This window comes from Trematomus bernacchii, unplaced genomic scaffold (assembly GCF_902827165.1).
Source record: "Trematomus bernacchii unplaced genomic scaffold, fTreBer1.1, whole genome shotgun sequence".
In the NCBI taxonomy this organism is placed as follows: Eukaryota; Metazoa; Chordata; class Actinopteri; order Perciformes; family Nototheniidae; genus Trematomus; species Trematomus bernacchii.
The window spans coordinates 2,534,675-2,661,120 of NW_022987801.1; the positions used below are offsets into that span (position 1 = coordinate 2,534,675).

Genomic DNA, 126,446 nt, shown 5'->3' on the forward strand with positions numbered 1-126,446 from the left:
CAAAACCGGGATGATTCTCAAGAAAAGTATTGGAGTTATGAATATATACTTCTGGATTGATGTATTTGACTTTTTTAAAGACAGAAAGGGTTTTTTAACTACTTTGTCTAAAGCCCCTCTGAATGAGACCTATCTCTTGTATACAAATGTAGTTAGTAGAGGTTGTTGAAATGTTGTTTAGCTGCTATTATTGTACAAGTTTTAACACGAATGGTTGTAGGAAAAGGAGATGAATTCCCCCATAGTAGATAAAGATGGGTTTATGTCTGGGCAAAAGAAAAATACCAATGTCTTTTTTAACACAGCACTTTCATTTAATCCACTACAAAAAAAGAGCCATCTTAAGAGTACCAGTAAAAGCAGAACACGTCCAGCTCCTCTCCTCCGCAGACTGGACTGTTAGCCAAGCAAAGGAAGAAGGACCTTTCAGTCCCAACGTCCATGTTCACATGCAGCAAAAATGCAACGGTACTAGTGTAAAGCCTCTGCAGAAGCAAGAAGGTGCCGAGAGCAGGTCGGGAATTAAATAAAATTAAAATTAAAAACAGCACAAAGCGGAGGAAAAGAAACAAAAAATATTTAAATTAAAACTGCTAGCTGAGAAACAAAATCACACCACAATGGGTAATACTATTAGAAATATTTCAGTTAAAACACAAAAACTCTACCCAGAGGTGTGTGTGACCCGGTCCTGTAATATACTGTACACACATAGATTAACCTGGCTTACTCGTTTGTTTTGTAGCGATACAGTAGGCCGTACAATCATGAAGTAGTGACCGAGCATGCATCTCGATTTGAGCAGGACGTTGTTCACTAACAGCAGATCAGCTGTAGCAGAAGCTGGATGTGATTCTGGAGCGGATGAAGGAAGCTTAGTGTTCACGGTTTGAGGAAACGGCACGAAGACCAGCTTGAGGCAGTTTTCTGGAGTAAGTCATAAAACCCCTCGCATTGTAAGAAACTAAAAACCGGGAAATAAATCATAAAATCTGAGCTATGAAAATCACGTGATCCTTTACAATTCACTGCTTATTACATTAATAATATTGATTACCCCTGCCATGTACATTCAAGCATGAGAGTCCAGAGAGGGAACCCGCTAAAGTGTCTTTTCTCAGTCGCCTACAAAGGTTTCAGGATTGTTTCGTTCAGGAAACCTTTTGTCTTCAAGTGGAAATGCATAGCAGGATAACTCTTCGCTCCTCAAGGGTTCGTTTGTCTCGTCACACGTGGCTCTCGTAGAACACCTGGCAGGGGGCGGGTTTACTGTCGTCTGTGGGTTCGGACTCTGCCTGCTCTACTTCCTGCTCCACTTCCTGCTCCACTTCCTGCTCTACTGCCGGCTCTACTGCCGGCTCTACTGCCTGCTTGACTTCCTGCTCTACTTCCTGCTCTACTGCTGCCTCAGGCTCCAGCTCAGGCTCCAGCTCAGGCTCCTCCTCCTCCTCCTCCTGTTCCAGAGGAGGGAGTGGAGGTGGGGAAGAGGGGGGGGGGCGATGAGGGCGTGGTCTCTGGCTGAGGGGGAGGAGCCTCGATGCTGCAGCAACCTTCGATGGCGAGCTGCGGGTGCACCGACACCTGGATGGCGATGTACTGCGGCTGCTCGTGGACCGACGAGTTGTCCGAGTCGGCGGCGGGCGATTCGCTGCGCTCCCTCTCTCGCCCTCGCTCCATCTCCCTCTCCTGCAGGATGGTGAACACGTCTCTCGCCCCGATGCTCCTGGTGACGATCTCGCGGCACCCCTCGGGCGACTGTCTGAGGAAGGTGTGTCTCATCTCGTCCACCCCCACCACCTCCAGGATCTCCTCCATGAAGGTGCGGCAGTTCATGATGAGCGGCGGCAGAGGGATGCTGCGCGCCAGCTCCTCGATGTACCGCGCAAACTCCATGGTTTTAAACTGTGTGACCTTGGCCAGCTCCAGGGTCTTGGCCGAGGTGATGATGGGGATCCGCTTGGCGATCTCGAAGGCCTTCTGAAGCTTCTCGGCGCCCTCGGTGCGGAAGAACTCGTTGATGGCTTTCTCCGTCTTCTTCAGGTGGCTGCTCATCATGCAGAGGCGCGTGATGTTCAGGGCCATGATGATGGTGAAGGTCACCAAACACACCACCATGTAGTACACGCCCATGTCGCCGTTAGTGATGACCACACGCAGCGTCACCGTGCAGTTAGAGCTGCCCAGAGCGTTGGACGCCATGCAGGTGTACTTCCCACGGTCTGCAAACTCGATGTTGGTGATGTTGAGGATCCCCGAATCCATCAGCCACCATTTCTCCCCTGCAGAGAGACGGAGGAAAGTCATGAGTGTGGCAAACACTGCGTAAAACAAACTACCAACAAACTATGATTCATTATAACTTGGGTTGTGTTATTGCAGCTCTTCTCTAATTACAACCTGTATGATGGTTTGACTCACTTGCGATTTTCTTCATTTATAAAAATAATAATAGATGACATTTGTATAGCGCCTTTCAAAGGACCCAAGGCTGCTTTACATGGTGAACAAACAAACAAACAAACAAACAAACAAAAGGGGCAAATAAGTAAGACATTGAATAAATAGCAGTAGGAGTGGAAGCAGGCTGGGATGGGTTAGGGGTCAAAGGCCATGGTGAACAGGTGAGTTTTTAATGATGACTTAAGTGAAAAGCCAAAGCTATAAAAATGACAGCCAAGTACGAGAAAAAACGCTACAACCAATCCTTTTCTTTCGGTACACACATTGCTGACCTGTTATTTAATAAAAGAGATTATGGACTGGTACTGCATAACCCAGTGAACATGCAGTTTGCCCAGTAACTCACAATCAAGGTTTAAATCCTGAAATCCTCTTAATGCATCTGTTCCCCTCCCCGTGTGATCAACAGTGAACTCTCCTCTGCTGTCTAATAGGAACTGCTTATTCAGATGTGCTGATGTTGTACTTCTGCACTGACTCTTTTTAAGCTCAAGAGAACACATTGTTTTGGCACTAAATCAATGGAAAACAACAAGTGTCTGTGAGCCTGGCAGCGGTTCGTTAACATTTGTTGCGTAAGCCCCGTCTGTGCCTTTCTCAATGTTTGGCGCTGAAATTAAAAGCCATTTATGATCACTTTATGGTAATGTATATTTATATCGGCTTGTGTGTTCAGATAGAAGGGCAGCAGTGACCTTATTATTCGTGCCTTCAATATTTAAACAGGTGGGGCTGCTCTGTGTGCTGAGGTTTGAGATCTATTTACATGTTGGAGAGGTTTAAGGGTTGTTTCTCTCACATTACAAAATAAACCATCTTCAAAGTCACAATTAGGTCAAATGTCAAAGCACACTGTTCAAACCAAGGCAAAGTGGATACAGGCAACAGAGCACCTGCAGAGCCATTCAGTGGACACCGGAGTGTCGGGTTTATTTGCTTTGTTTATCAGTTCTTATCTAAGTAATAAAGTGTTGATTCTGACTGATAGTGATCGAGCTTTATTGTGATGTGACACCCTTTGTGCGGTTCAAAGGGATAGTTTGACATTTTAGGAAATCCGCTTATTTGCTTTCTGCGGGAGAGATAGATAAGAAGATTGATGCCACGCTCGTGTCTCTCTTTTCAATATAAAGCTGAGGCGGCAGATGGTTATCTTAGCTTAGCTTAGCACAAAGACTTAAAACAGGGGAACTATAAGCATACACCCTTTGGCCTTTTTACTGTAAAAAGACAATGTTCCTACAAAGCTGTGTTGAAGGTTAATGAAATGAATATTATATATATGATTTTTTTATACATAATAACCCTTGAATGACTTAAATGTCCCTCCTTTGCACTCAAGTTGCTTCTGTGATGGACCCTAGAGGTTGAAGTTCTGCGAGTTCAGCAAAATACAAATGGTAAAAACACATGCATAATATTTGGATACTTGTCATGTTAGGGATTCAAGTGTCCTTTTAAACAAAGGAGGTAAACCCAGGGTTGTTTTGACATTTGTTCGTTAAGTCAGTCTTTATGCTAAGCTAACAGGGCTGCTGGCTGGACTGTACTGTACTGTACTGTCAACAGTTATTTGTATTTTCTACCTTTGGTTTAATACCGCTCCTGATAAAAATGACAACCCCCAGAGCAGCATTTCATCCACATGCAGCAAAGTCTTGAGGAAAATGATAGACAGATATCACAGAAGGCGTTTGTAAATCCATAGTCTGAGGTCTGGAGGAGACGATGAAACGATTCCCCCGTCTTCTCCATGCTCTAACGATTGATTTCCCACACTGCTATCCTCTGGAGGAGATGAACGGGGTTCAGAAAACGCAGCCAGGCCGACAACAGCGTCCCGTCCATCCGCCTTCTCCACTGAGAGATTTCTCATTTTAACCTCAATCACCGGACCATGTGATGCGATTGATGTGCTGCCCAATACTACAAGCAACTTTGTAGGAAGGGGGAAAGGCAGCTTATAAATGCCTGATATCTGCAGAGGAAACAAGAGCAGGCAGGTTGGAGTCACTGCTCTGGAAGTGCTGCCTGCTGTGAGGGAAACATCCTCCTCGCTCATTATATTCCTATGTGTCGCCCAGGGGAGAATCTCTATGATGGTGCACTGGGTTTGTGAGTCATAATAACACTGCGCTCTGATGGCAGGCTTCAACAGACGGGCTCAGGAGAAGCATCACAACGTCTGTTCCCTTCCTCAGGTGAATCACAGTAATCAAAACACAGGCGGAGGAGGCTCGGCTTTAATGAAAATCACTACTAAAAACCTCTTTAAATGGTTTCCTGAATCTAATTAGCAAACAGCAAAGGAAATAATCACTTCTGTGTTCAGACAAAATGTGAAATAATTAGCCAAATCTGTTGAGAACCAATCCTGACTTCTCAACATGAGGGCGTTTTAGAGAAACGTCTGGAACTATGACAAAAAAAACGTTGCACAAGGTTCCCTGTCTCGTCCTTGAATATACAAAATATCTTTCCCATGTAACAGAAGATAGTATTTGATCACATAATTCAACATATCTGCAGTCATAACCTTGCAGTCGTCTCGAAAAACGTGATTTCCTGTTCTTTCAATGTAGCATGTACATTTTTAACAGTTCTTCTTTTCTCCTAAAAGAGACAAGGTGTGCTTCAACCCTTTCTATGATTGGTATTCTACGATGCGCACTGAAACACCTGAGAGTACTGTTTTCCACACACACTGGCTGTGCCTTTAAATGATGCACAGCGTCAGGACCCACCACCGTCATATTTCCCAGTGACTAAGCTGAAAACACCCCCAGAGAAGCACATTTGGGTGAGTATCCTTAAGACCTTATCTACGTATTGTATACTACATTAGGAATGCCAGTTATAACACTCTAAATGAAATATCTGTTTCTAGGGATGGGTGGTATGTAATGTGATATTAATAGACTGTCCACCAAGGTGAGATCTGGCCAGAGCTATGGGCATTTCCTGCATACCTTTGAAGGATTTTGGACCAAATTTCGTATGAAGTGTTGTTAATTGAATGCACTGGTTTATTCAAAACAAGCTATACTGCCACAGAAAACACAGTACAAAATAATAAGTAGTGTGCAGATTCTTGCCCATAACTTGAGTCCTCCGGGTTTATTTCTGCGACACAAACGATTGGCTGAATACAATATGCGACACCTGGAAGTGTCACTGAGCCAGGCAGCGGGCCAATGCTACCCTTAATAGCGGATAAAATGGATGTGTGGCCATTTTTATAGAGTGTATGCACATCTCATAAATGCCCCCTGGCTATCTTTGAGATTTTGAGATACAGAATGTGAACCATGTTGATACACACTGAGCAGGCTGAGGAGAATTTTCATATCCTGTTGGAAACCATGCGTGTACTGACTACTAATTCAAGTGTTACAACTATATTATGCACATAAATGTTAACTTTCAGAAGCCAAATTCAGAGTGAATAATAAACCAGACACTCCTAGCATTGCTGGTGACAAAGAGAGCAGGAGTTTTAAGTAACGGTACAATCTGTCTTACCATTAGTCTCCGTGTCCAGGCGCTCTCCATGGGAGTTGAACCACTGAACACTGGGGAACGGCTCCCCGGTGATATTGCAATCAATCAGCGCACAGTTCCCCTCACGGGCAATTATCTGGTTCACTTTTGTGAACACAACCGGGCCAAATCCGTCTGTCACATTGCCGCTCTCTGTTTGGTTTGCGTCCGTGTCCACTGATAAGGCCCCAGTGGTGTGAGAGGCGATAAGGGATGCCAGGATCAGGAAAACGTATCCTCCAGCCCACTGCATTTTCTCCAACTGTTGGTGCGTCACCCGCGGGGGAAGAGACTCTGTCATGCCTCCTGGTTATCCATCCAGCACACTGGCTATCTCTTTGAAGTAGAAGGCAATTTGGTATTAAGCTCTGTGGCTTGAAACATCTCACTAGAAAACAAGAAGGTGAATGACATGTGTTAGTCATAATGCTGCAGGACTTAACAACACAGCAGCACGATACAAGGAAACAGACATTTACATACTATTACAATTACTCAAGACAGCATTATCTGGACCCTCTATCGTACATTTGAACTGGGTTTAACCTCTGTATTTATTTGAGGATTAACTGGTGCTCAAAAGAGTGCTTCAGTAACTTCATTAAATATAGGACCAGGTACCTCTGATTTGATGATAACAATTCATATTCACGGTTTAGGACTTGGTTGGGGTCAGAGACAATGTTGTTGGCCAGCTTCAATATTTTGTTATGGTAAGCTGATTCATATAGTTTCTCACAGTGTTGACCCACAATCTTTGACAAATGCCATCACAAAATTCACTACCGCCCAAGGTAAAATCTTCAAGTAGCTGTTTTTTAATCAACCCACACCAAAGGTACAAAGATATTTAACTTAAACTATATACATTACCTATACTATAAATGGAATAAATAAACATGTTCCCCTCCAAAGTCATTGTGTTGTAGATGTATGATTTCACATAATCCATCAGCACTGAAATCATTGCCTGTACTATTGATCTTACATATTGAGCATATTCATGTTCATTCAGTTAAGTAAAATTACTGCATTTAGTCTGTTACACAAAGCTTTGTGTAACAGACTAAATGCAGTAATTTTCTAGACTATCTATTCTACGTGTTCACAGCTAAAAGCAGCTTAGCTATGAACATTCACAATACATGTAGGTATCCAAAACGTGCAATAGAGCTACATTAGGTCATCTGAAACTTAAATTAAACTAACAGATGTATCCTGTTATAAGAGATGCATTTTTTGCTGGATTTGAAGGAAAAACAAAGCCACTGCAACATAACGGAACTGTATGTGGGATCCGTCTAATTCCCAGTTCGCTTCGTTTTTCCCACACATAAAGCCCCAGAAGATCGCATATCCGGCTTTTAAATGCACACCGATGATGACATCTTCAAGAATAATAGTTTATTGAATTACATCAGTCATGTCATGTGAAAAAGCTTTGAAGATTTCGTGCGGTTTGATCGCCAGACATCACAAAACAAGGGCGTGGGACACGGCTACGTGATGGAGGGTTTTACATCACGGGACCCTTTCTAGAAATGTGCAAACAAGCGAGGTAGCTCTTTAATAATATGACACATTATTTAAGTGTAACTACAGTTAACGAAACATATTATAGGAATAAAGTGAATGACGTCAAAGCTGCATTTATGTCGAGGGTTGCGGTAAGGTTACCTCCTGCAAACGACCAACTTAACGTCGACGTCAGCAGCTCAAACGTTGACGTAAAGCCTATTTAATAAGATATTTTACAGGTTATAAATACATATATGTATACTCACATCATTGTCTGTCGTTGTTAACGTTTAGTGGGGAACACCAGAGGAGTGGATGTCCGTCGTTAGCTGTTTCTCCGCATCTCCATCCTCCCCCTACCGATAATAGTCCGCTATAACCTGCAGATCCAGACTAAAGACTGGAGGAAACATCGCCCAGTGGTGTATGCAGAGCAGGTGGAGCAATTACATGTTTATTAAGACTAAGATTTATAGTAATAACACCTTGCCCTCTATGAGCATTCATATCAACCCTGAAATGGGACCTTAATTGCATTTCAGTACATTTTAAGAAGAAATGTGTATATGTCTGTCTAGCCTAGCCTACTGGTAGAACATATAATCAGAGGTGGGAGAAGTACTCTGAACTTGTAGGCTACTTGAGTAAAAGTAGAAGTACCAGAGTGTAGGAATACTCTGTTACAAGTAAAACTCCTGAATTGCAAATCAAGTAAAACTACAAAAGTATTAGCATCACAATATATTTAAAGTACCAAAAGTAAAAGTACTCGTTCTGCAGATTGGTCCATTTCAAAATATTACAGTACAGTACTACTTGAGTAAATGTACTTAGTTACTTTTCACCATTGCATAAAATAGATGGATGTTGTTGTCACAGGGGTCCCTATTATTGATATTTCCTCACACCAGTTTAAAGCTGCATCAATAGACATTTTGGCCACTTATGGGCAGTAAGCACAAGGCATGATAATGTTTTTAAGTTGAGAGGGCAACCAAGAGAAATTAGCATCCATTTAGAGTCATGTTTCGAAACCTAACAACATTCACTCCTGACGTTAATATGTGCCTGTTACATGCCATAAATGCTCCATAAAGCTACGAAAAGATTGAGAGCTAGGTGATAATTACCTTTGATTTGTCAATACAAGCCACCCGTTTCACATTTCTCTCAGTCATCAGTGCAGCTTGCATGCACCAAATCTCAACCCAACAGCTATGCAACATTTTGAGACTTAACATTTAGTTTTTTCTTTCAATATGTCACTCATCTGTATTCCTGACGTGTGTGCAGCCTGGCCTTGAAGCTTCCTGAGCAGACAGCAGCAGCTTGGCAGATTTCCAGTTTGTCATCGAACAGTACAGAAAAAGACGGCCTTGAAAACCTTGCTTGCATAAAGGTAAAGTGCTAGTGCTTTTAATTTGGTTTTGCAGGTAGTGGTTTGAGTGCTTTAAGACGTAGAATACAATGACAGGTAAATGGAAACCCATTTCCTCTGCATTTATGATTATTGAAAGCTAAAAGGTTGGAGTATGAAAAGACGTTAAGGTTGACTTCAGTATTGTGGATAGAAGCTGCAATATAAATAGGATCTGGGGCCTACAAAGCAGGAGGGAACAGCACACTTCCCATTGAAACCAAAATCATTCCTGGAAGAAATTGAGGCAGAACAGAAGCTCTTCTAAATAAAGACTAGGTCAGGGTTATGTTTGTGTACAGGAGCTGATAAGTGACTGACCTTGAAACCACTGTTAAAGTCTGAAATGGACACTCTGTAACAGGTCAAACAGTCAATAATGCTCCATCTATGTATAGAAATATGGATATTTAAAGTAATGTGTGTGGTTGTGTTTATCACACATTACATTAACTGTTCTCTAAGTACAGTTTAGAGGTTCTGGTGCTTTCTTTTTCACATTTTCTAATATATTGTTCTTTTTCTACATTCAATTTCATAACATTTGAAGGTAACTTTCTGTAAGGGTTCCCTCTTTAATACTTGCATTTGACTGCTCATATTTTACTTTTACTAGTCAGGACACTAATCTCTTATTAGAGGATTCCAGTACCTTTTCTTTCAGCTGCAAAAGCCTGATTTTTAAGCCCACAATCTGACCCCATTTTTCTTCACGGATGAATGTTTCAGCTTTACACAAACACTCCTGAGAGCTCAGTCCCTCTGCTCACGAGGTGCCACATATTTACACAGCGGGGAGGAAGTCTGTGCCAAGGGAAATAAAACAGGGTCCACCAACTCACAGAACGTTCTGATCGCTAACCACGCATGCTGTTTATTCAGGTCATCAGGGCCCAGTAGTTGAACACTTTTAATCTCAATCAGATCCGATCAGATTTTGAAATCCCATTTTTTGTGATCCAGGATCAGACAACTCGGCCAGATTTTGTCCCAGTATTTCAAAGCAATTCAGGATAGGATCACCCTGATCCAGATTCAGACTTTTCAAGATTACTAGATCCTGAATATCAGTGCTTTAATCCTACAGATCTCGATCTAGTGGATATGAAAAATAATACAAGGAAGAATAGAATAGAATCGGGGGGGATGAAACCCTCTTTAATGGTCACACATGCAGAGCACACAGCACACACAGTGACATTTGTTCTCTGAATATAACCCATCCTAGTACCAGGAGTCTAGTGCTAGGAGCAGTGGGCAGCTATTGTACAGCGCCCGGCAGAGGTGGGACCAAGTCATTGTTTTGCAAGTCCGAGTCAAGTCTCAAGTCTTTGCGCTCAAGTCCGAGTCAAGTCTCAAGTCTTTGTGCTCAAGTCCAAGTCAAGTCTCAAGTCAGGATGGGAAAGTTCAAGTCAAGTCCAAGTCCTAAACTTTGACAAAACGAGTCTTAAACAAGTCATTATGTGCTTTTCAAGTCAGAAGGCTCAAGTCCAAGTCAAGTCCCGAGTCATTGGTGTTCAAGTCCAAGTCGAGTCGCAAGTCTTTTGTGATGTTGTCAAGTCGAGTCCAAAGTCATCAAATTGGTGAATCGAGTCTGACTCGAGTCCAAGTCATGTGACTCGAGTCCACACCTCTGGCGCCCGGGGACCAATGGGAGTGGGGGCGGTGTCCGGCACGGCAGGGCAGGAGGTGAACTGGGACCTCTCCAAGTAGCAGTCCACACTCCATATTTTTAGGTCTGGTCGGGGACTTGAACCGGCGACCCTACGGCTCACAGTCCAAGCCCCTACTGACTGAGCCACTGCCGGACGACAACAGACCACATTGCAGAGACTTCTATAATGTCTAATTATATTTTTAAATACATAAAAGACATCAAATCATAATGGAATTGTAATTTAAAAAAACACTCCCACTAGGGTAACAACAACACAACATTCATTGAAAGGCAGCTGGATCATCCAGGCGTGCTTTGAGGAGCTGAATTCTAAGTGAGGTTTCAGTTTGCTGAAGCCGGCACAGCTGTATTTGTTCTTTGGCCAGACGGATCTGCATCTCTGCCTTCTCCGTTTCACGGCTCAGCAGTGTCTCGTAGGCATCATCCCTCTGCTCTGGTTGTCTGGTGCGCTTGCATTTTCTCTTTCGAGGCGGCTCTTGCAGTGTGTCATCAGGCCTGGCTGAAGGTCCAGCTTCTGGATCCACATGGGTCAGGAGGACCTCGTCTTGAATGGTGTGTGTCACATCGGGTGCATTGACGACCTGAAATGAAAGTTTACCTATACTTTATACCCCTTAATAAGATGATCAAAAGCATGCAAGCTCCTGGAAATGGTAGTACTATAAGAACAAGGATGCTATATAAGGAATATAGCCATAGTACTATGAAAATAGCAATTATACAAGATAATAATTGTAGTTCTATAGGGACAAGGATAAAATGACACATACCTGCGACTCACCATCCAGTACGTTTGATATTCCATGTAAAGATTGTGACTGCTGACCACCAATGATATCAAGCACCACATCTGTGTATTGTCCCCTTTTATATGGTTTGTTACCCGTCAGTGGGCTTTTAGCCTGGCTGTGGTCTTTGGTAGCATGCTGCTTCAAATTCTTCCACCTCAACCTCACTTGGTCCACCGTCCTCTTGTGTCCAGATCCTGTGGCATTCACATTGTCTGTCACCTCCATCCATATTCCGCTCTTCACTTTAGTCGCTCCACCCTCTCTGTTAAAGCTACCAACTATGGAGTCATAATTATTCCTTACACTCTGCAGCAGTGCACGGGTCTCAGCAGATGTAAAATTCGGCCCCTTTTTGTCCATCTTTCCAACTCACTGGTTTGGTTTATACTGAAACATATTTTTAAATAAATTGTACAGTACATTTTGCTCTGGAAATCCAGCCCTCTGGTGGGATCAAGATAATCCAGTTTTTTGGGGATCAAACTGATCCCAATCCTGTGTTGTCGGTTTGAACTACCCGTTTTGAAGATTTGATCCAGATTAAAGCTTGGATTTGATGTCCTGATCTGATTGGATATCAAAGTAATCTTAATCCTGTTTTTTGGTTTTGAACTACCCAAAATCCAAATCTGATCCGATCCGATCAGATAGGGATTCAAAGTTTTGAACTACTGGGTGCAGAACACAAGGCGGGTCAACCCCCAGTGACAACATAGCCTCAAAACCTCATAATATGCAAAAGCAGAAGATTATCTGACACCATTCACCCGCTTGCTTGCAATGTGGAGTTTTAAGAACAACTTTACTGTGTTTGGACTTGTGGCTGTCTTCTGTGTCAGGTTAACACTTGTTGTTGACGCTGCAATTATTGCTATCCCTGAGGTTAAAAGAGTGTGCAATCCAGTGTAGGTGTAACTGTTGTATCCACAAGGGAAATATATGTTGTTTAAAAGGAAAAAGACTCAAACGACCAAATACAAAGAGATTTACAAAGTGTTTATAGAAAGTGTATTTACTTTTTTATACAGTACAGGGTTCATGTGTAGTGTATTGATGCAGCAACAAGTAATGAGATTAGCAACTGTCATCTTTTAACGTAATGTCGTCTTTTCATTTGTTTTAAAACTCATTCATTTGTACGAATGGTTCAACATTCAGCACCAAGTACATGGACTCTGAGTGTCCTCCATTGGCTCTTTTAACATTTTAGTCCGAGGTTAGACAATATTCAAATATATTTAAACTTTAATATATTTTAAAAAGAATCCTTCACCAATAACTTAAACAAAAAACAGCATCTTCAAGGGGAAATACAAATCTTCGTTGATCACTTAGCCTCCTTGATGAGAGATGAGAGTCTTCTGAAAGCCTGTCGAAAATTGATGAGAGATTAGAGGGTGTGTGTGTGTGTGTGTGTGTGTGTGTGTGTGTGTGTGTGTGTGTGTGTGTGTGTGTGTGTGTGTGTGTGTGTGTGTGTGTGTGTGTGTGTGTGTGTGTGTGTGTGTGTGTGTGTGTGTGTGTGTGTGTGTGTGTGTGTGTGTGTGTGTGTGTGTGTGTGTGTGTGTGTGTGTGTGTGTGTGTGTGTGTGTGTGTGTGTGTGTGTGTGTGTGTGTGTGTGTGTGTGTGTGTGTGTGTGTGTGTGTGTGTGTGTGTGTAAGTGTGTGTGTGTGTGTGTGTAGTGTGTGTTAGTGTGTGTGTGTGTGTGTTTAAGTGTGTGTGTTTGTTTAAGTGTGTGTGTGTGTTTAAGTGTGTGTGTGTGTGTGTGTGTGTGTGTGTGTGTTTGTTTAAGTGTTTGTGTGTGTGTGTACCTCGTCTATCTGCTCGGGTGTGGAGAGAGAAAAGGCAGCTCTGACGTAGGGGCAGGGGTCACTGCTGTTGATCATGAAGACCCCCCCGGGAACCAGCAGCACCTACAGCGCACAAACACACATGACTTATGTTAATCAATGTTGTCTTAGTTTAATGCCAGATTATTCTCGGAGGCTAGACAGACAGGTAAATATTGATTAATCCTATTGTTATGGGAACAAAACCATTCTTTTCTAATATAATCAGCAGTTGTTTGTGTGTTCAATTAATTGCAAATGCAGACATATTTTAACTGGCCAATAATAGTCCAACACATAACTCCTAAATTGTTTTTATACTTGATTTTCATACAGATCAAACAACCATGGTAATTAGTTAGCTTTAGCAGTGCTGGCTTTTTTATTAGTTTTCATTTGGATGGATCAAAGCTAACTGTTTCTCCCTGCCTTAAGTCTTTGTGCTAAGCTAAGCTAACCCAACCCTACAGGAGTTGTGTTTCCCCCTGTATAAGCAGGGCAGAGACTGCTGTGTGGTAGTTTATAATATCCTGAAACCTAGGAACATCCTGATAATACCCACTCTTGTTTAAACTCGGCTAATCAGCTATTTGCTAGCAGGGATTTAGATGCTCAGTGTGGGAGGGGAAACACTCAGCTTCTCACAATGGCAGCGTCCTACACACTGTTCAGACACAAAACCTGCTTTGCCCCTTATGCAAAACATCTGCTGACAGACAGAGACTTAACAGAGCGGAAAGAAGCAATGGAATGCATTCTGGGTACTGATATTATAGTACAGAAAGTTAACCTGCAGTAAGTACATTTGGTTTTGTCTCATATTAAACCACAAAGAGGATTAATGTGTGAGGGTTAGAGTGAGATACAACAGGTAGAAGGTGTGTGCTGACCTCTTTCTCCAAGGCTTTCTCCATAATGAGCTGCTGGGTATCGGCTATGCCCTTTAGCTTGATCCACAGGAACATGCCTGCTGATGGAGCGTGCCACTCTGCTACATCTAACACACACACACACACATTAGAAAAAGAACAAGAAGGAACGCCTGGGGTGTGTGCTTCATGACTCATCCCAATTGTATCTGCAGTCTCTTATTTTCATCACGTTTCAAAAGATTCTCATCAATTTAACCAAATACGAACTATGCACTGTCTATTATTATTACGTCTTTTGACTTGTTCACACACCTTTGAGCCACTTGTCTGCAGAGCTGATCATGGCATTGCGTTGTTTCCTGTAGAACTCAATCACCCTGTGGGAGGAGAGAAAACTGTGTCATTCACCGCTGCCAGTGTGGCCTAGTGACTTATTCAAAATGGCTGTATGTGTTTCAATATCAAATATCTTTCTTAACTAGTCGAACTAGTAATGTCGAGCAGGTGCAGCTGCATTAGGGGAAGTCGCGTACCCGTCTATGTGTTGAAGGAAGCCATCTTGTCCCCAGCTGTGCAGCAACTGAGACACCATGAGCTGTGAGGAAGCAGGTTACATGTTATATACTGTAATGACTGGAACAGATCAGAACATTATTGTACTGTAAAATGACCCTAAGGTATACAATCCCCCCTCAGATCTGTACATCTGGAGTGTGACGCACCTTTCTTTCTTTGACTTAAAATGCTTTCTCCTTTCATGGTTCTAATTTTAAATATCTCCGAGTTATTGCCACTGTTTTAGTGCAGATTATATAAAAAAGCAGAGGCGAGGTTGACAGCAGATCCTAATTAATCTCCCTCTTCCTCCTCTGCAGCTGCTCCACAAAGACTCGCTTGGCCTCAACACATCTCCTGGCAGTGTGTACAAGTCTGCACTGTCACTGTGTGTGTGAAGAGAGCATGCTGAACCTCCCTGTTGTGAGCTTAATGCTGCATGGTAAATGTCAGGTTGCTGGAGGTTGAAAGCATCAAAGACGTTAGCCATCAAATGCTATGTATCTGTGAGGTTCTATCTGCTGTAGTTTAGAATGAATAAATGACTTCACACAGTCAAAAGCATCGATATGTTTGCATCCAAACCAGTAATGCAGCATTTTGATTGAGCAGGGTGTGGCGGTGTGAGGCGATGGCTTCATTTACCTGAGTGAAGGTGCTGGTGTGCATGGTGGAGGCCTGGATGTGCAGCACCACCCTGTCCACCAGAGGCTTGGGACCCGTCACAAAGCCTATTCTCAAACTGAAACAAACAGAGTCAAAGACATCAACATATATACTTTATTTTCCTTTAGTCTTGAATAGAAACCCATTATCCATGAAACAGTAAAGCAAGGAATCAACGAACAAACAAAAGATGGATATCCTGACTGACCCTGAAGAAAATGTGGCTAACAAATGTCCTCATGTACAGTCAGCACCACTAAGCCTAAAACCTGTCAAAGCATGTTATAATATTTCAAACATCGGATTTTTATGACTTGAATCTGAAGAATGTGAACAGGGTCTTAAAGTTGAACATGGTTATTGGTGTATTTGTAAAAGGACGTGTCTATAGTCTGTTAAAATGTGTTTTTAGAGGCAAATTAACTAATAGATAATGTCGTTTTTGTAAATATACACTTTGAGGTACAAAAAGATATCATATAACTGGAATCAATGTGCACAACTGTGAAGGACACCCCCATTAGCCCATAGTCTACGTATGAGCGACACATCCTGTTTGTAATTCAGGTCCTGACTCTTTAAGGGAAACAAACATTTTAACAGCAGAGCTTCACACGCTCTGGGTTTGAACACAGAGTGAGACGCTCACCCTGAGGACAGGATCTTAGAGAAGGAGTCGGTCCTGAGGATCCTCCCGTCAACATCCATGGAGAGGAAGGTGGGAGCCCACGGCTGCCAAATAATGAGTCACATCATAAATCATACTTTGAAGACCAAAGTCTATTTAAAATAGAAAATGGAATCATTCCCAAAAAGAACCACATGTTTTTGTCTAAGTAAACATTCTGCTTCAATCCCTAGTACTTAGCATTGAGCTTTCCTAAAACAACAGTTTTAATTCATTTCAAAACGGTTTGCTCTGCTGCTGCACACAAAGTGAGGCTTCCACCGATATAAAAAAAAGTCAACACACTTATCAGGGTAGGATGTCGTAAAATATGACGACTTATAGTCAAAGCGTTATTCAAAAAATCTAAATAGAAGATTTAAATGTTTTAAAAAAAAGGGCTCCTCGGTACAGCCTGTATGCTAAGATCAGAGCACAGAGTAATAACAGAAAACACAGATTGATTATTTCACCTTTTCAAATGTGAGAAAATGAACTGTCTCTGCCAAACACTTGATGTGAGGGAACTCTCTTTGTACCTTGTCAAACTGCAGGAAGTAGTACGGGTCGTCCTCGATGATCAGCATGTCGTACTGCCTGGCCAGCTATTAACGACACGGGGGACGTTCATTAAAAAACGACTGAGTGAATCTGCAGGGAAATCAGCTTCACGACAAGCTCTAATTAGCTGAGTCAGCGCTCAAATGGCCACTTTGCATCAATCAGAGAGTGGTGATTCATTAACCATCTGCCGTGTGAACATGCAGTCATATTCCAATCTAAATGAGGCTGTGATGTGTGACTTTGTAGAAGAAGACAAACCTCGTACACTTCCTGCTTCCTCTGCGTCGTCATGGAGGCACCGGTGGGGTTTCCTCCGTTGGGGATGGTGTAGAGGATCTTGGGGGCGGTGCTGCCGGGCTTGTGGACCTCTGAGGGGTCCCAGCGAGACAAAACCTCCTTCAGGGCCGCAGGGATCATGCCGTGCTGATCGCTGGAGACGTTTATTAAGTTGCAACCCAGAGGCCGGAGCTAAAAACAAGAAGGTAAGAGGGTCACAGCAGCTGGAGTTACTGTAGGAGTGTGGAGTCATAAAGAAACAAAGCATTTTCTCTCACCGCTGCTAATGTGCCTGAATAGGTGGGAGCATCCAGCAGGACGTTGTCTCCGGGGTTGACCAGCATCTCAAACAGCTAGAAAACCCCAAACATCTGAATCACCATCACTTCAAAATGAGTTTATATGGAATTCTTATCAAATATATAACAGTCAGGACGTTTTAAACTGATACAAATTAAAGGACAACTGGTAAACAACAGGTCATAAAAACAACATTGCAGAAAAAAACTGTCACTTTTTATGTGGATGTCAAACTAGTGTTGCCAGTATGTCGATAGTTGAAGCTTAAATTCCCCAGTGTGTGCATCAGGAAATCTGTTGTTCCTCCTGCATTCAACGTCTTTCTTTGACGTGACAACAACTGATTGGTGGTGAGGAAGAACCACAGGCTTTTGGCTTGCATTTGTTTTCACATTCCTGTCCTAACAGAATCAGAATCAGGTGCATTATGAGAATTTGGCCTGCTGGGACCCTCGGGGTGTCAGAAACTTGCACACATTATTCCTGGATCACGTCGGCGCTAACAGCAAGGCTCTTTGCAAACTCAGTCAATATGTTGTGCTTCAATGGACTTCATTTCACCATCATCATCCTTAGCTGATCCCCTAACCGCCTGCTACTATAACAGCTGACAGTAGAGGTGGTGTGGGTACCTTGCAGAGCCCCTCCTGGCTCCCCGTCGTCACACACATCTCCATCGGGCTCGGAGGGTTGTGGAGGTCCTTCTGCAGTTTCTTCATCCACGTCAGCAGCTCGGGGATTCTACACAGTGATGAAAATCAACCCCAGAACTGAACATGCTGTTATAATGCTGTCAGTCCAGTTAATTATAGTTTTATAAAAGCACTTTTAGGTGCTGTTGCTGGGTAGGTTTGAGTAGATATACGTGTATTGTGTTTGGAATAGGCATAAAAAAGTAACAAAAACGTCTCACCTAAAAACGAAAAATCAACATTAGGTTAAATGAACACTATATTTCAGCCTGACGCAGTTTAAAGAGGCAACTGTTGAATAAAATAAAACTTTAGTAGCAGAATGATAACCTCCACCTGCTGCTGCACACTTTTCTGAGGTAATCTAAAGTAATGTCCCTGTTTTTGTTCTGGAGATTCTCTCACCCGTTAGAGGCGGAGTACTGCAGAGCCCTCTTCATCAGCGCCTCGTCGAAGTTGAGCGTCTGTCCGTCCTTCAGCCTGAAGGAGGCTGACAGGAAGGGGAAGGTGTTGGGGTTTGGAGCTCCTCCGGCCAAAGAGATCATAGTCGGAGGAGACCGCTGCTGCAGCTCAGCTGATTACAGGCAGAGAGATGGATGAGAGGGACTGATTTACTAGCAATCTACATTCGTAATCATTTCCCCATTTTATATACATATAAGCTGTGTTTTAAAGCATACTTGGCTGTATGTGTGTATGTCCAGGTTAATAGGAGTGACATCGAATAATGTGACATTTTTTGTAGAATTAATTGATTTGTTGATCCATAAAATGTCATATTTGTTCACTTAAAGTATCCAAAAGTGATGCCTATATATTGCACATTTACCCACAGTTCAAAACCAGTGAATAGGGGCTGCACTGCTAAACTTATAGCAGGTAAGCCTATACATGCATTCACTAGATAACACAACATTTTCTTCATATTTTTCTATGAAACGAGTGTCACATTTTCAACACGTGTTTATTTAAAAATACTCACTCAGCATCCTGATGGCGGAGGGCTTTCTAGCTGCACTGACAGCTGTCAGAAACCGAGCGTAATTCATGATCCTGCAGAATTAAAACATCTGAAATATTCATCCTCACAGCTCACATATAAATACATTGCATTAACTTTCTCAGCCTCCACATGTTGCTGGAAGCCTGAAAACATTAATCGGCGTATTATTATTTATAAGTTAACTTGTTATCAAATAGTTCCCAAATAATTATTGTTGTAGCCTACTACAGACCAGCAGCACTGTCACATTAGATTCATGTTATAAAGAAACTCCGTAAAAGTGAGCCCACATAAGCACCAGGTGAGATACCTGTTTTTGGGACACTGCAGTGCCGAGGTGCATACACATTATACTCGATACATGTCTTAAAGTCACACTAATAAAGGTATTAACTCGACCACGTTCCGCTTTCTACAAACTAACCTTGCGTAACTCGGCTTGACCCCACCGTGGACCTTTTGTCCGAGACCTACAGTGGTCATCTCGCGATACATGCAAAGTTAACTAATCCTCCAAGATGTAAAAAAACAATAAACAACTAAAATTGAGCTAACAGTTCAATAACTTAGCTTAACTTTTTGATATTATATTCTTCGGGTCAGTTTCATGTAACTAATTTGAGTTAGGCTTAATTACTAACGGAGACAATGGATGTAGATCCTTACCGATGTGAAGTCTCGCTCTTGTTTGACCGGTTTTTTTTTCCTCCACTAAGAGGCAGTATACCGGATCTCAAAAATAACCGGAAATGACGAAGAAGATGGAGTTCCGTGTTGTTAGCTTAGCTTAGGCGGTGTGCTTACTAGAATGATAACAACGTTATGAAGCGTCTTAATCATTATAATATAATGATTGTATGTTACTGTTAGTTCATAACAGTTAAGGGTGAATTCGCCTCAGCTTTGCAGCATGGGCTTTCTTTCAAAATGGTAAATGTTGTTGCTTGACGTTGAATGTTTGCTAGTTTATGTGATGAGGGATCATATGGCTAAATAAGGATCAAGCTAACTCTTTGAAGCTAGTTTACTAAATATAAGGTTATTGCTTAGCTAACTCAACAAATAGAGAACATTTACATGCATTTAAATCGATTTAATGTAACGATTTCAGTAATAAGCAGTGCAGTGTAAAGTAACATGTACATTTACTCAAGTACTCTTCTGACAGACTTGTACTTTACTAGAGTATTTTAATTGTTTGCTTGAACTCATACTCCACTACAATTCAGAGGCTAATAGTATACTTTTACTCTTTATTTTGCACTGTATTCCAACAGTCTGGTACTTCTACTTTTACTCAAGTATAAGATCTGAGTACTTCTCCCACCTCTGGTAATCAGGTGCGTTTTCCTCTCAGTTTTGCAGATAACTTGGAGAGTTCTGCTGCCATGTAGATCTGCTCACTGGCTGCTGTTCTCCGTGTTTACATCCCTGTTGCCGCTTCAATGGGGAAAAGGAAAGACATGATTCACCCCAGGTTCCTCGGTGAGTAAATAACAGTACTGGCATTTACAGTCTTTCTCAGTCACTACATTTCTCAGATGACAATTAAAACAGACTCTCAGTTTGTAGTTCATTGGATTCGTTTTCACAAACCAGTTGTCCTAAGATGTGGAGCACATTTTATATTCATATTAATAATAACACACATGTATCTCATGTATCTGTGTCTCCCCTCTCTTCCTCTCAGGTGAGGGCGGCTCCAGCCTGCACAGCGTTCACAAGCGCAAACACAAAAAACACAAGAAGCACAAGAGGAAGCACCACAGCTTCCCCGAGGCCCCGGAGCCCCCCCCGGTCCCTCGGCCCCCCCCACAGCTCCGACTCAAGATCAAACTGGGGGGGCAGACGCTGGGGACCAAGAGGTGAGGGGGGGGGGGAAGTCTAAATATGAAGTAATTTCCATCCAAACCCAGTCCCTCACTGATTTCTGTTTCCTCTCCCAGTGTTCCCACCTTCACCGTGCACCCCGGTGTCGCCTGTCCTCCCTCTCCTTTGATGATTATTAACAATGTTGATAATGACGATGACTCGGATGATGATGATGACTCAGATGATGGTGATGGTGACGACGATGAGCCGTCTGTGCCTTTGGAGCAGTATCGAGCCTGGCTTGGTGAGTTCAATGTTAAGATGTAAGGTCAAATGCTAAATACTGGAACTTGACACCACATGATTCTCCAAAGATCAATCTAGGTGGACAGATTGTTGGTTTTCTGTTCATTTCTCTCATTTTTGCTTTTTAAATATTTGACAGTTTTATCTCTTAACACGTCAACTTTATTTCTTTTTATGTGGTCACACGACACGGGTTGGGGAAACCCAAAGATCCCCAGAACAGTAGTAAAACTACAACCAAGAGTATTAAGTGTATCACATTGATGCAAAAACATTAACTTGCACCGGTACAGTACTCTAAGATCTCTCCATATATGATACTTCTTTTATGAGTAGCCTTTAAAAACATATTATGTACCTTAATTGTCAGTTGAACAACATCCAATGACAGCTAAACAAAAGCTTTAATGCTTGTGAATGTTCCCTTTATTCACATCAAAAGCCTTTCTTACTCCGAGGCGCACAGTGGATGCTAGTTAACCTCAGCTGTATTTCAGTTGTACCATGGTGAGGATTTATTTTCTGGACCCCACATTCATCATGTTTATCCGGTTTGTATTGCGTCAGACGAAGACAGTAACCTGGCCACATCCCCTATGCCAGACATAGACTCAGACTCCATGATGGTGCCCGTGGACGAGGAGGAGCGGTGGCTCGAGGCTCTGGAGAAAGGAGAGCTCGACGACAACGGGGAGCTGAAGAAGGAGGTGGACGAGTCTCTGCTCACAGCGCGGCAGGTGAGGAGGAGGAGAGACACTGAACTCTCATCACCTGTTAGTCAGAACATGCTTTAAGGTGGAACGTGTAAGACTAGGATTTCATTTAGACATTTCAGTTGGATATTTGTCTTGTGTTACAGAGTGCATGTGGCTAGGCTTTACAGATGGTTGCTTTTATAAGTTGCTATAAACAAGTGGCCGTTTATGTAATTAACTCAGTTCCTATTCTACTTATTCTGCAATCTATTTAAGTTCTGACTCACAGGAGGCGGATCAAACTTAAACAAGGGTATTATTGAAAGTAAATGATAGCGTTAAAGCAACTGATTTCCATCCAAATGACATCTTGCGAGCTTCACTACAGACTTGATGATTTAATCACATGCCATATCACTGAATTCAATATCTAATACTTGGTGAAATGGTCAAAAACTTGTTGTGATACTAACTTGCAGACTTCCAGCATCTTACTAGCATACCGTAGTGAAAAACTATTTTGAGTCACTAAAAGCTGCTTTAGGGCAGGATCGCCTGTCGTAAATAAATAACAGGAAAATACAGGAACTGAAACATTAATTTAGCATGGTCCACTTATATCAATATATACAAAAAACGGAGGTAGTAATTTACCTGATGTTCAACAAATATGTAATCTGTCATGCCAACATGTTCTCTCAAATATAAACGTGTGCTTTAAGGAGTGTTTTTGTCGTGTTTTCAGAAAGCGCTGTTACACAAGCAGCAGACCCAGCCGCTCCTGGAGCTGCCGATGGGCTACAAGGAGAAGGAGATGACGGCGGAGATGATGCAGAAGCGGGAGGAGCGAGCGCGGAAGAGACGCCTGCAGGCGGCCAAGAAGGCGGAGGACAGCAAGAACCAGACCATCGAGAGGCTGACCAAAACCAGCAAGGCCAAGATCAAGAGCATGAGGGAGAGGAAGTCCAAGCTGAGCCAGAGCCCCATGGTGCGCTACCGAGACAACGCCCTGGGAATGAACATCTCCTTCCCCTCGGGGGTTCCTGCTCCGACCCCCACCCCCCCCTCTGCTCCTCCTGCAACCCCCCTGACCTGCGGGGTCACCGGCTGCCCTAACATCAAGAGGTACGCCTGCTCCAAGAGCGGGGTGCCCCTCTGCAGCCTCGAGTGCTACAAGAGGAACATGCTGCTGGTTCAGAGCGCTGCGTGAACTCTAAAGGACGAATGAACTCTGTTACTACATCCGGATGAAGGTGCATACAGACTACATCCTCAAACATTTGAATGGATGCGTCTGGAAAGGATCATTTGAACTCGACACAAATCATTTCAGGACTGAATCTTTTTTGTTGTTGCCGTGTCATCCTTATAATAATGGTTTTCCCTGGTCACACAATTCAATTATGTTCATTATAAAATGCAGAATTCTAAGATATGTTTGCCGAGTCTTAATCAATACTGATAAGATTCATATTTGTTGGATATGTTTGGAGAAAGAATAGCATTATTTCCACTCCCTTTGTCAGTAATGTAGAATTATGTTGTGGAGACGGACAAACAATAAAAGAGAGTTGCTTCTTTAATTGACTTCGTTATTACAAAACTGTACATCTTAAATAAAGTATCATTTATTTGTTCCAACACTGCAAGTTGTTACAGCCTTATTTGCTGTCAACATGAAGCATAGCTGCAGCAGAATAGTTTCAGTTGGTCCAGCTTAGTAAACGTTAGGGCGTCTGCTCTTAACAGGTAAACACATTTTCTGAGGTATTCACTGATTGGCTTTTCACTTACACAAACACACATATATATATATTATTAAGACATCTGTGGTCGGCAACAAAGCACAAAACCATGACCTGGTTAGAACTCACTGCTATTTGCTTATCGCTGCTGTTATCTGCAGAACATCATCTCTGAAATAGAGTCCCTTTGTTAGATCCAGACTACGTGCAGATAATCCCCAACAGTTTTTCCTGAGAGTTCAACAGATGCTAAGAAGTGTCCATAGTGTCCATCCTTCTCGTCACAGATCTGATCACAAGGCCAGGCCGAAGGAGAGTCTGAAGGCCATCTCTACGGGAACCTCTGCCACCGAGTCGTGGAAACACACGTAGAACTCCTGAGGGACCGGCTCGAGCAGCATGCGACTGAGACATGGAAAAATACATTAGACTAGGGGGGGAAAGGCAGGCGTGATATTTTCAGCAAATTACCCAGAATGCAATTTTGGAAGTTAGAGATGATCATGAAATGTCATAAGACACACAGATAGATCAAAACCTTTTTTTTTTTATGTACTTCTAAAAATAGTTAAAAGCACAAATTAAGGCAAAACGCTCTCAAGTAGAACGGGGAATTTTGAGCCTAATTTGAATAGTTCCATCCAGGTACTCCATAGTTATCATGTAATAGGATAAAGTGTACCCTATCACCCAGTAGGTCATGGTGGGAGCGGGCTTCCTCTGGTCCGTCCAGTTCTCAGGTTTGCACTGAAACAGGACCCCGTGCTCCTTCACTGGGCCGAGACCCCAGCCCTGAGGCCGGTCTGCAGCGCGCCGGCCCTGCAGGGGGACAGGTCATTCATTCATTATACTGTCGATTTGTTTTGCATATTTTGGACATACTATGTTTTTTTTTCAGAACATTTCACATGTATTTTCTTTAGCATATTTTGGACATCCCCTCTGTGGGACGAATAAAGGTATTCGGATGTCGTTTTTTTGCATGTTCCGACATAACTATACTATGTCGTTTTTTGCATATTTGCAACTATTATACTATACTAGTTGCAAATACGCAAAAAATGACAGTATAGTATTTTTGAAAACGATATAGTATAGTAGTAGTATAGTATGGTGTTTTTTTGCATATTTTCGACATAGTATGACGTTTCTTTGCATATTTTCAAAATACTATACTCTGTGTTTTTTTGCATATTTTCAAAATACTATACTCTGTGTTTTTTTGCATATTTTCGACATAGTATGACGTTTCTTTGCATATTTTCGACACAGTATGTTGATCAGATACGGTCTGCGGTTCTAAACACATTTCTTCATGGCCTCCTAGAGGTGACCCACCCTGGCCGGCAGGCTCTGCTGGAACGCAGCGCGGATGGAGAGGCAGCAGTGGTGGAAGTTGCGGATGAGCTGCGGGTGGATGGAGCCGCTGAGCTGAGCCTCCTCCCTGTGGGTCGGAGCGATGAAGATCCCCTGGACACTCTCCATCACGACGTAGTGGAACAACGTGTTCTCTGCCCCAGAGGTCAGTCTGTCACAACAAGAAGCTTTTTAGCAAGTTCTAGCCAAAATTAAAAAAAACACAAGAAATGCATCTCATCACCCACTTCATGGTGTTGTACATCTCCTCCGTCTCCCTTTCCGTCAGGGTCTTCTTCAGGGTGCCCAGGAAGAATGGGTTCGGATGCTTCATCCTGGGAATCTGATGACAAAGCAAACATTATTACCCTGTGAGTGTGGTACGTTAACAAAAATCATTGGGTGGACACACCATTTAGCCTGTTCTTTTATATGTACATGACAGGTGTCAGGGCATAGAAAGGTTTCATTCTAATACTGTTCTGTATTCCAACTAAAAACATGTTTTGTGACCTTCCTTTGTATATCTAGCCTCAAGGAAAGACTCCAACTGTACCTTAAAGAGTCCTCCGCTGCCTCCACTCCCCTCAGACCCTCCGGACCCCAGGGAGTCCCGACGGCCCCCCAGCTTTCTCCCCGAGTCCGGTGTAGAGTGTGGACTGAGGCCTGGAGCCAGTGATGTCCCAGCATCCATCTGGCCCTCGCTGCCGCTGTCCGATTGGCTCCTCTGAGGGCTGCTCCGCCGGGCCCTCTCTCCGAACAGGCTGCGGCCCCTCGACCCCCCCGAGGAGCCTCTGACGGCCCCCGCCAGCTTACTGAAGACGGGGGAGGACGAGGCGAGGCTGTCCAGGCGGTCGCGGGCCGCGGGGAGGAACCAGTCGGCACAGGACAGGCAAGGGGCCGGGGGGGCGTTCAGGCGCTCCTCAACACCAGCCTGCAACACCTCCAGCTGCAGCAGGGTGGCCTTCACCTGGGCTCAGAGAGGAAATAGAAATAGTGAAATAGTAGCAATTTGTTTGGTGTGCATTTGACAATAAAAACCTTTAAAAAATGAATGTCGCAGTACTTCTATTTTTGTCCCTTTATCCTTCCTCGTCAGTATAGTGGACAGTATCTCCGCCTATTTACATTGAATAGGCTGTAAGAGTGACTAGGTAATATGTTAGGCATTAGCTTTGAAGAATAACAAGGTTCACCTGATCTACGTAGACACAGTCGGGTCCTGGAGAGCCCAGAGCTGCTGAAGCACAGCCGCCGGCCTCCAGCAGCACGCACTGCATGAAGTGCCTCTGAGGGAGGGGGAGGGGGAGAGAGAGAGAGAGAGGAGAGAGAGAGAGAGAGAGAGAGAGGAGAGAGAGAGAGAGGAGAGAGAGGAGAGGAGAGAGAGAGAGAGAGAGAGAGAGAGAGAGAGAGAGAGAGAGAGAGACAGGAGAGAGACAGAGAGAGAGAGAGAGAGAGAGAGAGAGGAAGGATTACAAGGGGAAAATATAACTTGTACCATACACAAATATAACTGAGTAGAAATCGGGCAACAAGGAGTGATTGGTGTGGAGGAAATTCTTAAGAGAAACTGATAAATGATTGATGGACAAAGTGTGTCTTTGTTATATTTAATAAAGTAATAAAGAAAGTCAATATACAAGTGAAATCCCAAATGGATAGAGAAGTTCTGCACCCCGAGCACAGCTGACAGTCGCACTGTTGGAGCCATAATGCATGTGTCTTTGTTTGTATTTTACCTGCACGTGTAATTAATGATGCAGTTCCAACTTTCTACACTAGATGGAGTATTCACTCGTGTGAGTGTGTATAAATGTAACCACTGGGTGATCAGGTGCAGGTGGTTTGGGACGGAAGCAAACAGTTTTCGACCGTGTCGGCAGAAGCCGTGTCAATATGAGCTGTGTGTGTTAAACCTGTTTGTATTCAGCGTGACTGGCGTGCATATTATACTGGTATCTGAATGGTAACAACAAAATAAATGGATCGATGGATTGAAAGATATACACTCGTATGGACATTGTTTTGTCATCTGGAACACGCGTCCGAACTTAGTTCTCCGGTTCCCATCCATTACAATACAAATCTGAATAATATCATGTTTTGTTTGAAATCATTTCATTTTTGAGCAGTCGCATGTTGTGACGTGTGTGTGACGTGTGTGTGACGTGTGAGGTTAAGGACACAAGTTCCCTCGCTTTTTTCTTTTTGCATACAAGTGATTCAGCTATTGTATTACAAGAATTAGCAGTGATGGATATTTCTGGGACGTTTAAGGCGTCTACTTCTGCACTAAGGTAGGACACTGGTTAATAGACATATTGTAGCGTGTTCAAGTAACCAAGGGATATAGTAGTTATCAAATAAGTATAAGATGTGCACAGTTATGATAAGTTTCACAGTTATGTAATGCACTGTTGTTGGGGGGAGAGACCGCCCCTTCCATATGAGAGTGTGTGTGTACGGCGGGCATGAGGCGTGCATGACGGGACGAGTTGTGTTCGTATGTGGGAAAGTCGTATACTCAGTGCGGTGAACGCTGGCTTTATTGCTACTGTATCCGTAGCACCCCACGCAATAGTTGGGACCGTGTACTGACGTCAGTAAAAAAAGGTTTGCCCCCCCAAAGCGCAAATGTCAAACTCCGCCTATGCACTACACACACTATAAAGTAGAGAGAATATCCAACTGGTCCCACCATTACATTCCCTTTATTATCTAAACATCCCCACCATTAAACCATGAAACCCCCCAGTCCTTAACCAGTTGCATATCCCCCTTTACTTCCTTTGCCCTCCTGCAATGTAAACCCTTAACATATGTCTCTGTTAAACACATACAAGACTACATTACAATGTAACAGGCAATCAGAGTATAAGACCAGATGTTTAAAATGATTATATGATCATGTGACACGACAGTTGGCCTCCTCCTCACCAGCCCCACTATGAGGAGGAAGTGGCGTCCTTGGGGTTGGCTGAATCCTGGGTTGTTGGTGCTCGCTCTCTGCTGGGGGAACACCTCCCTCCAGATGACCAGCTGACCCACGCGCTGCTCAGAGGCCAGAGGCAGCAGGCAGTAGTGCTGGCAGTACAGGCACACGTCCAGCAGGTCCTCTTTAGGCAGGTGGTTGGCGATCAGGTAGGACTGCAAGGGGAGCGTGGAGACAATTAAGTGCAGTTTTTATCAAACAAATGAAGGGTTTAAAGCCAGCAGTGTGAGTGAAAATACATTTGATAGAGTGGAATAAAACCACTTCTACGCTGCTATGGACAATCTTGCACTAATGTACATCCCCAAAGATATTGAAGTAACTGTTATTTTGTATATATTGATTGTTGTGCTTTTATCTTAATGTGTGCATATGTGTCTGTTGATTGTGTATATATATAGGATATACATATTTTATACATATTTTTATATATATTTGTATTCGGGATTGTGGGAAACGGTATTTCAATCTCTCTTGACTTTGAAGTACAAAAAGCACGTTTCCAATATCATTGTTTAGTTAACTGCAGTGAACGATACAGACAGGGCTTTGTTGAGCTCCATTTTTAAAACAGAAGGAAACAATGCATTCTCATTATCTCTATAAACAAAGCTTTCCTAAAGGTCCCACTTCATTCCCATGTGGAATGATAAAACACATCTAAATACCAAGATAAGATTCTTCCCTTCATGCTAAGTGATTCTCACACCTTCACTGGTACAGGGTAGAGCTCACTGTCCCCCGTTTGTACTTGGTTAATATTTGATCAGAGTCATCAGGTTGGTGATTAGTCACAGAGCCATCGCCATCGTGTGAGAAAGCTTCTGATAGCTGGCTGCTGTTGCCATACCCTTAGATGCATAAGTGGGTCTTTTTTGACCCGGTGAGGTGGTTTTCTTGAAGTATCTTTGTAATTACATTTTGATATGAGTGATATGAGATATGAGTGATATGAGAGATATGAGTGATATGAGATATGAGTGATATGAGATATGAGTGATATGAGTGATATGAGTGATATGAGTGATATGAGATATGAGTGATATGAGTGATATGAGTGATATGAGTGATATGAGATATGAGTGATATGAGTGATATGAGTGATATGAGTGATATGAGTGATATGAGTGATATGAGTGATATGAGATATGAGTGATATGAGTTATGAGTGATATGAGATATGAGTGATATGAGTGATATGAGATATGAGTGATATGAGTGATATGAGTGATATGAGATATGAGTGATATGAGTGATATGAGTGATATGAGTGATATGAGATATGAGTGATATGAGTGATATGAGTGATATGAGATATGAGTGATATGAGTGATATGAGTGATATGAGATATGAGTGATATGAGTGATATGAGATATGAGTGATATGAGTGATATGAGATATGAGTGATATGAGTGATATGAGTGATATGAGTGATATGAGTGATATGAGTGATATGTGATATGAGATATGAGCGAGTGTGTTTTCACTGAGACCCCTACCTTGTAGAACAAACAGGAGCCAAGAATGACATACAGACGCCTCAGGCCAAAAAAGTCCTCGGACTGTTAGAGAAGGAAATAAAGATAAATAAATACAACAAAGAGAGTAGTGACATTGTTTGACCTCGATACAAATTGGACCTATTATAAACCAGGAACTCTTTAAACAACAATGAACAAATAAGGAAACTTAACAAAGCTTGCCGCGATGATAATATAAAAAACACATTTAAATGGAGCTTCAATTGAACTCAACCACTTCCTGTATGAATCTTCCCTCGCTCTCACTTTGTCTGACCTAAAGTGCTGCTTCATGTAATCGGTTAGCGCTGCACGTACACAGGAAAACCAGACATTAGCTTCTCATTAATAATACAGGTACACGAACACAACTCTAAAAATAGTCTGACCTTTCCTCTCCCCTGCTGAGGCCAGAAAACAGATGGCATCTCAGCTAACAAGCTGCCAACTAATAAATAGCAGGATTAAGGAACATGTGTGGGTCTAAAGCCTACAGCACCTATTTGTAATTGGCTAAATTGTTATGATAGATTCCTAACAGGTGGCATGGATATAAAAGTATGTAACGCTTGACGGCAGTACTGGTGTGTTTTCTCACCATTTCTCCAAAATCAGAAGACTCGAAATCAGAGAGAACAGTATCCACCTCCATCTGTAGAGAGAGAACATCAGATAAAAGCTTAATAGCATTTAAAATATGTTAAATCTTTTTGTATTTCCAAGTATGTAAGGTGTTATCTAAAGTCTTAACACCTGCTTTTATCCACTAAAATCATGTACATCATTACATTTGCATCTATTTTCAATACAGATACTCTATGAATGATGTATTTGTTACATTTCCAACATTGGACACTAGAGGGCGCCATTGCTACATTTTAAAACAACTTCTTCACAACCAACATTACATTTTTTTTTATAAAAGAGACACTGCAATAAACAAATATCTGTTACCACTGCATTTACTTCGACTCCATCACGAATTAAATGTCTAAATTATATTCTTGTCTCTGTCCCCTCTCTACCCCACAGAGAGAAATGAACCTTGATTTCTGGAGGCAGCGTGAGCCATCGGACCGCCGGCAGTCCGTCCAGAAAGAGGGTCCCTGAGACGTCGGTGGGGGGGGCGGAGGAGCCGTCCCTCAGGCGAGACGGCTGGATGAGCTGCTGGAAGAACAGGCAGAAGAAGTGGTCCAACCTGGGGGCGTGGTCCGCCTGACAGAACGCTCTACAGAGGACACAATGAAGAATAGGTCATTCATAGGACTACAGAAGAATGATTACATTATCAAGAACTACAAATACCATGGCTGCCTTTGGATTGCCATCAGGGCGTAGATATGCTCTACCTGCTCTTCAGACAAATCGCTTTTCAAAGTCATTCATCCCCTCTGAACTCAACCTTTTAAATTCTTGATATGTTTTTTAACTTGATTATTCATCTATTGGGATGCTATGAAACTACTTATCGTGTGAATTGGAATGATCCACATCCCGGCTCCCGGGTGTATCTGTGTGCTTTCTTCCTGTATGTTCCTGCCTGTGTCCATGACATAAGCTTTCCTATGTGTCTTTCCTATGTGTCTTCCCTTTAGTCTTTCCTATGTGTCTTCCCTTTAGTCTTTCCTATGTGTCTTCCCTTTAGTCTTTCCTATGTGTCTTTCCTATGTGTCTTCCCTTTAGTCTTTCCTATGTGTCTTCCCTTTAGTCTTTCCTATGTGTCTTTCCTATGTGTCTTCCCTTTAGTCTTTCCTATGTGTCTTTCCTATGTGTCTTCCCTTTAGTCTTTCCTATGTGTCTTTCCTATGTGTCTTCCCTTTTGTCTTTCCTATGTGTCTTCCCTTTAGTCTTTCCTATGTGTCTTCCCTTTAGTCTTTCCTATGTGTCTTCCCTTTAGTCTTTCCTATGTGTCTTCCCTTTAGTCTTTCCTATGTGTCTTCCCTTTAGTCTTTCCTATGTGTCTTTCCTATGCGTCTTCCCTTTAGTCTTTCCTATGTGTCTTTCCTATGTGTCTTCCCTTTAGTCTTTCCTATGTGTCTTTCCTATGTGTCTTCCCTTTTGTCTTTCCTATGTGTCTTCCCTTTAGTCTTTCCTATGTGTCTTCCCTTTAGTCTTTCCTATGTGTCTTCCCTTTAGTCTTTCCTATGTGTCTTCCCTTTAGTCTTTCCTATGTGTCTTCCCTTTAGTCTTTCCTATGTGTCTTTCCTATGTGTCTTCCCTTTAGTCTTTCCTATGTGTCTTCCCTTTAGTCTTTCCTATGTGTCTTTCCTATGTGTCTTCCCTTTAGTCTTTCCTATGTGTCTTCCCTTTAGTCTTTCCTATGTGTCTTCCCTTTAGTCTTTCCTATGTGTCTTTCCTATGTGTCTTCCCTTTAGTCTTTCCTATGTGTCTTTCCTTTAGTCTTTCCTATGTGTCCTTGCGAGGAGAAAAACATGTGTGTCCCACCCATTTATAATTTCAACAAAGACTTCTTTGTTGAAATGATAAATGGGTGGAACACACATGTTTTTCTTGTAATATATTTAGCATTAAGCAGAACAAAATGACTGCCAAAAAGGGGCAGTTTGACCCGGCTCTCTCAGCAGGACCACAGGAAAGCAGAGAGCGGCCCACCTGTCCAAGGAGCCGTACATCACTTTCAGGGTCCGGACCACGTCTCCCACCACCGTCTGCAGACACAGCAGAGGAACTCTGGGAGGAAACAGAGACATGTTGAACCCAGACATGAATGAACTTCAGCGGATGTCATCAAATACCTGGACCTACTGCCAGGAACCATGAAGTAAAAACATTTGTATAGGGTTTTTTTCTCAACGTTGGTGTTCCTCAAAAAACTGAGATGATGATTGATCGGGTTGACCTGGTTTCTAAAAATATAAAAAGTGGGGTAAAATGAGTCGTCTCATGAGCAACCACAAGCTCCTTAAAGGAGGTATTCATGCTGCCAGCAGAGGACAAAAAGAAGACCGTACGCATGTTGAAATAGTTTTAACAGATACTGCTCTTAAATACGTCTCCACTTCTAAAAATAAAGCTTATTTCTAATCTCTTAAAAATGTGCAACTGCCATATGAAATTCAATCTTGCCGGGCGATGTCTACGTTGTTTTTTTCATCAGTCTGCAGTTAAAATGAAATATGGAGGAGGTATCTTTCAGTGTCTGTGGGAAACGTGTGCTACCTCTCAGCAGGAAGACCGATAACTAGAAGATTGTTGCTTTCTTTCCAGTAGCCCACATGGACCAGCTGCTTCCCGAGCAGGAGAGAAGAGCTGGGGGAGAGGATAGAGGAGACGAGTGAGCAAAGTGTAGAACATCCAGGAATGAACTGGGAGAAAAGTTAGTTATTTGAGGGGAACTACAACTGGGATTAAATGTTAACCCACCTGAGTATCCTTCCTCCTGTGACGTTCTCCAGCATGTCACACAGCGTGAGGAAGATCCCCCTCACTCCCTTCAGCTGCCCCGATGCTTCGGACGCAGGGTACTGGTACAAGATCTCCTCCTGCAGACACAGTCACACAGAGATAAAAGGTTAAAGTGTTGCCGTGTGTCACAAAGATATATATATTCAGCTAAAAGAAACCTCTCCGGTGAGCCTATCAACCAAACGAAATGTCACATAAAAAGGGTTTTACTGTTCAACCCATTTTCCCTTTGGAGCGGATATCTACATGTCACTTTAAAAGATTAATGTTCCTAAAATATTTGACATGTCGGACTGTCCAGAGTAAAGAAAAGTAGATTCAGGAAGTTAAGGAATTTGACTGAAGCTCAGAGAAACTCATCAGTGCTTCCTGTAATATGTGCACACAAATCGTTTTCATGGTTGAAGTATGAACATTATTTCTGACTATTGACGAGAGGGTTCTTCAGGCAGATTCAGTGTATAGTTTGTAAGATTCCTCGCAGCACGCTGGCAACTTTAAAGAATACAGAGAGGATAAGAGCTGAGCCGCTGAGGGGATAAGAGCACAGAGGACTGGGTGAGGGGATACAAACCTTGAATGAACGGGCCCCTCGTAGCCTTGCCAACCAGAACACAAAAACAACAGCAATAGCCATCACTTAAGCTACGTCTCGTCTGTACATACAAGCCAGAAAATGCTCAGATCACAAAATCATCACACAGCGAAGAATCAAAATACCACTGTGGTTTCTAGCCTGCAACCGAAGGACTACCAAATCAAAGTGGATGCTCATGCACGACACTGTCATTTAGGAAATCCACCGCTGGCTGATGTGGCTGCAGACATCACGAACTCTACTCTGATGTTTGGGTGAAAAAAACAAAAAAATCTGGCTTGCAGATACAAAAAAGGAACTTCAGTTTAACGGTACAAGAAAATAATATCCTGTTAATTAATAGGTGTCTAGGATGAGAGTAAATACTTTTGAGTAAATGAAAGAAATGGATCATTTATGACACTGTGGAAAAAGGCATATGCTCTTCAGGACACTACACAATATATCTGAATGCACATTGTAACCATGACTGTTGAATTTTTATTATTTATTTCATTGTCTTTTATTTATGATCTTGTACTTGTGTTTTCTATCATTGTTATAAGCCAAGAAAAGCCACACGTACAATGTGATTTCTCTGTTTTGTTTCTCCATTATGTACAAACTTAACTCAATAAAAAAAGGTGTCTAGGAAATGAGTGTAGTTTGCTTTTAGAGGAAGTAAACCCACTGTGAAAACAATATAAAATAGGGACACAATGGGGACCAAAAATGATTAATTTTTTGTATATACTACTGTACTTTAGCAAAGATGGCATGTGTGGATTCACCCTAAAGAGATTAAAAAGACAGGCGCTTCACTCTGGGGTGAGGCAGCCTCATCCTCCCCCCTTTCTCTCTGTTTTCTGTCACTGGCACCCACAGGATTTGGAGACCGTCCAGAGCAGAAGTTTTCTCTAGAAGTCTGACCTAAAAGCTTTCCACTCCTGTGCTTGAGATTTCCCATTCAAATCAGGTCATTCTTAACACTCAGATATAAGAATACAGCTCACTTCTTCTGTTTCAAATCCAGTTTTATAGCTGCTCTCAGTCAAATCACCCACTAAGAAAAATGTGATCCTAAAAGGGGTAAAGTGGACTGTTCCCACTAGAGTTAAATGTATCCTTTCGCTACGCCGCTCTCTCCTAATTATTTTGACCCTTATCCTACTTCACAGATATCTGGTTACTCATTCACATGCTGCCTCCTGCTTATTTAAAAATAAAAAAACATGTCGTCCCTGGGTGGGCTTGAACCACCAACCTTTCGGTTAACAGCCGAACGCGCTAACCAATTGCGCCACAGAGACAGCTGCACCAACATGGGTGGAGCTTATATATAAGCTTACGGGTGGGGGTTGCCTGCTCTAAGGAGCTCAGCATTTGCTAAGCAGACACTGGGGATTGTTTCATAACACTTTGTTTTACAGCCAAAAAGGAGATTTTTTTGATTATCTCAGACTTCAGTTGAAGCATTTCCATTCTCACTCTTTATAGTGCAAAATCACTCAAGGCTTTTATTGTCATGTGTACATAGCTACAGTGTAGTTATGACAATGGAAATCTTAGGTCACAGGCTCCTCCAACAGTGCAACACAATAAAACAGATAAAATAGTGCAAGTAAACAAAATAAAATAGAATAGAATTAGTGCAGAATAGTCTATATACAAGTAATTGGAATATATTGATACATTATGCACAAACAATGATGTTGTTTCACATAAAATCACTTTTAAAGCAACCAGGGCAATGGAATAACAGAAAACCATGCACAGAAGGAGGAAATGGACCAAGATAAGGTTTCAATGGAAGTTAAGATCGAAGTCTTTCATGAGGTTTGTTGGTTAATTTGTCATTCATTTCCTGTCAAAGGTGCATAAATGTTTTTATGATACACTTCACACACACACCGACTGACCTCTTCCTGCGGTGACGCCGAGTCCAGTTTGAGCGAGAGGAACATGACGATGTGCGGGACGTGTGCGATGGACATCTGAAGCTCGGCGGTGTCTTCGCCCCACAGCAGACGCACCAGCTGGCTGACGGGAGGAGAGGCCTTCGTCTTACGGACCGAGGAAGTGTCCTCAGTCCTGCTGTCGTCCGTCGGAGCCAACGTCTCCAACAACAGCCTCACCTGGCAGAGGAGAGATGACAAATATCAATCAAAGTGTATTTGTAGAGCACGATATCACACATTCTTTGTCTCGGGGGGCTTTACGGTTTGAACAGAATGCGAAAGTCTAAATGCTAGAAAGGATAATATGTCTATATATAAGGAGAAGATAGATCCAGGTGCATGTCAACAGAAACAACAAAATATAAAAGGGTAGATGGTTTTGAATATCCAGTAATGTTGTTAAAAAACAACAACAAAACACATGTATCCTGTTATAATTAACATTCTAATATAACTGCATCAGGCTGCTTTTTAGTCCCTGCTAAGAGTTCATTCATTCTTTAAAAGGAGCCACTATGGTGCTCCATGGTTACACTTGGCAATGTTCATGTGTCTGTTGAAAGAGGTGAGCGTGTGTGTGTGTGTGTGTGTGTGTGTGTGTGTGTGTGTGTGTGTGTGTGTGTGTGTGTGTGTGTGTGTGTGTGTGGTGCGCTGCCAACAGGGAGAAAACCCTTCAATCATTACACGATCATTGAGGAAAAGGCAGGATGGAGATCGTCTGGGAGAAAGTCACACGACCATCCAGAGCTAACCGCGGCATAACAAATTGCAGGGATCTGTGTTAGGGTTTTTTGTTTTTGTGAGCTTGTCTGAGCGTGTTTGAGTCAATTATAACCAGACCCTTGCAACCCGAAGGAATCTTCTCTTGTTCATGCAGTCTTTTTTTTACTTTCCATACCACATTTCTCTATTTTACAGAAACAGAAACGGAGCAGCACGGTAATCTAACTAGCACTCGTATGGAAACACATGCAGACACAGTTAGATGAGATACTCCAACAAATGTCGTAGTTAAAGCAATCTGTCAAATCTATATTTAAATATTGTACACTACGTCTGATCATATTTTGAGAAAATGAATACATGCAGAAATACTCAAAACTTCAAAAAGGGATAGAATATGCCGGTAGTCCGTTAAGATGCTTATTGACAAAATAATGTCATGCATTATATGGTTAAAACTTCAAACTTCAAACCGTTGTTGCTGGACGGTTCTCGAACAACAGAAGAGGTATGCAGTTAAACTGATGTTAATGAATTTGTTCCATAGTGGCCAATAAGTGTTAAATAAAGACTGTTAACCCAAATAAATACAATTTAAAAAAGGAAACATAAACCCCGAATAAGAGATCCACCAATGCAACCTTTTCCGCACTAACCACATCTGAAAATAAATAAATCTGTCTGTTGTTGAATGTACTTTCTATGAAGACTAATGCTGTGTGTCAGTAGTGTGAGGAGTTTTCCCTTAGCGAAGCATTTAGAGAAAAAGCAGAACAAACTCAAAACAGTGGAGGTTCTGCTGGGATTTGACCTCAACCCACTATGAAACGTACAGATCCAGTTAAACCACTAACTGGACACGTCCCACTACATTATGGTGTTTGACTGTGTATGCTATATGCCATTTTATTGAACACTCACATACAGGGGAGTACAGATCATGTTTCCGAAACCAACCCAAGCTCCGAGAAATAAATGGGGTGTTGAGGTTGTTACTTTCCACAAAATGTGGGTTTATACGGTACCTACCAAATACATAGAAGGAAATAAATATCATATTCCCCGGGATAAAATGTTGAAACAGTATTTTTCTAATCCAACCATCACTTCAAGAACTCCCGGAGGCCTGTCAGCGGGAACCACAGGCGCCGGCATCTGGGCTGCGAGCCATTTTAACCAAAAGTAGCGTTATTATTAAAGAAGAGCCCAATAGGGGTGGAAAAAAAAATACATGTGACGGACCGTTCAATTGGTGATTCTGAGTCCTTGAAGTCAGAGGTTGTGAAAGGGATATCTACAATTGTTTGCAAGAGAAAGCTTTGGTTATATTGAGATGAGGAATTCATGAAAATGGGTTTAGGCTTAACCTCAAATTTGAACAATCACGGGGTGAAGATGCTGAGTGGGCTAACTGCAGCACTTTCTCTCGTCATGAATAAAAAGGATGTGGTTAGTGCGGAGAGCGCTCTCTCTGGAATTCCAGTCTGTTGATGTCAGTCATTCAGCCACCACACACACACACACACACACACACACCCACACACACACACCCACACACCCACACACAGGAGACTGACTTTAATACTAATATTTATTCTTGCAGAAATAATAGGTGCCGTGTGGGAGGGCTGGCAGACAGAAAAACATCCTCCAACACAATCATCCTGTCAGCAATACAAACTCTATTTGAAGTGTCTCGAGGGTCATCGTGGTGTCTGGGGAACCTTGTATTTTGCCCCTGCTCTTTTCCCTACAGTGTAATTTAGTTTCCGACTACATCTTCTAATCAGCTGCGCGTCCAAACCCGCAACAGCTTCCTGTGGGCGCCGAGAAAAAAAGCGTCGCACCGCAGTCCCGTCTATCTGCCAGCCGCCCGGTCACACTCTGTCATTTGCAAATTCCTACTTTTTGATGGTCTGCTTTCTCGGTAGAAACGCACGACCGGATATTTCAGCTGCAAATCAAAAGGATCGTTTCTCAGTAATTGAGGGTTTTCGAATGTCAAACAGCGCTGACTTCTGCTTTCTATTCACATTTGAGCAGTTTAGATGAACCCATGCATTTCAAAGTACTTTAATGTCTATATTTACAGTTTGGGACAAGACACGCACATTGTGGGCCTCCTATAAGAAAGGGACTAACAATGTTTTGATCAATATTGATTGCTAACACCTCCAAACTGTTGTTGCTGTGCTTTTATTTCAAAGGTTTACACACACCTGCGTAGGTCCTGGGATGCAGGACAGAACCCTCTCGATGTTTTCCGAGGAAACGTCCACATCGTCCACCGCCACGAGCACATCACCTGATCAAGCACGAAGAAAAAGGACATTTATCATTAGGAAACCTGGCTTGAACTTTAAGATAGAAAATAAAACCAACTAATAAATAGTGTGGATGTTTAACCCGCTGACATATTTGAATTTGATTTGTCGCACCTCAGGAGCAAGAAAGGAAAGTAGAAAAACCAGAAAGGGAGGAGATGATAGATAATATATTCACAGGTGAGGGTAATGCTGTCCACAATAAAGGACATTTATTTCACGATAAATTGAAACAACGTAAGCATAGCATCAACGATTTATGACAGCTATGAGGTTTTTAATCCCCGAAATTAAGCGTCGAACAAAACGGTATAAAAAGATATTTGTCTATTGTCTGTGTTGTCCATAAATGTGTGTCACGATGGGTACAATATCCTTCGAATGCTTACAAAATACATTAACCTGATCCTTAATCTGAGCTTCTGGAAGGCAAACTGAAAAGGGATATGCCACCATTACAGGTGACTAAATAAAACCCTGACTAAAAGGACATATTTCTCAGTCTGGGATGAGATACATGCCTCTAAATGTTTACTTGGCTTAACAACAGAGTATTATGGCAATGTGCTTCTGCTCTATGCACTTGGCTGTAAAGACCCAGTAAGAAGCCGATAAAAGGCTCCACCTGCTCTGTGTGCAGGGAGGCTGAACACCATCTCAGTAACGGAGCTATTCCAGGTATCTTACCACTCTAATTGTTTAAGCAAGCTGCATAAAAGCTTCTCAGTTACTCGTGTGGGAAGTCATTTGTGTTGAAGCTCGACGTTCCTCGATCTATTAAAAACTGTCCGATCATTAACCCTCATAGGAGACAATCACTTCAGAGGAGACAAGCTTTCCATCAGACATTTCCTCAGGACCAGGAGCTTTATTTTCTTCAGGAAGTGTACTGAAAGCTCCACTAGGACTGAATATACTTGCTGCTAAGAGTTAGCAATGAGAAGTAGCTATTAAACACCTTAGTGGTTTCTCAAAACAGAAACTATGACTAAGGTTTTTATCACTCTGTAGTTGTTGCTATGGATTAATGTTTCTGAACGAGTTTGACACACCAAGGCTAGTGATTTGTGTACATTTACTCATAATAATAACAATAACACAGACTCATTATGAATGCTGTGGGCTGTTTTTCTCAAGATGACTGTGTTGTATTATTTGCAGCCCCGTGATCTGGCAGTGCATTTGTGTGGAGTGGAAATGTAGATGACTCAGTATGACTGCTATTGAAATCAGACGAAGCTGCATTTTCCAATTGATTCTTTTAGAGGACGGGGAAAGTGAGTCAGTGACAAAAGTATGTTATATTTATCAAAATAAAATGTTCCTCCAAAGCTTTTTAGATATATCCCTCGTCTACTGAGGTCTGTACGGGTGTCTTAGCCAACTTGAAACATGTTTTACTGCTTTGAAAACTAACATGAAAATGTCTTTCTGATATTTGTTTAGTTTTGCACAAGGTTAATAACGGCTGACTCTTTGAATTTAAGTATAATAATAATAATAAAGCTTTATTTATAGCACTTTTCATACAACACATGCAGCTCAAGGTGCTTTACAAAATGACACAAAAATAAATAAATAATGGTTTCTCTCTGACACATAAGACACAAGACAACTGAGTCGATGCGACAATATAAAACCCCATGAAACCATGGTCTTACCAATTAGGATTTGTCCACATTTGATGGCCGGGCTGTTGGGTATCAATCCATGGACGGTCAGTCTGTCCTCCTGTCGGACCTCCGGAGGGTCCCCCAACCCTCGGCTCCAGGAGGCTCGATGCACCACCCCCAGCAGCGCCTCCAGCAGGCCTCCACCTTCACAGAGCGGTGCAGAAGACCCTGCCAGACGTTTGGGGTTGAGGTACACACACACTTCCTTCAGCTGCTGGACCGTCACAGCCTGCCTCTGACCCGGCTGGTTCTTCAGGATGGACGCTGGAGCAGAGTTCTCTTTACCCTCATCCTTTCCTCCGCCTTTGCGCTGAGATGGCCGACGTTTTCTCCTCAGGATCCTGGCTAGCCGTTTGAGCGTGGGTTCGCCTTTAGTCCGAGAGGCGCATCGCTGCTTCTTGTTTTGCTCGGTGAGGATCTCGGCCTCCTTTTCGCTAAAGCGGACGTGATTAGTGGCCACACTTTGATTGGCGTTGGCCAGTGCAGCCTCCTCTTCGCCCTCACTCAGCTCCAGGTAGAAAAGCTCTCCGTTCTTCTGGATGTCGTCGAGCCATTCTGGTTCCAAGTCACTGAGAGAGAAAAGGGGATTGAAAGACGCGTACGATTAAAAGGCAGAGTGGTATGGAACTGGGAAGAGATGGTAAAGTATGAGAGATGTACCATCAATTGTACTTAATATGATGTTACAGGATTTTATAACATTTGGGAGGTTGGATATCTTGATATTACTTCTGGTCTAAAAGGCTATGCTAAGCTTAGGTGAAATGAGTGAATATGTGAACAATAAATGCCTCCCCTTGCCTGCCACTATATCAATATAACTGTTTCTCTCCTGAAAGGAATTATGGTGAAATATTATTTATGAAGTGTCAGTATTTAGGCGATGCTTGTGAAAATGTGTGCAACTTGTCTCCAAATTATGAATCGATACTGAGACAATTTTACTATTGTCAGAGCTGTACATGTATGAAGGAAAAAAACTAAACTATAACATGTACAAAGCATGATCACATGCATGTCCAAAATAGTGTATGTTGTAATAGTGATATTTCCGTGTGGCTTTTCTCTATTTAAACCTGATTTGAAGAAGCTGTGGTAAGCAGCTTTGATGTTTTATCCATAAATGTACTGAGGGTGGCGAGAAGCATACAATTATTTATGAAGGTTTACGTCGCAAATTGAAAACAGTCCCCAAAGAGCCATGAAAAGCAAAAGGGAGGAGAGATGGAAACTGAGTGGATGTGAAGACACACTCCCTCAAAGCTGGACACATATTTACATTAACAAGCACTTCTTATGATCACAAACCAACTTAGCTTCTTTAATCAAACAGTGCTTCTTAAAATAAAACTATGGACTAACTATTTAAGACACAAAAGAGACAAATAATGTAAGTATTTAACAGAAAGTCAATCAGAACTTTGTTCGTCTACAACAGTAAAATGCTACACGATGCAACACTATTATATATTTAGGTCACATATATAGATATAATTATATAAACACTAAAAGGCCATTCTTCTGCAAAATGATTACTTTGACTTGTTATACTTTAAGTACATATTACTAAGAATACTTTAGTACTTTTACTTAAGGTTTTGAATGCAGGACTTTTACTTGTAATAAAGTAATTTGACAATAACGTATTGTTAATGTTACTAAAGCATCTGAATACTTCTTCCCCCTCTGAAGGAGCCACACCAAAGCTCAAGTTTTAAATGGGAAAGGAACACCATCAAAATGTTTGAGTGTCGCGTTACAGGATCTCCTGCTAACAAACTTTTCTGTTTGCTAGCTAGTTCAAACATCTGTCAAATCTTCAGTAGATTTACGGGGTTTCATAATGTCAACTCCGCGTATATACGGTGTGTTTGTTTGTTGTCTAAAAGAGGATAAGTGTTTGTTTGTTGTCTAAAAGATGATACATTATCTTCTTACTCTGAGTAGTCGGAGCTGTTGAAACTTGATGTGGATTCACAGTCAGTACCGTGCATTTCAACACCGTCTTCTTCTGTTTTCCCGCCACAAACATATGTATCGATACACTTTCGGGCGTCTGCAGTCGCCATGTTGATTACGAGACGTTTTATTCCCCATGCAATGCGAGATACTTCTTAAAAAAGCTAAACTTTTTACCAAAACAAACGCTGCTGTTCTGTCGCCATGTTGGAACTCGTTGACGAGCTGACTGGCCACGGTGTGATCACGTGATTCTAAAGAGAGCAATCTGATTGGTGGACGGTGCAGTTGCCCCTAACAACACAGAAGCTTTCTGTTGCCTTGCTGTCTCGGGCATGGGCAGGCAAGTGCGTGCTAGTTTACTTGGCAGCACGAGACTCTCGCACGCTAAATAATGTATTTACCACACATAAAACACCAAATACGTTGTTTTACAATATCTACAGGAACATTTAATTAACCCTATACACAAAAACACCGGGTAGGTACAGTTTATTAAAATAACACGGTGTAAAATACATCAGAATGTTTGAGAACAACGCTTGGAGTGGGACTGAGGATACAATAACAACTAATTAAATGAACTTTAGAGCGCATTTTTACAATTTTTTGTACGTTTGTGGCATTTAAAATGTTGCATATAATGTCCCCTCTTTCTCCACCTCCCTACCGACCTGCACGAGTCATTTAAATCCCCTCCGGTATTTACCAAAGCCACTACGACCAAACAAAAGCACAACACTTTAGGTGTGTGTAAAAAAGAGAAAATAAAGGTAATTGTGCCATCCGTGCATCGTGTGAATTTGCTACTGACCTGTAAAGAAGAACACTGCGAATTGAATCAAAGTCCTCCAAGTTTTTAGAGAATGATCCTCCATCTATAGAAATGTTAAACATCATTTGTGCGTCATGTTTTATAGCCCCGGCAATAACGCTGCGTTAACTCCAATTGTCCGGTGAATGAAGATGCAATTTAAAACTCCAAAAGAGCCAAAAAAACAAGCCTTAAAAAGCGACAACAATGATTAAAATGTATTCCTTTGCTTTGACATGTATGTAGTTTCTGCGCCACCATAAAGGATGCACTGCGTCTCAAAAAGCGCAACGAATCCTGCTCCAGTTTCTCACGTCAATCACTGGTTTAACACCGACTCAATTCAAAGAGAGCAGAAACACACTGGTGCTTTTTTTTTAAAGTTTTGAGTGTTTCTCCAGGCCAGCAGAGTGGAATTTGTCCCACTGGTTTTCTTGGCAGGTGGAGCAAAACCCCGCCTACTCTGGGCACCAACAAAACGCTCTGCACACAAGCCTATAGGCCTACTAGAGCTGTTTTTATAAGAAGTAGGCTATTCAAGCATGGGAAAATAACGTTACTTAATCCCAACAACAAATCACGTACTATGGAAGAAACACAACATGTAACAATTTCGGTTTATATCAGAGTTACATGCAATATAAAGAATTTGGACTATATAAAATGGTATAATGCACGCCAAATAAGTGGAGGAAGTAATCAAATACTTTACCCATTACAAACAATACAGTAGAGAAGCAGAAACAGGTTTATTGCCAACACATACGAGGAATTTGTCTTGGTGCTAGTAGTATCATATTGTAAAAATACAAAATGAAAAGTAGACAAACGGATCACCGTTAGTGGCTTATTAAGTTCTTAAAGAGAATTATTTATTTTACTATACATCACTGTGTTGCCATATTCACTTGAATACAATATTAATAGTTATTCAAAATCTAGGTAAGCCACTTTAGGTAGTTTATTATTTAAAAAAAAAAAGGGACCATATTTTATTTGACTAAAGGTGAAACCATGACCATATGAAAATGAAGTAAATAAATTGAGTGGAGTAAAACGACAATATGTCCTTATACAATTACATTAATGCACACAATATACAACATCAATATTTTGTATTACTGCCTATTTTTATTCCTTCTTATTCCATTCCAATGTAAATACTGTTATATTTTTAATTATTTGTAATATTGTTCTAGTTCTCTACCTGTGTTTTTCATTCTTGTTTTACTTTTATGTAGCACCACGACACCAAGTCAAATTCGTCGTACGTGTAAACCTACCTGGTTAATAAACCTGATTCTGGTATATACGAGTATATAACCATACGCAGGTCATGTTGACATACAGGTTAAAATGACTAACCAGTAATGACCCATATATTCATCATGATTTACTTTAAACACTCTTGCACTGCCACTCTGAACATACTCTCTCCCTCAAAGCCCCCAGAGGAGGCAGTGAACGGTCATCAAAGGCAGAGAGCATAAGAACTGAATCAAGACTCTCTGCCAGCTTCGCGCTCAGGAAAGAGTATCACCGTCTCTTCATCGTGGTTAGCGAGACCAATCACTTTAGAAACACATTTCTCAAGTCAGAAACTATAGAAATGATCCCTGAAAGTATAGTCTTAACCTTTACACTGTGCTAGCCCTATTACTAGTATGAAGGACATGCACCTCTCAGTCATGGTGCTCACTGCCTCAGATCGGGTTCAACCCCAGTTTAACAGCCACTGCTTGTGTCCTTGCGCAACACTTCATCCTAAATGCTCCTGTGGGTTTTGTCCACAGTATTGATGTACATATTACATGTCTAATATGTAATATGTAATTTAAAGCGATTTGAGGACTTGGAAAAGCGCTAAAATAAATGCAATGAATTAGTTATACGTCAGATGGTAATAATGAGAAAATAAGTATATTTTAGCTGCTTTTGGTAGTTTATTATTTCAAAAAGGAACCATATTTAGTAGTTTTCGTTTTTTTAGATTATTTTGTTTATTTGTATTTGGTATATATACTTGTCTTTATTATTTTTAAAAGTTAAATATTATTTTTCAAATAGTTTTCACTTTATAATCTTTATATTTTTGAGCTTCTCTTAGAGCTTACTTTCTTATGTTGTTTATGTTTGCACCACCATATATCAAAGCACATTTCTTGTATGTGTAAACATACATCTCATACTCTATTCTGATTATGATAAGAACATAATGGGTTGTAGGTAAAACAATAATCTGCAAAGTAACTATAGCAAATAGTGATGTTACGTTCGCGAACGATCCAATTCTTTTGAATGGCTCTTTGGTACGAACGAAGGGAACCGAGTCCTACTTGGTGAGAGCCGCTCTTTTTATCGTTGGTTCACTGCCTATACTCCAGGCTCACCAAGCTCGTGGCGAAAAGGCTTTGCATTGTGGCAACGTCAGTTCCATCAGAGAGAATATTCTCCAAGACTGGACAAATCTTCTCAGAGAAGAGAAATCGCATGAACCCCTCAAAAGTAAGGAAACTTGCTTTCCTGAATGCAAATTTGCCAGTTAGTAACACCGCCGCCTTTAAAAAAAACGGCTCTTTTGAACAGCTCTCGGAAAGGAACGGAGCCATAAGATCCGGCTCCCTTCAAAGAGCCGTAATTCCCATCACTACTTCTTATATCCTTTTGCAATTGGTGTAAATTATAAATACATTGAGTCAACAATCATGTGCATATATTAATACAACAATCACCTAAATAACAATAGCATATTGTAAACAACTGTAGGCTACACTGTAGCTACACTGTAGTAAACAATCAAATAAGAATAAAGTATTTAAAAGGAGAGGAGTAAAACGTTCATGCATCCTTTTGCAATTGTTGCAAATACATATACATTGAATAAACAACCATGAGCATATTATGATAAAGGAATGCCTCAATGACACCGATGTCATTGAAAACACTTTTGGCTGATTCCCACTTATTCATCTTGATTTATATTGAACATTTAAGCACTGCCACTCTGAACATACTCTGTCCCTCAAAGCCCCCAGAGGAGGCAGTGAACGGTCATCAAAGGCAGAGAGCATAAGAACTGAATCAAGACTCTCTGCCAGCTTCGCGCTCAGGAAAGAGTATCACCGTCTCTTCATCGTGGTTAGCGAGACCAATCACTTTAGAAACACATTTCTCAAGTCAGAAACTATAGAAATGATCCCTGAAAGTATAGTCTTAACCTCTACACTGCGCTAGCCCTACTACTAGTATGAAGGACATGCACCTCTCAGTCATGGTGCTCACTGCCTCAGATCAGGTTCAACCCCAGTTTCACAGCCACTGCTTGTGTCCTTGGGCAACACTTCATCCTAAATGCTCCTGTGGGTTTTGTCCACAGTATTGATGTACATATTACATGTCTAATATGGCGATTTGAGGACTTGGAAAAGCGCTAAAATAAATGCTATGACTTAGTTATACGTCAGATGGTAATAATGAGAGAATAAGTCTAGTTTAGCTGCTTTTGGTAGTTTATTATTTCAAAAAGGAACCATATTTAGTAGTTTTAGTTTTTTTTTTAGATTATTTTGTATATTTGTATTTGGTATAAATACTTGTCCTTATTCTTTTTTTTAATGTTAAATATTTTTGGGAAATATATTTTCTTTTTAGAATTGATATATTTTTGAGCTTCTCTTATAACTTTTTTGCACCACCATATATCAAAGCACATTTCTTGTATGTGTAAACATACCTCTCATACTCTATTCTGATTATGATAAGAACATAATGGGTTGTAGGTAAAACCATAAAGTGCAAAGTAACTGTAGCAAACAGTAAAATAATAAAGTATATAAATTGAATGGAGTAGAGTAAAACTTTCATGTATCCTTTTGCCAAATGTAGCTAAATACATAAACAATGATTAAACAATCATGGGCTCTTAGTGATGTGTCGGTCGCGAACGAGCCGATTCTTTTGAACGGCTCTTTGGTACGAACGAGGGGAACCGAGTCCTACTTGGTGAGAGCCGTTCTTTTTATCGTTCAATCGTTGGTCTGCACTCACTGCCTGCCAAAATCTACTCGCCTTTTAAAAAGCTTGATTTTGTTCCCCAAACGTATTCTGTGAAGACCCGCCCCTACTCTGTTTGGTAGGTTTCAGCATGTTTCAGCACGAGGAGTGAGATGGGGTGGGTCTTAACGGAATACGCGAGAGAGAGAAGTCATAACAAGTGGTACAGGACAGGTACAGTAGATGTGTTTTTCGGATGGAAAATGAGCCAAACGCGAAAACGCAGCAGCATTTGGATTCAACCAAAACCCAGGCAGTGATAAAGCGCACCATTTGTAAAGGCAAAATATCCTTTAAAGCAGGGTCAACAAATAATCTCCATCGCCACTTAAAAACACAGTATCTAATATTAAGAGTTGCGTGAATTTCATTCAAGGCAAGGCAACTTTATTTACTTAACACATACAGAGGGTAAATTCAAAGTACATTCACTGACATGATGACATGGATATGGCGCCACCTTGTGTCACGTTTACAATGCAGATTATTGACATTAGGTCTGGCAATGCAGTCAATCATTATCCTGGTGATTATTTCGCAGATAAACCTAGTAACCCCGCCCCCTTTTTAAAAAAACGGCTCTTTTGAACGGCTCTTTGAAAGGAACGGAGCCATAAGATCCGGCTCCCTTCAAAGAGCCATAATTCCATCACTATTAAAGTAATAGAGTGCCTCAACAACACTAATGTAGTGATAATCACTTTAGGTTGAGTGCACCTATCCATCATGATTTATTTTAAACACTTTAGCACAGCCACTCTGAACATACTCTCTCCCTCAAAGCCCCCAGAGGAGGCAGTGAACGGTCATCAAAGGCAGAGAGCATAAGAACTGAATCAAGACTCTCTGCCAGCTTCGCGCTCAGGAAAGAGTATCACCGTCTCTTCATCGTGGTTAGCGAGACCAATCACTTTAGAAACACATTTCTCAAGTCAGAAACTATAGAAATGATCCCTGAAAGTATAGTCTTAACCTCTACACTGTGCTAGCCCTACTACTGGTATGACAGACATGCACCTCCCAGTCATGGTGCTCACTTCCAATACTTTACATCAATTGATATTATTGAGAAAAAAAGTCTTGGTAGTTTATTATTTCAGAAAGGAACCATATTTAGTGGTTGTCGATTATTTAGTATATTTTGATTTGGTATAAATACTTGTCTTATTTTTTTATGTTAAATGATTTATTTTTTAATATGTTCTTTTTAAAATCTTTATATTTCTTACCTTCTCTTACAATTAGTTTTTTATGTTGTTTATGTTTTGCTCCATACATCAAAGCAATTCCCTTGTATGTGTAAACTCACAGCTCCATAGTTTCTCTTTTGTTAACTGGACTTCACACTGTACATTTATGTTTAATTTAATATGGCATTCCTTGCTCACTTAATGTACATAATATCCTACTTTTATATTGTGTTAGCATTAATATCACTCTTCTATTGTATTTTATATGTCAGATAGTTTACAGATTTGTATCTTTCCGGTCAACTTGAATATTTTGTACTCTTGTTTTATTCTCTATTTTGAGATATAAACATTTTCTACTCTTTTTAATTTCTTATCATGTGCAATGCCCTGTTTTGTATGCTGCCGCATCGAATACATTTCCAAATTTGGGATCAATAAAGTATATTTGATCTTATCTGTTAAGGTGCTCACATCAAATACTATAGATCAGATAATAATACAAATAATAATAACTAGAAATTAAGTCTATTTTAGCTGCTTTTGGTAGTTTATTCTATCAAAAAGGAACCAAATTTAATAAAACCATAATAGGGTGTAGGTAAAACACTAATCTGCAAAGTAACTAGGGATGGGTATCGAGAACCGGTACTAAGTCAGTACCGGTAGCCGATTGGACGGTATCGGTATACCGTTAAGCCGCTGGACAAACGGTGCTGCTATCGGTATATGAATTACGCTATTTCCCACAATTCTGGTTGGTTGGGAACCCTCATCCCGTGTGACGTATCCGGTTTGAGTACCCCTCTGATTGGCCACTGTGAATGCCACTCGTCATCTCTCCTAACAGCGCTCTTATTACTGTGAGACTCCCGGGGGCAGACCATAGGGGCAGACGCAACATCTTGCAAGAAACAGCGTCTCAAGGCTTCTTAACTATTAACAACCTATTAATGATGCATACCCACTTAACGGGAAGAAACTCAGCTAACAGACGATATTAACCATTTTAGCGAAACGGTCTAACGGGGCAAACGGCTACTTTAGCACATAACTGGCAAAAGCGAACTTTTCTACGTCATGCTGGCTGCACAAACGACATATCACATGAAAGCTGAGATTCCAAAGATTCCATATGTATAAGTCTCATCACTGTACGACCAAAACTCACTGAACTAGCAGCCAGGAAAGAGCAAGAAAACAACTTCACTTTACGTAGCCATGATGATAATTATCTTACCTTTGCTGTTTTGTGATCAAAAGTTGTGTTCAAGAGGCATAAAAACGCTGCTGAAATGTAATCCAATGTCTCTGTGTAACTTTGAAATGATTACTGATAATCCATCATTACAATTATAAATAATAAACGCAATAAACGGATGATAATGGTTAGCCGACCGGAGGTTCCGGTTTAGGAGGTGCGCACGCAGCGTCTCGTTTTAACTGCCCCTAATAACCGCCCCCCTTCTAGAGACACACTGTCAAACACACTCATACCTGCTTGGTATGACATTGAAAAAGTTACATTAAATAATAAATACAAATAAATTACAATAAAATTACTGTTGTTTAATCTTCACATCTTGTAATCATGTCTATAATTTTGAGCACCAAATAATTGAAAAGAATCGATAAGAGTATCGAAAAATACCGGTATCGATAAAATCCTAATGATACCCATCCCTAAAAGTAACTAAAGCAAACCACAAAATAATAATAACACCTCATATAACCTCATATAACCTTTAGTATTCATTGTAAATTACACATGCAATGAATAACCAACCATGAGGAAAGAAATGACAAAAAAAGGCTTAAATAACACGAGCATATTGATAACAACTGTAGGCTACACACCCCACATGGAAGTAAACAACCAAATAAGGATACAGTAAATACATGGAGTAAACTGTAGCCTTGTGCAATTGTTGCAACATAGTAAAATATGAGTACATTTAATAAACGACAATGGGCAACTAATACTAATAGGTCACCTCAATAACACTGATATCAGGACTATCACTTTCGACTTGGTCCCCCAATTGCACATTAATTATATTGAACATTTAAGCAGTGCCACTCTGAACATACTCTCTCCCTCAAAGCCCCCAGAGGAGGCAGTGAACGGTCATCAAAGGCAGAGAGCATAAGAACTGAATCAAGACTCTCTGCCAGCTTCGCGCTCAGGAAAGAGTATCACCGTCTCTTCATCGTGGTTAGCGAGACCAATCACTTTAGAAACACATTTCTCAAGTCAGAAACTATAGAAATGATCCCTGAAAGTATAGTCTTAACCTCTACACTGTGCTAGCCCTACTACTGGTATGACAGACATGCACCTCCCAGTCATGGTGCTCACTTCCAATACTTTACATCAATTGATATTATTGAGAAAAAAAGTCTTGGTAGTTTATTATTTCAGAAAGGAACCATATTTAGTGGTTGTCGATTATTTAGTATATTTTGATTTGGTATAAATACTTGTCTTATTTTTTTATGTTAAATGATTTATTTTTTAATATGTTCTTTTTAAAATCTTTATATTTCTTACCTTCTCTTACAATTAGTTTTTTATGTTGTTTATGTTTTGCTCCATACATCAAAGCAATTCCCTTGTATGTGTAAACTCACAGCTCCATAGTTTCTCTTTTGTTAACTGGACTTTACACTGTACATTTATGTTTAATTTAATATGGCATTCCTTGCTCACTTAATGTACATAATATCCTACTTTTATATTGTGTTAGCATTAATATCACTCTTCTATAGTATTTTATTTGTCAGATAGTTTACAGATTTGTATCTTTCCGGTCAACTTGAATATTTTGTACTCTTGTTTTATTCTCTATTTTGAGATATAAACATTTTCTACTCTTTTTAATTTCTTATCATGTGCAATGCCCTGTTTTGTATGCTGCCGCATCGAATACATTTCCAAATTTGGGATCAATAAAGTATATTTGATCTTATCTGTTAAGGTGCTCACATCAAATACTATAGATCAGATAATAATACAAATAATAATAACTAGAAATTAAGTCTATTTTAGCTGCTTTTGGTAGTTTATTCTATCAAAAAGGAACCAAATTTAATAAAACCATAATAGGGTGTAGGTAAAACACTAATCTGCAAAGTAACTAGGGATGGGTATCGAGAACCGGTACTAAGTCAGTACCGGTAGCCGATTGGACGGTATCGGTATACCGTTAAGCCGCTGGACAAACGGTGCTGCTATCGGTATATGAATTACGCTATTTCCCACAATTCTGGTTGGTTGGGAACCCTCATCCCGTGTGACGTATCCGGTTTGAGTACCCCTCTGATTGGCCACTGTGAATGCCACTCGTCATCTCTCCTAACAGCGCTCTTATTACTGTGAGACTCCCGGGGGCAGACCATAGGGGCAGACGCAACATCTTGCAAGAAACAGCGTCTCAAGGCTTCTTAACTATTAACAACCTATTAATGATGCATACCCACTTAACGGGAAGAAACTCAGCTAACAGACGATATTAACCATTTTAGCGAAACGGTCTAACGGGGCAAACGGCTACTTTAGCACATAACTGGCAAAAGCGAACTTTTCTACGTCATGCTGGCTGCACAAACGACATATCACATGAAAGCTGAGATTCCAAAGATTCCATATGTATAAGTCTCATCACTGTACGACCAAAACTCACTGAACTAGCAGCCAGGAAAGAGCAAGAAAACAACTTCACTTTACGTAGCCATGATGATAATTATCTTACCTTTGCTGTTTTGTGATCAAAAGTTGTGTTCAAGAGGCATAAAAACGCTGCTGAAATGTAATCCAATGTCTCTGTGTAACTTTGAAATGATTACTGATAATCCATCATTACAATTATAAATAATAAACGCAATAAACGGATGATAATGGTTAGCCGACCGGAGGTTCCGGTTTAGGAGGTGCGCACGCAGCGTCTCGTTTTAACTGCCCCTAATAACCGCCCCCCTTCTAGAGACACACTGTCAAACACACTCATACCTGCTTGGTATGACATTGAAAAAGTTACATTAAATAATAAATACAAATAAATTACAATAAAATTACTGTTGTTTAATCTTCACATCTTGTAATCATGTCTATAATTTTGAGCACCAAATAATTGAAAAGAATCGATAAGAGTATCGAAAAATACCGGTATCGATAAAATCCTAATGATACCCATCCCTAAAAGTAACTAAAGCAAACCACAAAATAATAATAACACCTCATATAACCTCATATAAGCTTTAGTATTCATTGTAAATTACACATGCAATGAATAACCAACCATGAGGAAAGAAATGACAAAAAAAGGCTTAAATAACACGAGCATATTGATAACAACTGTAGGCTACACACCCCACATGGAAGTAAACAACCAAATAAGGATACAGTAAATACATGGAGTAAACTGTAGCCTTGTGCAATTGTTGCAACATAGTAAAATATGAGTACATTTAATAAACGACAATGGGCAACTAATACTAATAGGTCACCTCAATAACACTGATATCAGGACTATCACTTTCGACTTGGTCCCCCAATTGCACATTAATTATATTGAACATTTAAGCAGTGCCACTCTGAACATACTCTCTCCCTCAAAGCCCCCAGAGGAGGCAGTGAACGGTCATCAAAGGCAGAGAGCATAAGAACTGAATCAAGACTCTCTGCCAGCTTCGCGCTCAGGAAAGAGTATCACCGTCTCTTCATCGTGGTTAGCGAGACCAATCACTTTAGAAACACATTTCTCAAGTCAGAAACTATAGAAATGATCCCTGTAAGTATAGTCTTAACCTCTACACTGTGCTAGCCCTACTACTGGTATGACAGACATGCACCTCCCAGTCATGGTGCTCACTTCCAATACTTTACATCAATTGATATTATTGAGAAAAAAGTCTTGGTAGTTTATTATTTCAGAAAGGAACCATATTTAGTGGTTGTCGATTATTTAGTATATTTTGATTTGGTATAAATACTTGTCTTATTTTTTTATGTTAAATGATTTATTTTTTAATATGTTCTTTTTAAAATCTTTATATTTCTTACCTTCTCTTACAATTAGTTTTTTATGTTGTTTATGTTTTGCTCCATACATCAAAGCAATTCCCTTGTATGTGTAAACTCACAGCTCCATAGTTTCTCTTTTGTTAACTGGACTTTACACTGTACATTTATGTTTAATTTAATATGGCATTCCTTGCTCACTTAATGTACATAATATCCTACTTTTATATTGTGTTAGCATTAATATCACTCTTCTATAGTATTTTATTTGTCAGATAGTTTACAGATTTGTATCTTTCCGGTCAACTTGAATATTTTGTACTCTTGTTTTATTCTCTATTTTGAGATATAAACATTTTCTACTCTTTTTAATTTCTTATCATGTGCAATGCCCTGTTTTGTATGCTGCCGCATCGAATACATTTCCAAATTTGGGATCAATAAAGTATATTTGATCTTATCTGTTAAGGTGCTCACATCAAATACTATAGATCAGATAATAATACAAATAATAATAACTAGAAATTAAGTCTATTTTAGCTGCTTTTGGTAGTTTATTCTATCAAAAAGGAACCAAATTTAATAAAACCATAATAGGGTGTAGGTAAAACACTAATCTGCAAAGTAACTAGGGATGGGTATCGAGAACCGGTACTAAGTCAGTACCGGTAGCCGATTGGACGGTATCGGTATACCGTTAAGCCGCTGGACAAACGGTGCTGCTATCGGTATATGAATTACGCTATTTCCCACAATTCTGGTTGGTTGGGAACCCTCATCCCGTGTGACGTATCCGGTTTGAGTACCCCTCTGATTGGCCACTGTGAATGCCACTCGTCATCTCTCCTAACAGCGCTCTTATTACTGTGAGACTCCCGGGGGCAGACCATAGGGGCAGACGCAACATCTTGCAAGAAACAGCGTCTCAAGGCTTCTTAACTATTAACAACCTATTAATGATGCATACCCACTTAACGGGAAGAAACTCAGCTAACAGACGATATTAACCATTTTAGCGAAACGGTCTAACGGGGCAAACGGCTACTTTAGCACATAACTGGCAAAAGCGAACTTTTCTACGTCATGCTGGCTGCACAAACGACATATCACATGAAAGCTGAGATTCCAAAGATTCCATATGTATAAGTCTCATCACTGTACGACCAAAACTCACTGAACTAGCAGCCAGGAAAGAGCAAGAAAACAACTTCACTTTACGTAGCCATGATGATAATTATCTTACCTTTGCTGTTTTGTGATCAAAAGTTGTGTTCAAGAGGCATAAAAACGCTGCTGAAATGTAATCCAATGTCTCTGTGTAACTTTGAAATGATTACTGATAATCCATCATTACAATTATAAATAATAAACGCAATAAACGGATGATAATGGTTAGCCGACCGGAGGTTCCGGTTTAGGAGGTGCGCACGCAGCGTCTCGTTTTAACTGCCCCTAATAACCGCCCCCCCTTCTAGAGACACACTGTCAAACACACTCATACCTGCTTGGTATGACATTGAAAAAGTTACATTAAATAATAAATACAAATAAATTACAATAAAATTACTGTTGTTTAATCTTCACATCTTGTAATCATGTCTATAATTTTGAGCACCAAATAATTGAAAAGAATCGATAAGAGTATCGAAAAATACCGGTATCGATAAAATCCTAATGATACCCATCCCTAAAAGTAACTAAAGCAAACCACAAAATAATAATAACACCTCATATAACCTCAATAACCTTTAGTATTCATTGTAAATTACACATGCAATGAATAACCAACCATGAGGAAAGAAATGACAAAAAAAGGCTTAAATAACACGAGCATATTGATAACAACTGTAGGCTACACACCCCACATGGAAGTAAACAACCAAATAAGGATACAGTAAATACATGGAGTAAACTGTAGCCTTGTGCAATTGTTGCAACATAGTAAATATGAGTACTTCTGCAGCGAACTTTTCTACGTCATGCTGGCTGCACAAACGACATATCACATGAAAGCTGAGATTCCAAAGATTCCATATGTATAAGTCTCATCACTGTACGACCAAAACTCACTGAACTAGCAGCCAGGAAAGAGCAAGAAAACAACTTCACTTTACGTAGCCATGATGATAATTATCTTACCTTTGCTGTTTTGTGATCAAAAGTTGTGTTCAAGAGGCATAAAAACGCTGCTGAAATGTAATCCAATGTCTCTGTGTAACTTTGAAATGATTACTGATAATCCATCATTACAATTATAAATAATAAACGCAATAAACGGATGATAATGGTTAGCCGACCGGAGGTTCCGGTTTAGGAGGTGCGCACGCAGCGTCTCGTTTTAACTGCCCCTAATAACCGCCCCCCTTCTAGAGACACACTGTCAAACACACTCATACCTGCTTGGTATGACATTGAAAAAGTTACATTAAATAATAAATACAAATAAATTACAATAAAATTACTGTTGTTTAATCTTCACATCTTGTAATCATGTCTATAATTTTGAGCACCAAATAATTGAAAAGAATCGATAAGAGTATCGAAAAATACCGGTATCGATAAAATCCTAATGATACCCATCCCTAAAAGTAACTAAAGCAAACCACAAAATAATAATAACACCTCATATAACCTCATATAAGCTTTAGTATTCATTGTAAATTACACATGCAATGAATAACCAACCATGAGGAAAGAAATGACAAAAAAAGGCTTAAATAACACGAGCATATTGATAACAACTGTAGGCTACACACCCCACATGGAAGTAAACAACCAAATAAGGATACAGTAAATACATGGAGTAAACTGTAGCCTTGTGCAATTGTTGCAACATAGTAAAATATGAGTACATTTAATAAACGACAATGGGCAACTAATACTAATAGGTCACCTCAATAACACTGATATCAGGACTATCACTTTCGACTTGGTCCCCCAATTGCACATTAATTATATTGAACATTTAAGCAGTGCCACTCTGAACATACTCTCTCCCTCAAAGCCCCCAGAGGAGGCAGTGAACGGTCATCAAAGGCAGAGAGCATAAGAACTGAATCAAGACTCTCTGCCAGCTTCGCGCTCAGGAAAGAGTATCACCGTCTCTTCATCGTGGTTAGCGAGACCAATCACTTTAGAAACACATTTCTCAAGTCAGAAACTATAGAAATGATCCCTGAAAGTATAGTCTTAACCTCTACACTGTGCTAGCCCTACTACTGGTATGACAGACATGCACCTCCCAGTCATGGTGCTCACTTCCAATACTTTACATCAATTGATATTATTGAGAAAAAAAGTCTTGGTAGTTTATTATTTCAGAAAGGAACCATATTTAGTGGTTGTCGATTATTTAGTATATTTTGATTTGGTATAAATACTTGTCTTATTTTTTTATGTTAAATGATTTATTTTTTAATATGTTCTTTTTAAAATCTTTATATTTCTTACCTTCTCTTACAATTAGTTTTTTATGTTGTTTATGTTTTGCTCCATACATCAAAGCAATTCCCTTGTATGTGTAAACTCACAGCTCCATAGTTTCTCTTTTGTTAACTGGACTTCACACTGTACATTTATGTTTAATTTAATATGGCATTCCTTGCTCACTTAATGTACATAATATCCTACTTTTATATTGTGTTAGCATTAATATCACTCTTCTATAGTATTTTATTTGTCAGATAGTTTACAGATTTGTATCTTTCCGGTCAACTTGAATATTTTGTACTCTTGTTTTATTCTCTATTTTGAGATATAAACATTTTCTACTCTTTTTAATTTCTTATCATGTGCAATGCCCTGTTTTGTATGCTGCCGCATCGAATACATTTCCAAATTTGGGATCAATAAAGTATATTTGATCTTATCTGTTAAGGTGCTCACATCAAATACTATAGATCAGATAATAATACAAATAATAATAACTAGAAATTAAGTCTATTTTAGCTGCTTTTGGTAGTTTATTCTATCAAAAAGGAACCAAATTTAATAAAACCATAATAGGGTGTAGGTAAAACACTAATCTGCAAAGTAACTAGGGATGGGTATCGAGAACCGGTACTAAGTCAGTACCGGTAGCCGATTGGACGGTATCGGTATACCGTTAAGCCGCTGGACAAACGGTGCTGCTATCGGTATATGAATTACGCTATTTCCCACAATTCTGGTTGGTTGGGAACCCTCATCCCGTGTGACGTATCCGGTTTGAGTACCCCTCTGATTGGCCACTGTGAATGCCACTCGTCATCTCTCCTAACAGCGCTCTTATTACTGTGAGACTCCCGGGGGCAGACCATAGGGGCAGACGCAACATCTTGCAAGAAACAGCGTCTCAAGGCTTCTTAACTATTAACAACGTATTAATGATGCATACCCACTTAACGGGAAGAAGAAACTCAGCTAACAGACGATATTAACCATTTTAGCGAAACGGTCTAACGGGGCAAACGGCTACTTTAGCACATAACTGGCAAAAGCGAACTTTTCTACGTCATGCTGGCTGCACAAACGACATATCACATGAAAGCTGAGATTCCAAAGATTCCATATGTATAAGTCTCATCACTGTACGACCAAAACTCACTGAACTAGCAGCCAGGAAAGAGCAAGAAAACAACTTCACTTTACGTAGCCATGATGATAATTATCTTACCTTTGCTGTTTTGTGATCAAAAGTTGTGTTCAAGAGGCATAAAAACGCTGCTGAAATGTAATCCAATGTCTCTGTGTAACTTTGAAATGATTACTGATAATCCATCATTACAATTATAAATAATAAACGCAATAAACGGATGATAATGGTTAGCCGACCGGAGGTTCCGGTTTAGGAGGTGCGCACGCAGCGTCTCGTTTTAACTGCCCCTAATAACCGCCCCCCTTCTAGAGACACACTGTCAAACACACTCATACCTGCTTGGTATGACATTGAAAAAGTTACATTAAATAATAAATACAAATAAATTACAATAAAATTACTGTTGTTTAATCTTCACATCTTGTAATCATGTCTATAATTTTGAGCACCAAATAATTGAAAAGAATCGATAAGAGTATCGAAAAATACCGGTATCGATAAAATCCTAATGATACCCATCCCTAAAAGTAACTAAAGCAAACCACAAAATAATAATAACACCTCATATAACCTCATATAAGCTTTAGTATTCATTGTAAATTACACATGCAATGAATAACCAACCATGAGGAAAGAAATGACAAAAAAAGGCTTAAATAACACGAGCATATTGATAACAACTGTAGGCTACACACCCCACATGGAAGTAAACAACCAAATAAGGATACAGTAAATACATGGAGTAAACTGTAGCCTTGTGCAATTGTTGCAACATAGTAAAATATGAGTACATTTAATAAACGACAATGGGCAACTAATACTAATAGGTCACCTCAATAACACTGATATCAGGACTATCACTTTCGACTTGGTCCCCCAATTGCACATTAATTATATTGAACATTTAAGCAGTGCCACTCTGAACATACTCTCTCCCTCAAAGCCCCCAGAGGAGGCAGTGAACGGTCATCAAAGGCAGAGAGCATAAGAACTGAATCAAGACTCTCTGCCAGCTTCGCGCTCAGGAAAGAGTATCACCGTCTCTTCATCGTGGTTAGCGAGACCAATCACTTTAGAAACACATTTCTCAAGTCAGAAACTATAGAAATGATCCCTGAAAGTATAGTCTTAACCTCTACACTGTGCTAGCCCTACTACTGGTATGACAGACATGCACCTCCCAGTCATGGTGCTCACTTCCAATACTTTACATCAATTGATATTATTGAGAAAAAAAGTCTTGGTAGTTTATTATTTCAGAAAGGAACCATATTTAGTGGTTGTCGATTATTTAGTATATTTTGATTTGGTATAAATACTTGTCTTATTTTTTTATGTTAAATGATTTATTTTTTAATATGTTCTTTTTAAAATCTTTATATTTCTTACCTTCTCTTACAATTAGTTTTTTATGTTGTTTATGTTTTGCTCCATACATCAAAGCAATTCCCTTGTATGTGTAAACTCACAGCTCCATAGTTTCTCTTTTGTTAACTGGACTTCACACTGTACATTTATGTTTAATTTAATATGGCATTCCTTGCTCACTTAATGTACATAATATCCTACTTTTATATTGTGTTAGCATTAATATCACTCTTCTATAGTATTTTATTTGTCAGATAGTTTACAGATTTGTATCTTTCCGGTCAACTTGAATATTTTGTACTCTTGTTTTATTCTCTATTTTGAGATATAAACATTTTCTACTCTTTTTAATTTCTTATCATGTGCAATGCCCTGTTTTGTATGCTGCCGCATCGAATACATTTCCAAATTTGGGATCAATAAAGTATATTTGATCTTATCTGTTAAGGTGCTCACATCAAATACTATAGATCAGATAATAATACAAATAATAATAACTAGAAATTAAGTCTATTTTAGCTGCTTTTGGTAGTTTATTCTATCAAAAAGGAACCAAATTTAATAAAACCATAATAGGGTGTAGGTAAAACACTAATCTGCAAAGTAACTAGGGATGGGTATCGAGAACCGGTACTAAGTCAGTACCGGTAGCCGATTGGACGGTATCGGTATACCGTTAAGCCGCTGGACAAACGGTGCTGCTATCGGTATATGAATTACGCTATTTCCCACAATTCTGGTTGGTTGGGAACCCTCATCCCGTGTGACGTATCCGGTTTGAGTACCCCTCTGATTGGCCACTGTGAATGCCACTCGTCATCTCTCCTAACAGCGCTCTTATTACTGTGAGACTCCCGGGGGCAGACCATAGGGGCAGACGCAACATCTTGCAAGAAACAGCGTCTCAAGGCTTCTTAACTATTAACAACCTATTAATGATGCATACCCACTTAACGGGAAGAAACTCAGCTAACAGACGATATTAACCATTTTAGCGAAACGGTCTAACGGGGCAAACGGCTACTTTAGCACATAACTGGCAAAAGCGAACTTTTCTACGTCATGCTGGCTGCACAAACGACATATCACATGAAAGCTGAGATTCCAAAGATTCCATATGTATAAGTCTCATCACTGTACGACCAAAACTCACTGAACTAGCAGCCAGGAAAGAGCAAGAAAACAACTTCACTTTACGTAGCCATGATGATAATTATCTTACCTTTGCTGTTTTGTGATCAAAAGTTGTGTTCAAGAGGCATAAAAACGCTGCTGAAATGTAATCCAATGTCTCTGTGTAACTTTGAAATGATTACTGATAATCCATCATTACAATTATAAATAATAAACGCAATAAACGGATGATAATGGTTAGCCGACCGGAGGTTCCGGTTTAGGAGGTGCGCACGCAGCGTCTCGTTTTAACTGCCCCTAATAACCGCCCCCCTTCTAGAGACACACTGTCAAACACACTCATACCTGCTTGGTATGACATTGAAAAAGTTACATTAAATAATAAATACAAATAAATTACAATAAAATTACTGTTGTTTAATCTTCACATCTTGTAATCATGTCTATAATTTTGAGCACCAAATAATTGAAAAGAATCGATAAGAGTATCGAAAAATACCGGTATCGATAAAATCCTAATGATACCCATCCCTAAAAGTAACTAAAGCAAACCACAAAATAATAATAACACCTCATATAACCTCATATAAGCTTTAGTATTCATTGTAAATTACACATGCAATGAATAACCAACCATGAGGAAAGAAATGACAAAAAAAGGCTTAAATAACACGAGCATATTGATAACAACTGTAGGCTACACACCCCACATGGAAGTAAACAACCAAATAAGGATACAGTAAATACATGGAGTAAACTGTAGCCTTGTGCAATTGTTGCAACATAGTAAAATATGAGTACATTTAATAAACGACAATGGGCAACTAATACTAATAGGTCACCTCAATAACACTGATATCAGGACTATCACTTTCGACTTGGTCCCCCAATTGCACATTAATTATATTGAACATTTAAGCAGTGCCACTCTGAACATACTCTCTCCCTCAAAGCCCCCAGAGGAGGCAGTGAACGGTCATCAAAGGCAGAGAGCATAAGAACTGAATCAAGACTCTCTGCCAGCTTCGCGCTCAGGAAAGAGTATCACCGTCTCTTCATCGTGGTTAGCGAGACCAATCACTTTAGAAACACATTTCTCAAGTCAGAAACTATAGAAATGATCCCTGAAAGTATAGTCTTAACCTCTACACTGTGCTAGCCCTACTACTGGTATGACAGACATGCACCTCCCAGTCATGGTGCTCACTTCCAATACTTTACATCAATTGATATTATTGAGAAAAAAAGTCTTGGTAGTTTATTATTTCAGAAAGGAACCATATTTAGTGGTTGTCGATTATTTAGTATATTTTGATTTGGTATAAATACTTGTCTTATTTTTTTATGTTAAATGATTTATTTTTTAATATGTTCTTTTTAAAATCTTTATATTTCTTACCTTCTCTTACAATTAGTTTTTTATGTTGTTTATGTTTTGCTCCATACATCAAAGCAATTCCCTTGTATGTGTAAACTCACAGCTCCATAGTTTCTCTTTTGTTAACTGGACTTCACACTGTACATTTATGTTTAATTTAATATGGCATTCCTTGCTCACTTAATGTACATAATATCCTACTTTTATATTGTGTTAGCATTAATATCACTCTTCTATAGTATTTTATTTGTCAGATAGTTTACAGATTTGTATCTTTCCGGTCAACTTGAATATTTTGTACTCTTGTTTTATTCTCTATTTTGAGATATAAACATTTTCTACTCTTTTTAATTTCTTATCATGTGCAATGCCCTGTTTTGTATGCTGCCGCATCGAATACATTTCCAAATTTGGGATCAATAAAGTATATTTGATCTTATCTGTTAAGGTGCTCACATCAAATACTATAGATCAGATAATAATACAAATAATAATAACTAGAAATTAAGTCTATTTTAGCTGCTTTTGGTAGTTTATTCTATCAAAAAGGAACCAAATTTAATAAAACCATAATAGGGTGTAGGTAAAACACTAATCTGCAAAGTAACTAGGGATGGGTATCGAGAACCGGTACTAAGTCAGTACCGGTAGCCGATTGGACGGTATCGGTATACCGTTAAGCCGCTGGACAAACGGTGCTGCTATCGGTATATGAATTACGCTATTTCCCACAATTCTGGTTGGTTGGGAACCCTCATCCCGTGTGACGTATCCGGTTTGAGTACCCCTCTGATTGGCCACTGTGAATGCCACTCGTCATCTCTCCTAACAGCGCTCTTATTACTGTGAGACTCCCGGGGGCAGACCATAGGGGCAGACGCAACATCTTGCAAGAAACAGCGTCTCAAGGCTTCTTAACTATTAACAACCTATTAATGATGCATACCCACTTAACGGGAAGAAACTCAGCTAACAGACGATATTAACCATTTTAGCGAAACGGTCTAACGGGGCAAACGGCTACTTTAGCACATAACTGGCAAAAGCGAACTTTTCTACGTCATGCTGGCTGCACAAACGACATATCACATGAAAGCTGAGATTCCAAAGATTCCATATGTATAAGTCTCATCACTGTACGACCAAAACTCACTGAACTAGCAGCCAGGAAAGAGCAAGAAAACAACTTCACTTTACGTAGCCATGATGATAATTATCTTACCTTTGCTGTTTTGTGATCAAAAGTTGTGTTCAAGAGGCATAAAAACGCTGCTGAAATGTAATCCAATGTCTCTGTGTAACTTTGAAATGATTACTGATAATCCATCATTACAATTATAAATAATAAACGCAATAAACGGATGATAATGGTTAGCCGACCGGAGGTTCCGGTTTAGGAGGTGCGCACGCAGCGTCTCGTTTTAACTGCCCCTAATAACCGCCCCCCTTCTAGAGACACACTGTCAAACACACTCATACCTGCTTGGTATGACATTGAAAAAGTTACATTAAATAATAAATACAAATAAATTACAATAAAATTACTGTTGTTTAATCTTCACATCTTGTAATCATGTCTATAATTTTGAGCACCAAATAATTGAAAAGAATCGATAAGAGTATCGAAAAATACCGGTATCGATAAAATCCTAATGATACCCATCCCTAAAAGTAACTAAAGCAAACCACAAAATAATAATAACACCTCATATAACCTCATATAAGCTTTAGTATTCATTGTAAATTACACATGCAATGAATAACCAACCATGAGGAAAGAAATGACAAAAAAAGGCTTAAATAACACGAGCATATTGATAACAACTGTAGGCTACACACCCCACATGGAAGTAAACAACCAAATAAGGATACAGTAAATACATGGAGTAAACTGTAGCCTTGTGCAATTGTTGCAACATAGTAAAATATGAGTACATTTAATAAACGACAATGGGCAACTAATACTAATAGGTCACCTCAATAACACTGATATCAGGACTATCACTTTCGACTTGGTCCCCCAATTGCACATTAATTATATTGAACATTTAAGCAGTGCCACTCTGAACATACTCTCTCCCTCAAAGCCCCCAGAGGAGGCAGTGAACGGTCATCAAAGGCAGAGAGCATAAGAACTGAATCAAGACTCTCTGCCAGCTTCGCGCTCAGGAAAGAGTATCACCGTCTCTTCATCGTGGTTAGCGAGACCAATCACTTTAGAAACACATTTCTCAAGTCAGAAACTATAGAAATGATCCCTGAAAGTATAGTCTTAACCTCTACACTGTGCTAGCCCTACTACTGGTATGACAGACATGCACCTCCCAGTCATGGTGCTCACTTCCAATACTTTACATCAATTGATATTATTGAGAAAAAAAGTCTTGGTAGTTTATTATTTCAGAAAGGAACCATATTTAGTGGTTGTCGATTATTTAGTATATTTTGATTTGGTATAAATACTTGTCTTATTTTTTTATGTTAAATGATTTATTTTTTAATATGTTCTTTTTAAAATCTTTATATTTCTTACCTTCTCTTACAATTAGTTTTTTATGTTGTTTATGTTTTGCTCCATACATCAAAGCAATTCCCTTGTATGTGTAAACTCACAGCTCCATAGTTTCTCTTTTGTTAACTGGACTTCACACTGTACATTTATGTTTAATTTAATATGGCATTCCTTGCTCACTTAATGTACATAATATCCTACTTTTATATTGTGTTAGCATTAATATCACTCTTCTATAGTATTTTATTTGTCAGATAGTTTACAGATTTGTATCTTTCCGGTCAACTTGAATATTTTGTACTCTTGTTTTATTCTCTATTTTGAGATATAAACATTTTCTACTCTTTTTAATTTCTTATCATGTGCAATGCCCTGTTTTGTATGCTGCCGCATCGAATACATTTCCAAATTTGGGATCAATAAAGTATATTTGATCTTATCTGTTAAGGTGCTCACATCAAATACTATAGATCAGATAATAATACAAATAATAATAACTAGAAATTAAGTCTATTTTAGCTGCTTTTGGTAGTTTATTCTATCAAAAAGGAACCAAATTTAATAAAACCATAATAGGGTGTAGGTAAAACACTAATCTGCAAAGTAACTAGGGATGGGTATCGAGAACCGGTACTAAGTCAGTACCGGTAGCCGATTGGACGGTATCGGTATACCGTTAAGCCGCTGGACAAACGGTGCTGCTATCGGTATATGAATTACGCTATTTCCCACAATTCTGGTTGGTTGGGAACCCTCATCCCGTGTGACGTATCCGGTTTGAGTACCCCTCTGATTGGCCACTGTGAATGCCACTCGTCATCTCTCCTAACAGCGCTCTTATTACTGTGAGACTCCCGGGGGCAGACCATAGGGGCAGACGCAACATCTTGCAAGAAACAGCGTCTCAAGGCTTCTTAACTATTAACAACCTATTAATGATGCATACCCACTTAACGGGAAGAAACTCAGCTAACAGACGATATTAACCATTTTAGCGAAACGGTCTAACGGGGCAAACGGCTACTTTAGCACATAACTGGCAAAAGCGAACTTTTCTACGTCATGCTGGCTGCACAAACGACATATCACATGAAAGCTGAGATTCCAAAGATTCCATATGTATAAGTCTCATCACTGTACGACCAAAACTCACTGAACTAGCAGCCAGGAAAGAGCAAGAAAACAACTTCACTTTACGTAGCCATGATGATAATTATCTTACCTTTGCTGTTTTGTGATCAAAAGTTGTGTTCAAGAGGCATAAAAACGCTGCTGAAATGTAATCCAATGTCTCTGTGTAACTTTGAAATGATTACTGATAATCCATCATTACAATTATAAATAATAAACGCAATAAACGGATGATAATGGTTAGCCGACCGGAGGTTCCGGTTTAGGAGGTGCGCACGCAGCGTCTCGTTTTAACTGCCCCTAATAACCGCCCCCCTTCTAGAGACACACTGTCAAACACACTCATACCTGCTTGGTATGACATTGAAAAAGTTACATTAAATAATAAATACAAATAAATTACAATAAAATTACTGTTGTTTAATCTTCACATCTTGTAATCATGTCTATAATTTTGAGCACCAAATAATTGAAAAGAATCGATAAGAGTATCGAAAAATACCGGTATCGATAAAATCCTAATGATACCCATCCCTAAAAGTAACTAAAGCAAACCACAAAATAATAATAACACCTCATATAACCTCATATAAGCTTTAGTATTCATTGTAAATTACACATGCAATGAATAACCAACCATGAGGAAAGAAATGACAAAAAAAGGCTTAAATAACACGAGCATATTGATAACAACTGTAGGCTACACACCCCACATGGAAGTAAACAACCAAATAAGGATACAGTAAATACATGGAGTAAACTGTAGCCTTGTGCAATTGTTGCAACATAGTAAAATATGAGTACATTTAATAAACGACAATGGGCAACTAATACTAATAGGTCACCTCAATAACACTGATATCAGGACTATCACTTTCGACTTGGTCCCCCAATTGCACATTAATTATATTGAACATTTAAGCAGTGCCACTCTGAACATACTCTCTCCCTCAAAGCCCCCAGAGGAGGCAGTGAACGGTCATCAAAGGCAGAGAGCATAAGAACTGAATCAAGACTCTCTGCCAGCTTCGCGCTCAGGAAAGAGTATCACCGTCTCTTCATCGTGGTTAGCGAGACCAATCACTTTAGAAACACATTTCTCAAGTCAGAAACTATAGAAATGATCCCTGAAAGTATAGTCTTAACCTCTACACTGAGCTAGCCCTACTACTGGTATGACAGACATGCACCTCCCAGTCATGGTGCTCACTTCCAATACTTTACATCAATTGATATTATTGAGAAAAAAAGTCTTGGTAGTTTATTATTTCAGAAAGGAACCATATTTAGTGGTTGTCGATTATTTAGTATATTTTGATTTGGTATAAATACTTGTCTTATTTTTTTATGTTAAATGATTTATTTTTTAATATGTTCTTTTTAAAATCTTTATATTTCTTACCTTCTCTTACAATTAGTTTTTTATGTTGTTTATGTTTTGCTCCATACATCAAAGCAATTCCCTTGTATATATGTGTAAACTCACAGCTCCATAGTTTCTCTTTTGTTAACTGGACTTTACACTGTACATTTATGTTTAATTTAATATGGCATTCCTTGCTCACTTAATGTACATAATATCCTACTTTTATATTGTGTCAGCATTAATATCACTCTTCTATAGTATTTTATTTGTCAGATAGTTTACAGATTTGTATCTTTCCGGTCAACTTGAATATTTTGTACTCTTGTTTTATTCTCTATTTTGAGATATAAACATTTTCTACTCTTTTTAATTTCTTATCATGTGCAATGCCCTGTTTTGTATGCTGCCGCATCGAATACATTTCCAAATTTGGGATCAATAAAGTATATTTGATCTTATCTGTTAAGGTGCTCACATCAAATACTATAGATCAGATAATAATACAAATAATAATAACTAGAAATTAAGTCTATTTTAGCTGCTTTTGGTAGTTTATTCTATCAAAAAGGAACCAAATTTAATAAAACCATAATAGGGTGTAGGTAAAACACTAATCTGCAAAGTAACTAGGGATGGGTATCGAGAACCGGTACTAAGTCAGTACCGGTAGCCGATTGGACGGTATCGGTATACCGTTAAGCCGCTGGACAAACGGTGCTGCTATCGGTATATGAATTACGCTATTTCCCACAATTCTGGTTGGTTGGGAACCCTCATCCCGTGTGACGTATCCGGTTTGAGTACCCCTCTGATTGGCCACTGTGAATGCCACTCGTCATCTCTCCTAACAGCGCTCTTATTACTGTGAGACTCCCGGGGGCAGACCATAGGGGCAGACGCAACATCTTGCAAGAAACAGCGTCTCAAGGCTTCTTAACTATTAACAACCTATTAATGATGCATACCCACTTAACGGGAAGAAACTCAGCTAACAGACGATATTAACCATTTTAGCGAAACGGTCTAACGGGGCAAACGGCTACTTTAGCACATAACTGGCAAAAGCGAACTTTTCTACGTCATGCTGGCTGCACAAACGACATATCACATGAAAGCTGAGATTCCAAAGATTCCATATGTATAAGTCTCATCACTGTACGACCAAAACTCACTGAACTAGCAGCCAGGAAAGAGCAAGAAAACAACTTCACTTTACGTAGCCATGATGATAATTATCTTACCTTTGCTGTTTTGTGATCAAAAGTTGTGTTCAAGAGGCATAAAAACGCTGCTGAAATGTAATCCAATGTCTCTGTGTAACTTTGAAATGATTACTGATAATCCATCATTACAATTATAAATAATAAACGCAATAAACGGATGATAATGGTTAGCCGACCGGAGGTTCCGGTTTAGGAGGTGCGCACGCAGCGTCTCGTTTTAACTGCCCCTAATAACCGCCCCCCTTCTAGAGACACACTGTCAAACACACTCATACCTGCTTGGTATGACATTGAAAAAGTTACATTAAATAATAAATACAAATAAATTACAATAAAATTACTGTTGTTTAATCTTCACATCTTGTAATCATGTCTATAATTTTGAGCACCAAATAATTGAAAAGAATCGATAAGAGTATCGAAAAATACCGGTATCGATAAAATCCTAATGATACCCATCCCTAAAAGTAACTAAAGCAAACCACAAAATAATAATAACACCTCATATAACCTCATATAAGCTTTAGTATTCATTGTAAATTACACATGCAATGAATAACCAACCATGAGGAAAGAAATGACAAAAAAAGGCTTAAATAACACGAGCATATTGATAACAACTGTAGGCTACACACCCCACATGGAAGTAAACAACCAAATAAGGATACAGTAAATACATGGAGTAAACTGTAGCCTTGTGCAATTGTTGCAACATAGTAAAATATGAGTACATTTAATAAACGACAATGGGCAACTAATACTAATAGGTCACCTCAATAACACTGATATCAGGACTATCACTTTCGACTTGGTCCCCCAATTGCACATTAATTATATTGAACATTTAAGCAGTGCCACTCTGAACATACTCTCTCCCTCAAAGCCCCCAGAGGAGGCAGTGAACGGTCATCAAAGGCAGAGAGCATAAGAACTGAATCAAGACTCTCTGCCAGCTTCGCGCTCAGGAAAGAGTATCACCGTCTCTTCATCGTGGTTAGCGAGACCAATCACTTTAGAAACACATTTCTCAAGTCAGAAACTATAGAAATGATCCCTGAAAGTATAGTCTTAACCTCTACACTGAGCTAGCCCTAGTACTAGTATGAAGGACATGCACCTCTCAGTCATGGTGCTCACTTGCATTACTTTAGAACAGATGATAATACTGAAACAAAGTCTGCTGCTTTTGGTAGTTTATTCTTTCAAAAATGTAATAAGACCATAATGTGTTGTAGGTAAATCCAAATTCTGCAAAGTACCTATAGTCAACCGTAAAATAATAAAGTACATATACTGAATGGAGTAAAACACTTCTTATATCCTTTTGCAATTGGTGTAAGTTACACATGCATTGAGTCAACAATAATGGGCATAATATTAATTTAAAAAAAAGCCTAAATAACACTAGCATATTGTGAACAACTCTAGGCTACGTACCTTACATGGAAGTAAACAATAAAATAAGGATACAGTAAATACATGGAGTGGAGTAAATGTATCATGTATCCTTGTGCAATTGTTGAAACATAGTCAAATATGAATCCATTTAATAAACGACTATGGGCACATGGACGCCTCAATAACACTGATATCATGACTATCACTTGGATATCGATCATGCTTTATTTTGAACATTCAAGCAGTGCCACTCTGAACATACTCTGTCCCTCAAAGCCCCCAGAGGAGGCAGTGAACGGTCATCAAAGGCAGAGAGCATAAGAACTGAATCAAGACTCTCTGCCAGCTTCGCGCTCAGGAAAGAGTATCACCGTCTCTTCATCGTGGTTAGCGAGACCAATCACTTTAGAAACACATTTCTCAAGTCAGAAACTATAGAAATGATCCCTGAAAGTATAGTCTTAACCTCTACACTGAGCTAGCCCTAGTACTGGTATGACAGACATGCACCTCCCTGTTATGGTGCTCACTTCCAATACTTTACATCAGGTGATAATACTGAGAAAATGATGGGTTGTAGGAAAACACTAATCTGCAAAGTAACTAAAGCAAACAATAAAATAATAATAAAGAAACAAATGGAGTAAAACACCTCATATAACCTTTTGTATTCATTGTGAATTACACATGCAATGAATAACCAACCATGAGGAAAGACATGTGACTAGCTTAAATAACACTAGCATATTGTAAACAACTGTAGGCTACATACCCTTCATGGAAATAAACTATATATACTAGGGATAAAGTTAATACATGGAGTGGAGTAAAACGCATCATGTATCCTTTTGCAATCTTTGCGAAATACACATGGATTACATGAAATGTTTCAATGACACTGATATCGTGAATAAATTTATCATGATTTACTTTGAACACTCTTGCACTGCCACTCTGAACATACTCTCTCCCTCAAAGCCCCCAAAGGAGGCAGTGAACGGTCATCAAAGGCAGAGAGCATAAGAACTGAATCAAGACTCTCTGCCAGCTTCACGCTCAGGAAAGAGTATCACCATCTCATCATCGTGGTTAGCGAGACCAATCACTTTAGAAACACATTTCTCAAGTCAGAAACTATAGAAATGATCCCTGAAAGTATAGTCTTAACCTTAACAACGCTCAAGCCCTACTACTACTATGACAGACATGCGACTCTCAGACGTGGTCCTCACTTCCAACACTGTACATCAGATTGCAATTCTATATAAATGAGCAAAGAAACATCTAAAAAGCTACGCGGCCAATAACACTAAATAAAAGCCATTCTTAGCACATACATATGTATTGCTTAGCATAACTTCATAACGCTTATAGCGAAACATAATGATAATATTTGCCACAAAATATACATTTAACAATGTTATACTGGCCATAAAAAGAACGACATGAACATGCCAACGGTTCCCTGAATAAAACCCGTATTAACTGTTAAATAATCTATATAATGTATTGAGAATACCCACAATGCTGTCTGGTAGCATATCTCTCCTCTGTGAGTCTCTCATTGGCTGCTGTGATGCTGCATGGCAGCGTGTTAGCTTCAAATGCTAACAACAACAGCGTCAAAATCACTGTTTTATGGTCCGAAATATAAAACAATCCTCAATATATGTACATAGGCTAAATGCTGGTGTAAAACTGTGCTAAACAATTCCATATAGATATAATGTCACCCAGGAATAGTCAACCAAAGTAAGCTTTTACGTAAGCTGCAGTTGGTTAGTAAGAGTACAAGTGTGCACCACCTTTAGGCTTCCGACTACAAACGAGAGTACACGAGTGTTCCGGTTTGCGGCACGAGGAAACGCTTGATACAATTGTTTCGTTTAAATAACTACGAGTGTTAGCAAACATAACAACTGATTGCAGTATTATTAGTATTCATTAAATAATATAAAAATGTATTTAAAAATAGTGTAAAGAAATGTAAACAAATATAAAGTGAAAAGATGTTATGGTCAATGAGCCTACTTTACATTTAAATGTTTTTCTGACACAAGGCCCAGTAGATGGACATTTCCATACATATATATTATGTGTATATCATTAAATAATTGGCTTTTATTTGTGTGTGTTCTTATTTATACATTCACCAGCATCATATGTTATACATTAACGGTCAATTTAGCCTAGCTTACATAGCATCGCATTAGTTAGCATTGTTAATCCACCACGACCTTGACACGTTTTAGAAGCGAGACTGAATAATAAAGTTGATCTTTGTATCATTAACAAGGTCAAACCACAACACGATCACAAATACTGATAAAATTGGTCATCAAAATACCTATTTCAGGCAAGTAAATGGATAACATTAAGGTAATGTTAGCTAGCAGCAAAGATGTTCTGGAACTCTGCTAACAGTAGCTAACCTTTAGCATCTAAGGCATCTGAACGTTGTATATTTTATTTGACAGTCCCAACTGAAGTTACTTCTCAGATTCAAATACAGTCCGAAATGAATATTTGTTGGACTAAATTTACCAACACAATACAATTATAAACAAGTTAATTGACTCACCCTGTGTAAGGTGTTCACAGTGTTCCTCGCAGAAATAGCGCCCCTTTGCGCATAATCAGGACCGGAAAACAACAAAGTATGGAAAAGTCTAATTAAATAAGAAGAACAAAATGGTGTGCTTCTCCTTTTCTGTCCGTTGGCCTAATTGTTTTGTGTTATCTCCGAAAATGACAGTTTGGAGTGGAATTAATTAGAAAAGGTGTAATGATAAAACATAAAATAATTCTAAACTATGCTGAAGGGAGATAAGAAACAGCTTTCTATTCAATTACTTGATGAAATGACATGGGCATATTTACTAACAATGCGATGTGCAAATAAAAAGAGTATTCCATTTAACATGCATTTTTTACAGGTATTAGGCTGCCCTCTTTTGGCATGCATACGGAAATTGTAACTGTCACACTGGTGCTGGAACTGTTTTCACTCCCCCCCCCCCCTCTCCACTCTGTTGTCTCTGACGTCATCAACGAGAGCCGCAAGCGACATCCTTTACATCTTAGCCATGTGTTTCTCTTTCTGCCTTTAAAATCTTGCCTGTAATTTGTCATTGAGTGGGAAAACATGATATGAACAAAATCAAATAAATTACAGTTAGACACAAATGCCTAAACAAGGGTTGCATTTACAGAATAAAACAATGTGTAGGTGATGCATTGTGAGCATAGACTGTATATATGATTGTGAGTCATTAACTAACATGGCACACATTGGCTCAGATGTGTGTGAGATGCAGCTGAATGGAGTTTCAGAGGTGATGGATCTGCTGTTCATAGACGTGGAGACTGAGAGGGGGGGGGGGGGGGGCAGGCCTGGGAGGGAAGCTGCACGGTCTTCAGTAGTCTGTTTACCTTCATAGTAAATAAACACCACTGTAAAACCTCTTCAAGCTTGCTTTGTTTTCCAGGGTAGCAGCCTTACTGATTATTATTTCAGGAAGAAAACCTTGCTTACTTTGCTTTACGGTGACTGTTTGGTGGGATGAATATATAGTACACTTTATTTTTGTATTGTTATGAGCAGTATTATTAATTTAATTGGTTATATTTCTATTTATTCAATCGTTATTGAAATCTTGCAGGTTTGTCCATTATATATATATTTACACATCGTTTAGGGTCTTGAATTCTAATGCCAAAAGTTAAACAAATGCCCTAATCTTATTTTGTTCCTTATTTCCTGTGTTGATCACATCATTCTGTATTTCAATTATTAATATTTTAGACATCTAGAGCTATTCTGCACTGGTAATGTTGTGTTTTCTGTTAAATGAACAGAGGAATGTGTCGAGGAAGCAGCAACACTGGGAGAGGCACATGGCAGCGAAGAAAAGCAAGAGGAAAGAGGAGAAGCAGAGAAAGAAGATCAACCGTGAGAAGGAGTCAGGTGAAGATAAAGTTATGCAAATCAGACATTTACTTTGCTTTTGCATGGAGATTGGATCTGGAAGTCATTTACAGTCTTTCCTGTGTGTTTTGTCATACAGGCTCTAGCCCAGATAGTCCTCAGTTTACCAAACGAGTCATGAAAGCCATCACCGAAGAGCGTCTAGCTGAGGCTCAGTGCGTCGGGCTCAAACTGTGTGTGGACCTGAGTATGAGTGACAGCATGTCTGACAAGGTAAGGGCCTTAAACCTGCATCCTGTACTCTCAAACAGCCTACTATAAGTACAAAAGATAAGATAAGAGAAGACCTTATTCATCCTGAAGGAAATTGTTGTGCCAGAGTTACAAAAAAACAATAAACACAGCAGCATAATATTACAACTGTACACTAACAATGCAGTAAAAAGAGCAATTAAATATCTACAGAAAACATGAAACATAGACGGTCACATAATTAATGTAATTACCAGTATTTAGTAGCAGATACGTAATTGCACGTTATCATAGCATATTATGAATAATAATAATATTGTTATATAGCAGCGAGTGTATTGTAATGATGGTAATGATATTTATATTGCACATAGTGTTGCTGTGGAAGTTCTCAGTTCCCTTTACTGAAGCCGGTTACATCCAAATAATGGTCATTTGTTCACCTGTGAATTCCCACATTGTGCATGTGTGTGATGTCAGGAGTTAGGTCGACTGGCGGGCCAGTTGAGAAGGCTGTACGGCTTGAACAGGAAGGCGAGCCGACCGTTTCACCTCCTGCTGACGGACCTGAGGGAGGACAGCCGGCTCTACAGGGAGTGTCTGAGGAAGAACGCATGCAGGCTTCCACAACTACATGGTGAGTATTACCTTCACTACCTGTAAACACTTAGGGAAGGATATTTTCATTTCATTTGTATTTGTTCCGTTCATGGTATGCACAACTTCATGTATAACAATTGTTTACAAAACATGTCTCTGTAAACACACTACACCGAAACATCACATGTACAAGGAAAAGTGCAACACCCTCATCTGAGTCCCTGAAGGAGGAGCAGGTCAAATAAGATGTTCTTCTCCCTGCTCCTTTCCACCATGTGCTATTAAAAAAAAAAAACAGTATAAGTGTACATGTTTTGTTAAGTGCACATTAAAATAACTGCCATGTGTGGAATAAACAAATAAACAAATAAATATAGCAGAAACCTGCAGAAATACTGTCATTGTGAACATATTTTAGTTGCATGTTTAGGCCAGCAGGAGGCTCTTCGGACCACGTTTATGTGGCCGTCACAGAATCAGAAATACTTCATTTATCCCAGGAATGATTGGTCTTCATGACAGTTGTTCCATCAAAGTATGATTACCTAAAAAAAAAAATAAAATACAATAGATGATATGATATAAAGAGTCACTAGAAATACTACTAGTGTTATTAATAGATAGCACTTTATAAAATAATATTTTTTGGTGAAACACTGAGATCAAGTAAGGTTAACACAACAGAGCGTTTTTAGAGCATATTAAATAATGCTATTGAATATAAACACATAGTCCATATTTTTGATCAAATGTTTTTATTCATACACATTTAGAAAAATACAATGTACAATCACAACCAATACAACACAAATTACAAAAAATACAAGACAAGAGGACAAAAAAAAAAAAAAAAAAAACCCTCCCACCTCCAATCCCAGGACCAATGACTGCAAACAACTATATCAGTTAAGATTGCTAAATCCGCTCCTTCAATTTTTCAGCTGTCGACACCCATAAACCGATATTGGACTCCTTAACTCCAATCACACGTGCAGTGGACAGTTCCATTTAGACATTACATTACATGTCATGTCATTTGTTAGACGCTTTTATCCAAAGCGACTTACATACATTCAGTACTGTGGACAATCCCCACAGGAGCAATTTGGGGTGAAGTGTCTTGCCCAGGGACACAACGACATGCTGACTGCAGTGGGACTCGAACTTGCTATCCCCTGATTCGAAGTCCAGCACACTACCACTGAGCCACAGCCTCCCTCCGTCAAGAAACGTTAGTAGCAGGTCACTGAGAGCTTGTCGGGTTGTTTCCACCTCATAGCTACCAATTTCTTGGCAGCCGTAAGGCCAGCATAGAGAGGTCTTTTCTGGTACCCAGTAGCCGGCAGCTGAGATAAGTCATTCAAAAGAAAAACAGACACAGATACAGGTACAGTCAAAGAAAATATATCGGACAACTTAGAGGAGACCCCGTTCCAAAAGCGAGCAACAGGCGGGCATTCCCAGAACATATGAAATGTACCAGGAGCCCCCATGGAGCACAGGGTACACCGAGCATCTGCCAGAAGACCCATCATATGCAGCCGTCTGGGTGTCAGGTAAGTTAAATGCGCATAGTTCAGGTGGATTTGTTGGTGGTCGGGATTGCGAGACGCCTGACGAATGTTAGCCCAGACTGAATCCCAATTAAAATCAGGTCTCAATTCTGGGACATCCTTCCTCCAAAGTCTATCTAAGGGAAGGTCACCATAAGAGGACTCAAGTAGGTGAGTATAAAACATAGAGCCCCTGGAGGTTCTTCCATCAGTGATGAGTATGTGGAATGGATGCCTTGCTAATTGTTGATCCCATGGGACCCCATAAGCCTTAAGGGCTGTCCTAAGCTGTAGATAAAAAAAGAAAGAGGTGCCTGGACGGTCATAACAGCCTTTAAGATCCTGAAAAGAGCAGAGACCACTGACACTGTAAATATCTCCCAAGGTGTGAAGACCCTTCCTCCCCCATTGGGAATAATGAATAGGCCTCTGCCCTATGAGTAATTGGTTGTTATTAAATATGGGCATTGAATAGCGCATCATTTCTGTGCATTTCGCCAAGTCTGAATAATATGAGTAATCAGAGGGCCGAACCTAGCTGACATTGTTTGATCGATATGTTTGTGTAAATGATGTCCTGAATGTTGTGTCTCGTCAAATGTGTTAGTTATGTTTATGTATTTTGTCTGTAATTTCCTGTTTTATTCTGTACTTACCTCTTGTCTTTCAATTCAGGCCCTGTTTCTTCCTCCCCTTGTGTGTCGTTCCCGCCATCATCAGTGTCTGCCCCGCCCTTGATTGTTTCCACCTGTTCCCACTCACCTCATGTTTAAATAGTCCTGTCTCTCCCCTGTCCTGTGTCAGTTCGTCTTGTTTGTTTCCCCGAATGGTCGTGCCAAGCCTCAGCTCTGAAAGGACCGCTTTCACTCATGTCAGGTTTTGTTTTGCCCTTAGTTTTAATAAGGGTTTTATTTGACATGCACTATCCCTCCAACTTTCTTTAAGGTAAACCAGCTGTCTGAGATTTTACATTTGAATTGAAAGTGTTTAGCCTTAAGCAACTTCAGAATTGTTAAATTATTTAAGAGGCACTTTGTGTCAGTTTTAGGTTTGGCGATTGCACTTGAAAGATTGTATATTGTAAGATGTTTGTCTTTTGTTATTCCTTATTTATACTTTTTGTGTGTTTTACTGTAAAGCAGCTTGAATTTTTCGACTTTTCAGCTTCCCAGAAAAGATTTCAGTCTTTTTTTCTGACTGTTTTTCCTGAGTGATAATACGATACGGTACAATACGATATTACTTTATTTGTCAGATCAAGTCTGAAATTTGACTTGCGTCACAGCAGCTCCATGTCCAACATCAACAGACAAATATCCAGACAAAAATACATGAAACACAAACAACAAACATTTAACATAACAGCACAATCAGTGCGAGAAAAGCTGCTCAAAGAGCCTTCAGCGTGCATTTGATCTGGGATTCAGCTCTGTATTTACTGTGAGGATTGAGTGATGCACAAAGGAGTGCTTCAGTCTGACCTTATTGAATCGTGGGACCCTGTATCTCCGATTAGATGGTAGCAGTTCATATTCACTGTTCAGAACATGGTTTGGGTCCGAGATGATGTTGTTGGACAGCCTCACTAGGTTGTTATGATAGGCTGAGTCATAGAGTCTCTGACAGGGTTGACATATTCAATGTAATCCTTCCATGACAGCAGATCAATCATTACACCCAAGTATTTGTATGAAAGTCCCTGCTTGATTTCATCTGTATGGATCTTTATGGGAGTCAGATGGTGAGCCAAAAATGATTTCCTCAGTTTTCTTGGTGTTGATCTCAAGAGCATTGCTATCAGTCCACTCGACCACCTGATTTACAGCCCGTTAACACTGGATTATCCCTGTTCATTGCCTCTTTCTCTGGTAAATAGTTAATTCCCTATTCACTCGTTTGTTTGAATCATCTGACAAGGTATGCACTGACGTCACTTCTTTCATTACATCCCCTCCTCCGTGATACTTGGGTGTGTCTAATGAATGACATTAGGGGAAAATGGGATAAGGTTGATTATAAATGTCCACGTACAGTATAAGGTTTCCTGGGGCCCTGAAGGTATCAACACCTGGCCCTTTTTAAAACAGAGTGTTTCAGGAGTATGAGAAGTTTACTGGAATAAAACGTCTCTTTTAAAGCAAACACCAAAAGACCTGAGAACATGTCAAATAGGCAAAATAAGTGCTTCATTACGCATTAAGGTGCTCGGTTACACATTGTACTTTTCAGACTTCAAACCTTCATTAACATTGCAAAAGCTGTTCAAACAACACTGGGAAATCAACCAACAGTTTTATATCTGAGACTGTTTAGTGTCTTGGCCGTTGATAGTTTCTTTTGAAATGAGTGCAAAAGTTCAACAGTGTCTCCACAAAATTCACATCTGGAGAAAAAGTGTGTTTCAGATTAAATGCAAGACAAGAAACATTTTATAATTTATTTTGTTTTCTCAAATTGGACATAGACCCTGACGGTGCCAAAGTTGGGAAAGGGGTTTAACAAAGCAAGTGATTTTCACAAAATAAAGAAAATTATGTTATGAATATTACACATGATATGCTACAAAGTGTCTGCATCCGACGTACAACCAAACGTTCTATAAAGAGAATAATTAACACTCATTCACACTTTTTTTTACAATGTACACGTCACACGCAACAATTCCTTACTTCCTATAATGCTTAGACATACTTCATCCAGTAACAGTGCTATTTAGACACTTCCTGTTCTCTGTTTGGTTAAAAAAAGAGCATTCACACAACACTAACAATATAAATAAGCTATACAAACTGTGTTAAGTGTGATTTATTAAAGTACAACAGCATGGCTCATCGTTGCAGAGAGGAATTCATTGCACATGTTTTACTGTTTGTCTTTTGATACTATGCTTGATGCTTCTGATGAAGTTGTCTTGCAAGAACAAACTGGATGAGCTTCTTCACCCAGGAGGACTGGGGGTTCAGACAAATTTTCTCCCCGCTCGCCAGTCCAGCTCTGTCAAAAAATAAATAAAGGATTAAACAGAGCCAAGATTTTAGAGACACTGTGTGGGTGTTTCTCAATCTCGAGTAAAGCTGCTGCAGAGCCACTATTTCAAGCATCCTACGTCATCGAGTGCCGCCGAAGGACTGTTCTAATCTCCAGCATACTTGGAAATCTACCGAGCCCGGCGTACTTTGTTTGGAGAGATTTCGAGGCTGCACATGTGTAGACTCCGCGGTCTTAAAATCCCCACAATGCTTTGCGCACGGACCAATTTCCCCAAATCTGTGGCGGAAAATGTAAGGCGGGGCCTCTCATATGACGCACACCTGCACACTTGCTAGCGTGTTCCACTCTTCGTTTTCCGAATGCCAGGAAGTATTCTTGCCTCGCTTCTGAAGCAAGATGCTCGGCAGACATGTGCTACCAAGCAAGCGTACTCGCGATTGAGAAACACCCAGAGATTAGGTTTCCAAAAACAAGCCAACCCCGTCCAGAAGTTATTTTTAAAGAGAATACGTAATACAAATGGCATGTGCTGACACCATTACAGTTGTTTTACCTTAGATATATATTCATGTCTCTTCTGGACATTATTAGGGCTCTTCAATGGTACTAATCCTTATTGTATCACATAAAAATGAACAGCCCATTGGAAATCTCCACTGCATTAAAGTCAAAGCTATGTGTTGAACTCAATGTATAATATGCAATGGCAAGAAGAAGTATGTGAACCCTTTGGAATTTCCTGTTTTGCATGATTTGGTCAATAAATGTGATCTGATCTTCATCTAAGTCACAACTATAGACAAACACAATCTGTTTCTACTAAATAGCACACAATTATTGTATTGTTCTTGTCCAATTTGAATAAATCATTCAATTGAGGTAGGAGTTTAATAAGATATCCTGCAGTATAATGTCAGAGTGGCAGAAGATCAACTGAAGTTCGGTGGTTTTGTGGCAACAAAAAAAAAGAAAATCCACATTTTAGAGAAGTTCAGTCCGAGGCCAGAACTTATTCCTGGATCTGGAGGGTTTAAGAGTTTGTCTGAGGTTATTGCTCTAAAAGGATAAGTTATTTAAAGGGTTCACTTACTTTAACCGGGCACTGTGAATGTTTAAAGGGTGTTCTCCATAAATACATGAAAGAATAGAAATGTTGGTTTGCTTAAGCATATTGTGTTTGTCTATAATTGTGACAGATCACATTTAATGACCAATTAATGCATAAAACCAGGAAATTCCAAAGGGTCCACATTAAGCTTTTCTCCGTACGCCAACAGTTTTCAGTGCCAAATCACAGCATGGATTTTTCTAATGTATTCCTCGAGGACTTTGGGAGGGATTTTGACAATTTGTATAAGTCCTGAGGAGTAAAAATGGTTTCTAATGAACCCAAAAGTTGACTGGCAGTTTGACTCTTGCATGTGACTTTTATTGAACACTTACATGACTTCTATGTCGGGGCAGTGGGGCCCTTCAGGGAACAGCTTGATGCTCCTCAGGCTGTCCGGCGGGATGATTCTCGACTCCACTTGAACGCACCGACAGTGAGTGTTGTAGTCTCTGCTGATCGGTGGCATACCTGTCATCAAAAGACATTTAGTCATGTTTTACCGTAAAGTGTGTTCAATAATGTGTCACAACATGGAGATGACTTCTAGCGTTTCGAGGCTTTTAGTCATTGTAATGTTGAAATATTAGTTTAGCAGTTGTTGAAATCCTGTCAGTCTTGCACAATATGCAGTGTTGCATATCCCAAGGAAATAAGAATCTCATACGTCTGAGTCCATCGTTTCGTTAGGCTGTTTAAAGATTCGTCAGAGATCAAAAGTACGCACTTCTATAATTCACGCAATCAAACTGCATCCTCCCCTTCCTTCTTTTATCTTACAGGGAACTTGTCACTGTGACATTGTGATTGCATTAGACCTGATGTGTGTGTGCTCCAAATAATTAAATGGAAAGGTCCCCTTTCTAAAAGCTTTCATTACAACTCCCTCTGTATTGCTACAACGCTCACTTCCCCATCTTCTCCTTTAGTCCTCTTCCTGTTCACTACAGCGTAAATTCTCCAAGTCATGATGAAAAGTTTACTGGGTCACACAAATGGGAAACACATGAGTCGAAATCTTGAATGCATCTGTAGTTTTTACTTTATATTGTTGGCAGATTGATATTCTTAATATGAGACATTTCGATCATGGGGGATGAGTTTATAAAGATAATACAATTTGAGGTAGCGTTGTGCTCTAACTAGACAAAATTAACTTGAATGCATTTTGTTTCTCAAAATGTGATTGAATAACAATTTAACCACTGAAACAAATTATGTTACTTTGCTTCACTTGTGCGCTTTGACTTTATACAAAAAAAAAAAAAAAAAAATAATAATAATGTTGAACACTGTTTTTTGTGTCTTTTATCCCGCATAAAATGTGCCCCTGTCCTAAAAAACTGGTCCCAGCATAGCCCCCCAAATAAAATGGGTCTAGAACTGATTTGGAAAGATAACACAGTAAAAAAGTGGAGCTCCCCCTCGACCAACTGCATTTTAATTATTCTTACAGATAAAATGCTTCAGTATATAATAAGAAAACACCATACTATTACTTTTAATGCTTCAAGAACATTTAGCTGATACATTTAGTTAACTTTTACTCATCTAGTTACACTTTGGCCTTGCTTAACACAGGCTTTTTAGATAACAGCACATATATTATAATGCAACGATTAGACAATTTAAAGTGTTAAGTCTCTGCAAGTTGATAGTCATACTTCAGAGAAATGAAAATACTCCAATAGCTGTCTGAAATGTGGAAAAAATGTTAAAGAAAATCTTAAATGCTGCAAAAAGTGATCAACAATTAATTTACCTGCAAAAACACAGCTACAGTTATTTAATATTTGAGCATATTTCAATACAATGGACCTTTTGCCATGTTTCTCAAGGGAATATTTAGGATACAGGTAAGTCCATTCTTACTAAAAGGCTTTTACTGTTTCAGTATTGTGCAAGGAACACGTCAGTATCTGCAGTATTTCTAAAAAACCCTGAGCTTTAGTAGGTTATATAACACAGCAAAAGTCAAACAGAAGCTAAAACACATTGTGGTCTTACCGTAGGCAAGGGCAATCAGGGTCCCGAACACGATCACGATGCAGAGCTTCATCTTGTTTTTGCAGCTGTTGGTTGTCACTTCAGACTGATATCATACAGCTGCCTGACAACATGTATACCCCCCTCCAACACATCGATCATGTGCTTTTCTTAACTGTGGGAAATTGATAAAAAACCCAATTTGTATACGTGTGTGTGTGGGCACGTTGGTTTCACTTTCATGTGCAGCAGAAGGCAGTCATGGGATGGTGAGTGCAGGGACAGACAAGAGGCCCTGTTGAGGTTAAGAGACGTTGTGTTCGCGGCTGGCGAGAATCGAGCCATTCAGACGGAGGTTGTCTGTCTGAACGGCTTCATTTCTCTCTGTAAAAATAAGCCAACTCTGTGTTTTCCCTCCGACTCAAATATGAAACGATAAAATAATAAACACATAAATAACTGTACGCATATCACAGTTTGACTCGCAGCTACTGCACGTTGTTTTTTGGTCATCTGGGCTTGTTCTGACCCTCTATGTACAGCACAATAGAGTCACTATGTGAAAAATATTTTCAGTGACTCTTCTCACACTGTTGTCAATATGTTTACTCAATTCAGTTTGGTGTTATGATGCAGATTAAATGACTACGTGTGATGTTAAAGGGGTCACTCATGGCAAATTCACAGAGAATTATCACCCAATTTACCCGTTTCCGTCTGCTCTGTTTGTGTTGGTTTTAAGGCATACAATTTTACTTCTTTGGTTCACTCTCTTGGCTCTTGTTAGCATAGTTTTGAGCAAAAAACCTTGGGAAGACCTCTGTATGCAACCGGGCCACAGATAATGGCAGACAGATAAAGATATCAACTAGCTGGTGAACAGAGTTGAGCGTTTAGCCGCTAAAGACGCAGGTATTTCCTTTTGATTTGTTCAGGAACAAAAATGTGCAAACAAGCGAGAGAATATCTGATTAACATTCATTAATGCCAGAAAAACAGAGTACATTATAATGGATCCTTAAGTTGTAGTAGTTTCCAGGAGTTCTTGTTTTTGACATTATTATTGTACTGTTTAAAAATTCCCCAAATGTTGTCATCCTGTGCATAGCGATAAAAATAAACTAACATTTCAGTTTGGTTTCTCTTTCGGGGGCCGTTTCAATTCAATCACCTGGTATTTGTCTCAATGTTTATTAAGTTTAACATCTAGCCTAAATTCACAATCAAAATATAAACATTTTAAAAGATGGAGGGTAAAATGAACGTTGATAACTTCAAGAAGACTTTTTTACAAGCTGTGCCGCCTCAAAAACACTCATCGGGGAAATATATATTAATTTGATAATATATAATAAATATAATCATTAACTACCATCTGTATCAATAGAGGAGTTTTCAGGTTAAACTGATTAATGAACATTGAAAATACAAGTTAAAGTTATGTTTGAAGTCTATTTCTCTGAGTTTAGTCCATTTGTCAGAAGATCGAAATTGCTATTATATGATCTTCCTGTTTCTGTTCCTCAAAGTTCAGTAAATATAATAAGTGGCAAACATAACAGCTGAAATCATATTTCGCTGACAAAGCAGACTTGAGAAATGTTGCTCCCTCATGATTGAAGGCATGTGTCTTTATTAGACATTGGGGTCAGTGATGTGGGAAAACAGTGGGTCATCATGCCAAGCCTCAACAACACATGACTGTCAGAAATACAACGATGTATTACAGTATGACTTGGCAAAAACCTTATAGTGGGAATAACAACTTGAATAACATAAATACTATTATATTGCTTACTGTATACTTGAGGTAATGAATTACTTCATTAATTGTGATTTCCACGTGAAGTTCCAGAGAGACAGACAGACCGACACAGAAAAATAAAAATGTAATTCACTGCGTTTGCCAAGATTTCACATTTGTATTATTTATTGAAGATTAAGAGCTCTTCATCACATGACACGGGTCAGTAGTGTACATTATTATTGTATTATATACAACATACAGTGACAATCCTTCACATTTCATAAGAAACAATGGCCTTACATATGAACCACAAAGAAAAACAATTCACATTTACCATTATTAATAAAACGTCATTACTAAACTTCACAGTGTGATGTAAAGCCGTCATGATAGCCAGCTCTGGTGTGTACAAATTGAAAGACTGTATTAAAGGTTTGGAAAAAACAACTAACAGAAAAGTGGCACCCGGTGATATGCATACAACAAAATGACAAGTATTTGACCATATGTGGATACAAATAAGTGACAGCATGCAGGAGTATTAAACAGATGCAGCAGCCTGAGAGGATATTCAGAAGGTGTGCCGTGCAGATCTTCTTACACACTGGTTGAATTGCAGTGATGAAAAACACATTTGCATTATGACCATGTTGGCGCAACTGATGCTGGGGTTGATGCTGTGGTTGTATTGGGGCTGGTCGGGGGGTCTTTTTGGGCTGGTGGTACGGTTGTTTTCTTAACTGCCAGTTTCGCTTTCTGTCTGTAAAGAAAACACATCATGTTCAATTTAAAAATGTAAGCCTTTAAAAACAGAGTGGTTTTCCAGACTGTTTGCCTTGTTACACATCAACATGAACAAATGTCTACTTCTAAGTTGATTATTCATAATACTTTGACACATTTAATTCAACGCTGTATTAAGCCTGTCATTCCTTAATAAAAAAAGCTACGACTACATCAGACCCCATTATAATCACATTTTTCTTTATTCTATTTTTAGAGTTCTGCAGCAACGAAAAGAGGGAAGTCTGGGGGGGGAAAAACGTTGCATATCAGAATTAATGTTCCCATTAATTTAACAGTCTCATGGACCCTCATGCTTATCTGAAAAATGAAGTCATCCAAGTTTAATTACATGCCACTTCCTCTGTCTTTCATACACACAGACTGGTCCTGATTCACGGAGCAATAACAAGTAACTGCTGACCTCCCTGATTTTGGTAAAATGACAAACAAACAACAAAAACCTACCTTTTAATTGTTCGCAAGACTGCTTGGGTGAATGCTCCTTCAGGGTCAAGACAGACTGAACTTTTATCTTTCAGGTAAACACTGTAGGAGGTAGAGGAAGATTTAATGTAAAACAGTTTAAAGCAACACTTTAAAGAAATGCAATGTATTCATGTTTAAATAGATACCTACATGACTTCTCTCTTGTTGCAGTAGGGACGAGGCGGGAGGTCCTTGATATTAGCAATGAGGGAAATATTTACGGACGAGCTGGTTTTTATACACCGGCATTTCAAAATATCTGTAAAATCAGGACAAAAGTGAAGATGGATAAATGCAGAAATACAACAAAAAGCTTAAAATGCTATAATAATAATAATAATAATAATTTGACACACTTACGGAGTGAAGTGCAAGTGATAATGCATGCCAGGAAAACGATGCACTGGATTGCATAATTCATCCTTGAATGGTAGTGAAAGGAGATGTTGCAATGGTTTCCTCTCCTCTGTGCTGTGTCTCCTCTGAGTGAAGACCCATGTTTTCTGAACACCCTTTTATACCCTTGCAGTTAGATTGGGACGGCTTCCTGAGAAGTGGGAAACGTTTCTTCAGAATTCACTTTCAATCCCCATGACTCACTTTTCTAATGAAGACTGATTGTAAATACATGTATTCGCAGGAGTAAAATAAAGCATTAATCCTTTGAACTGTTCTTTGTAAGTTATTCACATCCTGCTCTGGTTGTGTTTAGTCTGGATTTCTCTCGCTCCTGTTGCGTTTTCCTCTCTGAAAGATAAAATAAGATAAGACCTTTATTAATCCCTGTGAGGAAATTTCAGGAGTTTAAGCAGCAACAGAGTAAGAGCGAAAGTAGTACAGTAGTAGTACAGCAGTACAGTTCACACAAGATTAACACAATTTAAGACACAATTAAAATGATATACAGGTAAGAAGCTGTTAAACAATAAATGAATTAAATGAATTAAATACGGATACATATATATATTATTACTTTTTGGTGGCATCTGGAAGCTTTATGAAGTCCTCCTGGATCCTTAATTTTTTTGACATTATTTAATTTTATTAATTTGGATTGTCGATGTAGTTTTCTTTTTAAATCTACATGTTTGGGTAATTTCTGGCTGGCTGGACGATCGTTCACGGCCTAAAAAACAAAAGTAAGCTCAGAAATCCGCCCTTTGGCAGAAGTCTTTCTATCAATCCTTTTTTAACTTTAAATCTGTTATGACAGGGATCATTTTTAAATCCAAGTTTCTCTCAAGAAACAAATTAAATATTAGCAGTGAAGCAACAGTCCTTTGGCAAAGCTATACGCTCTCACATGACTATTGCATCACTGCCAGATATGGATTTAATGGGACTAAACATGGATCAGACTGAGCTATAAATTGCTTTATTGGGAGGGAAGTGTGTATAGTCTAGAGCAGCGGTTTTCAAAGTGTGAGGCGCGCCTCCCCTGGGGGGCGCCAGAGAGCTTCAGGGGAGGCGCAGCGTGAGAAAAAAAATAACGAGAAAAGATGAGAAAAGTGACACTTGCCCACTTTTGGCTGTCTGTGGAGACCGAGTTCCCCCACTTCGCCAAAAAGGCTGTAAAAGTGCTCATTCCCTTCACCTCCACCTACCTGTGTGAGTGCGGGTTTTCCGCATGGACTTTGATCAAAATCAAGTGCAGAGTATGATCTGCGTTTATTCCTGTGTGCATCAAAGACGCAGACTCATTGTTCCCACTAAAGTAGGGATGAGTGTAATAAGGAGGCAAAATTGACGTTCAGTGTGTTGCCGGGAACATATAAGGATTTATCCACGATGTTGAAAATGTTAAAAATGTTTTAAAAATATGTGTTGAGAACACGGCGTGCGAAAATATACGGGTCGTGCTGCAGCTAGATTTGCCTGTCCTCTGTAAGAAGGTGTCGGCGACTGACATGCAAGGAAGAACGGCTGTCCACAGGCTGTTCCAACTTTAACAACTTTATTAACTTCCAGGGTAGTGAATTGAACATGCTATTGTAATTGGGTGTGTGGTATATTTTCATGCACGGACACGCATGTTCCACAACACACAAACTGAACAACACTCAATTGTCCGATCGCTACCAGTGTCCTTGCGATCTTGTTATAACGATAACAACAAAGTGCACGTTATTACTGATGCAATATGGTTGAGACCATTTGGGCTTATTCTAGAGGGGTGCAAGGAATAGTCCAAGTAGTGGGGGAGTTGTATACAATATGTTTAAAACATAAAGATAAAAAGGTTTAAAAAAGTTATTGTTTAATGTTTTAAGGAGGTGACGCTACTCAGCCAATCAAATCGGTGCAGTCAGTGAGCCAGCACGATAGATTCAAACACACACACAGAGACGAGACAAGAGGAGAGAAACAGTCTTCATTTTATCTTACTGGACCTCTTTGAAATGCAATTGAATACCCCTGCATTATAGCAACAACAACAATGATAATAATAATAATAGCAATAATAATTGGGAGGGGGGGGGCGCGGCTGTTCTTATGTTCTCTGAGGGGAGGCTCACCTTCCCACACTTTGAAAACCCCTGGTCTAGAGAGACCTGTCCAACACCATTTTGATGCCAGTTCTCAGGAAAGATTGCAGCAGTAACCTTCGAATAAAGTAAAAATAACCTTAAAGGGGCCGTATTATGCTTTTTCTGAGTGGTCCCTTTCCTGAAGTGCAGTTATATAAGTTCATGTGCATGTAAATGGTCTGCGAGGCTAACTGAGTGACATCACTATGTAACACTCGAACATTGTACACATCGTACACATCGTACTGGATAGGCCAAGAGGCGGGACATCTCTAAGCGGTTGACCAATCACAACAGAGCTGGCCAGCTAACCAATCAGAACAGACTGGGCTCTGGTTACAGACAGAGGGTGAAAAAAGGTAAAATGAAATAAAGAGCTTTTTGAACATTAAAGCATGGAAACATGTCCCAGTAGAGGCACAACATACAAATATAAAACCTGAAAACGAGCATAGCTTAACTTTCAGCTAAGATGTTAAAAACATGAAGCACATTTTTCTGGGATTTTAAACAGAGCAATTGGGTATATATAACATTTCTATTATCTTGTGCACACATTTTACTGGGCTGTTGTAAAATCACTGCATGAGGTTGTAAAGGTGTATAGAGTGGTGCAGTGAGTCCTAAAACCCGGAAGTGAGTTAGCATTTTACCACTAGCGGTTCCCTCGTCTCAGAGCCAATGGGATTTCTCCATAGGATTTTGGAAAATAGCTCAAAATAAGGTCTGTGGTTGACACACATTTAAGAGACGGATCACGTTTTGTTCTACGACATTAAATACATCAGCAGTGTATGCTTTTTGAAGAGTTTACGTGTCTGAAAAACGATGGTTGTTAACAAGTGGCTGAATAGGACTACAGAAGTTGTCGAGGACGTTGTACGTCATTACACCGAACACGTAAACACTCCCGCTAAATTTGTTTGCCCCTGTTCTGCTTGAAAGCAAGTACCTGCCTCCTGCAAACTCTTAAAACAAACGCTTCAACTTGTACAATTTTGAATCTGTATTTTTGAATATGGATCTTAAGTGGGCGTGACGTTGAAGCAGCGACCCTGCTGTACTCGGCTGTAGTTCGTTTATAGCATAGCGTTAGCATTTTGCTTCTGGCGATTAGATTTGTGATTCGAAATTTATAAAAGTAGGGTAGATATGTGGAGATTAACGTGCATTTATCAAACAGGTTAGTTTTCCACAGATCTTATTTCAAGCTATTTTCCAAAATCCTATGGAGAAATCCCATTGCTTTTTTCCGGGTATACGTCCTCCCTGCACCACTCTATTGCATTTGCAGACTGGGAGCTTGTTCTCAGAATCTTTAGTCTAAGTAGGACATCTAGTGGGTTTGCGGTGGTAATGCTTCATGGTAACAGTTTAACACCAGAACTTGTTCTAGTCTTTGGTCGGTTTGATTTATTTTTCTACAGTGTGGAACCCAACAGATCCCAACATAAATCATTGATTTCTGGAGATTACACTCCCACCTCTCTCTGCTCTAACTTTCTATCATTTTAATTATCTGCTAAGACATAACATGCTTTAAAAAAAACTATTTCTTGTCATCAACTTTATCACCACTATTACAACATGAGCATGGTTCATTTATAATAAATTATCTTTTTATAGCTGGAATAGTTACAGTAATTTCATTCAAAATTAAAACTTGGTCCTCTGAAGGGTTATCTATCTAGAAAGTAGGGCTGTTTTAACTCTGCTTTTTTAATTACAAGATCATTAAGCCCTTTCAGTTCAATGTTTTAACGGCTCAATTACTTTTTAACTTCAGTCTTTATGATCTCACAAACTAAATAGTCATCATCAGCAGGTAACCCTTTTCTTCAAACAAGCTCTATAAAACACCTTATCAACATCATATAAAACATCCTCATAAATAATATCATCATGACTGCATTACCAGCATTCAATCCGTCATTAGATGTGTGACGTCTATTTACATAAGGAAGTGAACAGGAAATAATAGGTAAGGGAAAGTGAAACTAAATAAACTGAAGAGCTTCAGACTGTTTGCTCTAGAGTCGGACACCTTCCAAGAAGCACCAAGCTTTTTACAACTTTTGAAGTTCAGAATTGCAGGTAAAATGGAAGAATTCAAACATCCACTGTTCTTTGAAGCGAAAGATTTGACAGACAAAGAGAAGGACAAAGTCAGGAGGCACTTTCAGAAAAGACGGGATTCTGGTGGAGGTGATTGTGGGATGATCGAAAAGGCTGGAGGAAACACGTATACAATCTGTTTCAAGGAAATAGAAGGTGAGTAATCCTATTTAGTTCAACTAGTAATGTGTCGTACATACTTTGTAGTTGTAGTTTAAATGTAGGAAGTTGTTGAGACCTTGGTATTTGTGTTTCTACAGACCAGGAAAGGGTGTTGCAGAGGAAGTTTCATAGTATCTCCCTTCCTTCTGGCGACTTATGTATAAATGTGAGTCGAAGTTATTGCCCAGAGACCCCGGATCAGCCATCTACAAGTCAACCGAAGGTATGCAAACATTAGCTGCACCCAGGGCCGTGGGAAGTAGGGGTGCTGCAGCACCCCCTGGTGGAGGACAGGGGATCTGCACTTTCACAAGATTAAATACAAATATAATACAAAAAAACGAATTTTCAGCCTTGAATTGATGTAACAACATTCATAATTAAGTAAAGATAACACCCTTTTCACCCCAGTTACATTTTCCATTTGCCCTGTACGATGGGCGCTGTAAGTGATGAAAGTGGGGGATGTTGGCTTATCAGGCGCCCGCAGCTCACAGCCAAAGTGAGGGTGAGAGAGAGAGAGATAGATAGATAGATACAGAGCCGTATAATAGAATATCTATATGGCGCTGGATAGATAGAGAGAGGGGGTGCACCGGTACCGGGATTGTTGTTAGCTTCTGCTGCACTAACGGATATAAGAAGTTGTTTCTACAATAATGTGGAGGGAGAGTTCTGTCCTGTCAGACTGAGAGGCTCAGCGAGGTAAAGGACTCTGAGGGTTTAGATCAGGGGTCGGCAACCTTTTTGATATGAAGTGCCATTTAAAAAAAAAAAAATTATCAGCGTGCCAACGATCGAGAATTATCAACGGGGGGTGTTGAGGATGTTGAGGAGCTTGACGCTCGTGATCTATCAACAGGAGGGCGGGGGGGGCCTCGCTGGCTGCGGGGAAGCAGTGTGTGGACCTGTCAGCGCAACTTACATGATACCGAATTTAACAAACACATTTCAATAATTGGTTTAAACGGCATAATAATAAGGACGATCGTCCGTTCTGTGATTCTCCAGAACACACATGTTATGATATTAGGGTCATGCAGAGTGAGATGAGATCGCTGTCCCTTTAAGAGAGAGAGAGAGGGGTGTGGCGTGTGCGTGTGAGTATGTTTCTGGAAGTGAAACGAGGCAGCAGAAAAACAGAGGTCTGTGATGTATTTTGTGAAACAGAAGAACAGCTAAATAAATGCAACGGCCTCTCAAGAAGAGCTCGCCTCTCTCCAGTCATTTAAGCTAAAGTGGGTTATTGAACCTGAAGCTCGTTGCTTCTGCCCTCCTCGACTACGGTCTGGGAGCCGACAGGAAAGTTCAACACACAGATGGCCAGTCCGCCCCTTTGTAGCATATTATTTCAATGAGAGATGAGCAGATCGCCACTGGGCTTTCAACTAAAGACACACACAGCCACGCAAAAACTGCGACATTTGTAAAGCTCCTTATGGGTACTGCAATTTGTGAAGTGCTTTCTTCCGTGGTGAAACGATCAGCACTGCACCACGGAGGAAAGCGGCAGAAAGTCACCTGGAGTTAAAGAGAGCGGGGCTGCGTTGCGTGCATGGCTTCCTTCTGCAGGTAACGGGGAGACGCGCTCTGGCGGCGGTCTCGTTCAGGATCCGAAAATACAATTTAAATATTTTGCACACTTATTCGACTTATTCCTAGTGTGCCACTGGCTACGGTGCCGCGTGCCAATGCTGGCACGCGTGCCAGGGGTTGCCGACCCCTGGTTTAGATAGTTCACTCTAGTCTAAGTTATCTCAGTGGGTCTCAAACGGTTTGGTCACAATTGATGTAAACAAATATTTCCAAGGCAAACCTTTATAATTATTAGCATAAATTAAAACAGGTTTGAAATCATTCCAATGCATACTATTGGACAGTAAACCACCCCTAGAGGATGTGACGTCCACCCCCCAATTAAAACATGTTCATACAATACTAAATACATTTGAAGCCTTTTTATATAAGCTGTCCAGCATGTCAATATGTTTCTCTTTTTGTAGTGTATTGGTCTTTTGTAGAGGTTTTTCATTGCCAGCTAAAATCTTGCCGAGGGCAGCAAATTGGTCAGAACCGGCCCTGGTGTCATCCCCACAGCACCCCCCATTTGAAACATGTTCCCACGGCTATGGCTGCACCCTTTATGGGAAATTATACGTCACAGTCAAATGAGCTTGCCAAACCTGTTTGAGAGGATTTCTTCTCAGTCCAATTCTATCAATGACAATGTTATGTACAGTACAACTGTTGTGAAAGCACATAACACATGTTTTACAGATACATTACTATGAATTAATACTTTTTTTAATGTTCTTTGTTGCTTCAGACACCCACCAAAGTCAACACAAAAGGCCTTGAGAAGATATTCAAACTAGATATTTTCCTCATGTATTTCCTGAAAGACAATCCTAAAGCATACAAATTATTACAGAAACAACTCTCATGTATCGGCTGCCAAGTAGAGTTAGATTTTGAGGAAGAGGAGGCAGTGGTAAGGGGGGATATTGAAAAGGGGCCTGGAGGAGCTTTTGGGGGTGCAGAGCAGTGGGAGTTACAGGTCGATCGAGTCTTGATCAATTTCACTGAGAGATACCTCTGCTATCATGTGGTTGAGCCGAAAAAAGCCAAAATCCTACTGCAGGACCTCTCCTTTGTGACAGATGATATTAAAGTGTACAGAGAGGGCGGTTATCCAGTGGTTGTGGGAGAAACTGAGGCTGTGCATGAGAAAATAGCAATCCTTGAAAAGAGCCTGCCAACCCAGAAGGAGTTACCAATTGTGGAGAAGCTGTTCAAGCTGGTAGAAGAAGAGTTTAGTCGAGAAATGTTTGCAAAATACCCAGAAGTTAAGATCAACATAGGCAGCGCCATGGTGACATTAGAGGGGCCTGACAAAGAGGTGCAGTCAGGAGCCAACACACTTGAGGAACTAAAGAAAAAAGTAAAGGAAAAGCGAGTTAAACTATCCACAGCCCTGATGACCTTTATAGGATCCAGCGGTGCCGTATCCAAGTACCAGACCCGCTTCCAGCAGAGACTCAGAAATCCTGTTTCCCTGGAGGTTGGGTCCGAGCTGGTCATGTCCAGTTTGTCCTCCGATGCCCTCGATGAGGCTGAGGCCACGCTGCAGAGAGACTTTGATGTGGCCAATGTCGAGCTGCAGGGGGCTCTAGCTGCACCTCCAGATCTAGATGGATTAAAGGAAATCCTCTTCAAAGCCAAGAACGAAGCTAACTCGAGAGAGTTCAGAGTGGACGTCAGCTTCATCCCAGGAACCGGTGGAACCCCAAACACCAAAGTACAACTGGTGGGCTACAGAGAAAATGTGAATAAGCTCAAAGAGGTTCTGCATGACTACCAGATCAACCAAATCGGGACACAAGAAGTTCTAAACCTACCGAATCCTGAACTGCTTGACTGTTTTGATAAGATTTTAGGAATGATTGGTATGAAGCAGAACAAAGTGACCTTGAAAGCCTCACTTTTCCCATACCCTTGTGTGCTTGTGTCTGGTCCCTGTCATCTGGTCAAAGAGGCCAAGCAGGGTCTGATCTCAGCTCTAGCTAGTCTGACCTCCGACACTTTGGTTCTGGACGGACCGGGGGCTCTGCAGTACTTCCAAGCAGAAGGTAAAGTGAGCAAGGAGTTGGTAGAGAGCTCATTTCAGGTTATCGTCAAGGAACAGCAAGGTGTGCATTCGACAAATGTGCAAAGTAAACCACGAAGCATCAGCAGCCCTGTAACCAGCGGCTTGGCACCCCGACCCCTCCCCAGATTGCACTGCAATACTGTTGGAAGCACTGTGGCCATAAAGACGAGCCTGGAGATCAAGCTTGGCAGTCTGATAGATGCTCAGGTTTGAATATTTCCGCTTAACTTTAATTAGAATAATGAAAGCAGCAATACAACCACTCACATTGATATTAATCCACATTGTTTCCACAGGTGAATGTGTTGGTGGTCCCCATGATCAACAAGAACCTCACTTCTACTAAAATTGGTAAGCGTCTGTTTCAAAAAGCCGGGAATGCAATCAAGTCAATGTTTGACTCGGTGGCAGCGAATGGTACCGTTGCCCCTGGTGATGTCCTGCAGGTGGACGCGCCTCCATCTCTGGGCGTCTCCAAGCTCTTCTTCATCGAGTGCTTGCCATGGGATGGAGTCAGAGGGCAGAGTGTGAAGGTAAAGTTAAATACTTGGTGGATTTAATATTGTTGTAGGTGCGGGCAAAGGCTGAGTTCAAACTCACGTGATGCATTAAAATGCCATGAATTAGAGCAAAGACTCAGGCTAATTCATGGAAAATAAAACCTGTACTTCATAAATGTTGCTATTTACAACCGACCATTTAAATATAGAAGCACAGAAAGTGTTGTGCAATGCAGGGGTAACTTTTGACACAAACAAAGTTTCTGATTTTTGTTTTGCAGGCGCTTGGTAATGGCCTGAAGAGATGCTTGGACCTTTGCGTACAGCAGGGCTATAGCACAGTTGCCTTTCCAGTCATTGGACCCGGAGTTGTTTTAAAATACCCAATGAAAGAGGCCATTCAAGTGCTTATGGAGAACATTTGCCAGCTTGGATTATCTGCGTCCACTGGATCTCTCACCACCATCCAGATCGTCATTAAACCAGGCTACCCTGACTCTGAGGAGGTGACTATGATCACTTGGTTTTAAGATGCATGATTTCTGAAATAAAGTGTTTAATGCTGCTGTTTTTATTTACAGTGCTACCAAGACGTCTACAGGCACCCTGGCTTAAATGTGAACCAGGGAGGAGAAGGTAAACTGTTTAACTAAGTATTTAGCAAGTACATTGTTCACCATTTCCATCCACATTCTCAATGGCCAAGATAAAAAATCAGACACACATTAAATATATATTGGGGCGTTGTTTGTTTTAGCAATCTTTAGGTCCCTCACCAGTGACCTTGATGAAATCACAATGACAGTGGGCAGCGGGGTTAAACTACAACTGGTGTTTGGTGACATCACTGATGAGACGACGGATGCTGTGGTGAACACGACCGACTTTGTTTATTTCCAGAACGGTGAGTGAGAACTAAGGATGCTTTAAAAAAAGGCAGAAAAGTTACATCCCTTCACTGATTTTAAAATGTATGGTTATCCTACAGGTGTGTGCAAAGACATCTTAACTGTAGCTGGAGCGGATGTGGAGGCAGAACTTAAAGCAGGTAATTAAAAAAAGGACCTGCTAGACATTTTTAAGCAACACACACCTTCAACTTCTCTACTCAGCTTTCCTGTTTATTGTTGTTTGTAGCAAAATACACTCGCGGAGACGTTTTTGTGTCCCAATCGGGAGAGTTCTCCTGTGAAGCCCTTTTCCATGTCTGTGGACAAAAGGATGCAGTCGTCATCGAACAACTGGTGATTCGCATCGTTGAACATTGTGAATCTTTTGGGTTCGAGTCCGTGGCCATACCTGCTATCTGTGCTGGTGAGTATTCTGTACCACTTTTTTAGATATAAGGATATAAATGTGTCAGGTTTACTCATTAAATTCATGTGCAGGAGCTGGTGGGTTGGACCCTTGTGTTGTGGCAAGAGCCGTCCTCCGAGGGGTCAAGGATGCCACGTCGTCCTTTGGTCTCAACTCTCTCACTGACATCCGCCTCGTCCTGTTAAAGATCAACGTCTTCTTGGCCTTTAAAGAAGAAGCAATGCAAATGTTTTTCACTGCTGTGATCAACAAAGGTGATTTACCAGCATAGAAATCTGCCTCTTTGCTCTTCGGGTATTGTCACTAATTGTTATCGTCTCACCTACCTTGCCTTGCAGCTTCTGTACCTCAGTTGCCTCATGTACAACAACAACAACATCAACAACAACAACCTCCATCTGTGGAGGCAGATCTAAGCATCATCTGTAACAGCTCTACAAGCCAGCAGTCCGTCTTCAGGTTCCTCGGTCTCTCCGGAAAGGATGTTGACGGTGCCATGACAAAGCTGACGGATCTGTATCAGGCTCAGTGTTCTTCTCAAACCTTCAGAAAGGAGGAACTGAAAGACCTCACCCAGGACGACGTGAAGGATCTGAAGCAGCTGGTGGAAACCGAGGGTCTGTATGTTGAGTTGAGCCAAGGCACCTTGAAAGTTAGCGGGCTAAGTAACGGGGTCAACAAGGTAATGCAGATGATCAACGCCTTTCTACACGGCAACCTCAGAAGAGAGGTGAGAGTCAGGGAGGAGGAGGATCTGTACGCCCGTGTGGCTTGGTGCATCTTGGGACATAGAGGCAACTGGGAGAGGTTGCCCAAAACAGCCAATAACAGTCTGGAGAATAACGATGTAGGAGGAAGGATAGTGGACGCTCAGGGCAACAAGTGGACCGTGGATCTGCCGAGGATGGAGGCCACGAAATATTTAGGTGGCCAAACGACAAAACTAAAACGACTCGAGCATCTAGGTGAGAAGATGGTTCTAAGGTGTTACAAAAAGATCCCTGCTTGATACATTCTGGTTAACAAAAGGTCAAAAGTAATGAGAAGTGAAAATATTCCCTGGTCAAAAATGTTCTGTCAAAGGATTTTGTATATATTTTTCATTGTCAAGTTGAAGTTGAAGAGTTAAGGATTTATATCCTGTACCATGACATTTTCAATTCATTAGAATAAAATGTCAATACATTAACAATGAGAAACCTATGACATCATAAACAAAGTAAAAAGAGGCTAGTAAAACCGTGTAGATATATCTCAATAAAAAACTGAAGTATGGTTTTTGTCTACATCAAGGGAAAATTACATTTAGTTTTCGAAGTAAAGACCATTTACCTTTTCTCCAATTTGTCCTCAAACATCTCTCAGACTTCACCCTCCCTCTGTACTGGGACAACATGGCTGCCGGTGAAGCTTTGAAGACGGTTGAACTCCTTCCTTCCTATGCAGAGTACCGCACAGTCAAGGAGGCCTTCAAACGAACAGTCGGCAAGACCGTGCTGAAGGTAGGCAATTGCACCGTCCAGAAAACTATTAATTGAACCTGTACATTTTATTTATCTATAGTATATTGTACACAGTGCATTTGCAAACATATTTACATCCTTTCAAACTAAATTTCGCAGCCTATTATGTCTTGATAGATCGAGCGCCTGCAGAATATCCATCTGCGGCGCGCCTATGAAGCGCAGAAGAAGCAAATCTCTGACAAGTACAAACAGCAGGGTGGAGAATGTGAAAAGATCCTGTACCACGGGACGACCCAGGACAACTGCCAATCCATCGTAAAAACTGGGTTCAACAGGCGCTTTTCTGGGCAGAACGGTAAACATGTTTATATTTAATCTGATCTAATCACTGCTCTTGCATCTGTTTTTAGAAAGCATAATTTCCTACTCTAAGTAGCGTAGGAGCTGTTATTGAGTTTGGACTAGCTGTTATGGTTGTAGCCAAAATTGAGGAAATAGTCTAGATTTAATTTGATGAACTCTAGGCACCAAAAGGACTTTCAGGTAGGAACATTTGAAAAAATACTTACTGACATTCAGCGACTGACATTCGAAGACTTTCCTCACCATACAAATTGAAATATCTGCCATTTTTTCAAAGGGTTATAAAGATTTATTGTAAATTCCCACCAGACACTTTTTTACGCTGCTATGGACAATCTTGCACCATGTACATTCTCTAAGATATTGAAGTGACTGTTATTTTGTATATATTGATTGTTGTGTTTTATCTTAATGTGTGCATATGTATAAATGTGTCTGTTGATTGTATATATATATATAGGATATATACATATTTGTATATTTGTATTATTGTATTTTGTATTCAGGGTTGTTGGAAACGTTATTTCGATCTCTCTGTCTGTACAAACACACAGACAAATTGACATTAAAGTTGACTTTGACTTTTCCTTTATTCTCAGCAACTGCCTACGGGGAAGGAACATACTTTGCTGTAAATGCCAACTACTCTGCTCAACCCTACTACTCCAAACCAGCTGCTGACGGTTCCCAGCTCATGTTCGTGGCCCGAGTCCTGACCGGCATCTACACTCAGGGCCAACAAAACATGAGGGTCCCTCCTCCCTTCAGCAACCAGGAGGGCCACGACCGCTACGACAGCGTAGTCGACAGAGTGGACAACCCCCAAATGTACGTTGTGTTTCATGATAACCAAGCGTACCCCGACTACCTCATCACTTTCAAGTGACCGTGAGGAGATATGATTTACACGGTGGCCCTGAAGTGCAAGTCAAAACAACATTTCACAAAACACTACAGCATTTCATAAAACACAACGACATTTCAAAAAACACTACAGCATTTCACATTTTACGGAAAGGGTATGCCTTTAGGGAGAACACTTCTTGTTTGTGATTGGAAAGAGCCAGCCAGAGAAGCACTGCTGTGATTGGTTGTTTTTGCTGCCAGTCAAGAAATTACGCTTCGTGATTGGTCAGCACCCGGCCGACAGCACCACCTATTTCCTGTTTGGTACTGTTCAGCTGTTTCTTCAAGAATTTTAAACTGAGTTGGAAAGAATGGAAGAAGAGATGGAAATCTTAAGGGAATATTTTAACGAAGGATATACATACGATGTTATCCTCGACATGCTGTCAACCCATCACGACATCAACATGTCCCTTAGAACCAGGGGTGTAGTGCTGCCGGGACCTAAATGACTATGTGTGATGTTAAAGGGGTCACTCATGGCAAATTCACAGAGAATTATCACCCAATTTAGGTCACGTTTACACGGAGACGGAACGTGTGTTATCCGCTACAGTTGTCTAGCGTATGGACGGTTCGTTCACACGAGGCCGTAACGGAAACGTGGAAACCGAGCCCTCAAACGATAACGGGTCCCAAGGTGGGTAGATCTGCGGACGGAACACTCTGGGGGGCCAAACGGCTCCGTGTGTACGCCCTATACGATCATTCCCTGCCTCTCCCCACCTCTCCTGCTCACCCCCGCGTCACTCGCGTCATTGCTGATGTGTTTCGCCAACAACAACAACAGTGTTCCGAGTGTTTCGAGCCAGGTCCCGGTATCTCGCAGGACAGTGCACCCAGCAGGAGCCTCCAGCAGACCCCCCCCGCACGGCAGAGTTTCCGTTAGCCGGTAATTACCGGACTATGACAGGTCAAATATGCTGAAGACCGGCAAATCTAAATCTCTACGGTCAAAATGTCGCTTATTGATTAGGTGTCCTTTGACACGCAGGCAGTCATATCATTAGAACTAGCTAGATTTTCGTTTCCGTGTAAACGGAGCCTTAACCGTTTCCGTCTGCTCTGTTGAGCGTTTTTGCTTCTTTCAGCTTTTTGTTTTGGTTTTAAGGCACACAATTTTACTTCTTTGGTTCACTCTCTTGGCTCTTGTTAGCATAGTTTTGAGCAAAAAAGCTTGGGAAGACCTCAGTATGCAACCGGGCCACAGATAATGGCAGACAGATAAAGATATCAACTAGCTGGTGAACAGAGTTGAGCGTTTAGCCGCTAAAGACGCAGGTATTTCCTTTTAATTTAGTCAGGAACAAAAATGTGCAAACAAGCGAGAGAATATTTGACTAACATTCAGTAATGCCAGAAAAACAACTGAATTATAATGGATCCTTAAGTTCTAGTAGTTTCGAGGAGTTCTTGTTTTTGAAACATTATTATTGTACTGTTCCCCAAATGTTGTCATCCTGTGCATAGCGATACAAATAAAAGATCATTGCAGTTTAGTTTCTCTTTCGGGTGCCTTTTCAATTCAATCACCTGGTATTTGTCTCAATGTTTATTAAGTTTAACATCTAGCCTGTCCTGGGATTTTAAACAGTGCAAATAGGTATATATAATATGTTTATTATCTTATACACACATTTTACTGGGCTGTTTTAAAATCACTGCATGAGGTTGTAAAGGTGTATTGCATTTGCAGACTGGGAGCTTGTGCTCAGAATCTTTAGTCTAAGTAGGACATCTAGTGGGTTTGCGGTGGTAATGCTTCATGGTAACAGTTTAACACCAGAACTTTTTCTAGTCTTTGGTTGGTTTGATTTATTTTTCTGGAAACGCAACACATCCCAAAAGAAATATTTGATTTCTGGAGATTACACTCCCACCTCTCTCTGCTCTAACTTTCTATCATTTTAATTATCTGCTAAGATAGGGCTGTGCAATTAATCGTATTTTAATCGCAATTACGATTTTGGCCTGCCACAATTACGAAAACAACATAATCGAAAAAAACAATTATTTTGCTTTGCTAGGTTGTGACAGTGCACTGCAACATATTTGATCTAATTAATTTTGGTCTCATTTATTTGTATTTATCATATTTATATATGTTTAGTAGCTTGTGGAAGTGCGCTCCAAAATATTTGTTGATCTTGTTTATTGGTATTTATTATTTTGATATTATTTATTTAAATGTATCATTTATTTTATTTATTTTTGTATTGGTTTTTCAGTTTTATTATACGTTCAGGGTAATCAACAGTTAAAAAGATACTGTTCAAATTATTATTTGTATTTGTTTTAAAGTTCAATAAATGGATTTTTTCAAAGTCAATGAATAATCGTATTTAATAATCGTGATATCAATTATTGACCCAAATAATCGTGATTATGATTTTTGCCATAATCGCACAGCCCTATGCTAAGACATAAAATGCTTTAAACAAAACTATTTCTTGTCATCAACTTTATCACCACTATTACAACATGAGCATGGTTCATTTATAATAAATTATCTTTTTATAGCTGGAATAGTTACAGTAATTTAATTCAAAATTAAAACTTGGTCCTCTGAAGGGTTATCTATCTAGAAAGTAGGGCTGTTTTAACTCTGCTTTTTTAATTACAAGATCATTAAGCCCTTTCAGTTCAATGTTTTAACGGCTCAATTACTTTTTAACTTCAGTCTTTATGATCTCACAAACTAAATAGTCATCATCAGCAGGTAACCCTTTTCTTCAAACAAGCTCTAAAAAACACCTCAAGGTTCAAGGTTCAAGGTTCTTTATTGTCAAACTGACATAGCTACAGAGTAATTATGTTGTTGAAAATCTTATGTCACAGGCTTCTCCAACAATGCAACATAATAACAATACAGATAGCAAGAGCAATACAAAAAGAAAAATAGTTATAAAATAAAGTGAGCATGTGGAATAGTGCAGTACGAGTCTATATACAAGTTATTGGAATGATATATATTAGATATTAGATACATATTACTGAGTAGCAGATGAATGTTTTGAAGTTGTTTCAGCAGTTCAATTGTTTAACAGTCTCACTGCCCGCGGGAAGCAACTGTTTCCGAATCTTCTTGTCTTTGCCAGGATGCTGCGGTAACACCCAAATGTTAGTCTTATCAACATCATATAAAACATCCTCATAAATAATATCATCATGACTGCATTACGGTAACAGGGATCAGGGTTCATGTAGAACAAGATTAACCACGGGAATCCCACTTTAAAGGTTCTGCCAGCATTCAATCTGTCATTGGGTTTGTCTATTTACATAAGGAAGTGAACAGGAAATAATAGGTAAGGGAAAGTGAAACTAAATAAACTGAAGAGCTTCAGACTGTTTGCTCTAGACGGACACCTTCCAAGAAGCACCAAGCTTTTTACAACTTTTGAGGTTCAGAATTGCAGGTCAAATGGAAGAATTCAAACATCCACTGTTCTTTGAAGCGAAAGATTTGACAGACAAAGAGAAGGACAAAGTCAGGAGGCACTTTCAGAAAAGACGGGATTCTGGTGGAGGTGATTGTGGGATGATCGAAAAGGCTGGAGGCAACACGTATAAAATCTGTTTCAAGGAAATAGAAGGTGAGTAATCCTATTTAGTTCAACTAGTAATGTGTCGTACATACTTTGTAGTTGTAGTTTAAATGTAGGATGTTGTTGAGATCTTGGTATTTGTGTTTCTACAGACCAGGAAAGGGTGTTGCAGAGGAAGTTTCATAATATCTCCCTTCTTTCTGGCGACTTATGTCTAAATGTGAGTCGAAGTTATTGCCCAGAGACCCCGGATCAGCCATCTACAAGTCAACCGAAGGTATGCAAACATAAGTTGCACCCTTTATGGAAAAAGATACGTCACAGTCAAATGAGCTTGCCAAACCTGTTTGAGAGGATTTCTTCTCAGTCCAATTCTATCAATGACAATGTTATGTACATCTGTTGTGAAAGCACCTTCAAGTAAAAACACATGTTTTACAGATACATTACTATGAATTAATACTTTTTTTAATGTTCTTTGTTGCTTCAGACACCCACCAAAGTCAACACAAAAGGCCTTGAGAAGATATTCAAACTAGATATTTTCCTCATGTATTTCCTGAGAGACAATCCTAAAGCATACAAATTATTACAGAAACAACTCTCATGTATCGGCTGCCAAGTAGAGTTAGATTTTGAAGAGGAGGAGGCAGTGGTAAGGGGGGATATTGAAAAGGGGCCTGGAGGAGCTTTTGGGGGTGCAGAGCAGTGGGAGTTACAGGTCGATCGAGTCTTGATCAATTTCACTGAGAGCTACCTCTGCTATCATGTGGTTGAGCTGAAAAAAGCCAAAATCCTACAGCAGGACCTCTCCTTTGTGACAGATGATATTAAAGTGTACAGAGAGGGCGGTTATTCAGTGGTTGTGGGAGAAACTGAGGCTGTGCATGAGAAAATAGCAATCCTCGAAAAGAGCCTGCCAACCCGGAAGGAGTTACCAATTGTGGAGAAGCTGTTCAAGCTGGTAGAAGAAGAGTTTACTCGAGAAATGCGCGCAAAATACCCAGAAGTTAAGATCAACATAGGCAGCGCCATGGTGACATTAGAGGGGCCTGACAAAGAGGTGCAGTCTGGAGCCAACACACTTGAGGACCTGAAGAAAAAAGTAAAGGAAAAGCGAGTTAAACTATCCACAGCCCTGATGACCTTTATAGGATCCAGCGGTGCCGTATCCAAGTACCAGACCCGCTTCCAGCAGAGACTCAGAAGTCCTGTTTCCCTGGAGGTTGGGTCCGAGCTGGTCATGTCCAGTTTGTCCTCCGATGCCCTCGATGAGGCCGAAGCCACGCTGCAGAGAGACTTTGATGTGGCCAATGTCGAGCTGCAGGGGGCTCTAGCTGCACCTCCAGATCTAGATAGATTAAAGGAAATCCTCTTCAAAGCCAAGAACGAAGCTAACTCTCGAGAGTTCAGAGTGGACGTCAGCTTCATCCCAGGAACCGGTGGAACCCCAAACACCAAAGTACGACTGGTGGGCTACAGAGAAAATGTCAATAAGCTCAAAGCGGTTCTGCATGACTACCAGATCAACCAAATCTGGACACAAGAAGTTCTAAACCTACCGAATCCTGACCTGCTTGACTGTTTTGATAAGATTTTAGGAATGATTGGTATGAAGCAGAACAAAGTGACCTTGAAAGCCTCACCTTTCCCATACCCTTGTGTGCTTGTGTCTGGTCCCTGTCGTCTGGTCAAAGAGGCCAAGCAGGATCTAATCTCAGCTCTAGCTAGTCTGACCTCCGACACTTTGGTTCTGGACGGACCGGGGGCTCTGCAGTACTTCCAAGCAGAAGGTAAAGTGGGCAAGGAGTTGGTAGAGAGTTCATTTCAGGTTATCGTCAAGGAACAGCAAGGTGTGCATTCGGCAAATGTGCAAAGTAAACCACGAAGCATCAGCAGTCCTGTAACCAGCGGCTTGGCACCCCAACCCGTCCCCAGATTGCGCTGCAAAACTGTTGGAAGCAATGTAGCCATAAAGACGAGCCTGGAGATCAAGCTTGGCAGTCTGATAGATGCTCAGGTTTGAACATTTCCGCTTAACTTTAATTAGAATAATGAAAGCAGCAATACAACCACTCACCTTGATATTAATCCACATTGTTTCCACAGGTGAATGTGTTGGTGGTCCCCATGATCAACAAGAACCTCACTTCTACTAAAATTGGTAAATGTCTGTTTAAAAAAGCCGGGAATGCAATCAAATCAATGTTTGACTCGGTGGTAGCAAATTGTACCGTCGCCCCTGGTGATGTCCTGCAGGTGGACGCGCCTCCATCTCTGGGCTGCTCCAAGCTCTTCTTCATCGAATGCTTGCCATGGGATGGAGTCAGAGGGCAGAGTGTGAAGGTAAAGTTAAATACTTGGTGGATTTAATATTGTTGTAGGTGCGGGCAAAGGCTGAGTTCAAACTCACGTGATGCATTAAAATGCCATGAATTAGAGCAAAGACTCAGGCTAATTCATGGAAAATAAAACCTGTTCTTCATAAATGTTGCTATTTACAACCGACCATTTAAATATACAATCACAGAAAGTGTTGTGCAATGCAGGCAGGGGTAACTTTTGACACAAACAAAGTTTCTGATTTTTGTTTTGCAGGCACTTGGTAATGGCCTGAAGAGATGTTTGGACCTTTGCGTACAGCAGGGCTATAGCTCAGTTGCCTTTCCAGTCATTGGACCCGGAGATGTTTTAAAATACCCAATGAAAGAGGCCATTCAAGTGCTTATGGAGAACATTTGCCAGCTTGGATTATCTGCGTCCTCTGGATCTCTCACCACCATCCAGATCGTCATTAAACCAGGCTACCCTGACTCTGAGGAGGTGACTATGATCACTTGGTTTTAAGATGCAAGATTTCTGAAATAAAGTGTTTAATGCTGCTGTTTTTATTTACAGTGCTACCAAGACGTCTACAGACACCCTGGCTTAAATGTGAACCAGGGAGGCCAAGGTAAACTGTTTGACTAAGTATTTAGCAAGTACATTGTTCATCATTTCCATCAGCATTCTCAATGGCCAAGCTTAAAAATCAGACACACATTAAATATATATTGGGGCGTTGTTTGTTTTAGCAATCTTTAGGTCCCTCACCAGTGACCTTGATGAAATCACGATGACAGTGGGCAGCGGGGTTAAACTACAACTGGTGTTTGGTGACATCACTGATGAGACGACGGATGCTGTGGTGAACACGACCGACTTTGTTGATTTCCAGTACGGTGAGTGAGAACTAAGGATGCTTTAAAAAAAGGGAGAAAAGTTACATCCCTTCACTGATTTTAAAATGTATGGTTATCCTACAGGTGTGTGCAAAGACATCTTAACTGTAGCTGGAGCGGATGTGGAGGCAGAACTTAAAGCAGGTAAATAAAAAAAGGACCTGCTAGACATTTTTAAGCAACACACACCTACAACTTCTTTACTCAGCTTTCCTGTTTATTGTTGTTTGTAGCAAAATACACTCGCGGAGACGTTTTTGTGTCCCAATCGGGAGAGTTCCCCTGTGAAGCCCTTTTCCATGTCTGTGGACAAAAGGATGCAGTCGTCATCGAACAACTGGTGATTCGCATCATTGAACATTGTGAATCTTTTGGGTTTGAGTCCGTGGCCATACCTGCTATCTGTGCTGGTGAGTATTCTGTACCACTTTTTTTTAGATATAAGGATAGAAATGTGTCAGGTTTACTCATTAAATTAATGTGCAGGAGCTGGTGGGTTGGACCCTGGTGTTGTGGCAGGAGCCGTCCTCCGAGGGGTCAAGGATGCCACGTCGTCCTTTGGTCTCAACTCTCTCACTGATATCCGCCTCGTCCTGTTAAAGATCAACGTCTTCTTGGCCTTTAAAGAAGAAGCAATGCAAATGTTTTCCACTGCTGTGATCAACAAAGGTGATTTACCAGCATAGAAATCTGCCTCTTTGCTCTTCGGGTATTGTCACTAATTGTTAACGTCTCACCTACCTTGTCTTGCAGTTTCTGTACCTCAGTTGCCTCATGTACAACAACAACATCTTCCATCTGTGGAGGCAGATCTAAGCATAATCTGTAACAGCTCTACAAGCCAGCAGTCCGTCTTCAGGTTCCTTGGTCTCTCCAGAAAGGATGTTGACGGTGCCAAGACAAAGCTGAAGGATCTGTATCAGGCTCAGTGTTCTTCTCAAACCGTCAGAAAGGAGGAACTGAAAGACCTCACCCAGGACGACGTGAAGGATCTGAAGCAGCTGGTGGAAACCGAGGGTCTGTATGTTGAGTTGAGCCAAGGCACCTTGAAAGTTAGCGGGCTAAAAGACGGGGTCAACAAGGTGGTAATGCAGATGATCAACGCCTCTCTACACGGCAACCTCAGAAGAGAGGTGAGAGTCAGGGAGGAGGAGGATCTGTACGCCCATGTGGCTTGGTGCATCTTGGGACATAGAGGCAACTGGGAGAGGCTGCTCAAAACAGCCAATCACAGTCTTGAGAATAACGATGTAGGAGGAAGGATAGTGGACGCTCAGGGCAACAAGTGGACCGTGGATCTGCCGAGGATGGAGGCCACGAGATGTTTAGGTGGTCAAACAACAAAACTAAAACGACTCGAGCATCTGCCAGGTGAGAAGATGGTTCTAAGGTGTTACAAAAAGATCCCTGCTTGATACATTCTGGTTAACAAAAGGTCAAAAGTAATGAGAAGTGAAAATATTCCCTGGTCAAAAATGTTCTGTCAAAGGATTTTGTATATATTTTTCATTGTCAAGTTGAAGTTAAGGATTTATATCCTGTTGCATGACATTTTGAATTCAGTATAATAAAATGTCAAAACATAAATTATAAACAAAGTAAAAAGAGGCTAGTAAAACCGTGTAGATATATCTCAATTAAAAACTAAAGTATGGTTTTTGTCTACATCAAGGGAAAATTACATTTAGTTTTCGAAGTAAAGACCATTTACCTTTTCTTGAATTTGTCCTCCAACATCTCTCAGACTTCACCCTCCCTCTGTACTGGGACAACATGGCTGCCGGCGAATCTTTGAAGACGGTTGAACTCCTTCCTTCCTATGCAGAGTACCGCACAGTGAAGGAGGCCTTCAAACGAACAGTCGGCAAGACCGTGCTGAAGGTAGGCAATTGCACCGTCCAGAAAACTATGAATTGAACCTGTACATTTTATGTTTCTACAGTATATTGTACACAGTGCATTTGCAAACATATTTACATCCTTTCAAATGTAATTTTACAGCTTATTATGTCTTTGTATTTGATTTTTCTTGATAGATTGAGCGCCTGCAGAATGTCCATCTGCGGCGCGCCTATGAAGCGCAGAAGAAGCAAATCTCTGACAAGTACAAACAGCAGGGTGGAGAATGTGAAAAGCTCCTGTACCACGGGACGACCCAGGACAACTGCGAATCCATCGTAAAAACTGGGTTCAACAGGCGCTTTTCTGGGCAGAACGGTAAACATGTTTTTATTTAATCTGATCTAATCACTGCTCTTGTATCTGTTTTTAGAAAGCATAATTTCCTACTCTATGTAGCGTAGGAGCTGTTATTGAGTTTGGACTATAGCTGTTAGTTATTACGGTTGTAGCCAAAATTGAGGAAATAGTCTAGATTTAATTGTATGAACTCTCGGCACCAAAAGGACTTTCAGGTAGGAAAAATAGAAAAAATACTTACTGTCATTCAGCGACTGACATTCGAAGACTTTCCTCACCATACAAAATGAAATGTCTGCCATTTTTTCAAGGGGTTATAAAGATTTATTGTAAATTCCCTCTGTAACACTTCTTATCTTGGGCTATGCTATCTGACTAGAAAGATTATGGGTTCCACTAGAGTGGATAGACAAGTAAGTAATTAGACCAGAGACCAGGTGGTTTGAATAGAACAGCCGGCAATTTACTGACGAAATAGACAAAACATTAAACAAAGACAATGAATATTTTCTGCAGTATAATCAGAGGTAAGTATTTCACCTTTCCCTTGTTTTCTGATTTCTGTGACTTATTAAATGGTATCCATACAGGATGAATAAAATAAAATAGCCTATTTTAGTTTAGACCGGTCTACTAAGTATTATTTATAGGTTGTTCCTATTTTAATCTCTTCAATATCCTGAGTTAACTCTTTTTCTTTTCCCTTTTCACAGGTAAAATATATCTAATTCAATGAAAAAACACAATTGTACCATCAATGAAATCATATGACAAATGAAAACCTAGAGTACAATATATAGTGTCTCTTTCAATCCAGGTACAACTTAAGTCAGTTCTGATCAAATAAAAGAAACTCCAATACTCCTACCACTCTGGCAGCGAGTTCACCTATTGTCTCTTGAGAAACCAGCAAGTCCTCCTCTCACTCGCGCGAAGATCAAAGCAGTCCGTGGCCGTTTCTCAATCGCGAGCATATTGGCTTCCAAGCCAATATTTCAAGGATGCTACGTCATCAAGTGGCGCAGCAGGACCGTTCCAATGTCCAGCATACTTGGAATTCCACCGAGGCCGCGTCCTTGGTAGCGAGAAATTTCGAGGCTGCACATGTGGCACTCCGCGTCCTTAAAATCCCCACAATGCTTTGCGCACGGACCAATTTCACAAAATCTGTGGCGGAAAATGTAAGGCAGGGTCTCTATGACGCACACCTGCACACTTGCTCGCCTGTTCCACTCTTCGTTTTCCAAATGCCAGGAAGGATTCTTGCTTCTGAAGGAAGTGACTCGGAAGACATGTGCTACCAAGCAAGCGTACTCGACATTGAGAAACACCCCGTGGGTCTGGCTCGCCATCTTGTATCAGAGCGTGTGTGTTGTCTTCTCACACGTGCAGCACAACTCCATCGATCAACTTTATTATCCAGTCCAAAAAACCTGACCTGTATTAACGAGTCCAGACCAGGGCTGAGAGGGCGTCCACCCGAGAGCAGGGGGGGGGGTGCTTGAATTTTGACTTGAGCCTTCCCTAGATACTGTATTTTTACGTTAGTGAGCCGGATCATTTGGCTTAGCTCTCTTAAGGCCCTGACACACCAGGCCGAAATCGGCCGTTTTCGTTAGTCGGATGACGAAGCGTGCCCTGTCGCCCAAACTCAATTTGGTGTTGCGCGTGCCCCGTGAGCAGAGATCCCTTAGAGATCCCAGTAGTACCTTGTACCTTTTATTTATTATATTTTTAAAGGGATGATATCATTGACCAATTTTAAACGTGTATCTTTTAATGAAATAACTTTTTAATGACTTCATGCTTACTATGTTTTAATGTGGGTTACACCTACTTCCTTTTATTCTCAGCAACTGCCTACGGGCAGGGAACATACTTTGCTGTAAATGCCAACTACTCTGCTCAACCCACCTACTCCAAGCCAGCTGCTGACGGTTCCCAGCTCATGTTCGTGGCCCGCGTCCTGACCGGCATTTACACTCAGGGCCAACGAAACATGAGGGTCCCTCCTCCAGTCAGCGACCAGGAGGACCACGACCGCTACGACAGCGTGGTCGACAGAATGGACAACCCCCAAATGTACGTCGTGTTTCATGATAACCAAGCGTACCCCGACTACCTCATCACTTTCAAGTGACCGTGAGGAGATATGATTTATCATCCCATGTGGGAATATACAGGTAGAAGAAATTAAAGAAAGTTATAATTTGGGGTATGTTCACGTAAAGTTATATGGTGTAAGAGTTTAGTCATATAAATTAATCAATATGAATTTGCACACGTGAATGTTCACAATGTTCGTACAAAGCCTTAAAAGTGTGGACTATGTCAGATACCTTTATTCTACATCATCACTATGTAAACCAATCATCTTTTAATATTTTAAATAAAACAATTCAGTTTCCATATTTTTCTACTGCTGTTTAAAACCAGAAAGGAGTTGGTCAGCATGAAAGGAAAAGTTGATAAGAGCACCTCCAATATATAGTATAAGGTGTCTAGGTATTCTTTATTTTCAGCAATTGGAATGTATAGATTGCATTTAACTGGATTTGAAGATTTATGATTTGATAGTCTGGAAATGTATTGTTTAGGTCTTAGATCTTAGAAATATTCCCGAGTCCAGTTTCTAACGTTTTCTGCACTGCAACATAACTTTAGCTGCCTGGGAGCATGAAGGAGTATTCGTCTTGGTATGAGGACTTATTCTGTTGCACTTTAGTTATTCGACTTCAAGATGAACTGGATCTGTTTTTTTGTATTTGTTTTAGATTTACTGCCAATATAAGTATTAATAAAATTCAGATTCAGAAATGCTGTCTGTATGTTGTCTTAATTTTAGACATTAGAAAGACATAGAAATAATAATTATCCACAATGACAACCAATTCTCAGCTCTTATACACACACACACACACACACACACGTCCAGGTAATATGTTGTCACAAAATGATGGAGTTATTAACCTTTTATTTGGTTATTTGTTCTTGAACAAAAGAAAATGTAAGGAAACAGATTTTTTCTGAATCGATATGAAGAAGGTTAAAAGAGCTCTTTATGGTGCTCAAGTAGAAACATTGATATGCAGGTATGTCTCGAAAACTGAGTTAAAGCTGATTTAATAATTATTATGTTGTATCGAATGAAACAAACATCAAATTGGTCATTTAAACCAAATAAATATCTGCTTGTTTTTGGTGTAATTGTGCCCCCTGGTGGCCAAAATGGAGTTATGCTTAAGCTTTAAAAAAACGTTTTAAAATGAATTTACTTTTTGAATGATGAGAACAAATAGAAGCTTTAGTAGCAATCAAAGATTTTCAAAAATGTACTTTCTTATCCACAAAAAAATTCAGATAACAAAAATGTTGACCTTTAATTGTCAGAATGTGTTGATAGGTATTTTTCTTTAAACAAATTGCAATTCTAAAAATAACTGTATTTTCTAGATAAAAGATATATGCGCTTGCTTTTCTTACGCCTACAACTATCCCCATTGTTATCATGAATGCTGAAGCTACACTGAATAAGCTGTTAAACCTACAGATACACAACTACTTTTAGGCTTATATTGTGTGAGTGAGTGAATTATGTCTGTCGCAGTGACCCTACAGTAGGGGCTCCAAACTTTTTTCCCCGAGGGCCACATACATAAAAATATACGAAGAGCTGGGCCACTCACTAGAGGTATATTGCCTCATAAATTCAGTTGTAAATTAGCAAACTCAATCCAATGATGGTAAATTATTCTTGATACTTGAAAAATTACGGTGGCCCGGAAGTGCAAGACACCACAGCATTTCACAAAACACAACAGCATTTCAGAAAACGCAACAGCATTTCAGAAAACGCTACAGCATTTCAGAAAACACAACAGCATTTCACAAAACACAACAGCATTTCACAAAACACAACAGCATTTCAGAAAACGCCGCAGCATTTCACAAAACGCCGCAGCATTTCACAAAACACAACAGCATTTCACATTGGACGGAAAGGGTATTCCTTTAGGGAGAACACTTCTTGTTTGTGATTGGACAGAGCCAGCCAGAGAAGCACTGCTGTGATTGGTTGTTTTTGCTGCCAGTCAAGAAATGACGCTTCGTGATTGGTCAGCATCCGACAGCGCAACATGTCCCAACACATCAACCGTTAGCTGTTAGCACACACTCAGAGCTCACAGCTCCTCATATCTGTTCAGAAACTGGACAAAAGTTAAACAAGTACAAACCACAGACTGTCTATGTCATGGCGAATACAGTCGCTGCTTTATTTATGTCTGTATGACGCTGTTGTGAGTGTGGACCCCAGGAAGTGCGCCGGACTCTGATGAAAATATTCGTGCTGGCCAAACGGCGGTACTACACTTCCTTTTGGTTGCCAGGCCCGGAAACACTTTTTCCCATTGACTTACATGGGGAAAGAGTGGTCTGTAAATCGTTGGATAATTTTTTTTAAACTAAATAAACTACCCAGTATGAACACTTGTATAGCCCTTATTAAAAACATTCGTTCCTCAAGTTGTAAAATGTGCTAATAACGTTATTCTGAGAGTTATTTCCCTCTGCATTATGCATTATGCATCACTAAAATATGTGATGCGCCGGTGAAGATGGCCGCATCGTCTATGTGCTCCTCTCCAACTTTGCCCATTTTCGTATTTTGTACATATTTCTTTTACTTTTGCCGTTTTACTTTTAACATGGTTCGCAACATGCTAGCCGACCGCACCTACTCTGCCATACAATATAGCAGAGAGGAACTTCTCCAATTGCGAAACTTCGTGGACAATAATAACCCTCCGACAAACAATGGACATTCACCATGGCTACCTGTTGCTGTTCTACCTGAGAGACGCAAGAAGAGGACAAAGCGGGGATCCCGGGCCGGGTTGCTGGTCAGATTGAGGAAACGAGAGAATCGGCCCCCTCTTCCGAGTATTCTTCTGGCTAATGTTCAATCCATTGAAAATAAGCTAGATGAACTCAGAAGCCGGATTGCTTTTCAACGGGACATTAAGAACTGTAACGTGTTAATTCTCACTGAGACTTGGCTCAACCCCGCTATCCCGGACTCCGCTATTGTCCCTGATGGATTCTCTATTTTTCGTCAGGACCGGACTGCTAACTCGGGGAAAAGTAAGGGAGGCGGTGTGTATGTAATGACTAACAACAACTGGTGCTCAGATGTGAAGATTATTTCATCGGACTGTTCCGCACAGCTAGAGCACCTCATGATCTCATGTCGGGCCTTCCATCTGCCGAGGGAATTCACATCTGTTGTGATAACAGCAGTGTATATCCCGCCGCAGCCACTCGCCGACAACAACACGGTACTCGATCAGCTGTTTGGGATTATTGATAAAACCGAGACTTCACGGCCAGATGCGGCGTTCGTTGTGGCCGGAGATTTCAACACCGCCAACATGAAGAAGGTTTTGCCAAAATATTACCAACACATCAACTTCCCGACGCGCGGGGGAAACATACTGGACCATGTTTATTCCCCTTTCCGGAATGGATATAAGGCTCTCCCTCGCCCTCCCTTCGGCAAATCAGACCATATCTCACTACTGTTGTTGCCTGCGTACAAGCAGAAACTTAAAAGGGACAGACCGGTAACAAGGACAGTACAACGATGGAGCGTGGAGTCAGATGAGGCACTGCAGGATTGCTTTGCATCCACGGATTGGAGTGTGTTTGAGGACAATAACATCAACACACACACGGACACTGTCATCTGCTACATTGGGAAATGCATCGATGACGTGGTACCGAAGATTTCTGTACGGACATTCCCAAATCAAAAGCCCTGGGTAAACGGTGAGGTGCGCGGCAAACTGAAAGCGCGCACTCTCGCGCACACAGCGGGAGATTTGGAGGAGTACAGGAAGTCTAGGTATGATCTCCGGAGAGCAATTAAAAATGCAAAGAGACAGTACAAAGACAAGGTGGAATCTGACTTCAAAGGCTGTAACACTAGGAATATGTGGGCGGGACTAAGGACAATGACTGACTACAAAGGAGCAGCGGGGGGTGCTGCGGGAGTGTCTGCGTGCGCATCTCTCCCAGATGAGCTAAACAGTTTTTTTGCACGCTTTGAGAGCAGCCAGGCTGTGGAGGTACAGAGGGACCAGGAGCTACACTGCCCTTTTGTTTTAAATAGGGCAGATGTGTGTAAATCCTTTAAAAGGGTTAACCCACATAAGGCTCCTGGACCTGATGGCATCCCTGGCCGTGTTCTCAGGGTGTGTGCAGTTCAGCTGGCAGAGGTGTTCACAGACATCTTCAACAGGTCCCTGCTGCAGTCTGTAGTCCCCACATGTTTTAAACACTCCACCATCATTCCTGTCCCCAAAAAGACAATCATCACCTGCCCCAACGACTACCGCCCAGTAGCACTCACCTCCATCATAATGAAGTGCTTTGAGCGGTTAGTCAAATTATTCATCACCTCCTCCCTCCCTGAATCTCTGGACCCCCTGCAGTTTGCCTACAGAGCAAACAGGTCCACAGACGACGCCATAGCCCTCACCCTCCACACTGCCCTCTCACACCTGGACCCGAAGAACAGGAACACATATGTGAGAATGCTGTTCATTGACTACAGTTCAGCATTCAATACCATTGTGCCCTCCAAGCTGGCCATCAAGCTCAGAGACCTCGGGCTCAACAGCGCCCTCTGTGACTGGATCCTGAACTTCCTGACGGGCAGACCCCAGGCAGTGCGGGTGGGAAATATCACATCCTCCACCCTGATTCTCAACACCGGTGCCCCTCAAGGCTGCGTGCTCAGCCCTCTCCTCTACTCCCTGTTCACCCACGACTGCGTGGCCACACACAGCTCCAACACCATCGTGAAGTTTGCTGATGACACGACCGTCATCGGCCAGATCACAGACGATGACGAGACGGCGTACAGAGAGGAGGTCGAAAACCTGACATCTTGGTGCCAGGATAACAACCTCCATCTCAACATCAGCAAAACAAAGGAGCTGATTGTGGACTACAGGAAGCAGCAGGGAGAGGGACACGCCCCCATCGCCATCAATGGGACTACAGTGGAGAGAGTCAAAAGCTTCAGGTTCCTTGGGGTCCACATCACTGAGGACCTGACATGGTCTCTTCACACCACCACCATCACCAAGAAAGCTCGACAGCGGCTCTTCTTCCTCCGCAGGTTGAGGAGGTTCAAAATGGATTCCAGGATACTCTGCAACTTCTACAGGTGCACGATAGAGAGTATCCTCACTGGCAGCATGACGGCCTGGTACGGCAGCTGCACCGACCTCGATCGTAAGGCTTTACAGAGGGTGGTGAAAACTGCACAGCACATCACCAGGACGGAGCTGCCATCCATGGAGGACCTTTACTCCCAGCGGCTCAGGAAGAAATCACTACGGATTATCAAAGACCCCCATCACCCCAGCCACAAACTGTTCTTTCTGTTGCCGTCTGGCAGACGTTACCGCAGCATCCTGGCAAGGACAAGAAGATTCAGAGACAGTTTCTTCCCGCGGGCAGTGAGACTGTTAAAAAATTGAACTGTTGAAACAACATCAAACATTCATCTGCTACTCAGTAGTATGTATCTAATACCTAATATATATATATATCATTCCAATAACTTGTATATAGACTCGTACTGCACTATTCCACATCATAACTTTATTTCATTTTTATAACTATTATTATTTTTGTATTGCTCATGCTCTTATTGTTATTATGTTGTGTTATGTTATTATGTTGCATTGTTGGAGAAGCCTGTGACATAAGATTTTCAACTGCATAATTACTCTGTAGCTATGTCAGATTGACAATAAAGAACCTTGAACCTTGAACCTTGAATGCGCATCTAACCCACGGGACCGCGCCGCCCGGCACGTTCATGTTACGTGTTCAGCACTAGTGATGGGAATTCCGGCTCTTCTTGGTGAGCCGGATCATTTGGCTCGGCTCACCAAGAAGAGCCGGCTCTTTCGGCTCCCAAACGGCTCTTCAGTTTACCACATATTATACCTTTTATAATTCAATCAAATGTAGCCCTGTTTTGACTAATGATTTATATGTGTACACATATCACTTAAATTATTCAATACATCCTTTGTACTGAAGTATTCAAAAGTAAAAATTACATGTTTAATATCAATTATTTGCTGTGGCCAATTGTTTTCATTGCATTTGCAGACCCTTGTATCTCTCTGATACCACCCAATGAATGCACAGACTTGCTTGTAGAACCACGCTACACAAAGCAGATAGCAACACCTATAAAAACTTAAGCATAGACATTTAAAAAAAGGGGCTACTGTATCGACATTTTAAAATTATATTTAAAGAAAAGGCCCTGACAAAACAGCAGGGCTCTATTTCAGTATTAACTATAGAAAAAAAGACAGCAACAGCTGACATCAAATCTTTGCTGAGCCCAAGGATAATCATAAATAAATAACATAGTGAAAATAAATGTATTGCAATGCTCAAAACAGCAGCATCCAACAGTCTCTAATCCTTGGATATTACATGTCACTGCATGCATGCACAGAGCAGCTGTAGCGCGGAGATCATCATATCATTCTGTCTTGTATTACTTAACAAAAAATAACAAAAACAAAAAAACGGCTCGTTCGCAGGCGCGAGCCGGCTCCCGTCGTTCACAAAGAGCCGGCTCTTTGAGCCGCCTCGTTCGCGACCGACACATCACTATTCAGCACTACATGCGTTTATCTTTACCCATGGATGCACAATAAGAACGGACCCATATCGCCTTACTGCCAGCCCACGGAGCTGTAATAATGGATATATTGCACATGTTTGCTGTAATTCATCATTTGTAAAATATTATACTACATGGGCTGTATGATTAAATCTTGTACCGTAAATGTTGTATTAAATAAAGTTAATATTACCGACGTAGATTAACGTCCCTGTAGCTTCTTATTGCACTAAGAAGCTTATTGCACTGTGTATATATATATATATATATATATATATATATATATATATATATATATATATATAGAGATATAGATATAGATATATAGAGATATATATAGAGATATAGAGATAGAGATATATATATATACATATAGAATACATATATACAGATATATATATACATATAGATATATATATATATATATATACAGATATATATATATATATATATATATACATATATACATATATATATATATATATATACATATATATATACATATATATATATATATATATATATACATATATATATATATATATATATACATATATATATACATATATATATATATATATATATACATATATATATACATATATATATATATAGTGTAACGGACTGGTTATAATGTTGATGTTTGATGTGTTTGTTGTTCAGAGTTTGTTTGCATTTTACAGAGTGTCAGTGAACGTGCCACTGTTTTGATGGACGGTTCTTGTGACCTGTAGCTGTGGGTTTGGGTGGGAGAGTGTTGTCTGGTTGGTTGGGGCTGGAAGAGGGAGGCTCCTGGAGGGGGAGACGCGGGAAGCGAGAGAGGAGCTAGGGGAATATATGTGACGGAGAGTGAGGATATACGACAGAGTTAGTGGATTGTTTGGCGTGGTTATGGCCAACAGTAACCTGTGATCTGTATAATAAACTCCCGGATAAAGGACAAACCAAGCCTCCCTGTGTTCCTGTAGCGAGACGCTACATTTGGTGTCAGAAGTAAAAGTTCAACTCCGGATTAACGACAGCTAACTAGCGGCGTGCTACAGTGATTGCTGCCATACAGCCTACAGTTTCCATCTCGGTGAGAACATGTCGCTGTGGGACTACTCTAAAATTAAACGGGAGGAGGAAGCTGACGAGCGGCAACACTTCGGTGCTACTGAGGGTCGGGGAAGGGGAATGACTATGAGAATGGCCGCTGAGGCTGGCTTTGACTGCCCCGGCTACTTCCCCGATAGAGACGCCACACGCGGGAAAACAGAGACAAAGAGGGCAGGCACGAGTCAACACACTGAGCAGCACAGAGAAGCCCTCCCCTCATCTATGAAAACACCCAGGTATGATGGCAAAGCTAACTGGGAAGCATTCCAGGCACAATTTGAATTGCTAGCCAAGGCTGGCAGGTGGTCTGCTGAAGAAAAGGCCCTCCAGCTCGCAATGTGCCTTACTGGGGATGCTTTAACCAGCCTGCTGCTACTTAACCCTGATGATAGGAGTGACTATGATGCTTTGGTGGGAGCTTTAAAGAGGCGCTTTGGACTATGCTCTGCAGCTAGCCTGCTCCGCTCTGAACTGTGTAGCCGCAAGCGACGGCCTGGGGAGCCGCTGAGGGAGCTCGCCAACGACATTGAGGGGCTGGTTCACCGCACCTATACTCACATGCCTCCTGTTATCCAGAGTGAGTTAGCCCGGGACTACTTCCTCCAGGGCCTACTACCAGCCGACCTGCGTACACAGACTTTGCTCGCCCACCCCAAGTCTCTACAGGAGGCTTTGGAGCTAGCCACAGAGAGAGAGATGCTATGTACTGCTTCATGGAGTGCGGATGACCACACACCGAAGGTGAGCGCCGCATGCGGTATTGAGCTGAATACAGCAGAGCCGGCCTGGGTGGAAAAATTGACACAGCTTGTGCGTGCCACCACACTGAGACAGGAGGAGTCTCAGAGACCCCGCCAGAGGATCTGCTGGGGGTGTGGACAGCCTGGCCATCTGGTTCGAGATTGCCCTCGCAGCACAGCTAACCAGGGAAACGGGGCCGGGTCTGCATAACCGGGACAATGCGGACCCCTGATGATGTGTCCCGTCCCTCTTCAAATGAGGAAACGTCGCAGCGCATTAACCAAGTAGAAGTGTTACAACCAACAGAAGAGGCTGACGGCCAGCCGGAGCGAATCATCAGGCTGGGCCGAACCTGGGTTGAGGACTGCTGGTATGCCCCAGTGACTATTGCGGGAACAGACTGTTTTGCGCTGGTCGACACAGGTTCTTCAGCAACCCTTGTGAAGCCTGAAACAGTGAGAAATAAAACAACTATTTGCCCCACCATAGTGAAATTACAGACAGTTACCGGGGAACGATGTCCGATGGTGGGAGAGACAATTGTGACAATGGGGGTGGGAAAGAAGTCTGTTCGCTGCCCAGTGTGGGTCGCAGACCTGGAAGATTGCATCCTGGGGCTGGATGTTCTTGGGACATTAGACTGTGTCATTGACACAAAGAGGGGTACACTCACTTTTCCAGATGGACAGGTCGTTCAGATGTGTAGGCGGCCACCCCAGACAGGCTGTCGTGTGACCCACACCATTATAACACAGACAACCGAGACAGTGACCGACGCCGTTGCTTGTTGCGACTCCCAGATGACGGCACCTGCACAAACCCCCACCCTGCCGACCCTGGACCCTTGTCTTCACCCAGTCATTGCTGCAGAACCTGTCGCCGATGAGAGAGTTTCGGCAGTGACAGAGGTCTGGCAGAGAAACTCTGATGGACTAACTCCCAATGAGCAGAACCTGCTGCTGCAGCTCTTGCTGGAATTCAAAGACTGTTTTTCACTGTCTGAGACCGATATTGGCCGGACAGATCTCATCGAACACAACATCGACACTGGAGATGCACAGCCCATTAGAATGAGACCACGACGCCTCCCTCTGGCCAGACAAGCTGCAGCGGATAAAGCACTGGGGGAGATGCAACGGGCTGGACTCATCGAACCCTCCAACAGCCCCTGGGCCGCTCCAGTAGTCATGGTTCCTAAGAAAAAGAAGGAGGACTTTCGGTTCTGCGTAGACTTCAGACCGCTCAATAAAGTGACCAAGAAGGACCTGTACCCACTTCCTCGCATCGATGAGGCACTCGATACAGTGGCAGGGTCTTCCTGGTTCTCCTCCCTGGATCTACGCAGCGGATATTGGCAGGTCCCCCTTTGCCCTGAGGCCAGACAGAAGACAGCCTTCATCACCAACGGGGGTTTATGGCAGTTTAAAGTTCTTCCATTCGGCCTCTGTAATGCCCCTGCCACGTTTGAGAGGCTTATGGACCAGGTACTGGCAGACATCCCCCGCCATGAGTGTGTTGTTTACCTGGACGACATCCTCGTCCATGGGAAATCCTTCGAATCAGCTCTCGGGGCCCTCAAACGTGTGCTGGTGAGAGTGGCTGGAGCAGGACTGAAATTGCACCCCCAGAAGTGCTGTTTTGTGAAGCGTGAGGTGACTTTTCTCGGTCACAGGCTAACGGAGGGCGGCGTCGGCACCATGGGAGAGAAGGTGCAGGCTGTGAAGGACTGGCCCACCCCCAGCTCTGTGCAGGACCTGAAGAGCTTCCTGGGCCTGTCTTCCTACTACAGGAGGTTTGTGAAAGGGTTCTCCTGCATAGCTATGCCGCTGTTCCGCCTGTTACAGAAAGGAGAGGTGTTTTCATGGACAGTGGAGTGTCAAGCAGCATTTGCTTTACTACAGGAAGCCCTAGTGGAGGCACCGATCCTCTTTCCCCCTGACCCCACCCTTCCCTTCATCCTCGACACCGATGCCAGCAACAGTGGAGCAGGAGCCGTGCTGGCCCAGGTGACACCAGAAGGAGAGAGAGTAGTGGCCTACTATAGCAGAACATTTAACAAAGCTGAACGCCGCTACTGTGTCACCAGACGGGAACTGCTTGCTGTGGTCAGCGCCATCCGGCACTTCAGGTACTACCTAGGGGGCCTCCACTTCACAGTCCGGACTGATCACTCTGCCTTACAGTGGCTCATGTCCTTCAAAGAACCAGAAGGTCAGCTGGCACGCTGGATTGAAGAGTTACAAGCATATGACTTCACCATAATTCACAGACCTGGCGTGCAGCACGGCAACGCTGATGCACTCTCCCGCCGGCCCTGCTACAGTGATGACTGCCGCTACTGCGTGAAGATAGAGACACAGGAGAGGGAATGTCTACAGGCTGAGGTGATATGTGCAGCTGTGGGACCAGTCGGGGCATCAACTGACCATGGACTTTTAGCTGTAGATGCTGCCGAATGGAGGAAGAATCAGGAGGGGGATGTCGACATCAGGCCGGTGACCGCTTGGGTGGCTGCACAACACAAACCCCGGTGGGAACAGATCTCTGAGTTTTCTCGTGCCACAAAAGGGCTATGGTCAATGTTCGAAGCCCTGCGGCTGTGTGATGGAGTGCTGCAGAGGGGGTGGAAGGAACCGGCTACAGGAGAGACACGGTGGCAGGTGGTGGTGCCGAGGACCCTGCGGGAGACGGTACTTCGGTCAGTGCATGGAACTCCAGGATCTGGTCACTTTGGGGTCTCTAAGACTCTCCGCCGCCTGCGACAGAGATTCTACTGGGGCCAACACAGACGAGACGTGGAAGATTACTGTCGCCGCTGCGACAGCTGCACTGCACGTAAGGGCCCTACCGACAGATCTCATGCCCAGCTCCAGCAATTTCCGGTAGGGTGCACAATGGAGAGGATCGGGATCGACGTTCTTGGGCCGTTTCCCCGCACAGAAAAAGGGAACCGCTACATCCTCACAGCCATGGACTACTTCACTAAGTGGCCTGAGGCATACAGCCTACCAAATCAAGAGGCAGAGACTATTGTGGATGCTTTGGTGGAGGGAATGTTTAGCAGATTCGGGGCGCCTGAAGTCATACACACAGACCAGGGCCGGAACTTTGAGTCCCGAGTGTTTAAGGCTATGTGCGAAAAACTGGGGTCCCATAAGACCCGCACCACACCCCTTCACCCACAGAGCGACGGCCTCGTAGAAAGGTTCAACCGCACACTGGCTCAACAGCTTGCCATAGTGACGGCGAAACACCAAAGAGACTGGGACGCCCATGTCCCCCTCGTGCTGATGGCGTACCGGTCTGCGGCCCAAGATTCCACTTCCTGCTCCCCTGCCCTCCTCATGTTAGGAAGGGAGATGCGCACGCCAGGCGAGATGATGATGGGCTTACCCCCCGACGCTCCTGTGGACCCCCCAGGGTTCGAATATGCCAGGAAACTCCAGGAACGGTTACAGTCTGCTCACGACTTTGCCAGGCGCCAGCTACAGAGTGCAGGGGCGAGGCAGAAGAGGAACTACGATGTGCATGCTAGAGGACGGCATTTCAGTGCTAGCGAGTTGGTCTGGGTGTATAACCCACAGAGGAAGAAGGGAAGATGCCCAAAGCTGGACAGCAACTGGGAAGGGCCCTGCAGGGTTCTGGAGAGACTGAGTGAGGTCGTCTACAGGGTCCAACTGCAGAGGAGAGGGAGAATAGTTGCTCTTCACCGGGACAGGTTGGCACCCTATCGGGGTACAGCGACACCACTAGGATCAGTTGGTGAGACACAGCGGGCTAGGGACACTATTCTTTCTTCTTCCCAAACCCCCTCCCATCACCCAGCGACCTTGCCTGGTTCCCCACAACCTGGACTTTTTTTCCCTTGCCCTACTCTGAGCCCCACGGTGGGCCTGTTTCCCCCTGCCGCAGACCAGGCACGGCCGCAGAGAAATCGCAGACCCCCTAACCACCTGAGAGACTTTGTTTATTCCCTCGAGGACGAGGGACTTTGAGGAGGGGGGAAAGTGTAACGGACTGGTTATAATGTTGATGTTTGATGTGTTTGTTGTTCAGAGTTTGTTTGCATTTTACAGAGTGTCAGTGAACGTGCCACTGTTTTGATGGACGGTTCTTGTGACCTGTAGCTGTGGGTTTGGGTGGGAGAGTGTTGTCTGGTTGGTTGGGGCTGGAAGAGGGAGGCTCCTGGAGGGGGAGACGCGGGAAGCGAGAGAGGAGCTAGGGGAATATATGTGACGGAGAGTGAGGATATACGACAGAGTTAGTGGATTGTTTGGCGTGGTTATGGCCAACAGTAACCTGTGATCTGTATAATAAACTCCCGGATAAAGGACAAACCAAGCCTCCCTGTGTTCCTGTAGCGAGACGCTACAATATATATATATATATATATATATACAGTGCAATAATTCTTTCATGCTAAATGAAGCTCTGTTGCTTGGATATCACTAGATCCTGTTACAGCGTAATATAAAAGTACATAACGATTGATGTGTAAATTAGCATAATTACTAGTTAACCGCTAGCTGCTAACTGCCGCCTCGTTAATATCAAATCTATCATAACAAACATTACCATGCTGTCATGAACGTGCGGTGCTGTTACGTGTACGCAAATTGACGTGCTTGATGTGAACGAGCATTTTGGGGGGCATGGTTAAAGTTGCGCATGCGTTATGAGCGCACATACGGGTACTTCTCAGGCATGCCGGGTAATCTGTGACGTTTCGCTCTCTCAAAAGTTGGGCCATTTTATCATCATGCGCGAATGAGCAACTCTCATAGGAATGAATGAGGCCCCGCCTCCCACGCTGTATCCAGTTATTATTATACATCCATGGTGTGGACGGAGCAGCTACAGGTTAGTTTAGCCTGATCGATCCGCCCCCTCTCCAGCACGTCTTGTTTGAATGACAGGAGTAAACACTGACAGCTGCGGTGAAACTCGAGCGATTAGAGCAATGCGAAAAAACCATGAATTAATGCTTTATTAATTCATGGTTATTAAGGGGCTTATCATCCATGTAAATACTATGGTAGACTACCCAATATTCGCATCGCTCTAATCGCTCGAGTTTTACCGCGGCTGTCAGCTGTGTTTGCTCCTGTCATTCAAACAAGACGCGCTGGAGAGGGGGCGGGGCGTATCTCCATGTAAATCCTATGGGAGATACCAACTACAACAAAATGAACATATTGACCGTGATTTAATTGTAATACACGTTTCAAAGTGATGCCGAAGTAACTACATACTGATACCGGTTAGTAAAAACCATGAATTAATGCTTTGACAAGTCTGCAGACAAGACGGCAGGCGAAAAACCTTTAAAATGCGTGTTTTCTGAATGGAATCGGATCCATCAGGCTAAACTAACCTGTAGCTGCTCCGTCCACACTCACAACAACGTCATACAGACATAAATAAAGCAGCGACTGTATTCGCCATGACATAGGCAGTCTGTGGTTTGTACATGTTTAACTTTTGTCCAGTTTCTGAACAGATATGAGGAGCTGTGAGCTCTGAGTGTGTGCTAACAGCTATAACCCCCCTAGAGGAGGTGAGGTCCACCCCCAAATAAAGCAGGTTAAAATAATTAAATTGAATACATGTTATTTTAGTAAACACTGAAAACGGGTCCCACAGACCCAAACAGCACACAAAGGTTAAAGGTAAGCATATAATAATTTTAAAATGTGCTAAATATATACACTGCAAAAAAACAAAAAAGAGGAGTAAAACAGTGAAGGAGGCCTTCAAACGAACAGTCGGCAAGACCGTGCTGAAGGTAGGCAATTGCACCGTCCAGAAAACTATGAATTTAACCTGTACATTTTATTTCTCTATAGTATATTGTACACAGTGCATTTGCAAACATATTTACATCCTTTCAAACTAAATTGTACAGCTTATTATGTCTTTGTATTTGATTTTTCTTGATAGATTGAGCGCCTGCAGAATGTCCATCTGCGGTGCGCCTATGAAGCTCAGAAGAAGCAAATCTCTGACAAGTACAAACAGCAGGGTGGAGAATGTGAAAAGCTCCTGTACCACGGGACGACCCAGGACAACTGCCAATCCATCGTAAAAACTGGGTTCAACAGGCGCTTTTCTGGGCAGAACGGTAAACATATTTATATATTCTGATCTAATCACCGCTCTTGCATCTGTTTTTAGAAAGCATTATTTCCTACTCGATGTAGCGTAGGAGCTGTTATTGAGTTTGGACTATAGCTGTTAGTTATTACGGTTGTAGCCAAAACCAAAATGAAGGACATAGTCTAGATTACATTTTATGAACTCTAGGCACCAAAAGGACTTTCAGATAGGAAAATTAAAAAAAATACTTACTGACATTCAGCGACTGACATTCGAAGACTTTCCTCACTATTTAAATATCTGCCATTTTTTCAAAGGGTTATAAAGATTTATTGTAAATTCCCACCAGACACTTTTTTACGCTGCTATGGACAATCCTGCACCATGTACATTCTCTAAGATATTGAAGTGACTGTTACTTTGTATATATTGATTGTTGTGTTTTATCTTAATGTGTGCATATGTATAAATGTGTCTGTTGATTGTATATATACAGTATAGGATATACATATTTGTATTATTGTATTTTGTATTCGGGATTGTTGGAAACGTTATTTCGATCTCTCTATCTGTACAAACACACAGAAAAATTGACATTAAAGTTGACTTTGACTTTTCCTCTATTCTCAGCAACTTCCTACGGGAAAGGAACATACTTCGCTGTAAATGTCAACTACTCTGCTTAACCCACCTACTCCAAGCCAGCTGCTGACGGTTCCCAGCTCATGTTCGTGGCCCGAGTCCTGACCGGCATCTACACTCAGGGCCGACGAAACATGAGGGTCCCTCCTCCTGTCAGCGACCAGGAGGGCCACGACCGCTACGACAGCGTAGTCGACAGAATGGACAACCCCCAAATGTACGTTGTGTTTCATGATAACCAAGCGTACCCCGACTACCTCATCACTTTCAAGTGAACGTGAGGAGATATGATTTATCATCCCGTGTGGGAATATACAGGGAGAAGAAATTAAAGAAAGTTATAATTTGGGGTATGTTCACGTAAAGTTATATGGTGTAAGAGTTTTTTTTTTAGTCATAAATTAATCAATATGAATTTGCACACAAATATACACGTGGATGTTCACAATGTTCGTACAAAGTCTTAAAAGTTTGGACTATGTCAGATACCTGATTTTTAAATATTATCTGGTCTTTATTCTACACCAGGGGTATTCAACTAAAATTCAACGAGGTCCAGTTAGAGAAAATCTCCCCATGCAAAGGTCCGGAACATCAAAATGTCTAACTTGCTCTATGAATTAGTGTGATATATATTGAAGTAGCCTGTAGCTTTATCAACGTCTGCATGTAATCAACAAAAGACTGCCAATCAAATAAAGAAAGTACAATTCATAAACAACAATATTTATTGTCAATTAACATTGAACTATACAGATATACAGTAAAATACTGTGGATATATATGTGTAATGTTCCTCTCGGGCTGCATTTAAAAATAAAATAGGAGAAAATAAATAAAATAGCTTTTGAAAATATGTGCATCTTAAAAGTGCTTAATTTTAGATAAATAAAATAAAGTGTAGCAGCAGCTTGAGTTTCCCTTTTTCTTTGTTAACCGTTTCACATCATGACTTAACAGTTTCAGCCGATTATAGAACAATATCAGTCTTTACACATCATAACAATTGAACAGTTTTAAAGTTTCTCTTTCTTTCCCTCTTATATTGCAGTCCATCACTCACTTTTCTTTAATTCAGTGCGAGAATTGAGCTCGAGCTTGTCCTGCCAGGAGTTTAAATCTGGGCAGAAATGGTGTCAGGGCCATTCTCATACACACATGCAGGTGCTCATTGGTTAGCCTCGGTTAGCCTGACCTGGAACGATATTTAGTTTTAATTTTGATCCTGGTGTGACCTCAGTTCTGACTTGAGAGGGAATGTTTGGTCAAACACTTTGTGTTTTGTCTCATAGTGGCGTTTTGGCACTTTTAATGAGCGCTACGGTCTCTGAACAAATGAGACACACTGGTTCTGTGCTCCCAGTGGGCAGGATGAACATGAATGAGTCCGTCCACTCAGGGTTAAAAGCTCTGTTCTCACAGTCTACTTTACTCTTCTTGGAGAGCGCCATGTGTAATTATGTGTCTCTCCCTCTCTGCCGCTAACACGCCTGTTCACTCTCCTCTCCGCTTCTCTCCCTGTATCGCTAATTATTCTCTTCGCTCACTTTCCTCTCCGCTTCTCTCTGCCGCTCTCTCGTCTCTTCTTCTGTGTTTCTCTCCCTGTATCGCTCACTTGTCTCTTTCGCCCCCTGTTGGTGGCGGTTAAAATAGAATCGCCCCGTCAAAATTGAATTCCCCTATTAATGTATTGATTATAGGTCCGGGTCCGTATCAAGCCCCCAGGAAGTGCGCCGGACTCAGATGAAAATATTCGTGCTGGCCAAACGGCGGTACTACACTTCCTTTTGGTTGCCAGGCCCGGAAACACTTTTTCCCATTGACTTACATGGGGAAAGAGTGGTCTGTAAATCGTTGGATAATTTTTTTTAAGCTAAATAAACTACCCAGTATGAACACTTGTATAGCCCTTATTAAAAACATTCGTTCCTCAAGTTGTAAAAATGTGCTAATAACGTTATTCTGCAAGTTATTTCCCTCTGCATTATGAACGCGCATCTAACCCACGGGACCGCGCCGCCCGGCACGTTCATGTTACGTGTTCAGCACTACATGCGTTTATCTTTACCCATGGATGCACAATAAGAACGGACCCATATCGCCTTACTGCCAGCCCACGGAGCTGTAATAATGGATATATTGCACATGTTTGCTGTAATTCATCATTTGTAAAATATTATACTACATGGGCTGTATGATTAAATCTTGTACCGTAAATGTTGTATTAAATAAAGTTAATATTACCGACGTAGATTAACGTCCCTGTACAGTAGCTTCTTATTGCACTAAGAAGCTTATTGCACTGTATATATATATATATATATACATACATATATATATATATACATACATATATATATATATATATATATATATATATATATATATATATATACAGTGCAATAATTCTTTCATGCTAAATGAAGCTCTGTTGCTTGGATATCACTAGATCCTGTTACAGCGTAATATAAAAGTACATAACGATTGATGTGTAAATTAGCATAATTACTAGCTAACCGCTAGCTGCTAACTGCCGCCTCGTTAATATCAAATCTATCATAATAACAACCCATTACCATGCTGTCATGAACGTGCGGTGCTGTTACGTGTACGCAAATTGACATGCTTGATGTGAACGAGCATTTTGGTTAAAGTTGCGCATGCGCTATGAGCGCACATACGGG

The 126,446-nt window shown here is 40.9% G+C and overlaps 9 protein-coding genes, 1 long non-coding RNA gene and 14 other non-coding genes across 28 annotated transcripts; 5 read left to right on the forward strand and 19 right to left on the reverse strand.

Moving 5' to 3' along the window:
• Nucleotides 1-288: 288 nt before the first annotated feature.
• Nucleotides 289-7,886, reverse strand: mfap3l (microfibril associated protein 3 like). The gene is given in 4 exon segments (XM_034150194.1): nt 289-1,488; nt 1,490-2,279; nt 5,983-6,388; nt 7,785-7,886. Coding segments are annotated over 3 exon segments (1,371 nt in total). The 5' UTR covers nt 6,302-6,388; nt 7,785-7,886; the 3' UTR covers nt 289-1,226.
• A 4,499-nt stretch (nt 7,887-12,385) lies between these two features.
• aadat (aminoadipate aminotransferase) lies at nt 12,386-19,521 on the reverse strand. Of its 3 annotated transcripts, none has more exons than XM_034150196.1 (14): nt 19,492-19,521; nt 18,805-18,875; nt 18,228-18,396; nt 17,763-17,871; nt 17,109-17,183; nt 16,813-17,022; nt 16,530-16,595; nt 15,973-16,055; nt 15,303-15,399; nt 14,636-14,697; nt 14,415-14,479; nt 14,121-14,227; nt 13,213-13,314; nt 12,386-12,773 (listed from the first exon to the last, which is right to left on the reverse strand). In XM_034150196.1, exons 2-14 carry the CDS (start codon nt 18,869-18,871, stop codon nt 12,732-12,734), a joined length of 1,254 nt encoding a protein of 417 aa, XP_034006087.1. In that variant the 5' UTR covers nt 18,872-18,875; nt 19,492-19,521; the 3' UTR covers nt 12,386-12,731. The 3 variants fall into 3 exon arrangements, with proteins under 3 accessions (XP_034006087.1, XP_034006086.1, XP_034006088.1); XM_034150195.1 differs by lacking the exon at nt 19,492-19,521 and adding an exon at nt 19,250-19,302; XM_034150197.1 differs by lacking the exon at nt 19,492-19,521 and adding an exon at nt 19,136-19,222.
• Nucleotides 19,522-19,587: 66 nt separating this feature from the next.
• Nucleotides 19,588-23,221, forward strand: ino80b (INO80 complex subunit B). 3 transcript variants are annotated; one of them, XM_034150198.1, is made up of 6 exons: nt 19,588-19,755; nt 20,183-20,310; nt 20,516-20,690; nt 20,772-20,941; nt 21,511-21,680; nt 22,384-22,848. In XM_034150198.1, the coding sequence occupies exons 2-6, from the start codon at nt 20,271-20,273 to the stop codon at nt 22,846-22,848; spliced, it is 1,020 nt and encodes a 339-aa protein (XP_034006089.1). In that variant the 5' UTR covers nt 19,588-19,755; nt 20,183-20,270. The 3 variants fall into 3 exon arrangements, with proteins under 3 accessions (XP_034006089.1, XP_034006091.1, XP_034006090.1); XM_034150200.1 differs by having other exon boundaries at nt 19,591-19,755; nt 21,547-21,680; nt 22,384-23,221; XM_034150199.1 differs by lacking the exon at nt 19,588-19,755 and having other exon boundaries at nt 20,271-20,310; nt 22,384-23,221.
• intu (inturned planar cell polarity protein) lies at nt 23,200-42,087 on the reverse strand. Its single transcript, XM_034150193.1, has 17 exons — nt 41,872-42,087; nt 39,922-40,502; nt 38,156-38,241; nt 35,175-35,390; nt 32,637-32,755; nt 32,433-32,522; nt 31,866-31,943; nt 30,297-30,480; nt 29,851-29,904; nt 29,232-29,294; nt 27,677-27,886; nt 25,936-26,028; nt 25,296-25,709; nt 24,988-25,082; nt 24,722-24,911; nt 24,066-24,202; nt 23,200-23,788 (listed from the first exon to the last, which is right to left on the reverse strand). The coding sequence occupies exons 1-17, from the start codon at nt 42,000-42,002 to the stop codon at nt 23,677-23,679; spliced, it is 2,853 nt and encodes a 950-aa protein (XP_034006084.1). The 5' UTR covers nt 42,003-42,087; the 3' UTR covers nt 23,200-23,676.
• On the reverse strand, nt 34,492-34,565 carry trnan-guu. The gene has a single exon. It is a non-coding gene; the product is annotated as a tRNA-Asn (tRNA).
• A 2,034-nt stretch (nt 42,088-44,121) lies between the features above and the next one.
• On the reverse strand, nt 44,122-44,338 carry LOC117498176. The gene has a single exon (XR_004557554.1). It is a non-coding gene; the product is annotated as a small nucleolar RNA U3 (small nucleolar RNA).
• Nucleotides 44,339-45,704: 1,366 nt separating this feature from the next.
• Nucleotides 45,705-45,921, reverse strand: LOC117498173. Its single transcript, XR_004557551.1, has one exon. It is a non-coding gene; the product is annotated as a small nucleolar RNA U3 (small nucleolar RNA).
• Nucleotides 45,922-47,512: 1,591 nt separating this feature from the next.
• LOC117498177 lies at nt 47,513-47,729 on the reverse strand. The gene has a single exon (XR_004557555.1). It is a non-coding gene; the product is annotated as a small nucleolar RNA U3 (small nucleolar RNA).
• Nucleotides 47,730-50,024: 2,295 nt separating this feature from the next.
• LOC117498178 lies at nt 50,025-50,241 on the reverse strand. Its single transcript, XR_004557556.1, has one exon. It is a non-coding gene; the product is annotated as a small nucleolar RNA U3 (small nucleolar RNA).
• A 2,295-nt stretch (nt 50,242-52,536) lies between these two features.
• LOC117498172 lies at nt 52,537-52,753 on the reverse strand. Its single transcript, XR_004557550.1, has one exon. It is a non-coding gene; the product is annotated as a small nucleolar RNA U3 (small nucleolar RNA).
• A 3,190-nt stretch (nt 52,754-55,943) lies between these two features.
• On the reverse strand, nt 55,944-56,160 carry LOC117498179. Its single transcript, XR_004557557.1, has one exon. It is a non-coding gene; the product is annotated as a small nucleolar RNA U3 (small nucleolar RNA).
• Nucleotides 56,161-58,458: 2,298 nt separating this feature from the next.
• On the reverse strand, nt 58,459-58,675 carry LOC117498167. The gene has a single exon (XR_004557545.1). It is a non-coding gene; the product is annotated as a small nucleolar RNA U3 (small nucleolar RNA).
• Nucleotides 58,676-60,970: 2,295 nt separating this feature from the next.
• Nucleotides 60,971-61,187, reverse strand: LOC117498168. Its single transcript, XR_004557546.1, has one exon. It is a non-coding gene; the product is annotated as a small nucleolar RNA U3 (small nucleolar RNA).
• Nucleotides 61,188-63,482: 2,295 nt separating this feature from the next.
• On the reverse strand, nt 63,483-63,699 carry LOC117498169. Its single transcript, XR_004557547.1, has one exon. It is a non-coding gene; the product is annotated as a small nucleolar RNA U3 (small nucleolar RNA).
• A 2,295-nt stretch (nt 63,700-65,994) lies between these two features.
• Nucleotides 65,995-66,211, reverse strand: LOC117498170. The gene has a single exon (XR_004557548.1). It is a non-coding gene; the product is annotated as a small nucleolar RNA U3 (small nucleolar RNA).
• Nucleotides 66,212-68,510: 2,299 nt separating this feature from the next.
• Nucleotides 68,511-68,727, reverse strand: LOC117498171. The gene has a single exon (XR_004557549.1). It is a non-coding gene; the product is annotated as a small nucleolar RNA U3 (small nucleolar RNA).
• A 574-nt stretch (nt 68,728-69,301) lies between these two features.
• LOC117498174 lies at nt 69,302-69,518 on the reverse strand. The gene has a single exon (XR_004557552.1). It is a non-coding gene; the product is annotated as a small nucleolar RNA U3 (small nucleolar RNA).
• A 485-nt stretch (nt 69,519-70,003) lies between these two features.
• Nucleotides 70,004-70,220, reverse strand: LOC117498166. The gene has a single exon (XR_004557544.1). It is a non-coding gene; the product is annotated as a small nucleolar RNA U3 (small nucleolar RNA).
• Nucleotides 70,221-72,336: 2,116 nt separating this feature from the next.
• Nucleotides 72,337-74,847, forward strand: trmt10b (tRNA methyltransferase 10B). The gene is given in 6 exon segments (XM_034150055.1): nt 72,337-72,474; nt 72,914-73,022; nt 73,123-73,256; nt 73,716-73,847; nt 73,849-73,894; nt 74,777-74,847. Coding segments are annotated over 6 exon segments (630 nt in total).
• Nucleotides 74,848-77,811: 2,964 nt separating this feature from the next.
• On the reverse strand, nt 77,812-81,635 carry LOC117498165 (interleukin-8-like). The gene is made up of 3 exons (XM_034150265.1): nt 81,495-81,635; nt 79,823-79,958; nt 77,812-78,382 (listed from the first exon to the last, which is right to left on the reverse strand). The coding sequence occupies exons 1-3, from the start codon at nt 81,544-81,546 to the stop codon at nt 78,271-78,273; spliced, it is 300 nt and encodes a 99-aa protein (XP_034006156.1). The 5' UTR covers nt 81,547-81,635; the 3' UTR covers nt 77,812-78,270.
• A 2,123-nt stretch (nt 81,636-83,758) lies between these two features.
• Nucleotides 83,759-85,129, reverse strand: LOC117498160 (C-X-C motif chemokine 15-like). Its single transcript, XM_034150260.1, has 4 exons — nt 84,853-85,129; nt 84,643-84,751; nt 84,472-84,552; nt 83,759-83,980 (listed from the first exon to the last, which is right to left on the reverse strand). Exons 1-4 carry the CDS (start codon nt 84,911-84,913, stop codon nt 83,860-83,862), a joined length of 372 nt encoding a protein of 123 aa, XP_034006151.1. The 5' UTR covers nt 84,914-85,129; the 3' UTR covers nt 83,759-83,859.
• Nucleotides 85,130-89,007: 3,878 nt separating this feature from the next.
• LOC117498157 (protein mono-ADP-ribosyltransferase PARP14-like) lies at nt 89,008-98,997 on the forward strand. Its single transcript, XM_034150258.1, has 14 exons — nt 89,008-89,291; nt 89,396-89,520; nt 91,624-93,153; nt 93,243-93,479; nt 93,728-93,952; nt 94,028-94,082; nt 94,204-94,350; nt 94,435-94,494; nt 94,584-94,760; nt 94,835-95,017; nt 95,102-95,728; nt 96,129-96,265; nt 96,404-96,584; nt 97,192-98,997. The coding sequence occupies exons 1-14, from the start codon at nt 89,120-89,122 to the stop codon at nt 97,476-97,478; spliced, it is 4,143 nt and encodes a 1,380-aa protein (XP_034006149.1). The 5' UTR covers nt 89,008-89,119; the 3' UTR covers nt 97,479-98,997.
• A 1,827-nt stretch (nt 98,998-100,824) lies between these two features.
• On the forward strand, nt 100,825-109,283 carry parp142.2 (poly(ADP-ribose) polymerase family member 14-related sequence 2.2). The gene is made up of 14 exons (XM_034150259.1): nt 100,825-101,094; nt 101,199-101,323; nt 101,537-103,066; nt 103,156-103,392; nt 103,645-103,869; nt 103,945-103,999; nt 104,121-104,267; nt 104,352-104,411; nt 104,501-104,677; nt 104,754-104,936; nt 105,021-105,638; nt 106,012-106,148; nt 106,304-106,484; nt 108,320-109,283. The coding sequence occupies exons 1-14, from the start codon at nt 100,923-100,925 to the stop codon at nt 108,604-108,606; spliced, it is 4,134 nt and encodes a 1,377-aa protein (XP_034006150.1). The 5' UTR covers nt 100,825-100,922; the 3' UTR covers nt 108,607-109,283.
• Nucleotides 109,284-122,761: 13,478 nt separating this feature from the next.
• On the forward strand, nt 122,762-124,325 carry LOC117498161. The gene is made up of 3 exons (XR_004557543.1): nt 122,762-122,809; nt 122,965-123,145; nt 123,751-124,325. It is a non-coding gene; the product is annotated as an uncharacterized LOC117498161 (long non-coding RNA).
• Nucleotides 124,326-126,446: the final 2,121 nt, after the last annotated feature.

What these genes read in the sequence shown, in the direction of transcription:
- aadat (XM_034150196.1), bottom strand. Translation starts at nt 18,871, where the DNA reads ATGAATTACGCTCGGTTTCTGACAGCTGTCAGTGCAGCTAGAAAGCCC. An exon ending in ATTCAGGCACATTAGCAGCG is followed by an intron (nt 17,023 to 17,108) that starts GTGAGAGAAAAT and finishes TCTTGTTTTTAG; the next exon opens with CTCCGGCCTCTGGGTTGCAA. An exon ending in CACCCGAGCAGATAGACGAG is followed by an intron (nt 12,774 to 13,212) that starts GTACACACACAC and finishes AATTTTCGACAG; the next exon opens with GCTTTCAGAAGACTCTCATC.
- ino80b (XM_034150198.1), top strand. Translation starts at nt 20,271, where the DNA reads ATGGGGAAAAGGAAAGACATGATTCACCCCAGGTTCCTCG. An exon ending in GATTCACCCCAGGTTCCTCG is followed by an intron (nt 20,311 to 20,515) that starts GTGAGTAAATAA and finishes TCTTCCTCTCAG; the next exon opens with GTGAGGGCGGCTCCAGCCTG. An exon ending in GCAGTATCGAGCCTGGCTTG is followed by an intron (nt 20,942 to 21,510) that starts GTGAGTTCAATG and finishes GTATTGCGTCAG; the next exon opens with ACGAAGACAGTAACCTGGCC.
- intu (XM_034150193.1), bottom strand. Translation starts at nt 42,002, where the DNA reads ATGGCGACTGCAGACGCCCGAAAGTGTATCGATACATATGTTTGTGGC. An exon ending in ACTGTGTCTACGTAGATCAG is followed by an intron (nt 25,710 to 25,935) that starts GTGAACCTTGTT and finishes CTCTGAGCCCAG; the next exon opens with GTGAAGGCCACCCTGCTGCA. An exon ending in AGCAGAGCCTGCCGGCCAGG is followed by an intron (nt 24,203 to 24,721) that starts GTGGGTCACCTC and finishes GTCCCCCTGCAG; the next exon opens with GGCCGGCGCGCTGCAGACCG.
- LOC117498165 (XM_034150265.1), bottom strand. Translation starts at nt 81,546, where the DNA reads ATGAAGCTCTGCATCGTGATCGTGTTCGGGACCCTGATTGCCCTTGCC. An exon ending in CCTGATTGCCCTTGCCTACG is followed by an intron (nt 79,959 to 81,494) that starts GTAAGACCACAA and finishes TTTTGATGACAG; the next exon opens with GTATGCCACCGATCAGCAGA. An exon ending in TGCCCCGACATAGAAGTCAT is followed by an intron (nt 78,383 to 79,822) that starts GTAAGTGTTCAA and finishes ATTTTTTGACAG; the next exon opens with AGCTGGACTGGCGAGCGGGG.
- LOC117498160 (XM_034150260.1), bottom strand. Translation starts at nt 84,913, where the DNA reads ATGAATTATGCAATCCAGTGCATCGTTTTCCTGGCATGCATTATCACT. An exon ending in TATCACTTGCACTTCACTCC is followed by an intron (nt 84,752 to 84,852) that starts GTAAGTGTGTCA and finishes CTGATTTTACAG; the next exon opens with ATATTTTGAAATGCCGGTGT. An exon ending in GTCTTGCGAACAATTAAAAG is followed by an intron (nt 83,981 to 84,471) that starts GTAGGTTTTTGT and finishes TTTTCTTTACAG; the next exon opens with ACAGAAAGCGAAACTGGCAG.
- LOC117498157 (XM_034150258.1), top strand. Translation starts at nt 89,120, where the DNA reads ATGGAAGAATTCAAACATCCACTGTTCTTTGAAGCGAAAGATTTGACA. An exon ending in CTGTTTCAAGGAAATAGAAG is followed by an intron (nt 89,292 to 89,395) that starts GTGAGTAATCCT and finishes GTGTTTCTACAG; the next exon opens with ACCAGGAAAGGGTGTTGCAG. An exon ending in CATACCTGCTATCTGTGCTG is followed by an intron (nt 94,761 to 94,834) that starts GTGAGTATTCTG and finishes ATTCATGTGCAG; the next exon opens with GAGCTGGTGGGTTGGACCCT.
- parp142.2 (XM_034150259.1), top strand. Translation starts at nt 100,923, where the DNA reads ATGGAAGAATTCAAACATCCACTGTTCTTTGAAGCGAAAGATTTGACA. An exon ending in CTGTTTCAAGGAAATAGAAG is followed by an intron (nt 101,095 to 101,198) that starts GTGAGTAATCCT and finishes GTGTTTCTACAG; the next exon opens with ACCAGGAAAGGGTGTTGCAG. An exon ending in TCAGAGGGCAGAGTGTGAAG is followed by an intron (nt 103,393 to 103,644) that starts GTAAAGTTAAAT and finishes TTTGTTTTGCAG; the next exon opens with GCACTTGGTAATGGCCTGAA.